Consider the following 122,259-nt stretch of genomic DNA (forward strand, 5'->3'; position numbering starts at 1 on the left):
CCAGTCTTCCAACTTGAACACAAAAGATAACAGAGACATGGGACACGTTAAACTGAATAGGACCTTAAATGAGGAAAAACACAAACAGAGTAGGTTGTAAATTTCACTATGTGCACCCTTCAAGAGCAGGATTTCAAAACGTTTTTTTCCACAAGACAGTTTTCATCAAAACAGACCAGATTTACTTCAGATGGCACTTTCGCTCCGTGCACCCACCCACATGGCTGTTAAGCTATACAGCCCGGCGGAGTACTAAAGCTAGAGTCAAGTCTGTTATCCCCCTTCCCATTCAGAACTTATGAAACTGGCCTTAACTAATGATTTCTGCTAACCCCAAGTAAATGTCACCAGGGAGTGGACTTCTTTTAGCGACAGCTGGATCCATATTGGTGTTAAATGTCAGGAAAGGTACAACCGTACACATGAGGGTAAATGTGAATGTGTGTGCGTGTGTGTTGGCATGTGTGCGTGCTCTGTAAGACAGTGACCTCCTGCAGCCCTGTGCTGAAAGTGCATCCTCAGCAGAAGCCCAAGAATGCCGCAAGAAGCCGAGTCTGCAGAATGCTCATAGTTTACACACACACACATTTGGGCTCAAGATTTAGAGCATTAAATAACACACGGGCGCATACACCAGCGTACACGTGCAGGCGTGCACTCACACACACACACACCAATATAGCGTTGAAAGCCCTGTGTTTTACATTTTCTCAGCAACATTTATCTCTGCTTTATTTCAGGTGATAAAGCCCCTGATATAACTCAAAGGGGCAGACTCCAGGACAGCATGTAAATGCAGCCATGAAAATGAAAACTGGGCTTCTGCACAATTTCAACTGCCCCCAAAAGAATCGAGGTGCTCTGCCGCAAAGAGATATATAACTGCCGCTCTTCTAAGTCAGCCTCTGCCAGCTTGGTTATGCAAAATGCATGCAAATAGCCATGGTTACTGGATGGTCTTTAAAAAAAAGTGCTAATTGAGCATTAACAGCGAACGACTGGTGTTGACTCATCGTTTTGACTTTCAGAGAGAGCACTTTAGTATGTACCAGCATGGCTTGGTGCCACCATGTGGCTTGACAGGTTTGGGATGAAGTTCCTCGGGACTCAGTGTTTGTTTCCAGCAGCATATGTCACTTTGTCAACGGGAAAATGTAAAATCATGCAGCCATTGAGCTCATAAAAGCCTGCCCCCACAGGTGTTCTATAAAGTTGTTGTTGCAGAGGCTGAGCGTTTTATACCAGGAGATAACCTTCCATCAAGACATTAACAGTCCCCCTGAGAATCACAAGGACGAGGAGGTCACAAGATGAGCCAATAAACACTGTCTTATCTTCAGGCGAATGCTCCAATAAAATCTGTTCAGCTGCACAGATTTTTGAGATTTCATGAGGTTGCGACCTGTGTGTTTACACTTAAAAACCAGTTCATGTTCCTGATTGGTTATGGACTCTTATTTTAAAGTACTCAATTATCTGGGCAGATTATGTGCAGTTTTGCAATACATCCGCCTTTCTCTCTGACCTTTGGCTACAGGATTTACTAAATAAACTACTCAGTTGCATAATGACAAGGTCCAATAAAGGTAATCAAGCTCATTTAATGCACACACTACCAGGAAGTGTAACAAGCTGAGCAGAGCCTTTTCCATTTAACTCTTTCTAACCTTTTGGCTGATGTCAGCATAATGATGTAAGGAAGAGGTAAGCTTGCAAGTCGAAGCCATGCTTGTGAGCAGATGGCATCACCAACCGAATTAGGATTAAATTGTGAGGTTTGCAGCTAACTTGCTTACAAAGGGTCACAAATTTCTAGGTTCAAATACCTAGGGGACTGTGGCTTTTTTGCCTAAATCTACACTCTTAAAAATGAGAAAAAACATATATTACAGGTATTGAACAGTGTTGCTTATCAAATATCTCTACAGCTCATTCTAAGTTTAGTCTTTTGTTTCTTCTTTTGTCCCAAGTACCAGTCCCAAGTTTCATTATCTCTCTTTCTGGTTCATGGCTTCTTGTTTGATTATGTTAGTTTCCCCTCCCCCCCCATCTGTGTTCCCTATTAGGTTAGGTGGTGTTTAGTTATCATATTTTTTTTTCCCTTTGCCTCCCCCAGTCAAACGTGTCTTTGTGTGTTTATTCTTCAGTCACTCTGTCAACTACACGTCTTTTGTCTCTGTTCTGTTTGTCTGTATTAGTTCCAGCTGTGTTCCCTCCTGTGTTCCAGCTGTGTTCCCTCCTGTGTATATTTAAGTCCTCCTTGTCTGTTGTCATGATCTCTCTCATGGTATGGCTCTGACGTTCTGTGTGCCTTGTGTCAGATTCGTTCCTGTTTTTTTGCTTCACCTGTTCCAGCAAATAAAGCTGTGGTTTTGAAATTAAACTTCTGTCCGACGAATCCTGCATCCGGGTTGACCCTCTCCCTGCCACATTCATGTTCCTTGACAGAATGTCCACTATCCTTCCTCTTCACATGGCCAAATCATCTCTCTAACTTTCTCCCCAAACCGCTCAGCCTGAGCTCTGCCTCTGATGTACTCATTTCTAATCCTGTCCATTCTGGTCACTCTTAGTGAAAATCTTCAACTCTGCCACCTTGACTGTCCTTTTTATCAGTACCACGGTCACCGAACCATATGTAACAGGCCCTGTTACAGGGGGCATGACGACAGATTACAATCCTGTAAAACAGGAGAGATAATGAACAGAGGTTCGCCTCTGGTTCACCTGGTCAGTCTTACCAGAACTTATTCCCATAAACTCAAACATGTCTGCTTCTTTTTTTGTCACTTATTTCACCACAACTGACTGCTTCTTCATCAGTATATTTTTACTGTCAATCAACAGCATTGACATAGAAGAAAAAAAATTAAGTTCAAATAAATGAACCAAATGAAAAATGCACCTTTTTCCAAGAAAAAAAATTGAAAAAACAATCCACATTGTCATGTTAGTGTGTTATTATGGAAGAAGAACTCTATATTCACTTCTACTGTACTTGCTAACATTTGTGTCTGGCAATACTCATATTAGCCTTCTGCCTTGGTATGTTTTTAGACAAGCTAGCTTCTGACAGCATTGCAATGGAGACACAGTTACCCGAGTATACAGGAACTGAAAACACAATTCAATCAGAGCTTGATGTCATATGGAAGCAGGAATATTTGCTAAAGGACAATAGCATCCACCATTACTCAGGCACGTAGCATACTTACTCAGTGTGGCAGAGCTGGAGAAGCTCGAGTAAAGTGAATTACACTGCATTGTTTCCGCTCCTCCACACCTGAGGGTGGCATTGTTCATTTTCACTCCTGTTTTTTGCTTATGTAAGTTCCAGGTGGAGGCTGACCATGTGGTCAGTGTCATAGGTTGACCATCTCCTTGGTCCTCCTAATGACCAGTGTGTCCGATGTATACCTCGATCATGGCTAACCAGCATATCAGTCGCCATGACGTGGTAAAGAGGGGCCTGAAAAGTGCTTCAGTAAGGTCGCCTAGCAGCCTGCAGTGTTCGCCAAATATGTTGGCTCAAAAAACTCCTGGCAGTGAAATAGGACTATATTTTGAGGGAACTGAGCCAACTTTCAGTGTTTTGGACCCATTTAGAAGGTGTTGGCAGATTCCACAGGCTATGCCTAATCATTACTATGGTATACTGTGGTAAGTAGTATATTTAAAATTTGGTGGTGCAATGACCAGGCAGGCATAACTGATTAATTGGTTTATGTAGGACCCTCTGTAACAAACCACGGGTTTATATTTTTGGGAGGGCGTGTTACAGCCCTAGCAGGTCTTCCTGTGAATTTGACCCTGTATGGGCGTGTCCTGCCTTAGGTGCTACCCTTTTTGTAGCTGACTCTAATCAGCAATTAAGAGTACTTGCGGCCAGAGAACCTTGTTGGTTTGGGCAGCAAATGAGCCGTGAGCATGTGCAGTGGTTGTTTGCACCTGCTCTCTAGAGAGGAATGTATTTCGGTGACTAACCCACTTTTGACGTACTTTTCAGTCCAGTGATTAACTCCTGGGTTTTCTTGCTTTCCTTCTTTAAAAGCTGATAGCGGCTTGCCAATTACTTTTACTTTAATTAGTAACAGAAATATTGATAACAACCTTTAATTTAACAGTTTTGCCTTCCTGTCTCCTTTTTTCAACCAGACACTGTTTGTTACTTTCCACATCCCCTGGACCTTTTAGGGAAACGTAACAGTAGCCAAAGTGATGAGCCAAAGAAATGGCACCCTATCTCTATAATGATAAGCTATAGCGAGCTGTGTCTATACAGCATGGCATGTATATGCAGAAAACTTGTGCCTGTACCGCTGTAGTGAATCCAAGGTTAAATAAAATGTATTTATTTATTTTTTTGTATAAAAACCCATCATGCACTTTAATGGACACACAGGAGAATAATTAAGATCCACCACATATGCTGTGCACAATCTCAGATTCCTGCATCTTCTGAAATACTTGTTAGAATGAACTGATAATGGATTCTCACTTTTAATGGGATTCATTGATAATTGGAAAGATTTTTGTTCTGTGTCAAGGCATTTAAAGTTTGCGTTCACAGTTCCGGTTCACAAACAAAGATGCCCTTGGTTGACTTTGAGAGAGTTGCCAATAAGCCATTCAATTATCAAACACTAAACTTTTAATGTTTCTCCTTACTATGATACTAAGATATCCCCCACACACCCTGCTCGCATAAATTGATATTTGCTTAGGCGGGAGGGATCCATCTCCTGCGGAAAATGGCCTTGTATTCTTTAATTCATCTGCCAGACTAATTGTCTACTAAGACATCCAGGAGCATAATGCATCAAACTGTTTTTTTCTTTTTTTTTCCCCCTGGCATAACATTACTTTGGCAAGTCCAACAGAGAAGGCAAAATAGAAGTCACAATTTACATTAATAGGGATATCAATTATGTCCTTTCCAAATTTTAAAGCTCATTTGCCTGAGATTACTCTTGCTGTTTTATGACTGGATTGTTAAAATGAAAAGCTAGATGAACAAGGAAATTATTAGTTGCTCGACAATCATCTGTTTTACAGTGAAAGTTTGCATCTGAAGACAAATGTGTGGACAAACTAGTTACATAAGCCTACAGGGAGAAAAAATAATAATAAAAGCTTTCCTTTTATGTTGAATGTGGTCATTATATCATGAAAACTTGCATCAATTGTCATCTCCCAAAAACATCTAAGTGCCAAAATGAGATGTTTTGCTTCTCTCGTTTGATGAGTCCTCCATCCAAGTGCTGCTATAGCGTCTGCATTGTTTCACATTACACGGTGCACAGACAAATGCATGCATGCGCACAAACACACACAAATTGCATCTCGAAAATTACATTACTTCCCCGCCGTTGTCTGAAAATTACATCTGTCCCCCACCGTTACACCAATCACTCCCTGGGTCTCCTTTTTTTTTTTCCCCTCCCCTCTTTCGCCTTTCCTCACTATTTTAGGCTTTTTCCTCCACTTTACTCGGCCCTAAATTGCCAGGCCTGAATTGCCCTATGAACAGCGTGGGGTGGACAGGCCAGCAGGAGGTGTGTGTGAATGCATGAGTCTCTGTGTTATCACCATCTCTTTTCATTTTCTTCTCCAAGTGATGCTGTCAGGAGCCAAACAAGATATCACTCTCCAGCCATCCCCCCCAACCCCCCCAACAGGGAGTCACAACACAACGTTGAGGAACTGGAATAAAAGAATAAAGACAAAGGTAAACAAAATGGTTGCCTTCCAGACTTTGGCACCTCTACCGTACAAAACTAATCCCATGATTCTCTTTGTTCCTTAATCCCATCAGCCACCGGGGTCCTGCATGGCTCTCTGGGTGCAGATAATGGTGCCATGCTGTGTGTCTTGATGAAGTTCAGGACCTTATTAAAGAGAATTTGCTCACATGTGTAAATGCAGGCACACTCACAAAAAGAAAAAGCGCCTCATGATCCCGAGATGAGAGCACGGAGCTTTCTAACCTTTCTCCGCACGATTCTGCAATCGCGCATTTCCAATTTTGCCAATATCAGCGACAACAACTTTACCGCTTATCTTGGTTTCCTTCTGTGTCACTGAATATTTTATTCAGATCAAATAACTCGCCTGCTCTTTGTTTTTCGGGTAACATCATATAAATGCGACAACTTCTGATGGTTAACGGTTACGGTCCGTTTTTGTTGCTTAAATAAACCTGGGGGGGTGACCATTACATTTACCCGCACTTTGAATCAATGTCTTTAGTCCTCTGAGTCATGTTATAGCAGCAGTCTTACACAACAAAAAACAGCCTTATACATAAAAGGCACAAGGGATTTGTACTTTAATAACTTCGTCTACTGCAAATCCAAATCCAATGTCCAGTAATAGCACTGTGCTTAGAGATGATTCAGGTGATGCATTCCTCCACTTATAAAGAATGCCATCTTCTTCAGTCTGGTGTGTCAGGGTGGGATGCTTATAAAAGTGTGTGATTTAAGCTGACTGCTACATCTATCAAGGTTGTGACAATCTGAGCTAGTAACAGCTTCTATTCAGCATCAGGGAGTTTAAATGAGGGCACAGCAATGCACAGGCAGATCCACTGAGCAGGTCTCGTCTCACTTGGGAGACCACCCAGAAAGAGAAAAGAAAAAGAAAAAAAAATCCAGCACTTTTGGAGGGAAATAAAAAGATATGTCACAATGAAAATGGCTGCATTCATTATTTTTGATAAAGAATCTGCACAAAATGGCAAGCTGGTGCATTTATATGCAGACTCAGACAGACGCCGTTGTGTACTGTAATCGCAGCTGCCCCTGTTCCATGAAGTCGTAAAAGCCATTGTAAGTAAAAGCGTGATAGGTTTGTCACTGAGGCGGCAGCAGTGTTGACATGTGTATTTTGGGAACAATGGTTTTGGAGACCTCCAAGTGCCGGCAGTAGGTTAGAAAATCAGAAGCTTTCTGGTGCCACAAACAGCTTGAGTGGTGTAATTTTCATGCTCAGAGCAAATAAAAACATTTCTGAAATCAGCACCACCATCTACTAATGCCTCTGACTTGGCAGGCCATTTGCAGATGAGCAAACAGTCTCCATAGTATAGTAAAAGCCACTGAACAAGCTCTTATGCTATGTTCTGTATTTATAGGGGTGCAAATGGTCCGGTGCTTGAGTGGCCACCTAAGTCTGGGACATTTGTGATGACCTTCAGAGCGTTCCGGTCGTGCATTCACACACAAAGCAGATTAGGCCTCCTGGTTCTTTAGCTTTGTAAAGACACATGTTACATGGATGCACATACAGATGTGCAACCTCGAGCGCTCTCGCTGCTTTCTTAAGGCAGCGTCCATCTCTGTAACTCAGTGCGCAGAGGTTACCTTAGGGGCAACCTGCTCATTACTCCCAAGTGTTGTTACACAAAGTATACACACAGCAATTCATCAGCACACACCAATTTGTCAGAGCCACTCACTTCTGCTTGTTAGCAGAGTACTTCATGTCTGAGAGTTTGCTAACTCTAGTGCGTATGCAAATTTACTTCACGAGTGTGCGTGTGTGTCTAAGCATGTGAACGTGTACATGAATGCCTCCCGTGCCTGCCGCAGTGTGTGTTTTCTTTTCTTGTGTGTGTATGAGTGTGTTGTTGTGAAGAGGGTTAGGAAAAAAAATACCAATCTGTGTGACTTTACATCTGCAGCTCAGTGCTTCAGCCTTTGTCCTTCTGTAATTCTGTCTGTCAGGTCTGGCGGTTTTCAGCAGCACAAAATCTGCCCGCAGGAAATAATGTGTGGCCATACGTGGAGACTCCCTAATCTGTTGCAGCAGAGCTACAGCAGAGGGGGCAGCAGAGGATATCCTTTATCAGAATGATTAGAGTGGAGGAGAGGAGCGATGGATGGGAAGGGGGGGAGACAAGAAGGACTGGATGGGGAAGGGAGTGGGGGGGATACAGCTTTCTCAGGTAAACACACCCCAGGCGCCGCTCGATTCCAGCATTTAAACACACACATGCTCAAAGCTGCAATCCAATTATTCACCACAAAATCCCACTTTCAACAAGCTCTAACCCCATTTAAAAGGTCCACTCACCCAAAGGATTCTTTTTAATAAACAGTAGTAAACAAGTGTTCAACAAACCATCGCTCTGTGCTTTCACTTTTACCTACTTTAATTAATCAAGCGCCTTGGCAATAAGGACCTGAAGTCCATTCATCAAACTAACTATTTAGGAGGCAATGTGAAAAAAAAAATAAAACAAAAAAAGGAAAAAGAAGAAATGTGCAGATTATAAAGTATAAACCGAGATTTACTTTTATTTTATATGGGGACTTTTTTTGCCATTATTTGATAGGACATGATCAGACATTTAGGAGACTAGACAAGAAGGGAGGGAGGGCACAAGCAGGAGGTGATCTGGGCTGCTGTGGTACCCATGGGCGCATGGGTTGACTGCTAAAAAAAAGGGTTATTTTTTGCAATAAATACACAATTAGTCCTTTGACATGAGTGCTGTGGCCCGCTTAAAAACATTGGGCCCACTCAATCTTAAATCTTCAAAATACAAGAGAAAGTCATGTATTACCTTTAAAAATGTATTCAAAGAATACAAACCACACAGGCTGTTGGCTATAAATTGCTAATGCTAGCAAGTCATATGTAAAGTGTTTAGGTGTGTGACCCAGCTGCCACTGAGACACCAACTTCAATAGAAGAGTAGTAAATTTAGGTCAGTGTAATGAATAATATCACAAACTAACCACCACATATCATACTTTTATTTATATAGCACTAAAACTGTTGCCTCAAGGCACTTTATATTATAAGTTAAGGCCCTACAATATTACAGAGAAACCCTCACAATCAGACGAACCCTCTATGACCAAACACTGGGCTCATAAACAACTATTAATCAAAATACAAGATAAAAGGATGTATTTCCTTGGAAATTTTATATTAAAAAATAAATCACAGACTGTTAGCTTGTTAGCTGCAAATCGCTAATGCCACCCAGTCAAGGCCAATGAGTGAAATAAATACATTTACATAAATATGTAACTGTACACTTGTGAGGCTAATTTCATTTATTACTGCTGTCCACCTGCAGTACCTTTGAGGCCCACGCTTTGGGAATCACTTTGATTAAGTCTGGGTAAATTCCACTAAGCTAACACCTAGCATGCTAGCACTGTACCTTAAAAAAGAAGGTTCATGTATCAAATCTGATTGAAAAACAATACTTTCTTAATCCTTTTCCTTTTGTCGAGTATATAAATAGTATCTGCTGAGGCCAGACAGAGGCAGAGTTGCGAGTCGGCTCTCATTTACATAAACACTTACTGTTCAATACACAGAGCAGGCAGGCGCAAGTAGATTGACTCTCATGTACCCATCCAATTAAACATTTATTAAACATAGTTAAAAGGGAGATGGGTTCATCGTGGGAAAGCAGAGTTAAAAAATCCATACAGAGAAACTAGAACAGGCGCAAAAAAAGAAAAAGAAAAAAAAATGAATGTGAGTCTATTTTTCGAAAAGTGGAGAGAATTGAATTTCATCAACCTCTACTTGCATCACACTTGCTGATATGTTGACAAGTAGTAAATAGCAGACCTCTCCAATTTCTCTCGTCTTTTTTTTTTCTTCCTGTAATGGAGACCAGGGGTTCCATTACCTGGTTGGTATTGTTAATAATAAATTGTTGGATTGGGAATTTAAAATGGGGTAATAAAGAAAACACATTAGTTCTTATGGAGTCTTTTATTTAGTGATGTGTCCTGTGTGTCGAAGCTTCGAATCGTGCGTCGGGTAATCGCGGGGGCGTTTTTCTGAAGCTTGCTTTGATTACGTATGCAGTGACGTTCGAGGCCTCGCGGGCAGTCCGTACCACGTGACTGATTCAGGGACTGGTTCATCGGTTCGCGCCAGATTCGAAATAACATGGGCAGGAAAACAGCTGATTCCCCATCACACCGTGTTGTGGAATTGGATTACGTACGTGCTACATAGTTACTTGTGCATTTCTTCTTCGATGGAACCAGCAAGGAAGAGATGGTTTTTTTTTAATTTTGTCTCTCCTAATAAAGTATGCACACAGTAATAAATATCACAAATGATAAACACCAAAATATAAATAAACAACACTACACATCCTATAATCTGATTTCTGTCTTTTAGTTTATTAAAAAGTGAAGCACCAAACACTAGTTTGTGTCATTATCCAGATGTACATAAGGTTTACACATCATTATAATCAAAGAGCCCGCTTCACTTGAATTGTCCACTTGATGGCGCAGTAGAGCAAATGAATCATCACAATGCTTCGAACCATGAGTCGACCAATTGGATGGAAAGCTTCAGTTCATCATGAGGCTTCATCTCACCATCACTACTTTTATTAGGTTATTTGACATACGATTAAATTGACAGCTTGTAACAGAAAAGAGACAGTGGGACTGGCCATCCTACCTGTGTCGGAGAAGAGCCAAAGTTAGAGCTGCTTGCAGTTAATCATTTATCAATAACCTAAACATATGCGAAATGAGAACTTGTAAAGGTACTCACCTGTCCTAGTTGCTTCTTGCAGGATGTGGAGCAAAAGAGTGAAAGCGGCTCAATCACCTGTTTAAGAGCTCTTGGGGCAGACCAGTGTGCCAGGTTAGGGAGTATGGATAAAGAGGGTTTTAATTTAGATAGAAATGGGTGAAGCTTATGTTATTGGTTTGTTTATAGTATGTGTTGGAAATATGTATATGTTTGTGATGTGCTTTAATGTTATTGTATGTTTGTTTGTGTGGAGGGTTATGTGTTCATTTTGATTGGTTAACCCCCATACTTGGGCTATTCCGGATGCTCACCTGGAAAAGGTAGAGTATAAAAGGAAGCCATTTTGTTTAGTTGTGGTTAGTGTTTTGCTGTTATCATGCTCCTTCTTTAATAAAGTGCCAAACCATGGATGTCTTTTACTCCAGTCTCGCGTCATATTATTGGACAGAACCTATGACCGCCGGCCAAAACTGACAAGTGGTGTCAGGAGTGCTGCCTCTAATGAATGAGGTAAATATGATGACGAGAAGTGGAAAGAAGAATGACAGTAATGAAGTGGCAGAGGATGGTGAAGGTGCTACAGCTGATCCAGTGGCTAAAGCAGGAGCTAAACCTGGCGATAGACTGGATGAACTGACAGCTCTGGTGAAATCATTGATGCAGTCTCAAGCAACAAGAGACCAGAGAATGGACAGAGAATCAGCCCGACAAGAACAAAGATGGAAAAGTATGCAACACCAGTTTCAGCAAATGCAAGTTCAAGTAAAAGAAATGACAGAACAGCAGCAGGAACAAGAGGACAACCAAATCGAGGAGGGAGGTGAACCTGATGAGGGGCCTAGTCTGACTGGTCAGCAGATGTGGTCTCTGCCAAGACAGGAACCATTTCACCAGAGAGATCCCAAGTTGTTGCCACTCACTCCAGATGATGATATTGAGCATTTTCTCACTACTTTTGAGAGAATGGCTCAAGTTTGCCGTTGGCCGAGAGAAGAATGGGCTGTTCGACTCGTACCTCTGCTCACTGGTAAAGCACGTAGTGCTTATGTGCATATGGACATTGCTGATTCGGAAGTCTATGATAAAGTAAAAGATGCCATTCTTGCTAAATACGAAATAACTGCTGACACATACAGAAGAAGGTTTCGAGCCCTGGATATGCACCCAGGTGAAACTCCAAGAGAACTTTATGTGCGATTAAAAGATATGTTTTACAAATGGGCGAAACCTGAAAAATCTACAGTGAAAGACATTTCGGAACTGATGATCTTGGAGCAGTTTCTGAGGATGGTCCACCCAGATCTGGAGGTGTGGATCAGGGAACGTGCCCCCAAATCTGCAGAGGAGGCTTCACAGCTAGCGGAAATCTTCATCTCTGCCAGAACAGGATCGAGAGGAACCACCTTTGGCCAGGACAGCTTCATGACTGGACAAAGTAAGTCTGATGGGGGTGTAAGGAGTGGTGGTATAGGCCAGAGTAGAAGTTATCCTGGAAGCAGACATTTTGTTTCTGGTAAAAGTAACAACACTAAAAAGTCACATTCAGGTTCAAAATCAGATGTTAGATGTTATCACTGTAACCAGATAGGCCACACTCAGTATACATGCCCAGCAACAACACAAAGTAGGCCATCCCTTTTGTGCTCAGCCCCCAGACCCACATTGCCAGGTCCTGATCATGAAGCAGTAAGAACAACACCTGGGCTTAGATATACCTACACTGCTAGATTTGGTGTCTAATGAAGTTCCGGGACATTTGCATACAGTTCATGTAGATCAGGACCACAACGTACAAAAGCAAGACATTATTCTGCAGGCACAGCCAGAAAGTGCAATCCCCAGTTTGATCACCACAAGAGCTCAGAGTGCAAATGACCCGTTAAAAGAGCTACCTTTCTATGATGAAGAAATAGAAGTAGGCCCAGCAAAACCAGCTAAATCTCGAGCGCAAAGACGAAGAGAAAAATTTAGGGGTTCATCCAGGTTAGAGGGTGTAGACCAGAGCCCCAACCTCCCTCTGGAACTTGATATCCCACCAGATATCTCTTCACTTCAACGGGCAGATCCATCATTAAAATCCTGGTTTGATAAGGTGTCGGAGGTTGATGGACAGGTGCGAGGGACAGTAGATGTGTTGGCAGATGCAACCTATGTGTTGAGAAATGGTGTCCTTTATGAGTGTAAAGGCAAGACTGAAGCCATAGCATTACCACAGGCACTAAGAAACAAAGTCATGGAACTTGGTCATTCAGTACCTTGGGCAGGCCATCTTGGTTTTCAGAAATCTCTACATAGGATTGCAAGCCGTTTTGTCTGGCCTGGCATGTACACTCAACTACAGCAGTTTTGTAAGTCGTGTCAGATATGTCAGCTCACCCTAAATAAAGGAGTGGCCCGTGCCCATCTTCAGCCATTGCCTGTCATAGATACACCTTTCGAAAGAATAGGAATGGATGTAGTGGGGCCCCTTGAAAGAAGCTCATCAGGTAATCGTTACATCTTGGTCATTTGTGATTATGCCACTCGTTATCCTGAGGCTTTCCCCCTAAGATCAGTGAAAGCGAGACAGGTTGCCAATTGTCTCCTGCAGTTGTTTTCTAGAGTAGGTATAGCTAAAGAGGTCCTGACAGACTGTGGCACAAATTTCCAGTCTAAATTCCTACAGCAGGTATATAGATTACTTGGTATAAAAGGTATTAAAACCACCCCTTACCACCCCCAGTCAGATGGACTAGTAGAGCGTTTTAACCAGACACTAAAGAACATGCTGCGCAAATTTGTAACAGAGACTGGCTCAGACTGGGATCAGTGGCTGCCTTACTTGTTGTTTGCCTATCGTGAAGTGCCACAGGCCTCTACAGGATTTTCACCATTTGAACTGCTTTATGGCCGTCAAGTGAGAGGTCCACTCGACCTGCTGAAAGAACAATGGGAGAATCCAGAGCCTGATGGAGATAATGTAATAGCTTATGTGCTGAAAATGAGAGAGAGACTAGAACAAATGACAATACTGGCACAGCAAAACATGAAAGTGGCTCAAAACAAGCAGAAAACCTGGTATGACAAGAAGGCCAGGGAAAGAACATTCCAACCAGGACAGCATGTGTTGCTGTTGCTTCCTACGACAGACAGCAAACTGCTAGCCAGGTGGCAAGGCCCCTACAAAATTACAAAACGTCTTGGCAATGTTAACTATGAGCTGTACATGCCTGACAGGAGGAAGAAACATCAGGTCTTCCATATTAACCTGTTAAAAGAATTCACGCAGCAGCAGCAGCCCACCACGCAGCAGCAGCAACCGCCAATGCAGTCCATGCAGCAGGTAAAACAGCATTGTCTTGTTCGGGTAGTCAAGGACGAAGAGGAGGGAGAACAGTTTTTTCCCACAGGCAAATCAGGGCCATGTTTAGTGTCACTGGCCCATCTTAAGCCCTCCCAGCAGGGAGATTTAAGGGCTCTTCTGGATCCAAATTTGTTCCAGGAAAAACCTGGTTTTACAAAACTGGTACAACACAAAGTCCACTTGAGGGATAATGCTCCACTCCGTAGAAAATTCTATAGGATTCCTGAACGCCTGGTTTCACAGCTGAAGAAAGAAATCGACCTAATGTTGTCACTTGGGATAATTGAAACATCAGCGAGTGAATGGTGCAGCCCAATTGTTCTGGTCCCAAAAAAGGATGGAACATTGAGGTTTTGCATTGACTTGAGATATCTCAACTCTGTCTCAAAGTTTGACCCCTATCCAATGCCTCGTATTGATGAGCTCTTGGAAAGGGTGGGGTGAAGTAAGTTCATTACCACTCTTGACCTAAGCAAGGGCTACTGGCAGGTGGCCCTAGCTCCAGAGGCAAAGGAACTGACGGCCTTCAAAACCCCGTTTGGGCTGTTTCAGTTCAGGGTGATGCCGTTTGGTCTCCAAGGGGCACCAGCAACGTTTCAGCGGCTGATGGACCAGGTCTTGAGGGATGTGTCAGACTTTGCTGCAGCATACTTAGATGATGTTGTGATATTTAGTCAGACCTGGGAGCAGCATGTGGCTCACCTGCGACGCGTTTTAAAGCTAATCAAATCTGCTGGTCTTACTATCAATCCTCACAAGTGTAAGATCGCACAGACGCAGGTGGAGTACCTTGGATATGTGGTTGGACATGGACAGGGGAAGCCTCAGGTGGGGAAAATGGAGGCAATCCATGCATATCCAGTTCCTACAACCAAGAAGGAGGTGCGGGCATTTATAGGCTTAGTGGGCTGGTACAGTAAATTCATCCCCCACTTTGCAGAGAGGGCAGCACCTCTCACGGATTTGACAAAAGCGTCGGCGCCGAATAAGGTGAAGTGGACAAAAGACTGTGACAGAGCTTTCATTGACCTTAAGTCAGCCATCACAAGTGATTCTGTTCTACATAGCCCGGATTTTGCTCAGCCTTTCACACTGCAGACAGATGCTTCTGGAGTAAGCTTGGGAGCCGTGCTGCTGCAGGAGGTGGAGGGAGTGAGGCGCCCGGTTGTTTTCCTCAGCAGAAAGCTTCAGGACAGAGAGTCTAGATACTCCACCGTGGAAAAGGAGTGTCTTGCTATGAAGTGGGCGGTGGAGTCACTGAGGTACTATCTTCTAGGCAGACATTTCACCCTGGAGACAGACCACCGTGCCCTTCAGTGGCTGCACAAGATGAAGGAGACCAACATGCGTGTTGCGAGATGGTATTTGTCATTGCAACCCTATGATTTCACAGTGCGGTATCGTCCAGGCAAATCTAACTGTGTTGCAGACTGTCTTTCACGTATGTATGAAGATTGAAGTACAGTAGTCTAAGGAGAAGGGGGGAGGAAATGTAATGGAGACCAGGGGTTCCATTACCTGGTTGGTATTGTTAATAATAAATTGTTGGATTGGGAATTTAAAATGGGGTAATAAAGAAAACACATTAGTTCTTATGGAGTCTTTTATTAGGTTATTTGACATACGATTAAATTGACAGCTTGTAACAGAAAAGAGACAGTGGGACTGGCCATCCTACCTGTGTCGGAGAAGAGCCAAAGTTAGAGCTGCTTGCAGTTAATCATTTATCAATAACCTAAACATATGCGAAATGAGAACTTGTAAAGGTACTCACCTGTCCTAGTTGCTTCTTGCAGGATGTGGAGCAAAAGAGTGAAAGCGGCTCAATCACCTGTTTAAGAGCTCTTGGGGCAGACCAGTGTGCCAGGTTAGGGAGTATGGATAAAGAGGGTTTTAATTTAGATAGAAATGGGTGAAGCTTATGTTATTGGTTTGTTTATAGTATGTGTTGGAAATATGTATATGTTTGTGATGTGCTTTAATGTTATTGTATGTTTGTTTGTGTGGAGGGTTATGTGTTCATTTTGATTAGTTAACCCCCATACTTGGGCTATTCCGGATGCTCACCTGGAAAAGGTAGAGTATAAAAGGAAGCCATTTTGTTTAGTTGTGGTTAGTGTTTTGCTGTTATCATGCGCCTTCTTTAATAAAGTGCCAAACCATGGATGTCTTTTACTCCAGTCTCGCGTCATATTATTGGACAGAACCTATGACCGCCGGCCAAAACTGACACTTCCTTTTTATGCCCTTTGCTTGCCAACAGCTCTCCTGTAAACTATGGCATTGTCAAGCCAGGGCCAGAGGCCAGTCATCATCTTGTCATTATCTGATGGGAGCAACGATAACTTCCTTACTGCTTCCTTGTTGGGGTGAGGAGGGTCAAGAAGTCGGCCTGTGTCAGAAATGGAAGAGGAAACTGTAGAGCTCCAGCTGTGAGATACTGAAGGCACCGACATATGTAGCAGACTGTGATTTGAATTCACAAATCCTCATTATAGCCCGAGCCTGTCTGAGGACAGCATTATTAACATAGAGAGAGACACACGTGCCCCCATGAATACTAAAGTCCTGTTTGCCTTCAGTGGAGGATTTTCTCCCAAATCGATTAGGAAAATATGTACTCTGCATCAGTATGAGTTTGAGAACTTGACAGCAGTGTTTTTCACCTACTCGGCACATTAGCAAAAACGCTAAACTCAAGGTTAACATATTCATATAGGCGATCCTTTTACTTAGTCAATGATTTATCACCTTAATTTTTTATTTTTTATTTTTTTGATCAGTCTATTCTGACTTGAGGTCCATCAAAGATCATGATATTTTACACCAAATGATAATCCAAGAGTGACTTTGAGTCAGCAAAGTTTCACTCATCACTGTCTAATTTAGATTGATGTCATTATGCATGCGCACGCACCCGTTCACAGACACACTCAACCCTGTGATCTCCTGCTTTGGATTGCCCTTGCTTCTCTCAGTGTTTGCAAACAGAGCTGCCCTAGAAGCCTCTGGCTGGCCTCTCCACTGCTAATCAGAGCTCCCACATACTGGCCTCTCTAATTCTGCAGCTGCTGCAAACACGAGTGCAGTATCCGGTATTAAAACAGACAACAACCTTTCCAAAAAGCTTTTGTTTGTTGTTGTTTTTGGTCAGTTGTGCCATGTCCCGTCATTTCATATTGCATAGATGGCTGTTTTAATCAGTGCTGGAATATGTGTGCCTCATAGAGTAAAGGAATAGTGGGGGTTTTTCTTCTTATTTTGTCTAGAAGACATAAACCACCATGTGTACATATATATTAGGGGTGCAACGATACTCGTATCGGTATTGAACCGTTCAATACAGTGCTTTCGGTTTGGTACACATATGTATCGAACAATACAAATTTTTTTATTTATTTTATCAGCTTTTCTTCTGACGATGCTGTCTGTGTTGAGCACTCAGTGGATCTGCGTTCGACTACTCCGACTAGGCTGCACTGTCGAGCGCAGATCCACTGAGCACAGCGCAAGCTAGCAAGACAGAAGCTAAGCTCGTTGCAACATGGCAACCCTCATTCAGATCTGGTGTTTGGAACTATCTTGGTTTTCATGTGAAACATGACCCTGATGATAAGTGCGTCATGGACAAAAGTAAAACAGTATGTCGGATGTGCCACGCAATGCTCAATTGTTGGGAACTAGTGCGTTAGCGCAGTTTGCTCGTTAACGTGTTGACGCTGTCCAGCCCCACGCACAGGGCGATTTGCGGTAACTCGTTAACGGAGATTTGCCGCGTTATGGTGTTAATGTCATTTTAACGAGATATATATACACTGAACAAAAATATAAACGCAACACTTTTGTTTTTGCTCCCATTCCCCATGGGATGGACGTAGAGACCTAAAATTCATTCCAGATACACAATATAACCATCCCTCCCAAACAGTGGTCACAAATCAGTCCAAATGTGTGGTAGTGGGCACATCTGCTATATTGAGATAATCCATCCCACCTCACAGGTGTGCCACATCAGGATGCTGATCTGACATCATGAGTAGTGCACAGGTGTACCTCAGACTGCCCACAACAAAAGGCCACCCTGGAATGTGCAGTTTTTTGCGCTTTTGGGGATCTGGGGACCCAGAACCGGTCAGTATCTGGTGTGACCACCATTTGCCTCATGCAGTGCAACACATCGTCGCATGGAGTCTATCAGATTGTCAATTGTGGCCTTTGGAATGTTGGTCCACTCCACTTCAATGGCTGTGCGAGGTTGTTGGATATTCGTGGGAACTGGTACACACTGTCGTATACGCCGGTCAAGCACATCCCGAACATGCTCAATGGGTGACATGTCCGGTGAGTATGCTGGCCATGCAAGAACTGGGACATTCTGAGGTGCCATCTGCCCTGAACAATGTGAACCATGATTCATCCGTGAAGCGCACACCTCTCCAACGTGCCAGACGCCATCAAATGTGAGCATTTTCCCACACAAGTCTGTTACGGCGAAGAGCTGGAGTCAGGTCAAGACCCCGATGAGGACGACGGGCATGCAGTTGAGCATCCCTGAGACGGTTTCTGACAGTTTGTGCAGAAATTGTTTGGTTGTGCAAACCAATTGTTCCAGCAGCTGTCTGGGTGGCTGGTCTCAGACGATCTTGGAGGTGAACCTGCTGGATGTGGAGGTCCTGGGCTGGTGTGGTTACACGAGGTCTGCGGTTGTGAGGCCAGTTGGATGTGCTGCCATATTCTCTGAAACGCCTGTGGAGACGGCTTATGGTTGAGAAATGAACATTCAATGCATGGGCGACAGATCTGGTTGACATTCCTGCTGTCAGCATGCCAATTGCACGCTCCCTCATTGCTTGTGGCATCTGTGGCATTTTGCTGTGAGACAAAACTGCACATTCCAGGGTGGCCTTTTGTTGTGGGCAGTCTGAGGTACACCTGTGCACTACTCATGATGTCAGATCAGCATCCTGATGTGGCACACCTGTGAGGTGGGATGGATTATCTCAATATAGCAGATGTGCCCACTACCACACATTTGGACTGATTTGTGACCACTGTTTGGGAGGGATGGTTATATTGTGTATCTGGAATGAATTTTAGGTCTCTACGTCCATCCCATGGGGAATGGGAGCAAAAACAAAAGTGTTGCGTTTATATTTTTGTTCAGTGTATATATCTCGTTATATGATATATAAAATCAAAAATGAAGAAACTGTCCTGGCTCTGTCCAAAGGTCATGCACATCACCTGCAGAAAACCCAACCAAATCACACAGAAAGGCCACAGCAGACCCGTCGTGCTGGCCCACTGCCATCTTGGTGTGAGGCAACAGTGCTAGCCGCTGCACCATTTTGACACCCCCAAAGGTAATCCAAGGATACAATTTCCCTTTGTGCGCGTGTGTTTTGCGAGTGTGTACACTTGCAGGTCTCTGTATGATCTGTTGCCCTCTGGGCTGTAATTAATTAGAGCTGCAACATAGTCTGATCAGGATTCCTCTGTGATTCACAACCTCAGCGACCTTTCCATTCAGCTTGCAGAAGTGATACTGACCTGATGCAATTGCTTCTATTTTATGTATTGAATATGTGTGAAACTCAGTTAGCTGCTTGTCAAACATGCACCGTACAACCTATGGCTATACAGTTGGCACAGAGACATTACTGGGAAAGCAGACTAGATGCTATTTAAAAGAGCACGACTTTCTAAAAATAAGTATAAAAGGAAAAACATGAGCATGACTCATTCAGGAGTGTTGCTGTGGTTTAATAGGTACTAGGTTTACTAATGTGATTTAGCAAAAAGCAGTAAATCACATTTTGGCGTAAAGCTGCCACTGGGAATATCTTGAACACCACAGCCTCTTGTCTTTGGTCACTAAGGATTACCACTACTAGCCTCCCATTAAAATAGTTTCTTTTGATGTCACTTTTCCAAATTAGGATCGTAATTCAGACAATGAAAAATTAATTACTAGTTTCCAGGGTTTCAAAGAGAACTGGGCGTGACTAGATTCACACACGAGTGGTGTTAAACACGTCACGGCTTTCTTTTCATTCTTGGGAAGGTTTTGTTGGTTGGTCAGGGTGCTGACTGTTGCATTTGCAGCTACCCTGTCTGTGTAAAAGTCTATCAAATGCCAACCCTATACTGTTACTGTTAGCTGTGTTTCACTCGTCCAGCTAAATCTGAACAATCTGCAGACTGGCCGGTCCTGCTGTTACATTGGAGCGTGGGATTTTTTTATGTGTAAAAATGTGTGTTGTTGGCAAAGAGGGAGAACACGGTCACAGTGTCTGTCATAATATTTTTTTTTTTCCTCCTTAGCATTGGAAGGATACACTCAGCAGTCCATGTTACTCACGGAATCTTAACATCTTCATATCAGCCTGCTCTGACGGGGAGGAAAGAGACACTCTTTTCATACAGAAACAGACTCGGATACGGCGCGACTCCTAACATCCGGTAAAGTGATGAAGAAATTATATGACAGGCTGATTAGCATTTACAACCACATGAGCACAGTGCACCTATCTGTGAGGCCATGTCTTTCAGACAGCTGCACAAGAACATATGAATGGGCCTAATTGTACAATTTTTATCCATTATTGATGGCGCTGTTAATTTAAGTGCTCTCGTTTGATCTGAAAGACCAAAGTTTTGCTCAGCTCAAAAGCTTTGATCACAAGCATATGCCTTTACCCTTCACTGTATCCTTCAGACAACTGCTCCTATTGTTCTTGCTAATTAATGATGTTTCATTCAGCATTTCATTTATATGACAAATGAAGTGTCTTTCTGTCTGGACTGATTGCCAAGTCTTTAACTTCTTTGTCTATTTCAATAAGCGATATTTAGCTATGTAATTAATTTCTTTTGCTGGAAACACAATTGATTCATTAAAAAGAGAGGATTCTCCTTATCATTTTCCCAGAAGGTTTGCACACGCAATTTCCTGTTTCATTTCAAGCATGTAAACTGTTCAGTCGAGGCCAATCCCAATCAGGACACATTTAATGATAATGGTGGACTCTGGCTAAGCTATTCAAAGTTAGCTGACCTTACGAAATTGAAATGAAAGGAAATTAATTTTCATTGAAATTAACAATATGCTTAACCAATGGCAATTTAGCAAAGCTTGAAAGATTTTCCATCACCTTATGTATGAATATTTTGACACAATGGACTTATTCACACTGAGGTGTATATTCCTTGATTAATGCAGCCAGCGAAGAAGCCTGCATTTGATTGTGGGGTGTTTCAGTACACAGAACCTTATTATTTTAGATATGCAAGTGAATAAACATGCTTTGTCCTAGAAATGATCCATTGCTTGTTGTGTCAGAGTATGATAGCTTGAGGTTTTGAGGTTGGAGGGTTTGAAATAAAGGGAAAGAGAGAGATTCTTGTCTCTTTTCTGCAGCCATTACTGGACAATAGATATTGATCCCCGCTGCATCATTGGAGTACTCTATGGTGATCCATTTATCTGTTAATCTGTCTGCGACCAGAGGTGGAGAGCCAAAACGGACGAGAGCCAATACACCAAAGTCTACACAACATTTTATAAACTAATTAATCAACGTTGGGCCTCGGCAGAGGCCAGGAAACCCACAGGAGAACTGCAGAAGAGCAACACTGCCACCTACTGTGGCTCTGCTCCAGTTTATCAAAAAAAAAAGAAGTATGAGATCTCTGGCACCCACAGTGGCATTAAGATGAGGACGCGGGCTTTGCCAAATACTGTCATATTGTGTTTTCTGGTTAAAAGAGACGACCACTGATTCAGCTGCTGTGAAGCCTAGGGAGATGAGCATATGGCCGTATTAACGAATACAGGACTTGTCGGCAATGTTAATTATAATTTACAGATTTAATAGAGATGAAATGTTTGGCTCGAGCAACATTCAAGGTTAGAGCATGATTTATGCAGGAATGCATGGATTAAGTCCTGTAAGGCTGGAATCAATTGCCAGCAGCCTTTGCAGCAATCTGTTAGTAGAATTACTACAAGAGTTAGACATATTCTTTTTCCCAGGGAAAAAAAAGACATTAAGCCAATTTAAACATATGGATATGCAACATATTGGACGGAGCTCATTAGTCAGTTTTCAGGTACAATTTTTAAAAGATCTCATTGTGTTGTTTTCTCTATGTAATTTCTATTAAGCTGCCATTATTTTGAGGTGCTTTTCTAATCTGCTGAAGCAGTTTCTGAATATTTTCCATTTGCCCTGGTTGGGCTCCCGGTGCACCGCACCTAGAATAAAAAGGGCTGAACTTTAAAGAAAAGTTTTCTTTTTACTGAAGCATTCCATTAAAGTTTTATTCAGTCCTCGTCTTGATCAAATTAAAACCGAGTTCCACCATTATCAAACAAAAGCTCGCTTTTAACAATGTGGTAACTACTCAGTATTCCCCGACATATTTCAGAGACTATACGCCAGGAAATCCCAATGAAGGAATCATTCAAAGAGGTCCATCTCCAAAGGTAAATATGTCAGACATTAAAAGCTTCTTTTGAAGTGAAATGAAAGTGAATTATAATGCAGCGCCATCCTCCACCTATTTCTGCGCCTTATTGCAGGATAAATTGATTAAAGATCAGTGGGAACTTTATGCGTACTTCATGTGCCTCTCGAGGCTCGAGGGAACTTCAGTAAAATGTCACACATCTTTATCAACAATAATGATATGATTACCCCCAAATCCTCAAAGCATTTGTTGATGTTTACAGCGGTGTGTCATCATAATACTAACAAACCAATAAAATATGTTCAGCTTATCCTCAGTCCTGGCAAAGGTTCACGTATCTCTATCATACCACCCAGGCCATTGGAAGGAGTTTATGTCCTAGAGCATCCAGCAGTGATTAAACGGTAAATCGCTCTAAATTAAAGGTCACTTAAGTTTACATATTTATGTGTAGATTAAAGATGTCTTATAAACTATAAGTTCAGGTTGTAAAGTTACTTTGCATTTCCATATGCCACACTTGCCCACACAGCCACTGTCGCTCATGCTAAATGGTGATAAAGCTGTTTATTCCAGGTTCTGGCTTTGCTTTATTCCAAACCTGTTATTATGCATGCACTGAAAGTGAATTACTTCTTTAGCACACCTTATAATGCCCACCTTTAAAAGGTACATTGGTATTCATTATTTGTAGACTGCACTAGTTCGGGGATCTGGCCACATGCTGATCCTGGAGCCTGTTGCATCTGCTGTTTTTCACATTATGGTCTCTTAAATACAAATGTATCTCCGTGTGCATTAAGTGTATATACGGAAGATGTGTTTCACATCTAGATTTAGAAAAGAATGACATTTAACAAGGTCGCTGCTTACTGCGAGAAAGCATACTTAGTGTGACTTCCCCTTATTACTTAAGACTTTCTGTGAGTTTTAATAGTTCATATACTTAAAGACTTCGCACACATAATCCACTGTGGATTTATAAGAAGCCGGTGCAACCCAATTCACGACTGGCTGGGCTACAATAACTGCCACACTTCCTGGCATAAGAGCAACTCTGGAACTTCTTCTGGCACATTTTTCTTATAGTACAGTAATGGCTTTGTTTTATAGATATCATTGTTACAATCCCCCGTAGGTGAGAAAGAAACCACACAGAATGATTCCAGACAGATCCCTGTGGCCCAGTCTACCCCGTTCATTTCCTCTGGCTTGAGGCACTAGTCTATAAGTGGTGTATAAATGTCCTGTCTAATAACTTTGCCCGGCAGAAAACTGAAGATACTGAAATGCTCACTGTGTCTTAAATGCTCTGCTTTTTGTTTTCCAATGGCTGTGGAGACGTGTGCACGGGAAGTGGCTTAGTATTTATTATGTGTCAACAAGGGTTAATTGGTTAATAGACACCTCACTTTGCTAGCTTTGCATAAGAGTGATTAATGAGTTTTTAATCATTATTTTCAAAACCAGTGGAGAGTGTTATCATAAAAAGGAAAGTAAGATATTAACGAGTTCTTGGTGGAGCTTTGTTGTGCCAGCTTAAATGAACGAAAGAACACAAATTAAACAGCTGAATATTTAAAGAGACTAAGCACTTGCTAAACTACAGAAATGGTCTCATTCTTGGGGATCAGGGAAAGGAATCAGGGGAGAAAAGGCTGATATGATATGTCAAATTAAACGAGAACAAGACTGAAATTTGATGGCAACTGGTCTTATTAAGTGCAAATCCAAAACTGAAATTTTCTTGAGAAAAATCATCTGCATGGTTTGGAGTTCCATTTCAGACAGCAATGTTGGGGATTCTGACAAAAGTGGTGGAACTATGAATGCAAAAATAGTACCAGAAGACTCTGATCCACCATGAAGTAGTATCTGGGAAGCATCTGACTGGCAACAGTTTATTTTTTCAGTCAATGCAGTAAAAGCACACCCCAATAGAAAAAACAAACACAATATAACACTATAAGTCATGGATTGGCCTCCGCAGAGCTCTGACATCAATATTATTGAAGCAGTGTGAGAGCAGGTGATCTAATAATGAGAAGGCTGATGGTTCAGTCCCTGAAGCCATTCTGCATGCTAAATATCCTTGGGAAAAGATACCCTCTGATGTATCCATTGGAGAGCAAATATGTGTGAATGTTCAACAGAAAGCACTTTAGTAGAAGAAGAATTGAAAAAAGTGCTTGTGTGAATGAGGCAAGTTGTATAAAGTGCTGTATAAGAACCAGTCCATTTTCCATTCATTAGAGGTGTACAAACTCAGCTTTCCATGCATGTTTGCAAGTTTTTTAAAAATCTCTTCGCCTATTTCACATTTTCCTAGCAAGACATAAACAAATAAGGTGTGGCTCAAGACTTTTTTTTTTTTTACTTCACCTAAGCTTAAGGAAATAAATTATTGCAGTTTGCACCAGTCTTACACATCTGTTAACTGTGAAGCAGCTCCTCAAAGGAGGATGTAAAGTTGCTTTAAATCCCATGCCTACTTTTCAGACATTTCAGATCATCAAACAAGTTTAAATATTAGACAAAGATAACACAAAATTCAAGCCTACATGGGTCTGAGTGACAAAGTGATTGCCCCCTAAACCTAATAAATGGTTGGGCCACCCTTAGCAGCATCAACTGCAATCAAGCTTTAAATGGCAATGAGTCTTTTACAGCAATGTGGAGGAATTCTGGCCCATTCATCTTTTCAGAATTGTTTAAATTCAGCCACATTGGAGGATTTTTGAGCATGAACAGCCTTTCTAAGGTCATATCACAGCATCTCAATCAGATTCAGGTCAGGACTTTGACTAGGCCACTCTAAAGTCTTAATTTTGTTTTTCTTAAGCTATATTGAGGTGGACTTGCTGGCGTGTTTTGGATCATTGTCCTGCTGTCCCAGCTTGGGATCACTAATAGATGGCTGGACCTTCTCCTTCAGCACATTTTGGCAGACAGCAGAATTCATGGTTCTATTGACCACAGCAAGTCTTCCAGGTCCTGAAAAACAGCCCCAAATGATCACACTACTACCACCATATTTTACTGTTAGTATGATGTTTCTGTGTTCCTTTTATGCCAGATATAATGGGACACACATGTTCCAAAAAGTTCAACTTTTGTCTCGTCAGTCCACAGAGTATTTTCCCAAAAGTCTTGGGGAATCATCAAGATGTGTTCTGGCAAAACTGAGATGAGATTTTATGTTCCTTTTGCTCAGCAGTGGTTTTCATCTTGGAACTCTGCCATGCAACCCATTTTTGCCCAGTTTCTCTTATGGTGGAGTCATGAACACTGACCTTAACTGAGGCAAGGGAGGCCTGCAGTTCTTTGGATGTTGTTCTGGGGTCTTTTGGATAAGTCGTCGCTGTGCTCTTGGGGTCATTTTTGTCAGTTGACCACTCCTGGGAAGGTTCATCACTGCATTTTTACACAGATGAGAAGTTATACACTTCTGCCCCATCCATTTTCTATTATTCTATTATTTGATCTTAGGCATTGCTTAGGCAATACTACACTGCACACGTGGTACACACTTTGACACTTTTATTTTACTTTCTATGGAGTGTTTAAAGTAAGGCTTCCCACAACTTCAAGCACATTTCATAGGAATTCTTTATTTGCACAACTGCAACAGGAGGAACCAAATAACAAATAATCTCAGGTTATACAGACCTACTAAAGGTAAAGGCACGTTGATTTCCAGCCAGTTTACTTATCCATTTATCTGATGTCACAGGTTGGGCTTTTCTCATTTCTCAGTTGTGTGCCTTCTCTCTTTTCTGAGTCTTGAGACCCAGAAAATATGTCCGTTGGCATCTTACAGAATGTCTCTTTTCCTAAAATAAAACTGGTGGACAGAAGAGAAAGTGGTGTATGTTTCTGTTAGTAGTTTTACTTGTGCTGTATAGAAGAAAACAAAAAGTTGGAATACACAAATCATGAGGACTCAGCATTTGTAAATGTGGCAGAAATACAATGGTTACATGTATGTTGTTCAAACTGAAAAGCCCCGAGCGGCTGTAGCCGAAGAACATAAAGCCGACCTCCAGTTTCGCCCTGTTTTGGCTGAAATAGACTTCAGTTAGATGAGCTGACTTGTCTGGACTCTTAGTTATAGCAGCATCTGAAAGAATCCATGAAGTTTCAATGAATTGCCTTTGTTCCTGATTGCTCTTCCCTGTATAGGGTAAACTCCATGTACTATAGCTCAATATCATTGAATAGTAATACTATCAAGTTAATAAACTTAAATAGGATTGTGAGCAGAAGAAATATGTGCACTTTAATATTTTAAAGTGTTTTCTGTAAGCATCCACCAAATAGAATATGCTGCAGCCTGGGTACGTAGCAGCAAAAATGAAACATTAAAAGTCAGGCTGGTTGGAAAGGAAATTAAGCTTCAGATTTGGTAATGTACCAGAAACTGCTGTATGTGTGTGGGTTTGTATTCTCTCGTCTTTGTGTGGGGTGGGGTGTAATAAATCGGATGCCATTTTGAGAGATGCTGTTTATGAGTGTTGGCGGCGACAAGGGAATGCGGGGAATTAAGGAAGCAGTATGAGCTACACTTAACACAATGTGACAGGCACAAAATGACAGGTTTTGGCCCAGGAATCGGGATGCCATGTTGCTTGCGCACTCGCTCACTTACACGCATAATCCTCAAAACACACACATACACCATCCGGCATGGGAAAGTAGGTGAAGGCATGAGGGGACAATTTGATCTGTTCCACCAAACACAAATCAATGTCTGTGTGGCTCAATTTTCATCGCACACACAAATCGCTCTACTTCTATCTTTGTGAGGACCCTTGTAGCACTTTTTTCTTATATATTACAACGAAATGTAGAACACCATTTCAAGTCTAAGCCAAACCTGATGCATAAAAGATCTGTGACCAAAGGCAGGGCGGGGTGAAGGACAAAACATCGCATACTTTAAAAGTCAAACTGGTCTTCACTCAGACAGTCAAGTCATCTGAACCAGGAAAGTGACTATTTTACCCGGTTGTGACAGTGAGAATGGCTGCTATTAGACAGATTAACCTAAGATGAGCTCTGACCAGCCTCTACTACCAGGCAAGGACAAAGCTTTTTCAAGCTTTTTAATGGCACAGTGGCAGTTTAGTGTCATCACCTTTGGTCACAATAGCTATTTTTACCACGAACAAAAGAAAAAAGATGAAAAGTTTTTTCACAATAGTTTAATTTTTTTCTTATATTTGAAGTCACACATTACATTAAACATTAGATGACTGTAGAAGTCAGTAACCTCATGAACAAACACATTTAAATTGTCTTTGTTTTTGGACACCTGCTGATACCATTTCACGTGCACTATTATTAATTTTAGATACTTTTTTATATTGTTTATTTCTTCTGCTGCTGGAGCTATTTGGCTACAGTCCAAAATACTGGGAATGCCAATAAGGTCATAAGTGTCTCCCACATCTGGGGATTGGGAATACTCCCTCAGTCTGTTGGCAAGCATTGCATTAATTCAACACAACATAACTAACTGCTAGCAAGTCGTTTGTTTTGCAGTTAATACGTGTGGTAGAATCTGTGTTTTACGAAATATGTTAAGTTTTGTGTTGAGTTTGCTGCGATAGTTAGATTGTTGGTTAGTTATCAATATGAATTCACAGTGCCCTAATAATGTTGAGGTCCAGGCTCCGGGGAGGCTGATCCATGACTGAAAGTGCTCCATTGTGTGTTTTTCTATCCAGGTAAGCTTTAACTGCATTGGTAATGTGTTTGGGATCGTTTTCATGCTGAAAAATGAAAGACGTTGCCAATCAGACGCTTTTCAGATGACATTGCATGGTGGCTCAAAATCTGATGGCGCTTGTCTTGCAATCATAATTTAATAAATTTTGACAAGATCCCTGTTTTACAGATTCTTTCTTGTACCTTTTCCTGCTTTTGTCCTTCACTTTTGAAGGACACACTACACATTAAGCATGTGTGCGTGTATCTGTTTGTGTTTTACTTATAGGTCTTTGGGAATCACCTTGTTGGTGCAAAAATACTATTTTGTGCCTGTCAAACTGTGTTATCTTTGGCACTTTTTGTAGATTAAGCTCAAGAGATGGGAACAAATAAAGCTGTTTGGACAGCACATGGGTTCATTCCTTGAGTTAGGTGCCTATGAAGTGTTACCTACCAGTGTTAGAAAAAACGAAGAACTGTATAATAGCAAGGCTGTGCTGCATTAAGGGATCTGACTCACAGTTAAAAAGCACTGTATATGTAGGACAACCTAGGCCAGCCACTAATCTAATGCCAGAAGTAGAGTCATGGGTAAGATTTAAAGAACATCTCATACACAGCACCTATTTCTGGATATCTTAACAACAACCACCCGTAATCACAAAGCTAAAAATCCAGTAAAACTCGTTTCTTATATGAACACAGAAGAAAGTATTGGTTGGCACATAGCAACCACTCTGGTTCTTAAAAGAAAAAAGAGGAGATATTCATTCAGAGATAAGCCTCTGCTTCTTTCTACTGCCTGTCTGAGTCAGTCAAAATAATGGCTAGAGCTGAGTCATTTCCCACAAGCTGAACATGCCTGCTGTGACACATTGAATGTAAGGCAATGCATCTGAAGAACAGAACCAAAGGTAAGTAAATATCTCTTCACTGGGATTTTAAAAAGGGGTAAAAAGACTTGAAGAGACGAATGATGCTTCCCAACATAAATATGTAGTCGTGAATAAGTAATAAGGGTTCACAAAAAGGAGACAAGCAGAGAAAGACAAATAAGAAGAGAGGGAAAAGGTGAAGTGCAGCAGGATGACAGTGACATATGAGAGGCAGAGCTGACAGAGTGCTCAGTAATGGCAGTTGATCAGCATCTGGTCAGCGGGGTCACTTCAGCTCCTGGGCTCCAATTCTCATCTGTCTCCATCGCTCTCCTCCTGCATCTTCTCACTCTGCTTCCCCCTCCTTCCACGCTTCCTCCCTCACTTCCTCTGTCTTAAACTGACAGTTCTGACAGAAAACCAAAATGTGCAAGCAGTTTTTTCCCTTTCATACACCCACATATACAACCCAGACTGTAAGTTTTTGCACAGTTTCACATTCTGTTGTTCAGAGTCTGTCTCAGTACATTCAGTCCTAAATAAAACACAAAACTGCATTAAAGTGCCAAGTATGGTATGCAGTCAATGGAACTGGATCCCTAAACTATATCAGTTTCCTTTTCTCCATTTATGAAAGTTAATGTATCTTTCCTTCTCTGTATCTAAAGTTATGGGGCTTAATTGTGTTTTGGAACCTGACATTTAACTGACAAATTGCAAAACAAAAACAGTTACATCTTAAGAAATACCAGCCAGATTGCAAAACCCCTGAGCAGGAACGTGCCAGTGCTTTAACCTGCAGGATAAAATTGACATATACTCTGTCTACTTACTTTTGAACAATTGCAGTCAGGTCTACATGAGTAAAAAGGTCTTTATTTCACACACAGTATTTCAATATTGATGCAAGCTTACTAAATTAAAGCTGTGACTTGGCACTTTAATGCAATATCCATTATTTCATTTCAAAATGAATGTACAATTGAAGGCGTTAGTGGACTGGTTGGGACTTAACACACAGCAAGCACAGTGTCCACAAAGGCATATCCACACACCAATTAAGACAAAGAAATACCACTAACAATCTAATAATAGTTGTCAATAACCTCAGCAATAGATTAAGCAAGGACTTTATTGCTTTGGCATTAACATATTTAAAATGCCAGCCGCCTTGTGTGAGTCCAGTGGATTTATGCTGACATCCCCAGTCGGATTAAATGTGTTTCAGGGCAAAATACAGCCTTGGTGAAAGGAAGAGGAGAAAGTCAGGGGAGGCCAGGCTCACACTGCATGTGTACGACATCTTAATTGCATCAATGATTATCCCTCCACATTTACGCTTTCCCTACTCATATTTATAGTTGTGTCCAATTTTCATTATGCTCTTCATTATGGAGCATAAATAACCTGCGTAAATGTGCCGGCACACTACGACACACCCTATAACATTGCCAAGTGATATCCATCTTGTCCCCCAGTGATCCAACATTACCTGGCTGAATTATGTCTATTAGCTGCATGTAGCCCCTCCCACTCCATCAAGACAGCAGTCTGCAGATGACAGCATTAACTTTTAAGGCTTTATAGCATCTTCTTTACCCAACACATACCATTAATCCGCTTAATGGCCACCATGACCCCTTTCATCGTGTTTCATAAAATAAAAATATGAATAAAGCCCATTACAGTCTCTATTGTGGAGAGTTTCAGCAATAAATCATAGTGGTTCTATTAGAAGGATTGCTTCTGTGGCAAGTCAGGTTGCCATATTAAATCATCAGTGCTGTTTGCGTTATTATTTTTGCATGTTATAATGCCTAAATCGGAAAAGTGTAACTTTCTATTTAAATCTCTTTCCGGCCTTCAGTTGTTAGTCTGAGGACTAATACTGTATTTAGTGTTTTTTACCTCTCTCAACTTTCAGATTTTTTGCTTGCATAAGAAACCTTTTTCTTTACATCCAATGAAGCAAAAGATGTTAAATCTGAATTACACTGAAATTTTAATCATGTAAAAAAAACAAAAAAAACAAAAACATGTTATGTGATTTTTTTTTATTACAAACTTTTGGCAAATTTCTGAATCTTCCATTAAATTTTGGATCAAATTAGGAAATTTTAAAAGCTGCTTTAATTAATTTTTTTTTTACATAACAATACATTTAATGACTATGTCCTTATCAAAGAATACTTCCCAGTTCATCATTTTAAATCCATATATAACTACAGTGCATAACGCATTCATTAGACCACCACCCACTGTAAGCTGCACTAAATTAGCACGAGTAATTACCAGAATCTATTTCTGAATCAGTTTCTCTAATGGTTAATCCATCAGTATGTTTACGCTCTTTAACTGAAATTATTTTTAATGCTAAAGTACATTATTTCTGATATTTAGAAACAAATCATAAAGGACTTTAAAATTACACTTATTACACTTCTGACTTCTCAGGGAAGTCCAGTGTGCTGGCTCAAACTCTAGGTATAAATATGTGGACTGCGTCACTCCATGTGAAATGTAGAGAACTCAGTGAAAAGGAAAGAGTCTGCAATAAAGCACTTTGTGATGATGGATGATCTTTGAGACAATCTGGGCAAGACTAAAAGTGTTCTCACAGTGTGGTCATGCTTTGGAGTCAATTGCTGAGACTGGTACTTATAAAAAGTGCCAAGGAAGAGGCAGAATATGAAAGCTGATCACAAACACTGAGCTGTAGATAACTGGAAGACGGTACTCTGGGCAGACAAGTACAGATTTCAACTCTTCAGTCAGCAATATTGTGTTATGTCCACAGAAAAGCTGGAGAATGTTAGATGGATTGCAAAGACAGTGAAAAAGGGGCAAGATTCCATTATGGTATAGTTATTATAGAAGCAGCATGGACACATTAGTGAAGAAGAAGGTCTACTACAACATCTTGGATCCACCAAAACTTGGAATCCCTCTTGAACCACCCATCCGACCCCTCCATCCATCCATCTTCTTCCACTTATCCGGGGCCGGGTCAGCCTTAGTAGAGAAGCCCAAGTGGCTAGGGACCTCTCTAGCCACCTTTTCTGGGGGAACACCGAAGCATTCCCAGGGCAACAAAGATATGTAATTTCTCCAGCTTGTCCTGGGTCTGCCCGGGGTCTCCGTCCAGTGGGATATGCCCAGAACACCTCACCCAGGAGGTGCATGGACAAGTAGCGGCCCTACTCGGAGCCCTTCATGAACTCCTCACCCTATCTCAAAGGAAGCGGCCAGCTATCCTCTTGCACTGAAACCGCTCTGACCAAAGTGTTCAATGACATATGTCTGAATACAGACAGTGGAAAAATGTCAGTCTTAGTTTTACTGGATCTCAGTGCAGCATTTGATACAGTTGACCACAACATATTACTCAAACGACTGGAGAACTGGACAGGTCTTTCAGGAACTGTACTAAACTGGTTCAAAACATACGTAGAAAACAGGAAATACTTTGTATCAATAGGTAACTTCACATCTGAGCAGACAAGTATCACATGTGGAGTTCCCCAAGGTTCCATCTTGGGACCCATTCTGTTTAACATCTACATGCTCCCACTGGCACAGATTATAAACAACAACAAAATAAACTATCACAGCTATGCAGATGACACACAAATATATATCACAATGTCACCAGGAGACCGAGGCCCTGTACAGGCTCTTGGTAAATGCATTGAGGAAATCAATGACTGGTTGTGCCACAATTTTCTCCAGCTAAACAAAAACAAAACTGAGGTAATAGTCTTTGGCGCCAAAGAAAAACGATTACAGGTCACCAGAGAACTTCAATCTATACATCTAAAAACCACAAACCAGGCGAGAAATTTGGGTGTAGTGATGGATGCAGACCTAAACTTAGAAAAACACATTAAGACAATAACAAAGTCAGCTTACTATCACCTCAAGAATATATCAAGGATAGAAGATCTGATGTCTCAACTAGAGATGGACCGATCCGATATTACGTATCGGTATCGGTCCGATACTGACCTAAATTACTGGATCGGATATCGGAGAAAAATATAAAATGTAATCCGATCCATTAAATATCACGAAAGCACCTCACAAAACTTGCAACACGCCGTAACTCACCTCAGAACGTTAGCATGTCGGAGCAGTATGCATCACGTGATAGAGCAGCTGTGGCATGCAGGACCTGTCGGTGGTCTGGATAGCATGTGGAGCTTCGCTAGCAACCTGGCATTTCATCTCCGACAAAGTTATCCCCGAGAGAAGTAAAGCAAGTGTGTAAGTCCATCTCTGAATGTTTGTAAAGCATTTCCACGTTAAGCTTAACGAGCGACTGCCTCTCGCTCTCCGGCTGCTACTTCAATCGTGAAACTGCTAATGATCAGCTGATCGGCTTTTCTGTGGCGAGTCTCTCTTGTTTGTTTTTGGTCCACTTTGCACCAGAAAGAGCAAACCAGCGGCTGAACAACAGCAGCACGTTTAAGCTTGATAAGCTGTTGTTAGAATGTATTTAATATTACTTTCTACTCCAGGATCTTTTTCTACGTAGCTGACGCTGGTAACTGTGCAGGGGCGGATCTAGCAAAGTTTAGCCAGGGGGCCGATAGGGCATTAACTGGGAAAAGGGGGCACAAAGACATACTTTTCTTTCTTATTCTCATTTAAAATGTCGAGCTTTTAATAAATAATTATCTGACACCCAAAGTTTTAATTTGATGTAAAATGAATAGAAGTCAATTACTGTATATAGTAACTATTAAGTCTAATATATACACCCTAGTAAGCTATAGTACTTTTTACTTTGGGAAGGTACCATCTGTGCAGTCTGCAATTTTGTTGAAGAAAGATGTTGAATCTATTTAATATTTCTTGAAAAATAATTGTTTTTTTTACACTGCATCAAATTAAGGTTGATTACGTCGATTAAGCATCATGAGGTGGAGCGTGAGGGGTGGTTCCCTATTTTTTATTTATTTATTTTTGTTGTTGCTGGGAGTTGGAACCCTATTAGTTAGGTTGCTTAATATTTACGCTAAGTACTCTTTAAAATACCAGAATAGGGAGGATGGTGTAGGTCTAAGTTTATTAGATTGATCAGTATTGCTGAACTATGAAATATTTTTTTTGTATACAGGTATAACAGAATAGCTTTAGTGTAGTTGTTGTTTTAAACTTGAGTATGAACTTGCAGACTTGCAAAATGCAGCAAGATATTTTAAAAAACAGTTTTGTTGATTAAAAAACACTATATCGGATTCATATCGGTATCGGCAGATATCCAAATTTATGATATCGGTATCGGTATCGGACATAAAAAAGTGGTATCGTGCCATCTCTAGTCTCAACAGGACCTGGAAAAACTAGTCCATGCATTCATCTTTAGTAGGCTTGATTACTGTAACAGCATCTTTACAGGTCTACCTAAAAAATCAGTCAGACAACTACAGCTCATTCAGAACTCTGCTGCTCGAGTCCTCACTAAGACCAAAAAAGTGGACCGCATCAGTCCAGCTCTGAGGTCCTTACACTGGCTGCCTGTCCGTCAGAGGATAGACTTTAAAGTTCTGATGCTGGCCTATAAAGCTCTGAATGGTTTAGGACCAAAATACATCAATGACCTCCTGACCCAGTATGAACCATCCAGATCCCTCAGGTCATCTGGATCCGGTCTTTTATCAGTTCCCAGAGTCAGAACCAGACACGGAGAAGCTGCATTCAGCTTTTATGCTCCTTATATCTGGAACAAACTCCCAGAAAGCCTCAGATCAGCTGAAACACTCAGCTTATTTAAATCCAGGTTGAAGACTCACCTGTTCTCAGCTGCATTTGAATAAAGCACCAAATCCACACTTTAAGCTTAAATTTCAAAACTTACATTTAACTACTGATTTTATCTACTGTTCTGATTTTATCTGTTTTGATTTTATATACTGTTGTTTGTTTGTTTGTTTGTTTGTTTGTTTGTTTGTTTGTTTGTTAATTAGTTAGTTAGTTTATTTGCTTGATTTAATCAATTTTAAATCATGCTTTTTATTTGTTCTTGTTTCTAATGTCTCTGTAAAGCACTTTGAATCACCTTGTTGTTGAATTGTGCTATACAAATAAACTTGCCTTGCCTTGCCTTGCCTTGAGGAAGCTCCTTTCCGTCACTTGTATCTGCAATCTTGTTCTTTCTTCACTTCACCCTTTTCAGCTGCGAACCATGGCCTCAGACTTGGAGGTGCTGATTCTCATTCCTGTCACTTCCCACTCACCTGCAAACCGCTCCAGTAGAAACTGGAGGCCATCGTTTAATGAAGCCAACTGAACCACATCATTTGCGAAAAGCAGACATGAGATTCTGAGACTACCGAAGTGCAAGCCTCTACCACTTGGCTACACCTAGAAACTCTGTCCATAAAAACTATGAACATTCTGAAGTAAAACTGATTAATTGTGGGTTTAACAAGACAATGACCCCAAGCAAATTTCAACGCGGTGCAGAGACTGTTTGACCGAGAAAAGGGAATGTGGAGTACTAGAACTGATGGACTGGCCATGTCTGGGCTTAAATCAAAGTGATTTGGGATTTAGTGAAATCAAAGGCACAAGAATTTAATTCCAATCAGCTCTCTGGGAACAGCTAGAAGAGCATTAGTTATGCAGCCTAACTTTATATTTCAGTGGTGGTTTACGTGCTACAGAGAATACTGTGAAAAACTGTTGCTTTCCCCGTGGTGCACCTGAATGAAAGTTCCCTCTATAAATGCATTACCTCAAGTAACTGCCCCCTACAATCCAAATGTCTAAAAGTACAAACAAAAGGAGTAGATGTCTCTCCACCCACTTACTGTTAAAATAACAACTCTGACAAAAATAACAAGTAGTGAACATGTAGGTGGGTTGTTGTTTTTTTTGGGTTTTTTTGCTGTTCACTCACAAAGACTTTCAGAAGTGTTTCTGGAACTCTCTTTACTTTTACTAGACAATCTTGGCTGCTTTAAAGAAGTGCAGAGTGGGGGCCCTAAGGTTCAGTAATTGGTTTTTGATCTTGTCAATCACACAGAGGGAATTCTCTGATAGTGTATGTAACATTGCATTGTTGAATTATTTCTACAAAGTAGCACATTTCTTTGAAGTTAACCAATCAGTTTACAGACCTGTCGCTAGCTAATTACGCAGCCATCAATCATCCATTATCTTCTGCTTATCCAAAATTGTCTTCCAGTGGCAGTAGGCTAAGCAGGGCACTCCAGATGTCCTCCTCCCCAGCAGCAATTTCCAGCTGCTCCTGGAAGAAGCCCAAGGCATGCCCAAACCAGATAAGATATATAATCTCTCCAGTAGCTTCTGGAGATACCCGGAGGTCTCTTCCAAGTTGGACTTGCCTGGTAAACCTCCATAGGGAAGCGCCCAGGAGGCATCTTATCCAGATGCCCGAAACGCCTCAACTGGCTCCTTTCAACACAAAGGAGCAGCAGGTCTACTCCCAGCTCTCTCCAGATGTCACCCTATCTCTGTGGAAGAAAGTCATCTCAGCCACTTTGCAATCGAGGCTACAACACCCACATCACTGCTGACACCTCACCAACGAAGCAAGTTACTTAATTAGCTCATATATTACACCATGTATTTATGTTCACCCAATAAAAAGCTGCAATTAAAGAACCATACATTTTAGGCGATAGAGGACCTTAAAAAACAAAACAGAAAAATGGGCCTGCTATATCATTGGTTTTTTGTTATTTTACACCGGTGATGTGTTTTTATCTTTTAATCACATAGCCACAAAATGTGTTTAAAATTACATCAATAAAAAATAAAGTGTCAGCATTTAAGGTGTTCTGTGAAGTTTTTCTGTAGATAAAAGCTGTTTTGATTGTGTGTAGCACTCAGTGCGTTTCTTTCCTCGTGAAACATTTCCAAAGCTAATTTCTCTTAAAGTTGAATCCCACTTTTTTTTCTTTATCACTTTGCTCTTTGGCTTGGTTTTCACATTACTGTGCAGCTGCTGTGCAATAGTGTGAAACCACTTGGTGTACTTTTCATCAGAATTCCACTGTATATTTATGTGCATGCATAAGACAAAAAAAGAAACACAAAGTAAATATTTGAGACTAAAACTGCTCTACAGCTCAACTGGAGATCAAACACTCTTTGAAGATCTTTCTGTTTGCATGTTTTTGGTTTTGGTTCTTGTTTTTGTAAATGTAACAATAGGTAAAATGATCATTTCATTTTCGCACTGGCTGAAAAGTTCTGCTTCTTGAAATTCGTACAATTAACTCTTGGTTTAATCACCAGAGACCCTTCAAATGTAGCGCTGAGTTAAAAAGGAAGCCCTTTAACCTCATCCAAAGGCATAACTGCCAGACTCTATTAGCAATGTCTATATTTTATTATATTTGCGGTCCAGCATGCAGAATCTGCATTCAGAACGGCTCACATCTCGAGGCAACCATCTTCTGAGCCAGGGCAAAGGCCAAGAAAGGTGATCATGCTTGTGCGTGTGTGTATAGTGGAAATATTGAGTGGATGAGAAACTAAGGTCCAGATAGTGTTGAATTTATGAGCAACCCCTGCCTGGATAAAATTAAGTATGCTTATGTGCTTTCAACAAAACTAAAAACAGAGTCTTCTGCTTCACCTTTCTCCATTCCCACCCTGCCTTCTGTTTCTTGAAATTCTTCTTTGTGGAGACCTCTGCTTCCACTTCAAAGAATTATCTGTTTTCTTTCTTCTTCTTTAACCCTGGCTTTAAGAAGGGGAAAAAAAACAACTTCCATTAATGAGTAACAACCCTTGTGATTGAGCGTCACATATAATTTGTTGTTTGGGTAATACAAACCAGTTTGTGGTAGGACACAGTAATGATAAATGGAATTATCCTTAACAAAAACGCTATCACTGGCGGTGGTACAAAGGCCTTTCAGTAAATTCTCAATTTGAGGATCTAACACTGCCCTTGAATTGTTTAGGCACAACTGGGACTGGTGGAGGAATTAATTTCAGATATTACCAAACAGCAGGGTACACAGCTCCCAGGGCACCGCAGACAAAATCTTTCATCCCTGTTAAAAAAAAAAAATTGAATGGGGATTTAAGGAGAACACAGATAATTCAATCTTTATCAGCGGCAAGCCACAATGAAATGTTAAGTTTCCATGGGATCCTCTTACCTCAAAGGAGGACTCCGGAATGAAAGTACAACACATCTGAAGCATCTCCCTCCTGCTCTTGAGCAAAAGAGTAAAACACATGCACAGACACACACACACACACATTCTCTCTGAGACACAAACACAGAACATAAAAGGTTCTCATCAACATATCAAAGCTCGTACTTCCTGTTCAACATGCTATATGCAAACCCAGTGGATGCCAACGAGTCAACGTAGCTACACATCATTTTATATATATATAATATATATGTGTGTGTTGCACTGACAGCTCCTGCAAAAGCAGACAGTAACAGATCGAGATAACTCTCAAGTGTCAGATATACATGCACATACACACAAACGTGGACATGTTTGGCATTCTGCTATGTAAGCAACCACCTCTCTATCTCTTTCTCCCTCTCTTTCTTCCTATCTCTCTCAGCCACATATGTGAGAGAAGGTTTTAAAGGAAGAGATAGAGAAAGGAGTGAAACGAACAACTCTGGCTTAGTAATGTCAACTCAAACTCCACGAGATACCCAATAACGGCACATAGATACTCTTGCAGAAAAGCTCCACTCCAGCATTAAAGTTGTCAACACATACTAATCCACCAGTTTGGAGACTGTTACAATGGGTCAATATGCAATTTGAGGCAGGTTGACAGAGAACATTGGATTGATTGATTTTGACCTTTTCCTTGACAGTACCTGCTGTACACATTCTCTACAAAATAATGAAAAGTGTTGAAATCCTTATATCTTTAGCTTTTGCCTCTTTTCTTCTCCCAAATAAGCACCTGTTGTTAATCCCACTCATACGTCTGGCTGGAGGTCTGCTCTCTCTGCTTTATCTTTAAGAGCAGGGGGAGACAGACTCAGGGGGGTGATACCAACCGTATCGATTTGTGCAAACGTGCAGACACACATACACACTCTTAAACATTTTTTTAGAATCTGTGCACAACATGGCTATAATCAAAAAGCTATTCCTCCATCTAGTCTACTCCGCATAGTGATATTACTCTCAGCTACATACTAGTTCTAAACTTGGTCATTGTAAAGATTCAACAGACTCCAATGAATTTTAGTTAAAATGTGGTTAAAAGTGGAGTCCCACATGATGGACTCTACTGACTTTTGTTGATCTTTTTACTTCAAACTTGTGGCTTTGCTTCAAAACAACTCTCAAAACAGCTGTTTAATGGAACACCATGAAATCTGATGCAGACTTTTATGTTTGATCCTGACAGACGTTCTGTGAAGGCTTTATGGGATCGCTAAGCTAAAGGGTAGCACAAACAAGAGGAGCCACCTTACAGGATGTTCCCTGTCTTTTTGATATTGGTTGTAATGACACTAGATAATGGGCATTATATGGGGCTAATCAGCAAGCTAAACTGCAAAAGACAGACATATGCTAATGTCACTAGCCTCACACTAACATGGCCGTAAACATAAGACAGATGCGACCTCAAAACTGGTTCCGAATGCTGTAAGCACCAAAAACATAGAAACTGCACCCCGCCAATCCCTAGCTGAAGTGACCCCCCTGTTTTGTTGAGAAATGTGAGAGATCAAACACATTTCAAGCTGATGCTACCTCTTATTGGGGCATTGAAGGGTATAATACCCGTTTGGGAGGGTCACAATTCAAAAAGTCACAACATCCTTTTCCCTTCAGATTGGATGAGGGGAGAAAAAATCCCTTCAGAGAAGAAGCAGAAGCTCCCATATCAATCCATCAAACCAAAAAGTAGTAAAATGGCACTCCTAAATGAAATTCTCTTGTCTTGCGCTGAGCTCAACTTGAAAAGGCCAGTCACATGAGGGTTTAAATAGATATCTATTTTCTGGGCTGAAAATCAAACTGGCCATCATTCTGTCCTGCATCACCTATCTCTTGGGGGCTTGTCACATTTATAACATGTAGCCATTTTCTCAGCTGTCAAACCATGCTCTTACCAAGCTCGGTCCCCCAACCCATGCTGTCAGCTCCTAAATCTAATCGACTCAAACGTCTGTGTGCGCACAAGTATAGTTTTTGAGAAATGTCTTTGGAATTGGAAGGGGATTCATTTCTTTTTTAAATTTTTTAATATTCCGTGTGAGTGTGTGCACTTAAATGTGTGTAATATAAGGATCTGGACAAAGGTGGCATAGCAAAGTAGGTCATGACAGAGGTTAGTACTGCATTAGCAACTGTCACCGGCACGACATGAGAGTTCAGACACCAGGGCAGCCCTCACCCTCTCACTCACAGTATAGACACACACACACACTCTAACCAAGGATTTTTGAAACTCTGTGGCGTTCTGTCATGGATCTGAGCCAGCAGGCCGTGACACACATGGAGGGCAGTGTCTGGAACAGGAGGACGTGTCCAGTCTGTCTTTTGTGTGTCTGCACACACATGCATGACACAGTGTTTGGATATGATGGGGGCTTTTGACCTGCCAGAATCCAAACTCTTTGCCCTTGCCAAAATTTTTTTTTTTGGACACTTATTTGATGTTTTCCTTATTTGGCCTGGAGTCGTTTTAAATAGAAGTTGCTCAATATTCAAAGATTTGCTCCATTAAAGCACAGATGAATCCTCGCGAAAGGCTTTGCATCAGTATCTGCTTCTCAGGGTTGACTTATGGAAATCTCTCTCATTACTTCTGCCTTATATGGTTCAAAATCTCACATAAAAATATAATGATCCGAGCTGTTTCTGTTGTCTGCTGTGTCAGTCAACGATTTTTTAATGTTCTAAGTCTCTTCAGTTTCCATCCTCAGAAAGTCTGGGATAATTATGGGAGTAAAAAGGCTCCCTATCAGAGCAGATTAACAACATCTCACTAGCCTGAACTCCTCACTCCCTTTTATCTCCTCAAACACAGTAGAAGAGAAGAGGAGTTACGTAATTCCCACCTTAGGGACCCAGCCGACTTTCCACCCAACTTTTGTCTGTTTCTGCATGTCTAGGGCATCTGCTAGTTCTAAGCTGTTTGATGTGCATGTTTGAAGCAGCCATGCGATCGGGGAGGAAAGGATGTGTCTGTTGTTCGCAGCTCTTGCCGCTTTGCTCTGATCCCTCAAGGAACGAGTTTCAAAGCATGGCAAAGTTGGACCTTTCCTGGTTCTGCATTTAACACCTTCTCGATTCGCAGAGCTAAGGTGCTTACCCACTGTTTAAGGATTCCTCAAAAGACCCTCCCTTGTCATTTAGTTATAACGTCTCTTTTGTCAAAATCTGTTTCAAATTATTTCTGAGGTCCCTAAAAGCCATGTTAGCACACAGAGCCCTTAATGTGAGGTTATTTTACTGATTAAAAGAATATTAGATCATGTCAGCCATGACAAAAAATTAATTACATATTCAAAATGGTAAAAACCGACAAGATTTTTTCTGTCTACTCATTAGAAACAGCTTTCATTCCCCTTGTGGAAAATAAATGAACAACAAGTTGAACTTTGGGTTAATTAGTCTCTGGCAGTTGGTGAAAAACATGTAGAAGAATTTCAAGGCTGTAGCTGTCTTGCTTGTTTCTATTAAAACAAGTATAGGCCATATGAATCAGCGGTCAAATGTGAGCATAACCTGTGTTTGTGCAGTGTAAATTAAATTATAACATTTCTACCGCGCAAACAGTTCTTAATCTTGCTTTTCCCTTGTTTGACAGTACAATAGCTAATAAGAGATCATTCCTGTTTTTATAATTTCCTTAAGGAGCTCCCGCTCCTTCTGCTATTCATAAGGGAAAAGCAGCACAGAACTCCTTTAAATAAAAATAACCAAAGCAAAAACGAAATCTTTGATTGAACACGTGTGCTTTCAGGATAAAAACTAATTACCAGCATCAGATTTACCTAACATGAATCAATTAGATATACACAGAGAAGAAATACTAAGACTTATGGATGCTCTCTTGAGTGGAATGAGAAATCACTGCACATTAAATAACATGATTAAGCATCTTTTGCAGGATTGATCTATGGAGAAACATTAATAGAGGACAAATTCTGCTTCGGTTGTCACTGTTGTATTTGTTGTGTTTGTGTATGCTTTTGGACTATAGCATTAATAACATAAGCATAAATGCCCATGGCCCATTAGAGCTGGAAACATAGTCTATAAATCTGTCTTTGGAACTGAAAAAGAATAGTTACAAAAGGCTTAAATAAGTAACAATGTTACAAAGAAAAATTGTACAGATATTGCTGTTAAGAATATTTATTTATTTTAACAAGACAAGACGTGAATGAAACAGTGTCGGAAGTGCTACCAGGTATCTTTTATTCATAAATCCCATTTTACATTGTACATTTAGGCACTTTGTTGCTAGCAGCCTATCACAAAAATACATAAATTGTTCCCATTTCTTTAAAATAAATAAGATGACTGCTTTTAGCAGTCATCTTATTAACATCTGCATCTCTTTGCAAGTTTTTCTAGTGTCCTTTTAAAAATACATTTTCTGAGTCCACATCATCTACAGCATTTGCTGAGTGTAAGTTGTTTAAGAAAATGTCAGCAAGCTATTAATCCACATGTCTACAACATCTAGAAATGTGACTACATTTCTAATTCATAATTAGTTTCAAAAAATAAATTTGTACAAAATTTGATAGGAGTATTTTATCATTTAGAGTATATATATATATATTATTATAAATGTCATACATTTATATTTGTAGTCAGTGTATATACACATGTATATGCATATATATACACATAGAATTCAGTCATTTTTAGTTTTTAAGAGATTTCTATATTATTTGTGCGTGTGTGTGTCTTTTGCATTGTGATATGGGGATAAAGGCACGAATATAATACAATATAACTTTTTTCTCGACTAAATAAAAACGCCCATGTGAACTTGCATATGTACATCTGTAACTTGGACTTGAATGACGCAAACATTATTCACATGAGTCCTATGTGACAGTACCTAAAAACACCAGCAGTGGTCACTGGCAAACTTGGAAGTCCATGGCGCTTGTGATCAGAACATGGCATATGGTGTTTGTCAGTCATCCTGTTACCAGAGCAAGTCAGGACAACACACAGCAGGGGTTGAGTTGGGCATCGCTGGATGTCTGCCTTCTCAACTACATCCCGTTATTGCAGGTCCACACTCCGTTAAATGACGTAGTGCGACTGAAGAGCAGATCAGCATGCTTACGGGTCAGGGTTTTAATGAGAGGACCTTAGGGTTTTCCGCTGAGGCTGACAAAAGCCAGGTGGAGAGTTATTAAGGGGCAAAGGTAGCCAAGTAGAGATGTTCTCTACCAGTATAGCCCTATATGCCTAGGCCCTTTTCATCTTTAACCACCAGCTGCTCTGCTGCACTCAGGCCTCAAACACAGGTAAGGAAGTTTCTCTGTATTCCCTCAAGATTTTCACTGTTAAAATTTATGTGTATAATAACCAGGATGAAAATAAAGTGTGGGCAGAATCTATAATTCAACCCATCTACTGTGCCAAGGAGCCTGGCACAAGGCCGAGAGGGATAGAGGAGTGGCGGACCCGATAGAGTGTTCTGCCAATGCTGTAATGTCTGGCACAGGTGCATTGTTAAAGACACTGTTAAAATGATTTATTTTCAATCCAATAATCTGCAGTACATTATATGATGTCCACAAAAGGTCTATATAGTTTCTAAATGACTGCTAAATATGTTTTTCACCTTGAAACAGAAGCTGAACTTCAAACGTGCAAGAATATCCATCACAAATAGGATTTAACTAATATCACTTCTGTAATACTGGACAAATCATCTCCACTCTTGAGCACTGTAACTGCTAAGCTGGACAGCAAGGTGTGGGCTGACCTTGAGGATACACTGACAGTATCCACATTGGTGATTCTGGGGCATATTCTTTCTAGCTTTGATGGGGCCATCATAAAATCTGGCTCAACTGGGGATAAAAGTAAAGCAAACGGACTGAGAACAAAATCAATTTTCAATCTACTTCAACAGAGGCTGTGCAGAAATAACATTAGGCTCAACTTTGGGTGACTGAAATCTAAAAAAAACTAAAAAGGAAAAAAAAATATACCTATGAAACTTAGAACATTACAAAAATATTACATTTTTGGGGATGATTTTCTATTTAGAAAAAGATTATCACTATATGTTGCATTAGCCTTGTGAAAAACAGAGTGAAGACCAAGTGCGTCATCAAGATGTAACATTTCAAATGATCCTCTTTTCTCAAACACTGAAAATTTGGAGAATACGACAACTCTTCCACAGATCTTGTTTTTCAAATGGCATTTCCATCAAAGAATGCAGTATTAGCTTTTCCCCACCTCTCCCTCCTTTCTAAATTTTGAGTTGGGGTATTGCCACGTGCCTCATCTTTGCAGCTATTAGGTAGAATCTCACAAGAAGTTATTAACAGAAAATGCCAGGAAAAGTCATCATTCGGCATCACTTCATGCTCTTTCACTCCTCCAAACCTTCAGGCATTATGTATTAATAACTGAATTCACTTTTACACTTTTCTTTGAAACCCAACACAATAAAAATCTGAATAGCTTTCAAATGTTTGTGTATGAAGTCCTCTTTTTTGTCCTTTGTTCAAGCGGTCTCCCTCGTATGGCCAGGGTATCATGGGCAGTGTCCATGCTGTTACTGCTGATGCTCTGCTCTCCAGGGGGGTCTTCGGTCCCCCTCAAGCATCTGTGTGGTTCCCACCTGGTGGACGCCCTCTACTTTGTGTGTGGAGAAAGGGGCTTTTTCTACAATCCGAGCCGGACCCACAAGCGTGATGTGGAACATCTGCTCGGTAAGACCACCGTTCTGCTTCTCTTTTTTTTTGACTTGTGTAAAATAAGCTCTAATTGTCCCCTTGATGGTGGGAGTTCAGAAAGGAACAGCATGACATCACCCCAAGACCCCAGTGGTGCTTTGTGTGTCTAGTCTCTGAACACAGTGTTCAAAGTTCAGACTCAGTCTAATGAAAATGCCAAATTGGATGCTAGCTGGAAGAAAAATGTTTAGGGACAACATGCTGAAAACTTTACAGAACTATATCAATGTATTGAGTCATCATTAGTGTGCAAAGCCTAACTCCAGGCTCCTCTGAGTTCAGTGGTGTAGCCAGGCTTGTGGTTTGTAGCTTTCAACATCTATGCTGTGACAAAACCAGTTGATCAAAATTGTGAAATCGCTAAATTATTCATTATGTTATTTCTAGAAACTTTTTTGGATCTTCCGCATCAAACGCTCTATTGATGTTTCGACGTTAACATTAGGGGTGTAAGCTATAATATGCCTCCGTTAGCGCTCCATCATATCTCCTACAGACTAACAAGACTAAATGGATTGGGGAGATCAGATTAACTAGCCATTAAGTCTCCATTAAAGTGTGAACAGTAAATGGTATTTTGCGGAACTGGAGATTTGCACAGCAGCATCAGGACTTAACACAGGGCTGTGGAAACTTTCTCCACTTCAAAGGGTTCCTGTCTAAAAGGGCCAGACAGGACCAGCGACTGTGGAGGGCTTTGTCGGGCCGCGACGAGCCCAAAGTGAAGAGAGGGATCGTGGAACAGTGCTGCCACAAGCCGTGCAGCATTTACCACCTGGAGGGCTACTGCGACTGACTCGCCACTTCAGGAGCACCACTCATAGCCTGTAAAAAGGTCCCGAAGTCAATTTCTGGCCTGATACTTGCTGGCTATGTCTTATCAACTGAAGGAAATAAAGCTTCCTGACCCATAACCCAAGGCTCTTCTCTGCAAAGATGTGAATTTGTGTTTTTTTTTGTCGCTCATATATAGTGCAGCTGAAACATGGGCTGTGGTAGCCTTTTGCTGTACTCCAACCTGTGGCTGCAGTCCTAGAGTGCTCTCTTCTGGCTAAGGATAGACATGGCCAAAATGATCCAAATGAGAGAAAAGAAAAAAGCTCCTTATAAAGCATTTCTACACCTAGCATGTGAATAGGTCTCAAGAACGATTGGGCACAAGAAGAGTATTAAAATTTGTCTTTATTTACAGAATAAGACAGAGCTTTTCCCCATGAGATAATTACTACAACCCTAAGATTAATGAAAAAGATTAAAATTCAGTTAGCAAAATGCACCTTGGATTTTTAGCCAGTTATACTTTTGATCTCCAATTGTTAGCATCTAAGACTTTATTCCATCTTTTACCTCATTAAGTTTAAACAGTTTTTGTTAAAAAAAAAAAAAAAAAAAAAAAAAAATCCAAACAAAATGTACACACTAAAACAAAAGGCTGTAAAACCTCAGTTTACACTCTCATAACCCACAGATACTAGATCTCAGAAAAGTCTCTTGGCAGCACTGCTAGCAGAGTCCTAAAGCCCATAATGGTTTCCTAACAAAACAAACAGAGAATCAGAGTTTTAAAAACACTTTAGGAGTTACATAAAAATGAGACTCATCCACAAAAAAAATGTCATAGTTCATCTCATCATTCCTTCAAGGTTCTGGCCAGATGAAAGTGCTTACCGTCTTTAAGCGGCTCAGACGTTTCAGTTTGCCTGTTCTCCTTATCATGTTGGAAAGCTTTGCTGGGGTCAAACCTGCGGCGAGGCGCACCGGGGAGCTTTGACTTCACTTGCTCCAGATCAGTCTTTAGCCAGCTCACCTGAGAGCGAAGCTTAGACACCTCCTACACACACACGAAAAAAAAGGGAAAATAAATAAATAAAAAGAAGGTGGGGAGGGTGTAGTGTAGAGGCATGTTAGCTTGAAATGATGTCTGCGTTTTGGAAGGCAGGCAATTCTGCATCACGTTTTACCTGTTTCAGAGAGATGTTCTCATCCTTCAGCTTCACCACGTGTTTGATCTTCTGCTTCTGGTTCTGGTGTCCCAAGAGGCGAGCGTAAGCGTCAGCCAGTTTGTTTAATTCCTCCTGGTTTGCCCCGTTCTCATTAAGTAGTGCATTTCGCTCTGCTGCAAAGGCATTGAGCTGTTCCTGCAGACACACATTAATTAGTTTTCACTATTATTCTGATAACTGTGTGTTCACAGAAATGTTATGACATCAACATTCATTTTGATTTGACCACTTGATGAATACACATCTCCACTCTTCAAATCTTCACCAACTTCTGGGGAAAAAAAAAAAAAAAAGTCTTGCCTTTTAGTTGCTTAAAAGCACTTCAATCGGTAAGACTAGAAAAGTACTGTGCAAGTACTGCTCCATTCACTGCTAAAAACCTCCACTTTTTTCCTCTCAATCACCTTCTTCCCCAACTGTGTCTGTGAGCCATTTGATGCTGGGTGAATAGAGTAAATTGGCATTATTAGAACTCTGGAGCTCCAAAGAGAGTGTGTAGAAGTACTGAAGCTGTTAATTGAGCTGAAGACAACTAAAAGACAGGCTGAACAGCAGAGGTGGGTGAGAAATATCTGCGGGTTCATATGTGGCAGTTTTATTTTGCTGGTAAGATAAACATAAAGTGCATGCACCCTGTCAACTAAACCAATTAAACAAGGAGGGGTTTTGCTGTTATTAATCTAAAAATACTAATTAGTCCAACTTTAATGAAAACGTGTGTGGGTTTCTATGAGTTGTCATAAAAATAAATCACAGACCTGGAAGGGCTTGACTTTGGCAAACAGCTCCTCATATTGTTTCTTCCAGTGCTCGGTCTCTGAACTTGAAGAACTTAAAAGAAAGTATACGATGAGTTAAAAAATGCACAAATTGTAACAGCAAAAACCTCCGGAGGACACACAAAGATCAACCTCTCTCACCTCTTCTCTTGTGCTTCAGTTATTTGTCTTTGCAGTTCCTGCCGCTGCTCCTCCAACTCCCACTGCAGCGTAACCTTCTCCTGAGTCAGTACTTTTACCTGCTCTCTTATAGCTCGTCCGTCTTGTCGCACCTCATCCAACACGAGCTGCAGAGCTTGTGTTTTCTCTTCTGCGAGGCCTAATTGGGCCCGGAAGCTCTCGGTTTCTTGTTCAACCTCATCCAGGTGAGACTGAAGCAGATTTCTGGCCTGCTCGGCCGTGCTAAGTTGATTTTCAAGATCCACCTTAGATTGGTCTCTGAGCTCTACCTGAGACAGTAGACCTTTCCTTTCCTCCTTTAATCTCTCGAGCTCAGTCTGTAGTATGATCACCTCTGACCTTAGCTGCTGGTGGTCTTTCCTTTCAACCTCACATGCTTCCTTCTCCTCCTGAAGGGCGATCTGAATTTTAACCTTCTCCTCTCTTTCTTGTTTGAGCTGTGTCGTCATTTCCTCCTTTTCCCCACTGATTTCCTCCAGCAGTTTCTGGGCTTTTTCCCTCTCTTTTTGGAACTGAGCTACACTCTGACCTCTCTCTTCCCCCAGTTGTCCCAGTGCGTCTTCTTTCTCCTTTTTCTGCAGCTGTACCTCCTGCTGTAGCTGACTGATCTGAACAGCGTGGCTCGCCTCCGCGGCCTTCATCTCATCATCTTTTTGTGCAAGGCAAGCCTGCACCTCCAGCAACATTCTACAAAGTCAAAGAGAAAGGTAGAAAAGTGACAACTTTAGCAAAGGTAGAAATTTTGTTTTAAAAAAAAAAATTAAAAAAATTTTTTTTAGGATACCTCAAAATCTGCTCGCTGGCTTTCACTCCAGCTAACTGTATCGCCTGCTGCTCTTTTAACCATTCCCTGACTCTCTTGATCTCCTCCTCCTTCTGTTGAAACCCTGTGAGGATCACCTCCTTAATTTCAAGTTCTAGCTCTCTCTGCCTTTCCTTTGCTTCCTTTAAAGCCTCTCTGGTACTGAAAATTAAAACGAGCATCCCGTGAAGCCCACGCTCTGGCAGAAATCCACATTTAAAGCAAGCACAAATCAAACTGGCTTTTCAAGAGACACATCCAAGAACTACAGACGCTTGAGCGCTCACCTTTCCAGCTCCGTGACAGTTTCTGCCATCTTGCTCAGGGACTTTGTGTGCGCCTCTTCAAGCACTCTCACAGCAGCTAAATGCTCCTCTTTCACAGCTGCCATGTCATTGCTTTTACTTAAAAAAAAAATAAATAAATAATAATAATAATAATAATAAGACACATTGTCAGTTTACGTTCCTAAAACACCCAATTCACTATAACAATTGACAGAAGTATCAAAAAATATACAAAATCAAATAGCAGTGGTCACATAATGCATCAAGTAACACTGCATTTAGAAAAACAGATGAGACAGTTTTTCAAACTTTTTCTTCCTCAACTTCCTAAAAACATTAATAAATTACTGTATCTTTGGGTTTGGATTTTTTTTAAAAACACATAAATAAATAAATAATAATATTGGAAGATATAGTGGAATAACTGTGCTCGCAACAACAGCAGGGGTTGTTGCGAGCACACATCTACGGTCTACGTAACGAGGTGATCTGGGGTGAATACTTCAACTTTCATAAACTATTCGCTTCATGTTGCCTTGTGAAAACCCGTCCACTGGGATTTCCTCCTGATGCCACTGACTATCACAACTGGAGGAAGAGCTTACTGATGCTATTTGAAGAAAACTGGAGCTCTATGGTTTAACTTCACTTTTATGTAGTGTTAACGGAGTGAACTTGTACAAATGTAAGTGGAATAATAGGACTTTCTGTTTTCTCATGAAACTGCTCCCTTAATTTCATTCCAATTACCTTGTCGGCTGCAGCGAATATTCTCGTGTTGCCAAACTTTTATTTGTGTTTGGTGCGAACAAACCATAAGAGAATTAGTCTATGGTATGGAATAACCTTGAGTCGTAATAAAATCTTCGCTTGCAGCCCTAGCTACAAGGTGCACATCATCAATATTAAAGTGACGTGGCCCTCCAAACCTCTTACATTTACCAGACTCTCAAAAAGAGAAAAGAAAGAAAACATGGTCACCAAGTGCCCTCCTTTCTTTATACACCAAGGATGAAGTCAGTACATTTGGAAACTTTAAATTGGTCTAAAACAGAGACAGTGACCCACTGACTCCGTCATGCTTGTGATGGACTGATGCACAGCAATTATTTTCTCCCCGCTTTATTTACAGTGCATGCCAGGACATGCTGCCAGTCTAGTGGGTCAAAAATAGTAACACATGGGCAGTGACACCCATCAGTTTGCTTGCCCTTTGGTTGCTCACCTCTCCAAAAGTGCTTCTGTATCACTCAGCTGTCTCTCCAGCTGCCTTTGGAGGGTCTCCCGACTCTCTGTCATTTCCTGATTATTCTGCTCCTGTTCTTCCATAAGGGCAAGCTCTCCCAGGACCTCCTCCATCTCTTCCTTTAGCTGTCTGAACCGATTCTCAGAATCCTCTCGCACCTGCTCCACTAGCACAGATAGGGAGTCCACTAATGACTGCAGGGAGAGGTGAAAAGACAAAAAAAAAGAAACAATAAGTTACAGCTTAAAAGTTATTGCACTGAGTTTTGGTTAACAAAAAACAACAGCAAACCCAACAGACAAGAAAAAGTTTGTCTCACCCTTTCCTTTGCCAGTTCCTCAGTAAGCTTGGCATGTTCTTCCTGGAGCTCAGTGCATCTCTTTGTCTCCTCTTTTTTAGCCTCCTTTAGCAAGCCCAGCTCCTTCTTCAACTCTTCCACCCTCCTTAGTCCCTCCTCCTGAGTCTTGCCTAAGATATATAAAAACAAGAACTTCACAAACCTGGAATTATTTTCTGTACCTTGAATAGCCAAAGCCACTGGCTCAGGATGAACATACTTCTCTCTTCCTCGGAAAACAGACACCTCTGTTCAAGATGCGCCACTCGCTCATCCAGCTCCTTCTCCGTTCTCCGGAGCACCTCCCTCAGTCTAGAAAGCTCTGCTTCCTGCTGGCCTACTGTCACTTGAGATTCTTGAACATCTTGGTTGGCTAACTTTATTTGTTCCTCCATGGCACTCATAGAAGACTTCAGCTCCTGCTCTTGTTCCTCCAACTTCTTTTCCATTTCCCATAAAGCATCCTTTGTTGACTGCAGCTCTTGCTGGAGTTTGCGTACCACCTCCTCTTTTTGCCGCAGCGCATCTTGAGTGGTTTCAAGCTCAGAAACACACCGCTCTAGTTCGGACTCCAGCTGCCTGTGGAAAAATGACAAATGAACATATAAGACACGCAGGAAGGATAAATTTAATTAGATATACATTAAGCGTTTGCTCACTTTAGTTTCTCCACTTGGGAACCAGCAACAGTGTTCTGTGTCTTCTCTTGAATCTTCAAGCGGAGCTCCTATGGCCACAAAGATGGATTAAACATGACTTTCACAATTTATGAATAAAAGATGGGGGAAGACAAATTAATAAATACATATTTGCAGCATGTGGTAATGTAAATCTAGTTTATACCTGGTTTTCATCATTGGTTGCATCCAGGTATCCCTGCACTACACGGATCTCCTCCCTGAGCTCCCGTATCACAGCTGGCAGAGAATGCAACCATTAAAAAGAAACACAGTAAAGGTGATGCTACTTGCTTACTAATGTTATTCCCAAGTCAAAGATGGTGAAAATGTTCATTTGCCTTCCAGTTCAACTCAACAGACTTTGTGAAAAATCCAAAAGAAAACTCACCATGTAATCGAGCATTTTCGTTTTCCAGATCTTCATTCTGACTTTTTGTCACCTGATGGAGGTCCTCTAGAGAAAGATAGCATCCCTAATTAGTTCACCTACACATTCTGCATATGTAATAGATAGATATATAGTCTTAAATCTTACCCAAGTCTTTATTCCTGTCCTTTAAAGCTGCGAGTGTAGCCCTTGCAGCTTGTAGGTCAGTTTCTAAAACTTTTATTTGGCCTTCAGTGTTAATCTGAAGTACACTAAATTCCTGAATAAAAAAAAAAAGACAATTTATTACTGCACATGGGTTAATATTAAGGTAGGATTTAACAAACTGAATGAATCATACCTGGTTTTTCACATCCAAAGTGTTCCTAGCTTCCATCAACTCCATGGTAAGGGAATTGATTCTCTTTTTTGTTGTATCAGCAGACACCTTGAAAAAAAATAAAAAATAAAAAACACCCACCATTCAAGTCCAAACACACTCATGACGGTATTTCTAAATACAAGTAGAGCCTAGATATCATCATACCTTGTTTTTTAGGAACTCGTTGACTTTCTTGAGTTCAGCTCGCTGTCTCTCAAGTGTGGTAACACTGGCAGTGAGCCCGGTCCTTTCCCTGATTGCAGCCAACAGCTTGGCCTCTACCTTCTTTAGCTCTTCTTCCAGGGCGAGTACCCGACGATCCTGCTCCCCACGCTGTTGCACCAGGGACCGGATCTGGGAAGAATCAAAGCTCAAACTATCTTTCTGGTACAGGCACCAACAGGATGAACAGCAGCTTGAACACTTACTGGTGCACCAGTTCCACAGTAATAACTAAGGACACAAGCTACTGATTACAGAGGACTATCAATCTTTGAGGTGTACCTCCTTCTCCAGTAGTTTCTGCTGCTTCCTCTCCGCAGTCATGCCATTCCTGTCTTTCTTTGCACTTGACCCTTCAGGCTAGTTTTTGACAAGGGAAAGACAAAGGAAACAAATATTGTATATCTCAAGCAACTCTATGATCAGCAGGCTCTGCAGAGTGGCGTTAACAATAACATTAAACTCACAAGGACATCAAGCGACAGAGTCCTGCGGACAGGAGAAACTAAGGCATTTCTGGAAGGCGATGGTGGTGGCGGCAGCATAGCAGCTCCATCAGCTGAAGACACAAAAGAAAAACAGTGGTACTAACGTTGTGTTACCAGTTACACCATTTCCTGTAGCATTACATGTAGCAGAGCCACTCACCCGCTTTAGGAGGTTTGAATCGATCAGATTTGTCAAAGGATGCCACTCCTCTCAGGTCCCCAGGTTTAACCTCATAGGACCCCGGAGGAGGGGCGCAACCTTCGAACAACAAGAAGACGTTAGCTGTAATGTCGATCACCGCAATCAACAGTGGTATCATAAACACCATCAGGCCTTTGTTATGTAAACAAATAACCACCCGTGGCTATGTTTTATTAATTTATATACGTTAAACAAGAAACCCCGCTAACCAAATGTGCCTTAACGCTTGCTTAGCTTTAGCCAGCGAACATAAGCCATTTAACGTTAAGTGGTTGAATTTGGCAGCATGCTACAGCCGTTAGCTTTTACTTACCTACGTGTTCGTTGAATCTCCTCAAAGGAGCTCGTGAAAAAGACATTTTATCCCACTGTATGTGACTAACTTTGAATTTCTAGAAGTGTCGCAAAGGCTGTAGTGCAACTCTCACTGACAAGCAACGCTTCGCCGCTGAAATTTCAAAATAACGTCATGCGTAGATTTATCTGCCCGTAGCCAATAGGAATCCAGTCCCCATAACGCAGTTCCGGATATCGCGAGCGTCTTCTTTTCACAACAAATTCAAATAGCCCTCAAGTTTACTTAGAAAGTGTAGTTTCGGATTTTGTTTAAATCCGTAACTGTAGAAATTATATATTTTACTTATTTTATACACCCATTGATGTACACCTGTACAGACTTAACATACTCGTTTTCGATTTGATTTGTTTTTTGGGGGAGGGGCTTCCCCAGGTCTTTTTAAATGGCTTACCATGGACGCTTTCTCCCATTGAAAAATAAAATACCATCCATAGCTCGATTTTTTTAAATAACTAAAAATCCAAAAATAATTAAAAACAGTTTAATTGGCATAAATTGCTAAGTAAAATAATTCTGTTTAATAGAATAGCAAAAGTCTACAAAGTCCAGTTTGGTCTTTGGTCGCTAACCCAGTTAATTTTTAAATACAATGCATTCAGAAAGCATTCCAACCTTTGTTATATTGCAGTTTATCTCAAAATGATTTTTTCCCTTTAATATGTACAGATGTGCTCCACAGTGAGACAAAAAATTTTTTAAATGCTTGGTATCTATTTTTACTATAGTTCTGCAATATGATAATAGTATTAGGCAAGGCAAGGCAAGTTTATTTGTATAGCACAATTCAACAACAAGGTGATTCAAAGTGCTTTACAGAGACATTAGAAACAAGAACAAATAAAAAGCATGATTTAAAATTGATTAAAACAAGCAAATAAACTAACTAACTAATTAACAAACAAACAACAAACAACAGTATATAAAATCAAAACAGATAAAATCAGAACAGTAGATAAAATCAGTAGTTAAATGTAAGTTTTGAAATTTAAGCTTAAAGTGTGGATTTGGTGCTTTATTCAAATGCAGCTGAGAACAGGTGAGTCTTCAACCTGGATTTAAATAAACTGAGTGTTTCAGCTGATCTGAGGCTTTCTGGGAGTTTGTTCCAGATATAAGGAGCATAAAAGCTGAATGCAGCTTCTCCGTGTCTGGTTCTGACTCTGGGAACTGATAAAAGACCGGATCCAGATGACCTGAGGGATCTGGATGGTTCATACTGGGTCAGGAGGTCATTGATGTATTTTGGTCCTAAACCATTCAGAGCTTTATAGGCCAGCATCAGAACTTTAAAGTCTATCCTCTGACGGACAGGCAGCCAGTGTAAGGACCTCAGAGCTGGACTGATGTGGTCCACTTTTTTGGTCTTAGTGAGGACTCGAGCAGCAGAGTTCTGAATGAGCTGTAGTTGTCTGACTGATTTTTTAGGTAGACCTGTAAAGATGCTGTTACAGTAATCAAGCCTACTAAAGATGAATGCATGGACTAGTTTTTCCAGGTCCTGTTGAGACATCAGATCTTTTATCCTTGATATATTCTTGAGGTGATAGTAAGCTGACTTTGTTATTGTCTTAATGTGTTTTTCTAAGTTTAGGTCTGCATCCATCACTACACCCAAATTTCTCGCCTGGTTTGTGGTTTTTAGACGTATAGATTGAAGTTCTCTGGTGACCTGTAATCGTTTTTCTTTGGCGCCAAAGACTATTACCTCAGTTTTGTTTTTGTTTAGCTGGAGAAAATTGTGGCACAACCAGTCATTGATTTCCTCAATGCATTTACCAAGAGCCTGTACAGGGCCTCGGTCTCCTGGTGACATTGTGATATATATTTGTGTGTCATCTGCATAGCTGTGATAGTTTATTTTGTTGTTGTTTATAATCTGTGCCAGTGGGAGCATGTAGATGTTAAACAGAAGGGGTCCCAAGATGGAACCTTGGGGAACTCCACATGTGATACTTGTCTGCTCAGATGTGAAGTTACCTATTGATACAAAGTATTTCCTGTTTTCTACGTATGTTTTGAACCAGTTTAGTACAGTTCCTGAAAGACCTGTCCAGTTCTCCAGTCGTTTGAGTAATATGTTGTGGTCAACTGTATCAAATGCTGCACTGAGATCCAGTAAAACTAAGACTGACATTTTTCCACTGTCTGTATTCAGACATATGTCATTAAACACTTTGGTCAGAGCGGTTTCAGTGCTGTGGTTCTATCTAAAACCTGACTGGAAGGCATCGTAGCAATTATTCTGTTTTAAGAAGTAACTGAGCTGTTGAGAAACTGCTTTTTCAATGATCTTACTTAAAAACGGGAGATTTGAGATCGGCCTGTAGTTGTTCATTTGTGTCTTGTCAAGATTGTCCTTTTTCAGTATAGGTTTGATTACAGCAGTTTTTAGTGATTCTGGAAACACACCTGATAATAAAGAAAAGTTGACGATCTGTAACAGGTCTGACTCTAAAGTCTTTGAGACCTTTTTGAAAAAACTTGTTGGCAGGACATCTAAACAGCAGGAGGAGGAGTTCAGTTGACCTAAGATGTCCTCCAGGTCTTTGCTGTTAATAGGTTGAAACTGTTTCATGGTGTTTAAACAGTTTTTTGGTGGACACAGTACATATCCTGGATCTGCTGTTGATGTACCAATTGCTTGTCTAATCTTTTGGATTTTTTCAGTGAAGAATTTGGCAAAGTCATTGCAGGCCATGGTCGAATGAAGTTCAGCTGCCACTGACACAGGAGGGTTTGTTAGCCTGTCAACTGTAGAAAATAAGACCCGAGCATTATGGCTGTTTTTAGTGATGATGTCAGAGAAGTAGGAACTCCTTGCATTCCTCAGTTGTAAATTATAATTGTGAAGTTTCTCTTTATAAATGTCATAATGAACCTGGAGGTTTGTTTTTCTCCATCTGCGCTCAGCTTTCCTACACTCTCTTTTTTCATTTTTCACCAGTGTGGAGTTTCTCCATGGAGACTTTTTCCTTCCAGAGATAACCTTCACCTTAATGGGAGCAATAGTGTCCATTACATTTAACATGTTAGCATTGAAGCTATTGACGAGCTCATTGACTGACCCTCTGGGCAGGTCAGGTGTTAATGGGAAGACCTGGTTAAAAATTGCACTACTGTCTTCAGTTATACACCGTTTTGTGATCACTGTTGTTGATATATTTGTGTGGGCTGAGATTTTACTTTCAAAGAAAACACAGTAATGATCAGACAGGCCCACATCAGACACAGTAACCTTTGAAATGCTCAGGCCTTTGGAGATCAGTAGGTCAAGAGTGTGTCCTCTATTATGTGTGGCCTCTGTTACATGCTGAGTCAGCCCAAAGTTGCCCAGAGTGTTACTCAGGTCTTTAGTCCCTTTGTCCTGAGGGTTGTCCACATGAATGTTAAAATCCCCAGCAATAATTACACAGTCAAAATCAACACAGATCACAGACAGCAGTTCACTAAGGTCATTATTACATAAGTATTCAGAACCATTTACTTAATATTTTGTTCAATCGTCTTGTCTTATGCAGGGGTCTCGAACGCCAGGCATCCAGGGCCGGTGTCCTGCAGGTTTTAGATCTCACCCTGGGTCAACACACCTGAATCAAATGATTAGTTCATTAGCAGGCCTCTGGAGAACTTCAAGTCATGTTGAGGAGGTAACTTAGCCATTTAAATCAGCTGTGTTGGATCAAGGACACATCTAAAACCTGCAGGACAGCGGCCCTCGAGGCCTGGAGTTCAAGACCCCTTATAGGTTATGGTCCTACAATATTGACAACATATTATTTTTTTAATTTTCTACCATTCTTGACAGAATCCAACCCAGATAGGGTTGGATGAGAAGAATGGGTGCAAAGACAATTTTTGTTTCATTTTTTTCCAAGATACATTAGGATAAATTCTGGCTAAGGCAGTGCAGCACATTTAATTTTTCAAGTCGCAAAGGTATGATATAACAACATGATTGAGATGCTACATTGATCCAGGTACAACACCAACACGAGGATATGAGAGACCCTTCCTATAGGCCACCTGGCATATGTAACAGATGTAGTATGTACACAAGCTTCATTCTACAAGATTCTCAAAACAAACAAATTTGGAAAACTAAAACCTGAAAACATCCTCAGGTGTAGGTTCAGGTGTAATACGGCATGCTGCAAGTAAATGGTAGAACCCATTGAAAAGCAAACATGCTAAATACAACTTCTTTTTTTTCAGTTAAACATTTTTTATTTCATGGAAATACAACATAATTTCAAATCCTTTGCAGGAACATTGTTGTACATTTTATATTCTTTTTCTCCACTTTTTTTTTTTGTACTTCAAAACATGGTCACTTGTACAACAATATCATAAACAAAGCCTCATGTCACAAATGGAGCCATTGATGACAATAAATTACATTTGCCATGCTAAGGTTTCGAGATGACACGCCGGTACCCTTCATTTTGACGAGATCAACCTTTAAATGAACCGCAAGTCAGACTTGAATAAATACGCTAAAAAGACACCGGAGTTACAAAAGAAACTTTCTTCATTCAAAACGGAGCAGAAAAAAGAAGGCTGCTTTGAAGAGGGTTACTTCATTTGTCTTTCTTCATAAGAAAAAAATAGGGACAAAGTTTTTGCATATTTTGATAACACTGCTAAATCTAAAGCAAAGAGTCCCACAATAGTAAATACTGACTATATTTAGGAAACTGCCCTTTAATCATAACTGACATTTTAGTTTATTACTTCTTCTTTTTTTAATTATTTGTTCCTTCGCTGTATGAGGAGAATATTTCATCTTCACCCATTCATACTCAAAACAGGTTAATCTAGTACAGCACTGTCTTTATACAACCTAGAGGTATTTTCTAATCTTTTTGTTCCTTTTTAACTCTTGAAAAAGCAAACACATTTACTCAGATGACTGTGTGTCTTTTTGCAAACTGTAAATAATATCACTGTATTCATATACAGAATATAAAAATCTTTCCAACAGACAAAAGAGGAGGAGGGGACAAAACAAAATAAAAAATAAATAAATAAAAAAAAAACTACAGATGAGGTTTTCCAGTCAATAGAAGAGAGGCAAGTATGCAAAGGATGGTTAAATTAAAATATTAATAATTAAAAACAAAGAACAATTACGACACTCAACACTTCACTTTGTTCAACGGTGAAATTTACAGTGGAACTGGGTACCGAGTAAAAGCGTGTCAGGAGGCCGACGAAAAACCAGGTAAACTGAAGGCAAATCAAAGATGCAGTGTACCTCTGCTCCTCTGAAAAGCAGGCCGTGTGTGAGAGTAATGAAAAGTATATAAACGCGTCATGACAGACGCCTTGTATCATGGACAGTGGGTAGATTATTATACAGATGCATCACGATAAACAAGTTTGGGTCTTAATAGAGGACACGCGTAGAGATCGCACAGGTGTACTGGTGCCTGTGCGAGTACTGTTGGGAGACGTCGGATCACGTAAGAGCACCATGTTGGACTTAAATATATTTATATATATCTATATCTATATAATTTGGAAAATTTGTTATTTGTTGCGCCGTTTCATATCACATTTTTTAAAATCAGATAGTCTAATTTTTGTTTCTTTTGGCATTTGTATCAGTGGTCCAGCGAACAGGTAAGCAACTGAAGGAGTAAGAGAAGGCATGCACGAGTCTTGAGTGGAAGCCACACAAACGAGGAAATAAAAAGAAGAGACGTGACTATACACTTCTACCTCTGGGGTGCTCCGCTTCTCGTAAGAACCCAAAGACACTCATTTGTATTAAATAGAGGAACAGTTTGAGGAGACGTGTCTTTGGATTCTTACAGCCAATGGGGAGCTATTGTGGTACCTTACACCTCACAAAGAGCAGTAAGAGGCAGAAATTAGCATCACAGCTAAGGGGAATGTGTCTTCACTTGTGTGTGTGTGTACAATTTTCAAAGGTCTTTTCAGCAAGTGGTAGCCAGGGATTGGTGTATAGGAGGCTGGAAACAGCGAACATGCTCCACAGTGGAACTGTCCGTCTCCACTGCCTTCATGTACTTGTTCAGGATGGCAAATATCTCATTGTTGAGGATCTGGTACTTCCTGATGCGATCTGCCATCTTCTTCAGCGGCTACGGAAGAAAAGAAGGGATGTATTTTTTGGACTTATAATTGCAAGTCTTCAGCAACAAGGCAAAATTGAGGATACGCAGCAGATAACGTGTACCCACCACATTTTTGATGATCTCGTCCTTGCCATCCTGCCTTTGGACTTTGAGCAGGTGGTAGCAGAAGTCGAAGAGGTCAAAGCGACGCTGCTGTCCCAGCAGCACGATGATGGCACAGCCGGCCCAGTTCAGCCCATCCCCAAAGCACTGCCTGTAAGGACGAGCACAAACAACACGGGGAGGGGGCGGAGGGGTGCGCTTTCATTATGTGATGCACAACTCGAGATGTGACAAGTCTGCAAAACAATGATGCAACTCTGATGCAACAACGCTCTAATGTTTCCAGCTGCTCTGGCAACACAAGGGAGCAACGCGCCATGGAAAAATCCTCCCTCTGTCTGGGTCCAAACTGCTGTCACATATACACAGCCCGCCCCTTTCAACTTATTTTCAGCAATCTTATTCAAGGAGGGTGATGTAAAGGGTGTGTAGCACAGTGATAGAAAAAAAATTAATTAAGGGGAAGAAACTAAAGAAGTCACATAGTGTGTATTGAAAAAGTTTCTCCCAAAACTTTTCCACCCCTTTAACTTCTCTTCTGATTTGCCAACTTTAACCTTTTTATCAGAAGAGAAAAATACTGCTGGACCTGTCATATCAACATCTGCACCAAAATGGACCCAAAGAATAAAACAAAGCAGGTCAAATTTAGCTTAAAAAAGGAAAATACATCAACAGCCATCAGAAGCCATCAACACATGGCTGTGGGGAATTTAATTTTCACCATAAAGCAGCCGAGGTCAACAGACACTCTTGGAATCTACCATTAGTTTGCTGATAACTGCAGACTTCCCTTGAATGACTTTTCTACTGTCGCTTGCTGCTGTGCTTTGCAAGTAATGACTTTCTTTGCCAGGTGTCACTTACTCTGCCGTGAACTCGTGCGTGCCCACGGGGATGCAGTAGACGAACTGCATGGCGCTCCACAGGCGGTGGAACTCCATACATTCGTCGACATGCATCACACCGTTGGTGGGCGGAGGACCGCGCCACACCGGATCCTGCAGGAAGCTGCGGATTCGCGTTAGGATGACCTCGAACATGGAAAGGCCACAGCACAGGCGCTCTTTGGTCAGCAGGTCTCCCTCCCGCGCAATGGCAATTTGCTGGTAAAAAAGAAAACAGACAGAATGCTCAAGGATGAAAATCTAAAAGAGAAATCAGACCATTCACTTCCTAGAGAATTTGCCAGGGGATTTTTGCCACTGCTATCCTCCTCTGTCGCTTGCTGCTAGAAACTTAAAGCTGATTACTCAGCTTTTTCTTTCCTCCTCTGAAAATCCGCAGGCTTCTAGTCTAAGTCAGTCAGCTTAAAGGATAATGCTAGGAGAGAGAAGAGAAACTTTCCCTCCAAAAGTCTAAAAAGTCTTTAGAGAATTTAGAAAATTGTGGGAAAGATTGGCAGCTTAAAGAGAAAATTTTTTGAAGACCAGCTATGAAAATTGTGCAAATTCCCTTGAATTATTTATTTATAATCAATAAATAGTTAACAATGAAACACGCCTGAGAAAAGCAGGAGGAAGGGGTCGCATGATTAAGCTGCAAGACTATAAATATGTCCTTTCAGGTCTGCTTTCATGCCCATCAGAGCGGATGTTGAACTCACTTGCGGGGTTCCCAGCCTCTCAATTAGAGGCACGAGGTGGAGAGGGGCGTACTTCGCCTCCAGCCGCTTCATCCTCACCTCCAGACGCTCTCCCTCTGTGCGGCACACAAATACCAACAGTTGCGGACGTATTTCAAAAGAAAAATGCTTCTCAGATCATCCCAAACTTCAAACTGTGAGTAATGTAATTTGCACCCGTCTGCTTTTTAATTCACCGCTTCCAAACTTGTTGTATACCTTTGATGTAGACTCTGGGAAGAATGTTCTGGAAGGGAGCGGCGTGAAGCAGGTCACACACTTCCTCCTGGGACTGAGATTTAAGCACAACACAGACAAACAGCTCATTTTAATCCAGGAAGTCGCCCGCTGTTATTCTCTACGGATGCCCTGACAAAGCATGCAGACAGCCATGAGGCGGCTTTTTGCTGAACTTCTTAATTTAAGTGTTTTAAAGACATATTTTTGAATGCCTAACACGAGCTCCGAACCACAGGTGTGTGCTGACAGATTAGTCAACACAATGTCAGGCTTAGGGAGAGTGGGGAGATAAGATAACTGAATTAGAGTTTGGCTGTGTGGATAATGATGCTACGATTATCAAGCAATGATGACAGGCCAATTTTAAAAGGATTATAATTTGTAACACTTTAAGCACAAAATCCCATCTAGTCGGGTTTAGCGGCTCGAGGTCAAGTTTACAAACATCTTAATGAATCGAAAATGTCACGTGGCTCAGTGCGTGGTTTTTTGTTTGTTTTTTTGCCATTAGAGACTAAGGAGCAATTTCAAGCGGTCAGAGCGATCGTGGTGGTGACTGTTTGTCAAGACGACAAGGTACAAATCAAAGAAAGAGCAGAGGAGCAGCACCTCGAGACCTCGGCTAAAAAAAACAAAAGAAAGAAAAGGGACCGGCTAGAAGAAAAAGCCATGCAACACGCACTCGAATGAACGCACACTTAAGAGACAAACAACACACAACTAGGCTTTTAGTAGACGCACAAGCAAGTGCAGCCAGACAGAAATGGTTAAAAAAAAAAAGAAAAAAAAAAAAAAAAAAAAAAGAGTGAGATCTGGGCAGCGTACAGGCATTACAAGTGCCCAGAAGTAAAAGACAGTCATGGAGGCAAAAGTGCAGCGTTTAGCACAAGAATGTGCGATCACCTTCTAAAATAGTTATGATTCAATGTAAAAAACATTTCCTGTGACAAATGCAGCTTGATTGTCTGTCTCACTGATTTCCTGCAAGATTACTGAAAGCTTGCAATGTGAATATCGTGAAACGTGTCGGAGAGGTGAAGCAGAAGCAACAAATTGTTGCATACGTCTTAGGTGCACTCTTCAAACACTCTTTTAGTTTCACCTCATTCTTTTTAAAAAAATGAAAGATGTCTCAGTGCTTTTGCTTCCATGGCTAATTGAAGGTAAACTGCGTGTGTGTCAAACTAACACGGAAAAAAAGAGAAACAACAGAAAACAGCAGCCCAAACCAACAAGAGATAAAAGAGCAAACATATTTGGTCATGCTGTCATTTTCTGGCCAATAGGAAGACCTGAATCCTTACCACCTGTGGTAGTTGCCAGCGTGTAATGAAAAACAGAATTGTATTTCAGAAACGTAAAAAACCCTCACACACAATCAGAGATTAAACACTTTGGGGCGTGTGGACTGGGAGCCTGATGGCTTCTGACCGTGGTGTTTGATTTAGCGAGTGAATCAACACCACAAATTGGGTGGAAACCTTCAGGCACCCAGGTTTGTTGGTCACCCACATTAAAACAAGGCAGTCAAGAGAACTTCATTTCAGTGGTCCTGTTTACTGAGCGTGCTCGGAGACCACAGACAGAGCTATCAGAGGAATCTTTGAGAAAGCAGTAGTAACAAAACAAAAAACAAAAAAAAAGAGAGAGAGAGGGGGGGTGGGGGGGGCGGGGGTGTGCAATAATCACATTAAAGCATTATGGGATTTTGACACTTGTAAAGAGAAAAGTCCTACCAGAGCTTGCTCGATGAGCAGGCAGAAGAGGATGGCGTTTCCCACCTCCCTTAAGCTCTGGAAGACATCCGTCTTTAGCTCAGCATACTCAATGATATCCTTAAGCTGGTGGTGGAAGAACTCCAGGATGCCTGGAATGGCAGATGGAGAAAAAGACAGGTGTGATACGGCGCTCCATCTGCATTTTTAAAGATACGCTGATAACATCTATACTCTCCTACAGTCTAGGAAGCAAGCGCCTGCTAATATCTCGTTATGTCATTGATAATCTCTTGCTAGCGGGATGAAATGCGGTGATGTCAGCGGGTCCACGCGGCCTCTCTGACCCACATTTGGTCTGAGCATCGGAGCCTCGCAGCAGAGGACAAGAGGATCATTAACTGCTGTCAGTGAGATCACAGGCAGTAAGCCAGGTACAGACCTCAGGGTACAGAACATCAGTAATCTACAGATTACTAAGCCCTCCTCTTAGGGATATTCCATCTGACTGCCTCTAATCTGCAACCACACCTGCATTAAGGCAGGTCACGGAGTGCACAAAGATGTAAAAGAATTAGGCAGGTAGAGGATTTTTTGTGGTTTAATTGGACATTGTGCACAACCCAAATGGCTGAGAACAGTCGTGTTCCTAACTGTATTTTGTAGTGGTTCATATGTTGTTATCTAGAATTGTACTGCTTTCTCCAAGTTATGGCTGAATCTTATTCCAGTACTGTTGAATGTTTCCAAGATCTGACTGAAGCCAGAGAGGCAGTCTGTGCAGGACTTTCTCCAATAGTGAGCGGCGATATCTGAACCTGGAGGAAAATGTGACTTAAACTGCTGTGCTATGCATCAAATAAATAAAATATCTGTACCTATAACCAGCTATAAATAGTTAGTGCACATTTGTTACAGCACTTTTGTTTCATATTTCTTCATTATGTAAAGAATACTGTGCAAAAGCCTTGAGCCATGCATTGTTTATTTATATTTTGCTCGAAAAATAGGAAAATAAGTGCAGTGATTAACTGAAACATGTAAAAACATAAATGAAAATTTACTATGTGAGGCAAAAACACAGTGTATAGAACTCTAACAAGCTTGAAAGCCAATTTTTGGTTTGACCACCTTCTTCAACAGTAGATGACTCAACTGAAAGGCCAGACGCATGCTCTCAGCTGCAGTGTCAGGTCTGGTTGCTGGATTTTTCTCCACTTTTCTAGTTTCCTCATTTTTTTAACCACACACCATGTTAAGATATAACAAGTTTTTGGATAAGAGCTCTTTGGAAATCAGTTAATTTGTGCAAAAAACACTATTTTATGCCTGTCAAACTGTGTTCTCTTTGGCAACTTTCACAGACTCAGCTATGAAAGTGTCTTTTTGCCTTTTTGTGACAGGCAGGTAACAAAGCACCTAAAGATACAGTTTAAAATTGGTTCTCTGCTAAGTTCTCTGTTTTGCGCCTTTTATATTGTTGAAAGTGGCTCAAAAAACAAACAAAACATGTCCAACGTTCAAAGCAAAACTCTGATGCATACTCAAAAAGCGTGCAGAACAATTGCTCAAGAAAGTAAAGCAAAGCATTTTTTTTTTAAATGAGGGGCTTTTGCACAGTACTGTAAGTGCATTAAAGTAGTGTGAAGTTATTCTGACGCTGTGGTTTTCAGGCTAAATGATCTGCGATGATAAAAATCTCATATTGAATGTGCTAATCCGCAGCCCGTTTATCATACTTGACATATAAACTCGTGCTTGGTACACAGCTTGATGAGAATGGCATTAATTTTGCAGATATATTTCAACTAAAATTGTGGTATGCTGGTGGTACAAAATTTCACAGCAATCAATCAGGTATTGCTCAAATTTCAAGTTTATGTCGGTCAAAGCACCAACCAATATGCAGACCATTTAGTTTCTTTTTCTCTGATTGCCCCCTTATTCAAAAACGGCTTAATTTGACTTACCTGAAGTCAAATAAAGAATCATATTTAAGCAAAGCGAACAAAGACAGCTCATGTGGAAATGTTAACGCAACAAAATGTGCTCCATTCATTGTAATTTTGGGGATTATAAACTCACCTGGGGAGCCGTACTCGTGGCGCGGTAGGCGGCAGATCTTGGGCATGACTTCTATCAGGGTTTTTACATACTGCAGTATGGTGCCCTGTAACTGTAAAGTGACAGAGAAGATGGATAGTTCACAGCAGGCGAGGGGAAGAGAGGGCACAAAAAGGAAGGAGAATAATAACTGTGAGGATCCAGCACACTGAGGGGGAGGACAGCATGCTTTTCAGGATGGAAAATGAAGATAAATACCAGGCTCTTGACAATCTTAAGCAGCTCCTCCATCACCACAGCGATGCCTTGGTAACCAAGGAGGTGGCAGATGGTCTTGAAGTGAGGCGGGCCAACAAAGTTTCTGTAGGAGCTGTATATGTGGGAGTATGCAATGTTGAGAGGCTGAGAGGGAAAGAAGAAACAGACACAATGTTATTCTGAAGCAAGAGGAAGTTTGCTTTACACAAAAAATTACAAGTCTTTACTATAATATCACAGATGGTACCGCACCTTAGACCCATACAGGTAGTAAGGCTGTACGTTGGCTGGCTTGTCTCTTTGAGGCTCCTGGGTGAAGGGAATAGCCGTCCGTACAAAGCTGAACAGAGGGAGGCGAAAAAAAGGTAAAGAAAAAACACAAAAGGTAAAAGCAAATAAAATATATTCCTGCAAAACAACAGCGTGAAACTGACCGGTTCGTGGACCCGTTGTAGCAGTAGTTGGGGAGGAAATCAAAGTTGAGTTCCCAGAAGACGTGGAGAGTGATTCGTCCATAGGGGGCGGAGACATTGTGGTTAGCCTCGCGGAACATGGCGTCAAAGCTGTCCAGCGTCATGTGCTTGGACAGGAGGCGGTGGGTTAGCCTGTTAACCTCCAGCAGCCATTCCAACTCCTGTCCAGACATGCAGTGTGAGAAGGATGATGCGCACAGGACACAAAAATAGATTGACGATTTTCACTAGTTTCCCTGATGTTTGAGCTCACCACTATAGAGGTAAGATCCTCGCTCTCAAAGCGGCTGATGGCGTGGTCCAGGGACTTGTACATTGCTGCAGAGATCCTCTGGGTAATCAGACGGTTCAGGTCAATCGAGCGACCCAACAGCTGCGTGAGACAACAGGGATTGATGAAAAATACAGTGTGAAAGTCAGACTGGTGGTTAAATAAATACAGATACAGCAGATGTGTTTTCATGTTTCTGCTACCTGCACGTGTCTCTGTTTGAGCAGCGTCTCGTAGCGGTTTGATGGAGGATACGGGATGATTACGCCGTAATTTTTACACTCAGCTCTGAAGCGCTTGTCTAGGAGGACACTGAAGAACACATGGCATATGAGTTTGTAAAGTCTGCAAAGAGCGCTTCAATATCTGCCAATAACTCTAAAATACTTTTTTTTTTTAAAGTCACATTTTCTTTTTTTACCTTCCAGCCATTGCTTTGTAGTAGGCAAATATCTGATCTGCTAGCTTGTAGACAAACTGATCAAAGCAGAGGTTTACCTGAGAACAAAGCAAAGAAAATGGTTATTAGATTCAATTCAAAGTATTTATTGTCATGTGTCACGAGAGAAAAAGGCATTTCTCTGTGCAATGAACACCCACAGATGCTGATAAATATATACGATAGAAATAGAACATATAAATACAAATAATACAAATAAATGAAGACAGAAAAGGAGACAGAATATGGAGATTTGAAACAGAGATGTGTGCAAAAGAGCTATAGCTTAATATGCTGGCTTAATATGCAAGATGGCCTGATGTGCAAAAAAATATATATATTATTACTGTTCAAAAATGGGTCAGCAGTTCAAGAGTCTGATGGCAGTGGGGAAGGAGTTGTTGAGTCTGGATGTTCTGGATTTCACATTTCTGAACCTCCGCCCAGAGGGCAGAAGTGTGAACAGTCCGTGTTGGGGGTGTGTGGGGTCTTTGAGGATTATTAGATTCGATTTATCCCTTTAAATTTCCATGGGAATACTCCTAATGGTGGCTATTAGAACTTACCTCAGCCTCGATTTCATCATAAAGGAACTGTTTCTTGAACTTGGTGAGAGCGTAGTAGCCACTGTCATTATACAAATCTAGAGGGTACAGCACATACCTGAGAAGAGATAGTGGGAGTTAAAATACTGCTCTTTTTTAAAGTCATAATCAATGAGTGTTTAACTGATCTACTTCTTACTCCATCATGGAAGGCTCCTTGGTCTCCAGGATGTGGTCAGTGAGGATCCACGGCATGGACATCTCAATGGGGAACTGGATTCTGCGGCCCATGGTGAGCTCCAGGAAGAATTCTCTGAACCAGAGCTGGGACAAGTCACAGCACTGCTGCAGGGCCTCTGTGTGACAGGACAGTGGCAGGAAGAAGGAAAGAAATGGCAGAAAAGATTGGCAAGCATTAGCAATGTTTGCTCTCATTGCTCTTCCTCTGCCTCACAAAGGAAGCAAGAGTAAAAGCTGTTAATAATGTTAGCTGATGCTGTGGAGTATTCATTCACTTCTCTTCTGGTTTTTCCTTTGACAACTTGGTCTGTTTGAACTTTCAGAATTCCAGCTTACCACTAAAGTTGAGCAAATGTGTGAAGAAGAAGGACTGCTTGTGGAAGTCTTCTATGGCTGTGACTATGGGTCCATCAAGGCTGCTCCGCAGAGTCTTCTTGGATCCACTCTTGTCTGCTATTAGGGATTCCAGCATGGTGCGTACCATGTACAGCTGTGGAGGAGAGAGACAAAGGTTAAAATATAAAAAAGTGGAAACCTCCTTTTTACCAAGCAGCAACCTGGGTGAAAAATGAAGCCAGTATAGAAGTGTAAAAAGGAGCCACTTCCACAGGCACTAATGTACAAACAGATGAAACAGAGATGCAGGCTTTAGAGCCGAGCGCTGATAACAAGCCAGATGGTGTCTCTCCTCTTTAGTCTGGAGGACGCGGTGTGCGTGTTTTCCAAAAAGAATTAAAAACTTCGATTAATCTGACCACAAAACCTTTATTCGGTGATTATGAATGACTTTTGGCCTAGAGAACATGCTTCTGGATCGTGCTCTTTTTTGCATGATTGCACTCTAACCTGCAGATAGCAGGTTGCAGATAGTAACTGTGCTCACAGACAGTCATTTCTGGAAGTGTTCCTGGGCCCATACGGTGATTTCCATGACAGAATCATTCCTGTTTTTAATGCAGTGCCACTCAGGGGCCCAAAGATCATGGGCACCCAAGAGCAGATGGTCTGCCATTTTTGAGACTGGTGATGGCATCACATTCAAAATATGCTAAATTTTTTTATGAAATAATAAAATGTTTCCATTTAAACAACTGATATGCTTAAACAGTAGTGTATATAACTTTTACACTCATTGCATCAGACGAATATGAGTGGACAAAAGCTCATGTGACAGACCATTATTACTCATTTGAAACCTTTATGAAACACGACTGTCAGCTGCAAGAGAATTCAATATTAATGAATCAATGGTACGGAAGTAGAGGAAGCAAGAAGAATGAGTTGAGTAAAGTTTGACTTATGTGACTGCCTTGTTTCACTTAATGCGCCTTATAATCCAAAAAATACAGTTACTTCTACCTTCCTTTAGCATGTCCAGAAGTATAACGTTTTGTGCGATGGTTAGCATCTTCCACTGCCTTTGACGTTGCAAAATGGTTTGTCAACATTTTTGCGTTTGTTGGGGATAAACTTACAAACATACAGTGCAGCACTTCAGAGTCACACTGCTAGCGATCAAAGATTTATGTAAATTTGACAAGCTGAACGCATTCTGTACTGTACAGGAGAGACGGCACGGAGGAGACTGATTGACAGTAGTCTAGAGCCAATCGGGAAACAGAACACAATGCACTGTTAAAAAAAAAAAAAAGCATGCAAAATTGCACAAAGAAATTCCCGAAACAGCAAGGCCGCGAAAGGTGAACCTCGTTATAGCGAGGGACCACTGTAACTTGAGAGAAAGCTTCATTTCTAATTTAAAGATAACACCTTTACTCAAACCCACACCCCAAATCTATGTATTTTAAAAAGTCATAACCTTCATGAAAATGTATCAGACTCCAAACAGTGTCAGTTTCTTTTAAATGGGAACACCGTGCAGCATAACTCACGCAACTCTCACACCACATGTACATTTTCAGGTTTTGCAACTGCTAATAGGAAGTTAAGCTACTTTAAAAATCTCAGTAGTTTCAAAGATAATACATGCAGATCTAAATGCTTTCACTACAGACTGAACACCATTCTTTAAGCATCCTGGTCCGTTTCACGTCTCACCTGTGTGCTGGAGGGTCCGACGGCTCTACGAGGCACCTTGATATCAAAACCGCCTTTCGGGTCCTTCTCACCCCTCAGACAGGGGTCATTTGGAGGTTCCCTGGCTCCTTCCCAGTCACAGACAGTTTTTCGAATGGCCTGGAGAACGCTGCAGAAAAATGTAAAAATACTTCGTCTGTTGTTTAGTCTGAAACAAAAGAAACGGATGCATTTGTGATTGCATCATTTTTGTACCTGATGAGAACGTTCTTCTTTTTGCGTACAGCCTGGCGCAGAGGTTCTCTAAGGGTCATTTGGGCAAAATCCTGCAGAGCTGCGTAGATGGTATTCCTAATGGCCTGGTTAAACACAGACTCCATTCGGCCCATCAGAACCTTTGGGACACATAACATCGTTTATTGCATCACCTAATTTTAATGCCGCTTTAATGTCAATTGTGCAAGTTGCATTTTTGGAAATAAACTAGTGAAAACTATGCTTGTGTCAAACCATGCACTCAGCTGAAGTGCAAAAAAATATCCAGATAGTGAACATCAGTGAGAGTGCTACTCATATTTCAATAATCTTTTACCTGCAGCCCTTTGATCATGGCAATGACCTCCACCAGGGCAAACTTCTCTTCACTGGTGTAGTTGTAACGTGTGGCTCGCTCATACTCCTCCGCCGTGCCTGGACAGTCCTTATTACAGAATTTATCCGTGGGATGTACCAGTTTCCATGAGTACTGAAACAAAGGAGAGCTATAATTAGATCAAAGCCAGAACAATAAATAGCAAAAAAACAACCCACATCATACGTCCAAAACCCACTCATATTCACACTGACGGCCCCACAAAGCATTTTCCCTACCCACACAGGGATGCAATCAATCCCACGCTTTACTCACAACTTCCATGACATGCGTGCTCCACTTAGACAGCAGCTGCAGACCCCTCAGAGCCAGGTCGAACAGCTCCCTGTACTCCTCGTCTGACTTCTGGCTGTCCAGGCCCGAGCCGGTCACCACTTCGCTGTTGCTGTAGCGCGCTAGCTCGGAGATGAAACGGATGTGGTCATCCCTGATCTGCACCATCTGCTCGCACAGGTTGTACTGCGGAGAGATGCTGCTCTGAGTGCACGTCCACCTGGGCACAGATGGGAAAAGAGGGTTGGGAGGGAGTGTGTGGGAGTTTGGTCATCAAGGAATTTTACTTCGGCCTGTAGTTGTAGTGGTGGAAAAAAAAAAAGAAGAGTAACATCCAGATTTCTGTAAATTACACCGGTGGATGGGTTTGCTCACTTGGACTTGTTTTCTTCATAGTGTGCGCTCGTCTCAATGTAGCGTGACAACTCGATCTGCATGTCTCCAAACAGCGGCACCACTTGCAGCTGAGAAACAAGAGTGAATGCCTCACTTCGTGGGATAAACACAACAAAGCGTGTAATGGGAAAAAGAAAACGCTTAAAAGCCCTTACTTTGAAGAACTTGTCGATCTTGCTCAGGTTGATCCTCTTTTTGGCATCTAGTTTATAGATATTACTCACATTCCCATCCATCAGGTACAGACCAAAGCCCATAACCTGTCAAAAAGAAACAGAAGGGGAAAAGACAAATTGGCAAAAAGACGCCAGAAAGAGATAGTTTCGAAATGTTGCGAGCTGGCGGCAGATAACGATGTCAAACGCGCGCTTACCTTAAGCAGCATGTGTTTCTCGCTAGGCGTCAAATACATTTTGTTCTCATAATAGTCTACACAGATGTTGACAATGTCTGCCAAAAGCTCCTCGTAGCCGGGAATCACCTCCAACTGTTGATGCAGGCACTGCACGGAAAAAGCGCGACACGACCTTTAGATAAACAGTAATGCACTGACAACACAAGAAAGGAGGACTCACTGTACCCTGTGCGTACGTGGGATTAAGCATCAACAACAACACAAATAAAATAAGATCGAACACAATTCAAGAGGACCAAAAACCAGCAATACACTGAGCCGTAAGCCCGGCAGCTGTTAAATCTTAATAAGCAGACTTTCAATGAGAAACTTCCTGTCGGGTCAGCGTTCAGCAAGTTAAAGGCTGATTTAGGTGAGAACAGCCACACTAATTACATAACAGCTCCTCTGCTCTGACTAACATTCAGGCAGCAGCTCTGTGACACCTTGAGTACAGCTGTGAGTCATTCATTCGCTCAAGTCATTATCCTGGAGCAATCCAAGTCACCTGCTGTACTATCACCAGGATATTTAATTGTATTTGCAATAAACCCCCAATTAAAATGTCTATTTTCACAAAGATGCACTAAAAAAAACAAAAGAAAGATGGAACCTAAGTCATAGTCTTTTATTAGCCACGCATAATCCCCGCACTGACCTGAGTGATCCTGTTGTGGTTCGCTAAAAACATGGAGAGATTCTGAGACTCCTGGATGGACTGGGGATCAGCCATCTTCCTCAAGAACTGAGCTGCCCTAGAGGTAGGAGAGGAGAGGAAAGTTAGTTTGGCTCTGCAGCGTGAGAAAAAAACAAAACAAAAAACGTACATTTGAATCTCTTTACTTAGGGTTCACTACCGTTTGTAGGCAGAGTGATCGTTTTTGACGCTACACTTCATATTCTTCAGTTCGTCCAGCACTGCGAACATGTTGATGAATTTGCCCAGAGTGAGCAGATAGGCCTCAGACACGAAGTCTTTCCTCCTCTCGGCGTGGCACAGACGCTTCACTTCGCTGCAGAAGCGTTCTATGGCTTTCCTCTGATAAAAAACAAACACAAAACCAACTGATTATCAACAGCTCTATTAATAATGAATACATATGCATAAAAAATGTTTAAAAACCCTCCTTTGTCTCTATAGACATAAACATACGTTGGTCTGTTTAGTGCTTTATCATAGAGTTTCATTGATCTAGTTTATGTAATCTTAAAGTAGGATCTTACCTGGAAGTACATGAACTTCATGAGCTTGGTCACTTCGGGCTCTAGCACTTCCACCGTTTTCTCGTAGATCTCCACTCGGTTGGGCTGCTCGTTGCATTTCACCTAGCAGACACAAGATGGTGCCATCACACAGCCTGATCTCACAGCAACAATGCACCACATATACTTTCCCCCAGGTAACATATTAGCTGCTCCGATCCCCCACGACCCCACCCCACTCCCATCTTTTTGCTCCGTTTTCCCAAAAATCGCGATTACTAAACATTTTCGTTTAAAACTGTAAACGTCAGTTTTGGGGAACTTTGTTACATGTAACAATAAAATCATTAAGGTCACACTGCAGACCTGCGGGGTGTACTAGGATTACAAGATTAGTGAGGTATGCTCAGTTTAAAGTTAGAGTTCTTTCTCTCTCTCTTTTTAACCCGTCTACATCGCCATGGCAACTAACACTGAACGCTGAGCAGGTCCAGCTTGCGTGGTCCTAATTTGCTGCTCAGTCCAGCAGCTGACAGGACAAAGATGAGTGAATCGATCGGCCAATTTGTAGACTTTTAATGCTTAAGAATATCCAATGTGTGAAATTGATTTCACTCTCATCTGGCCACAATTTCCACATCTTCAGAATACAGGACAGAGTAAGTCCCGACTGTAGCGAGAGCGACTTAGCCATAAACAGCATCAATGAGGGCACACTGAGTAGGACAATATGAACATACAAGTTCGCTACATTTGAATGATTTTTTACAGCATCCTCCCACCTTGATTTATTTGCAGTGTTTGAAGTTTGACTTTCTTTTAATAGTCTTTATATTTCCTTTTCTCACATGTTCCTCTGGGAGTTAAGTGGGCAGCACTTGAGGGTCAGTTTATGTGAGCGTGCACAGAGAAAGTCTGAACAAACAGAAAAAGCCGACAACCACCCGCTGCAATGCCTCTGACTGGGGTTTAAGGTTTCGTTGAGCCAGCTAATGTAAAAAAGCCTGACTGTGTTGAACTTGTGACTGCACCCCTTTGTTAAGGCAAATGCTTTGCAGTCCAATTCGGTTTGAATTTTTTACGTAACAGGGTGGTTTCTGATTTCCCCCCCCCCCTTTTTATTTATAGCTAAAAATACAGCTGTCAGTGAACCAGAAGCTCAGCTGCAGGCGGTGTTGTTTCTGCTCTGTAGAATCACCACCGCCTGCAGCTGAGCTTCTGGTTCAGTGGCTAAAAGGTGCAAAGTTAGGCAACCCAACTACCAACCCACAACTCAAGCCTGGCAACAACATTTCATACGGCCTTTTTTGGGTAATTGTTCCTTACAGTGAAAAGACAGTGTGACAGCTTGAATAAAACTCTGTTATGATGGTTTAGCATTAGATCTAAAGGTTAAGATGTGAGGACATGAAGGAAGTGATCATTAACCTGGGGAATGGCTCTGGAACAGCTTCTCCATGTGTAAAGCATCACAGCATATTCATGTCCTTCCTCCAGCATCTCATTCTGTAGAAATAAACAGAACAAAGACATTTAATTCCTCATGCACAGCTGAAGTCACGCCAGAACTAGATACCTCAACAAGCTCAAGATTATATCTACATTGCTGTGAAAAAGTATTTCCCATCTTCTTTTTTGCACATGCCACATTTTTTTTGTTTCAGATGATCAAACTAATTATTTTATTAGACAAAAACCTGAGTAAATGCAAAATACATTTTTTTAAATGATGATTTTATTCATTAAAACAGTAAAAATAAAAATGACCCAACCGTACCCGGCCCTCTGTGAAAACCTCCCCTCCCCCATTAACTGTTAACTCATTAATTAACTGTGAATTCAATTTCACATGCCACACCCAGGCCTGATTACTGCCAGCTCTTTCGAATCAACAAAACACTTAACTATAACCTCTCTAACAAACTGAAGCAGGCTACAAAAATCTCATCTAGCAACTCATCAAGCTTTGATCTCTAATAAAATGAAGAACAGATGTAAAACACTGAAGTCTGGACGGGTTACCACGTCATCTGTAAAGGTTTGGGACTCCAGTGAATCACAGTGAGAGCCATTATCCACAAATGGAGACAAAACTTTAAACCAGGCAACCAAAATTACTCCAAAAGCGCATCGATCACTCATCTAGGAGGTCACCAAAGAACCCAGAACAACACCTGAAGAACTGCAGGCCTCACTTGTCTTGGTTAAGGTCGGTGATCATGATTTAAAATTCAACAAGAGGAGACTGGGCAAGAATGTCACCTGTGAGAGAGTTCCAAGGTGAAAAGCACTGCTGACCACAAAGAACACAAAGGCTCGTCTTACATTTGCCAAAAAAAAGCCTGGAGCACTGTACCCAAAATCATTTCCCCTAGGGATCAATAATGTATTCTGATTCTGATTGATGATCTCCGAGACTTTCGAGGCGAAAATCTTTTGTGGGCTGGCAAGAAGAGAGCTGAACTTTGTGGAATCTTTGAGTGCCGTTACATCTGGTGTAAAATCAAAGAGAGAATTTCATATAAAGAACATCACACCACCAGTCAAACGCAGTGGTGGAGGTAGTGTGATGGACTGAGGCTGCTTTCTTCTTCAGGATCTGGATGACTTCAACCCATGAATTCTTCTCTCTACCAGAAAATCCTGAAGGAGAATGTCCAGCCATCAATCTGTGCACATTTGGGATACACAGCAGGACAATGATCCAAAACACGCCGTAAGAGCACCTCTGGGTGGCTCAAAAAAACCAAAAACCAAATAAAGGTGTTGGAGTGGCCTAATCACTTAAACCCAATTGAAATGCTCTGGCATGGCCTTAAACAGGCCGTTCATGCTTGAAAACCCTCTGATGTGCCTGATTTAAAACAGCTCTCTAAAATTCCTCCACATTGAGGTGAAAGATTCACTGCCAGTTATTGCATACACTTGATTGCAGTTCTTGCTGTGGCACAGTTAGGGGAAGTTTAGGAGAACTGCTTCTAACAAAGGGTCAGGTAGGTTTAGATAGCTTCTTCTTCCCTAAAAAACTGCAGTTGGTATTGACTCAGGTTATCTTTGTCTAACATTAACATCTGTTTGAAGTGTGACAAATAAGCAAAAAAATAAAATAAAAGATATCTAAAAAGATATCTGGAAGGGGGTGAATACCTTTACACGGTACTATATCTTAGTAACAGACATTCTGCAAAGCTACTAAATACATCACACATCTCAGATTAAACCCACATTGCAGGACTTGATAAATATTTTAGCAGGGAAACATTTCATCCTCTCAGAAATAGGAAAGACAGATTCCTCCATCCCTGCGGCTAAAGGACGAGTGCCCCCAAATAGCCTGGCCTCAACCTGAATGTGACTTCCTCGTTGAACCGGTTAAATAAAGCTCTCACTTCCCCTCTTCGACAGTCACATCACATTCTCTGTTCATTCACAATCAGGGGAGGGATGTTTAGTGCTCGGCTGCCTCTCTGATTCACCAGCGTGTGAGTGGAATTTGTGTCTGCAAGAGTGTGCGTGCGTTATTTTTATGTGTGTCCCGCCACAGGCCGAGCCAAATGATAATCAATTCACATGAAACGAGGCTCTCTTTAAGGGCACGAGGCTGCTTCCCACAGTCTGCTTTGATTTTACTGAAAGAGGAACAAAAACTACTGAGTTGAGACCACAAAAGACTGAATTTCACTAGTTAGTTATTAAAGGGAAAAAAAACAGTGGAATGGAGAGCAATCCCGTGATGTTTATTTTAGTAACCAGCGCCGCAGGTCTCACCATGCTGGAGTGGACTGTGGCTTGCTCGATGTAACGGGCGATGCCAGTCACAAAAGCATTCCTGTCTTCAAAGTTGGTGTCAAAATTTGCCTGCCGAAGGAGAGACAAAAAGGGGTCAAAAGACTGTACACTGAAAAGGACCAATCAGCTGGGGACGATGGTAGGTGGCAGCGGTGGCGGCACTGTGAACCAGTGCGTACCTGGTACATAATAGAGGAGGGAGGGGGTTCAATGCACGGCTGCTGGTCCGGGAGCGGCAGCTCCTCCAGCAGGTCCACGTTGGACAGAGCATCCTCCAGGGTCACGTGGGTCGTCATGGTAACGAGGTGTCACTCAAACAACGCCCCAGGCTGACATAGAAAGAGAAAACAGAAGGAAAGATAGGAGTTAAAGAGGCACCGCAAAAAGGAGGAAAAGTGCTTTTGTGATTCCCAAAACAGAAGGTCTCACACGAGTACTTCCTACTGCAGTTTTACACATATATGTCGGCAAACGGGTCAAAAAGTTACAGGTGAAAATGACTTGGTCAGTCACGACACAATACTTTTTGCAATCCGGTCGTTAAGTCTGACGTCACTAGCCGTGTCTGGGCCTAAACTCCGCTGCAGGTCCATATATCAAACGATCACTATGGCATTACTGAGAGTTGAAAAATTGTCTAAAGTCTTTCATCTTTAATAAAATGATCAGCGTTCTGCTCTACCAGGTGTAACAACTGAGTTTAACATCCAGGCATCCATGAAAACGGAATTTATGACATTTAACGGAGTTAGAAGTTAGCAGGGAGTTAGCTCGCTAGCTTCCATCTAAATACAATATAGCATGTCCTGACTGCGGGGTTTTGGAAACAAATTAAAACGTACAGCTCTGCTATCACTTCCAGCATAAATGAAGACAGAAAACTAAACAGCAGTGACGTTTGTAGGGTTACTGAAGTTTGGCTAGCTGGTATATAATGATGTGCTACGTGACCGCTAGTGACACAGCTATGTTAGCATAATATAAACAAGCTAACTTTTTTTCCACTCGATAAAAGTTAACGTGAGTGTTCTCGGTGGTCAGGAACAAATGTAATCGCATGGCAGGATGCTGTAAAAGGACCAAACTTCAGCCAGGAGAACAACTGAGATAATCCATCCACAATACGAGGTTAGTCATTCATATACTGCTGCATGGGCTGGGCTGTAGTTACATCCTAAGGTTTTAAAAACTGAGCTTAAATAAATGATTAGTGGTAATAAAAGCCGAGGGAGGTCAACAGTGATTACTGACTGTTTTAGGAGCTTTTTGAGATTAAATAGAAGAAAATACATAACATTAAACATGTTAACAACACAAAAGCCATATTAAACGCAGACTACTTTAGGTCCGGAAGTAGGATTCGTCACGTCATCACTTAACAATCGGATAGGCTCTGTATTGCACTGACATGTACTGCAATTTGGGGTGGCTGTAGCTCTCATCTACTGATGGGAAGGTTGGTGGTTCGATCTCCGATCTTTGCTCCGCCAGTCTGCATGCCAAATATCCTTGGGCACGATACTAACCCCAAGTTGCTCTCTGGCGCATCAAAGCACTTACATAGAAAGAGCTTAGAAAAAAGTGCTTGTATAAATGGGTGAATGAGGCATGTTGTATAAAACACTTTAAGCTCTCAGTCCATTTATTACCTTTTTCAATTGTAAATTACATCCTTAAAGTTATATTTTGTGAGTAACCGTTTTTTAAACTGTGAGTAAAACCTGCCATAACACAGAATCAAGTCTGCTATCAGTCTACGGTTGCATGGGGTCAATTATACACTCTGTCAAGCTAAATGTGTCTTTTCTGTTTGGCCTGATTTATTGTAATTTTGCTAAGGTAATATTATATCAGGAGGTGAGCCCTCTTGTTAGTAGAGTAGTATCTCCAGAGTATTTTCATGTATGTGTTTCTTTTCAAATAATAATAATAAAATATCAATATTTGGTGTCCTCGATACAAAAAACCCAAACTGACACGTGATACTGTGCAGCAAAATGAACCTGGGGTGCTTGTCTCAATCGGACAGAAAAGTCAGGGGACAACTGATCAAGAAATTACTGAATAAACAGATAAAAATGAATAAGCAGGTTACACTCTAGCAATTCAAATGCATTCTATAGTCAGATACTGCAGGGTTAAAGGACACATACACCAGACACTGTCTTAGTATGTCTAGACAACTTCATTTCCTCCCATGAAACCCTGTTTTGGTGCAGAAAGTGTGTGCATTCACCCTGCACCTGTATCACTTGGGGGGAAGAAAGGGGAAGAGGCCCCTTGCAGTTTCCTTTTTGGCTTTTTGCTTGACTAGAAGAATATCTGAAGAGCATAATTCATGAAATGCCAAGACCTGGAAAATGCCATTGATCTGGCAAAAAGCAGAAAACGCTTCGAAAAACAGTGAAAGTTCGACAGCAAACACAAAAACGTGTTATCTTGTAAATGCGGCATTGGCAAAATCTGCTTTCCTGTTAAACTCTCAAATTGCTGGCAGCTTTGTACTTTTTTATCAATTCAAATAAATATCAGGTGGTATATATGAATGCATGATTACGATTTCACACTGCAGGATAACGTTAAAAACTACACAGTCACAGCCAGCACAAGCAGAGAGGAAAGTGTGAACACCAAAATACAAGAGAGGGGAAATTGAAAAATAAAATCCTCCAACAGTGGGAAATGGGAAGACGGGACAACTTTAAAGTAAATGCAGAATCTGCAAAACCGTCATTTTGTGACGAGAAGCCTACATAATGAGTTCGCCGGCTCTTGGTCATCGGTAATGGTCGCATATGCAGGCTTAACCAATGATCACAAATGATCTGAATAGAAAGTGGGTGGGGTTTCCTGTCATATCAGACTGTGACATTTTTTTCACATGGTAGGCCACCAGTCAAACAGCACCGAGTTCTCAGACCTCACCCAGCTTCCAAAATATATGCACACACAGTAAAGATACTTTATATGGGTGCTGCAGCTCTGTATACAGTTTACACTGCAACACAAAATAAAGAAGAAGAAGAAGAAAAAAAAAAAAAAGAATGTGGCACAAGTGGGTAAACGGCCACTTGGCCTCTTTAGTTAGCGCTTGTGGATCAGACCACACGGGCTTTCAAAACTCAACCTTTATTTTGATCTGAACTAAAGACCCATAAAGTTTCGTGAGTGTATGTTGTGGTGTTACAACACCACAAAAGGAAAAAAAAAACAAAACAACAACTACCAACCTTCTGTCACTATTGCAGTACTTCCAGCTACAGCGGGTCTCATCAATATCAGATTTTACCATGATCAACACACGTAAACACGTACACAGATAAGTATAATGATTACTGGATGCTAAATGTAGGTTGTTCCACTTCCCGTTTCTGCTATTGTGTGAATAACCGCTTCTTTAGTTGATTATCGGTGACATCATTTTCCATTATGGTATAGAGTACCACTCATTTGCTGAGCGCTATCGCCCTTTAACTGCTCTTTTTGTTTCTGTTCCATAATTTTAAGTATGACGTTTAATGTGGACACGGTGGTTGTGAAACAGATAAAAGCCGGCAGTGTATCAAGGATGTTGTGTACCAACTTATACTCTACACGTGTGTGTGTGTGTGTGTGTGTGTGTGTGTGTGTGTGTGTGTGTGTGTGTGTGAGAAACCCCTTTTTTTAAACGTCTGAGGATTTTGTCATCTTGAACAGAGTGTTTCCTGTATTCTTTACACTGCTGTGCTGCTTTACAACCTGGATGCGCACACTGCCTGATTCTTTTAAGACCTGGCTGGTTATTTATAACCATTCGGCATACAGAAAATGAAACACGCAGCTCGCTACAGGGGCTTTGTCGGGCAGACAAACGCGCTCAGTGCTGCTAAACTCCCATCTGTGCATGCAAATACAGACGCGCTCTAAAGCCTGGGTTGGCTGAACAAACTTTCCCACCCTATACAGGGCTCTGTTAAACAGTAGGTTTATCTGTCAGTCTCTGTGTGTATGTGCATCTTCGCCCAGCAAAAAGGGCCCCTTCATTCCCTTCTGGGCACTTGGAAACCTAGTAGAACAACCAAAGAGGGACAAATGAGGCAACGAGACAACAACTCGCTTCACAAAACTCACACAGTAATATTCCCTCCCCCCCACCGAGTTCACGTTATAACTGCAGCCTCTATACATGAAGAGCTCTGGTCTGATGTCTTCGTGACAGCACTAAACAATGAGGTGGTGAGAAGATCCCAGAATATCATGAATAAAGCAGAGGAAAGGAATGAGATGCAGTCAGAACATGGAGCATGATGTAACAGGCAGAAAAAAATAATAAAAAAAAATATGACCACTCTGCGCTGCTAGGCCTTTGTGTAATACATCTTGCCCGAGAGGAAGACAAAGTGAGAGAAAGTGTGTCAACTCCAGCCTCGCACCACTCCATGGGATCTCCCACCCAAGGCTAGCTTTGTAATACACGCAATAAGACCATATGTGATCAGCATTGAAGGCAGGCACAATACGGATCTCGAGCATTTAGTCACGCATGCGATCATTTAGAAAACGTTCAGCGACACCAACTAACTCTGCGGCTAAATGTGCGTCCCAGCAGCGTCTGTGCAGAGCATCCTGTGCAGGGGACGGTGTGTGGCTGAGGTATTTCACAGGCTGGTTGTCATTTCTGAAAGCAGCACAAGAAGAAGAAGAAGAAAAAAAAAAACTGCTTTCATCTTATGATTTCTGTGATGTCATGCTTGCAGAGATGAATATAGACTAGGGAAAGAACAAGAGCATGCCTCGCATAACCATCAGCAAGCTTGGAAAGTACAGACAGCAAACGAAAAGTAAACCAGGTGTATCTAGTTGTATTTATGTTGGCAACTTTATGAAAATACATTTGTAAGTGGTGATAATAATAACTTCATCTGACTGCTACAGTTCCACAACAGCTTGCGCTGCTTCCTTTTTCTTTGTCTAGTTCGTTATTTATATCTAGACTCATTGTCTCGCTGTGTTTCTCAAATCAGTCAACTGCAAAATAATTGTACTTGTACCCTGAATCACTGAGCTGTTTCGGGCAAGTAACAGTTGTGAGGTGGGACCTGCACATATTGTTTTTTCCTCTTTGGATACATCCCACAGGATTTAGATCTCGGAAATCTGAAGGCCTAATCAACAAATCGGACTCTTGCAGAGCAAATTGTTCTGCTAAAGGAGAAAATGTGCTGAATGCTGTTGTCTGCCACAATGTTTAGGTAGGTGATAAGTGGAAAAATGAAACTCACATGAGTGATAATGACCCCGAGGTTTCCTAGCAGAATGCTTTCCTGATGATCACACTGACTTATTCCAATATTCTAGCTTATGGACCTATATAGCTTTCCCAGGTAAACACTGCACACATATAGCCGACCACATGATGATTAATCAGAGCAGCCCACCATTGGCCACTTTAATGCTCACATGCTTCCTGTGAGCACAAACAGGGGTCAGCATCATGGCCAGAATTAAGTTTCCAGCAATTTGTGTTTCAGCTCTTCACACAAGTAAGCCTTTCCTTCCAAAAAAAAGCATTAACGAGCCTTGTTACCTGACAAAGAAACTGCCGTTTCACCAAGTTTTTGGTTGGCACTAACTACTGCACACCAGGAATACCCCACAAAGCCCTCTGTTTAGGAGGTGCCCTTAATTAGTCTTCTAGCTATCACAATTTGGCATTTGCAAGTTCTTACTGTTGACCAGTTTCCTGCTTCCAACACATCTTTCACAACGGACTACTCAGTTGCTCCTTAATATACTGTTTTCTGAAGAACTCTGGAGATATAAGGATGTTTAAATATTAATTTTAACCAATTTAATAGAATGGAACTGGTATGAAAGCAGCACATTGGTATTGTGGTTTCCACTATTGCCTCACTGACAGAATGTCTGGTTTGAACTCCAATCTGGGGCTTTTCTGATTGGTTCTCTCCAGTTACTCCAGCTACCTAACCCTAACCCAAAGGCATGCTTGGGTTTAGGTTAATTGGTGATTCTAAAATGACTGTAGGTGTCTCATGTCAAGAATCAGCCTTAACCTGTTTCTTGCCCTATGACAGCTGGGATAGGCTCCAGCCCCCCTCACTACCCAAAAGCAAAATAGATAATAAGCTAAAGGATATAATTCAATCTTCCCTTTTACGTTAAAGGGAACTGCCTGGTTGCACTCACAGCATAGCTCTTAAAAGGAGAAACGGGGATGAGATGAGTTTGAGTCAATTTTAACCACTCATGATTTATTCTCAGCAGATGGTTCAAACAGGGATGTTTTAGACAGCTCCATTTCTAGCTATATACTGGTTTAGACCACATTAGCCTGGCATACAGCTGGTAACTAGCCTTAGCAGTTCAGACATCTCTCTGTGACAATAATAGCGGGATGCTGTGGTGGTGTTTAGATGTGTTTTTTCTTCTAATTTTAAAGCATGACAAACATGACCATGACCGACTTCACAGTAAATGATTTGATGGTTTTTCACTTCAGGTGGCAGTAAGCCAACTTTCGTAGAAACCAACCTTGAATTCACTTCAGTAATGTTAGCACTTGAGTTGCAACTAATTATTATCTTATATAATGATCGTAGCATATGTACGTATTAACCCTCTTAGACACAATTGAATCTGTAACTTACTATGTAAACTGTCTATGTTACCAGGATTATTAACATCTATGTAGCTTTTGGGAACTTTTTTTAATACCAGTCAAATCTTTACAAATTATAAATGTAGGTGAAGTACCTGACCTGAAAAATGAACAACATTATATGTATGTTGTTGACATTTCGTGTATGTTACGTGTATGTGGCTGACATTACGTGTACTTGTTAGTTGTTGACATTAGATGTACACTACATGTACGTTGTTGACATATGTGTATGTTACATGCATGTTGTAGTTTTTGTAAACACATTTTGCTTAACAGATTTTAGTGCCGTGGTACTCTGGGTTCATTGGAATGTATATCTGTAAATAAATGTCAATCAAGCAGTGATGCTACTAATGCCAGTAATTGATTACTTTATCTTATGCAATGAATATGGATTTTGCAAAGAAGACAAACAATAAACCTATGTATTTATCTATTTATATTTTAGTGTATATGAACAATACTTTTTGCCATTTGACTGAATACAGTGCAATCATGAAAATTAAAAAAAAAACATCATAAATTAACATATGTGTGTGTGTGTTTTAACACATGAGCGAGGTTAGCAAGCTAATATTAACAATAATACCTGAATTGCAACAAATTATTCTTATTAATACTACTACTTCTACTACTACTGACAACAATAATTATTATTATTATCAATCTTAGCAAATTACACTTTCAGAGAAACAAGAAACACTCGTTTTAGTCAGTCAAAAATGTGAAGTTTTCCCGTAAAACTATCACAAACCTAAAGAAGACTCTTTTTAAAAAAAAAAAAAAAAAACAATCCTAATTTTACCTGACTATTAATGGCACCGGGTTTCATTTTCATTGTGGTTTTAATTTTGCAATCCTTAGTGTTAGCAGAAGCAAAGCATCAAGATTCAAGCATTACATCACTGCTTGTGGGTGAGGGTCTGGCATACAGATTTACAGCTCAGAGAGTCTGCAGCAATGGCAGGCTTACATTTCTACCCAAACTGGCAGGTTCGTCTGTAGGAGAGAAATGGAAAGGAAAAACATCTGGGTTTAGACTAAGCCTGTCTGAGACGGAAGTGGGTGAACCTGTCATTTGAGCACAAGTAACGGCCCTGCCTGCCTGCTGGTGTGATAGCTGTGAAACAATCCTGTGCATCTGGCCGTGCTGTGGCCTGTTAGTCGATTGGAAAGAGGGGAGAGGACCTTTAAGGGGGAAAAAAATTTAAAAGCCAGAGCATCGTCGTGAAATCGAGCAATCTGAAACACCAAAACGTTATTTTTCGACATCTTTCTGTGTCTGTGCAGCGAAACGGTTGTTATCAGCTCAGAAAACCGTGGAGCCTTACGTGCTCCATCATTCATCAGTGCACTTGCCACACAGGCACCCTCTCCTCACCCCACCCATCTCAGCGTGAGCTACGATGCCGATGTAAGCTAACGGGGATCCCATTCATGTGCCACAATTATCCACGATAAAGCGGGGCGCTCGATCCCAATCAAGTCCTTCCTATTTACAAGGATCCCCCTATTGTTACATTTGCGCACGGACAGATAAGTAAAGGGAAAGGATGTGAAATGCGAAAAGGAGGCAAAATAAAAAGAAGGGGGGGAAAAACAGCACTCCAGTCTCCAGCCATCATCACTACCCAAAGCACATCACCAGCCCCGTTCATCTTCTTCGCTGCGTCTGCATCCATCGCTACTTTTTGCCACATACCTGAAAATTGCATGTCCGTCCGGCGACAAACTAAATCGGGCGGACCGTGTCGCGGTCTGCGACGGCGAGCCAATGTTTCCTAGGTTTTTCTTTTCTTTTTTTCCACGTCTTCTATGTCGACTGATGCTCTAGTTTCGCCCAGTACCAACCCGGTGCTAATCCACCCCACACAAAGAGCAGAAAATGGCTGCAAGTGCATTTTCTTAAAGAGACAGTCACAGTGGAGCACAGGCGATGATGAGAGGAGCCCCGACATGTTGATTCGCTTCATTTGAGCTAGTTTTCTGCTTAAAAATACTTTGGGTACGGATAAATACACAATGCGTTTCAGGCTTTTAAATTGACAACATCAAAAGCTGTGGGTATATGTTGTATGTATAGGGAAACTGAGGGTAACCTCATTTAAAGGAGGCGGTGGTAAATTCTTAGTTCTCTGTATGAATTCTAATTACATGATAAATAGGATATAGAAAAAAGTAAAGGGCCCTACTTCACCCACCTTGTACCACTATTTATAATTATGAATTCAAGTTGCATGTAGTAGCATGTAGTTAAATATTATTGTTTATTATTTCAAACGTATGTGTTGAATACAGTACTTTATAATGACAACATGCTATAACCTTGATTCCAGAAAACTTGGAATGTTGTGTGAACTGCTTAAAGACCACAGAAATCCCATTTTCACTTGCAGATCTTATAAACCTATTTTTTATTCACACAACAACATAGAAAACATATAACATGCTTAATTTGAGAAAATTGCTCATTTTAAGCAAAGAAATCACAAAAAATGAACGATACAGGATTGTAGTTGCTCGACATTCCTGGGTTTGATTTGTAGTATTTTCCATTTCATTTGACGCCAGATGTTTTCATATGGAGAAACGTCTGTACTGGCCAGTTCTGCACCCGGACTCCTCTACCATATGTAGCCATATGTTGTAATTGAGTTGCCTTGTGTTGTGTTCAGTATTGGCTTGATGAAATATGCGAGGCCTTCTTTGAAAAAAAATGCTGTGCAGAGTCTTTAGTCATTCTTGATTTCTTGACTTTCTTGTAACCTCTTAATGTGATCTTGAGTGATAGTTCTTCAGGCTTTCTGAAGGTCTTTCAAAGTTTTTCTTTATACATTGGCTGCTTTAACACTTCAAGCATTTAAAAGCCACCAAGGCACTCAAACAATGAACCAACATTCATTCTATCTGCAAATAACACACAATTTAGCAACAAATCAGTTTTAAATTGTATCTTTAGAACCTGAGAGATGTGCCTGACCCTTCAGCTGATCCATCTACTTTGGTGTCAAGAAGACATCCTTAGGGAAGGGAAATGGAAAGAAAAGGCTGAGGTATGCCAAATTACACTGGATTTCCATTCTCTGCACCTTTTTTCCATTTTCCTATAATGGATATTAAAAAATGAGCGGTGGCGCAAGACTTTTGCACATTGCTCTATGTCCCAGCAGGAAACTGCAATTCCACGTCTTGCCACTATCGTCAGAAGAGAATGCGTTGGCTGACATGGCACCAAGAGAAGATCGCATATCACTCCAGTCTTGGCCTCCCTTCACTGGTTGCCTGTAAATTTTAGGTTTCATTTTAAAATTTTAGTTCTAACCTTTAGGGCCCTACATGGTCAGGCTCCTCAATATTTATCTGACCTGCTGAAACCACATACATCTTCTCGGGCTTTAAGGTCATTAGATCAGAGACTGCTGGTGGCACCGCGCACTCGTTTTAAAACTCGTGGTGATCGGGCCTTTCAGACTGTGGCACCACGGTTGTGGAATTCTCTCCCACTGTCTCTTCGCTGCACGGACTCCATTGATTCTTTTAAGAAACAGCTGAAGACATTTTTATTTAGAAAAGCATTTGATTAATTTCTTCTTATGCTGTTTTTATAGTTTTATTGTTTTACATTGTTTTATTTACTGTTATATTGTTTTTATATTCCCATTTTCTGTGTTGTAAAGCACTTTGTGATTTTTATCTGTGAAAAGCACTATATAAATAAATTTTACTTACTTACTTACTTACTTACATGATACAAGAGAATTATTGATCATTTGATATGGGAAAAAAGTTACTGTGCCTGTACCAGAAACTGCAGTTCTTTGACTGGCCACTGGAGTCTGGCTCCAAAAGTGAGTCATTCCAATAACGTATGGCTTATTTGACTGAAAAATTGATGTGGGTATAGACCAGCGGTCCTCAACCTTTTTTACGCCACAACCCGGTTTAATGTCAGACAATATTTTAACTGACCAGCCTTTAAGGTGTTGCGGATAAATACAACAAGAACAACAACAAAAAAAGATACGACCAAGACAAAAACTGTGGTATTTTGTAAATATAATAATAAACGTGAATTCACTGTGTAATTGTGTAAGTTAATTAGCAGCGTCCTCCTGAAATGCACCAACAACATTGAGAGTAACATCCTCCTCTCTGCCTCTTAATGCTCTCTGGTCGCTATGGTAATGTGTAAATATTTCTTTCAAAAAAAGACACGCAACTACAACACGGGAAAAGACCCAGGGAAACCGAGTTAACGATACAAACCCTGAAAACCATAAATTTCACACCCGAGGCTCAACTCTCGTGGCCCGGTACCAAATGACCGGTCCGTGGCCCGGGGGTGGGGGGCTGCTGGTATAGACAGCTGTAGAAGTTAGAGTCACACAGTTGAAATCGACCAACCTTGTTCATGGTGTGGGTGCGATATGGAGCATTTTTTTGTTAAATATAATTTCACAAAAACATGACTTCATCTCTGGATAATTGTAGTAATAGTCTAATCAAGAAGACTGTGCTCCACCTTTAGCACAGTTTCAATGACTCATATTACTTACCACATATTACGATGTATCCGAGCAATGAGTAATAAATCTATCTTGACCAAATGTGGTCACCTGTGACTCCAAAATTAATTCATAAAAAAAAAAAAACATGACTCATGACTTTGTTGTAGCTATGTCCATCTTTTATATACAGTATATGGATGATCATCAAAAATATGACTGTTGTGGCTAATGTCAGTGAGCTCCATAAAACAGGAAAGCCTTTCTAATTTCTAAATATATATAACATCTGGCAACTTCAATAATTTCTTCATATAGAAACAAAAATATTTCTTATGCCAAGATTTCATTATTGTAGTGGAGGAAACTAAGACAGTGAGAAGTGACAAGATGTAAAACATTCAGTTTAATGACAGTCAGCTGACTGAAAAGCAAACATCTCACTTTTATATGGCTTATAGAATTACTCAGACCTTTACATGATTCTGCAGGAAGCACCAGTAGCTGTGTGAATGGACTGTGTGAGCCCTCTCAGGGGATACTTACAAAGCTACGAAAGAGATAAAGTGCAAAATCCAGGATATAAAATTGCTTTGGAATAATCTAACTTTACAAATGACAAGCAACTGATTACAGTAAATAAATAAAATAAATATTATATATAAAAAAAATCACAAATCACATGTTGGTTCAGGCGTCTGAAAGGGAGGCCAGCTCGTGAAAGAGGAGCCCAAATGTTGGGCGATCGTCTGGTTTCTGGGAACAGAACAGAAAACAAACGACAGTTAATCGTTTGCTCATTTTATGATCAGCAGAAGTTCTGCTTGAAAAAAGGGTAATGTCCTCACCTCCTTCCAACACCACTCCATGAGTAGGTGGACAGAGTCCGGGGCCAAGCGTGGCTTCAGGAGCCTCAGGCCTGCGTTCAGGGAGTCCACCACTTCTGCATTAGTGCGGTTCTCATAGGGGAGTCGGCCTTCGTTGTACACCTCCCACATGAGCACACCTGAAGAGGGACACGGAGACAGCACTTGTTAAACAATATGGAAGCATTTTAGTCCATATTGTATCGTTCGTTTAACAGTGAGCTACTCTAGTCCAGTGCAGTGTGTTTTTATTTATTTATTTTTTTTATATAACTGAAACATATTTATTTTTAGCCTCATTTGAGAGTAATTTACTACAGATCAGAATTGGCCAAAATTGTTGCTACCCAATAAAAAAAATACACACACCTACACATGAGACACACACACACCTAAAATTTGCTCTGCTGTAAGTTCTTACTTTAAAAGTAATTCATCTCGCTTTCATTCAATACAACAAATATAGTCGTCTGCCTAAAGTATTTGATCCTTAATTGTAATATTGTGCAGCTGAGCAGTTTTTGTGATTCTTCACAAGAGGACGCCCACCTCCCTTTCACCCACTTACCTACCCCCACACACACCTACACACACACTCACACATCTCTGTAGGTTGTTTGACTCTTCATGTTCAAACCGCTGCGGTTCATTCAGGTTTGATGAACACGTTTTCCCCCCACTGTGAGTTTCAGCTTTTTCCACACTCGGCTCAAATGATTTTGTTTCAGTCCATCTTGTTGGAAGTATGTTTCAGATCTTTATACTGTTGGAAGAAGCAGCGTTGGCCTGTGACTGGCACAGAGCTCTGGCACAGGTACATAAATGTATTTCACTCCAGATTATCTTGATGAAATCCGTCGTCCCCAGCGTTCTTTTCTTCAAAAGCTTCTTTTTTTCGGCAAACTTGGAAACTAGTTTTAAATCCCAAACTTCATCCAACAAGAACCACTTTGACTTGTCTATTTGTATTTTATCAAACACAAGTTTAAGGGTTTTTTTTTATAATCCTCTTTCAAAAGCGGGGTCTCTTTTTTCAACCTTCATTCAGAAACCAACGTATGGTGTCGACAGACGCTTTTGCACTTTGATCCTTTAAATCAGCTCTGTTTAGTCTGGAGTTAATGTTCCTCTGGTAGCCTCATCCACTGAAGCCGGCATGAAAGAATCCAATGAAAGAGTTTCCTAATATTCTTAGCAGCTGCAGTCTCAAGAACTTCACACAGCCTGTAGATGGTCCGACTGTCTCTTTTAGTTTTAAACCGTTATTTAACCAGGAAGTAAAAATCTTGACATAAAGAATCTTTTGAAAGACGCCTCAGACAAACTTTTCCCCTCTTTCTCCTGCCCATCATCAGTGTAACAATGATACTATACAGCTGAATTATTACTCTTTTACCATTTCAATGCATAGAATCATGATTGAAAACACTTGTGTTACCAATGAAACGCAATAGCCTGCTTAAACTGTCACTGCAGTTCATTTGTTTTTCACGATTTCTAAGGGACGTCAGTAATTGGATCCAGACCTTTTTAGAATAGGTCATAATTCAAATCTGTTTAGAAATAGAAATAATAACCCCTATTGTAGAAGTTATAATATGTTTTATTTTTACTTAGTTTTAGCACATCCGTTTTACACAAGAAAATCATAGATTCATAATACAGAATCTTTTTTTTCCCCCAAAGATGACGTCAAGCTAAAAGCTTTCTGTCTGTTTAATCTCCTTTCAAACCTCGGCAATTGTCTGAGCTTATTGTGCATCCACTAATTGTCACTGAATCATGAAAATGGCTAGCTTTTAGACTATTTTATATAAAAATGTACCAAAAAAAAATGGCTTTGTCACGGATAACTGCAGTAATAGTCTGCCCAAGAAAACTGTGCTCCAGTTTGAGCACAGTTTTTTTTTTCACAGGATAAAAAGAATTGTTTAATATATAACGTCTAAACCACTGCAGTGTTATTTAACTACAGTTGAGCACATGTGCCATCAGGAAAACAAATATGATTTAATCTGCTCTCACCCAACCTGCAAAACTTGCCAGACGAGTGAATCAGAAATGCAAACCAAACAGCTGAATGGCAGACAAGCGCCCAAACTCACCGAATGACCAGACGTCAGACTTGGTGCTGAATTTGCAGTATCTGATGACCTCTGGGGCTGACCACTTGACAGGGAACTTGGAGCACTGTGAGCTCGTGTACTGATCATCAAGAACAAATCTAGGGTATGGAGAGTGGACACAGACCATAAGCTGTGACTCACTGTGACATTAATGTTATGTAATAATTTAAAAAACTGATCTTCACGAACATACCTGGTCATTCCAAAGTCCGATACCTTCACCTCGTTGTTCTTTGAGACGAGACAGTTCCTGGCAGCCTTTGGAAGGAAGAAAGGAAGGATAAAGTCCTCTAACAAAGCAGGGATATGAAAGTGTATCGTGAAAGAGCACTTTATTTATTTACCAGATCTCTGTGGATGAAGTTGGACATCTCTAGATAAGCCATCCCTTCGCTGACATCCAGACACATCCCCAACAATATATCCTGAGACAACGAGCCTTTCCTTTCTCGCAGGTAGTCCGTCAGGCAGCCGTTTTCCATGTACTCAAACACGAGGCAGATAGGAGAATGTTGTGTGCACACGCCATACAGCTGTACCAGCTTAGAGTGAGAGAGTCTCCTGTTAAAACACACATGCACAGATAAACTGAGTGGTTTCAAACTCGTTTTACAGATCTCCACCGTGAACTGTACTTACATCATAATCCGTGCCTCTTCTTTAAATTCGTCGTCTGACATGCACTCTTCTCTTACCATCTTCACCGCTACCTTGAGATCCCTCCAGCTGCCTTCCAGCACCAGTCCAAACTGGCCGCTGCCTATCTCCTGACCCAGTATCAGCTCCTCAGGGTCCACTTCCCACTGATCTGTTAACCAGCAAACCAGCAGTGAACCAAAGCATCCACACTATAGCTCAGTTATATAACCATAGAGTTAAACTTCTTCATGCAAGTTTCACAAATAAAAAAGGACTTTTTTTTTCTCATTTTCACTTGCTTTTTTTCAGCAAAGATTAATTTGTATTACATTGGTTTATATTAAAAGACAAAAGGGTGGAGTTACTTAACAGCCCTGAAGTGTAATTCTGTGCAACCCACCAGAGGTCAGCAAAAACAAGATTCACAGCAATAAATTAGGACTGCTTGGAGCTTTAGTTCAACAAACTTCGGGCATCACAAAAAGACTTAAACCTTTTGTGATATCAGTAGAATCCTGGGAACAGCATCGACCTTGAGAGACGGGGTGTCTCAGCCGTGTTATTAGCCCTGCACAAAGAGAAAGAGACAACGGGAAATTTAAAAAGCAGGACCAAGAATTTAGCCGTTTCATAAGATGAACTTCATTTATCCTTTGAACTTTTTGAAATAATGCTGTTGCATGAGAAAAGCTGGCACACTTACCTGCAGCATTGTGCTGGTGGTAATATATGAGCTCAGGAATGGTGCTAAACAGGTACTTCTCTGCCAGGTAAAAAGAAGCTGGGCTCATTTCGGTTTGTCTGATTTGGTAATGCTTCACTCTCGGATTCTTCTCCCCATTAGACCTGATGAGAATATATGCTTAACTTAACAAACATTTTTAAAGCAAATGTTTGCCTGAGCAGATGATTACACATAAACATTGGAAGATCAGAAAAATATCACAAGATTACACTAATCTTATACTTAATTCTCATTGGTTACATCTTTAACGGTCACTTAAAATGATTGAAATCCTATGAGCCATCAATTTTTTTTCACGATATAAGTAACCATATATGACTGTTTTAATTATAGAGTTGTTTGATAGATATTTTTTAAGTAAATTCATAAGAACACTATAAATAACATTTACCCTGGTGCTTTGGTGAAAACAGACACTGTGTACACTCCCGCCTGTCTTGAGTCCCGCACAATGAATGCACCTTCCTTACCCTAAAGACAGAATAACGAGATCACATAAGATTTCCCACGTTCGGCGGTGCATTCTGTAACACGTCTGGCGGCCGTTTTAATTCAAAGACGACGATGGATAACCATTTTCCCTTCCTGCTTGCAAAACTTAGCAAAGCAGGAAATTCAACATTGGAGGAAACTTTGTGGTTGTGAGAAATTTTTTTTTCATGTTCTATGTCAAGTCGAATTGTCGTTGTGCAGGTGCATATGCAGCGATTTTGCAAATGCAACATTGCTGTTGGCGGCACAGTCGCATCAAAATGCACTGTGTCATACAGGGGCTAAATCTTGCCTGTCATCATCATATCAAAATCATTATTTGAAATTTTATTGCCAAACAGAACTGAGTTTTTGTTTTTACCTCTTTCATTAGCAATTCTTCTGCTTGCGCTCTGCTAATGTTTTTGTTGTACCATCTGTTGAGAACACATTAAACATTTAACACAACAATTAAATCAGTTTTGGAGGGAAAACATGGTAATTCATTAGCAGCAATAAAGACTGCAAATTAAAAGCTCGAGTAAAAGAAATGAATTCAAACTCACTCAAATCTTTCAAAGTTGTTGATGGATTTTTCAGCTACGTATGTACTGGGCACAAAACCCGAGTTCCTAATGGGTGACAGGAAAAGGGATTTAGCTAATGGTTCTTCTTTTGAAATGTACTGCTATTTTTTAATGTAAACAGTTCAAATGAATTTGGCATTGGCTGTAATGCGCTTTACCCTCTCTCATCCTGTACAAGCCACCAGGTGGAATGGGAATTCTTAACCAGGAGATACTCCTGATCTTTCTGAAGAGGTAAGTCATTGTCTCCCTGTGGCGTGTAGTTTTGCAAAGCGATGACCTTCTGTTGCCCCGAATCTTCCAGCTCCATCTGGAAAGGGAGGAAAAAATCTGATTTAAAAACCATTTGTACAGGTATGTACAAAATTTTGGGTTATTACCTCTAAATTTCGACATACTATCATAAACTTCCGAGATGAGATAAGAAAATAACTCGAGATTTAGAATCATGAAGCTGAAGTTTTGCAATAAGAACCCCAAATTTTGAATTTAGCTCTGCCAATCAGGAAAATGTTTTTTAAGTGGTGGAAATAACCTGGTACAAATTATTGAGAGGTCTGAGTGAACTCTTCCCAAAAAGTTCATACACAAATACGAAATCCAGAGGTTTCAAATAAAATTACATTTTCATAGTGCCAAAGGAAAAAGTATCAACAAGGATTTTCATTTGACAAACTTTAATGTACTTCTATTTCTTCTACTATCTATCTATTTAAGTAAACACTCAAACACATGTGCGCTGAAACAACTACAGAGCTGCTGCCTGAACACACAAAATCAAACCACAGAAACAGTGGTTAAAAACCAATGCATGACCTAATTATTAAATATGTAGAGAGAAACTGTGTTTAAAAGTATTGCAGACAAACATGACAGGCATTAAAACTGAAAAAGTGATTTGGTCTCCCTCGCTTCATTGGAATATCAGTAATAACCACAATAACATTTCAAAAGCTTGTGTCGTTTGTGTTTTAGATGGTGGTACCTCTGGCTCCGGGAGGCTGGGAAGCGGCTTTTTAGAGGCTGTAGGGGAAACAGAAATGTTAAATTGGAGAGCTATTTGGCCCATCTAAACTCACAAAGCAACAACGGTATGAACTGGATTAGGCAAAACGAAAGCATTTAGTTCAAGTTTACTCTAACCATATGTGCGAAAGCCATACAAATATCTTAATTCAAATGGAATCGCTACCACAAATCATTGGATTCACGAAGTAGAAGAGAAGGAAAAAGAAATGCTACAAACCATAGCCCACTGGGTCGTACACGTTGCACCCAGTCGCCAGTTTCTCTGTTTGCTGGCAGCATCTCCATTTTCCATCCATCCAGAAGTTTGGGTGGTATTTTGGAACTAAGTTGTTATTCTTTGTCTCTACATCAGACAGAACAAGGGAAATATTGTTTGAAATATCCATCCGTATGTGTTTGCAGTTCATACAATCAGCGGTTTATCATCGACTTGTCATAGTACTATTATTATTATTTGACTGGTGATATATGGTAATGGCTTACCCTCTTTAAGAGCTCTGACCCATTTCTGACGGCAGTCATTGTCTGGTGCAAATATGTAGAGGTAATAACTTTCATGAAAAACCTGCAGAAGAATTGAGATTTTAAAGAAAGGTTATATGCGTTGTCATTTTCAGTCATACTTCACCATACACTGTATATAGGGTGTATGTCGCAGTGTTTAGTAGATTTTAATGCGGTGACAATTGAGTTGGTCTCTAGGAAATGATGAATCTTACCTGAAAAGGGTACTTAAAGCTGCATGGTATGGGCACATCAGTACACACAATCTCCACGCACTTAATTCTGGACAGCTCGATGCAACCTTTCAGCAAAGGCTTTTTCTGCAACAAAACAGCTTAGATTACAGCAAACAGCCAAGAGTCTGCATTCCTGAAACAGCTCTACAGATTAACCGCACATACTGTACTTACCCCGGGACGACGTTCAGAATACTTCAGGTCTTGGGTATCCAACACAAAAAATCGCTCTTTATAGTTACAGGGTGACACTCGCTTCTTCTGTTGAGATTTTTTGATCAGAGTTCCCTTCAAAATCACCCTGGGGAACATTTTACCAGCTATGAGAAGCGCAATGAGAAATACTGCCTTGTTTTGTCATACCAAGAGAGGCGGCATTGCCTACAGCATGCAGAGACAGAGTAGCAGTGAGTGTACAAGAAAAAAAAATTGAGGATGATAAGTTGATAGATGTCGTAGAGTTTCCGGCATAGGGTTGTTGCACAGTAAACCACATCCTACGGCAACAAATGCGTTGTGCAAGCGAAATACACGCGTGCGCGCACATACACACCGTTCAGGGTGCTCGCAGGCACTTTCACTCACTTAGTGCACGTTGCAGTCAGCCACTATGAGTAGTGCGATCCCCAGAAAAAGGATGACTCGTTAACCTTTACATTTTTCAACGCTTTCCATCAACATTCACTTCAAAGGTCACGGATGTGTCCCACTACTACAGTGAGGTTGGGTTATAATGTCAGCATTGGGCAAAAAATGGCATAAATGATTTTAACTTGAAACAAGAAAGTAATAGGGGAAAAAACTAAAGTTTTTACTGAGATTGTGAGATTGCAAGAAACACACACACAAAAGAATCTGTTTTTTTCCCCTGCCATAATTAATACATTTAGAGTTTGGTGTTACGTGTTCATGATGTCTTTTAGGATTTGCCCTGTTTTTTCTCCATCACTGCTTTTTTCTCCCTTATATTTTACTTGGTTTTGGGGGGGGGTTTGTGCAGGAAAAGAAGGTTAATAATAATAATACAGGTTATAATATAGTAACAATAATATTGTAACAGTAATGATATGGTAATAAGAATATGGTTGGGCTCCATTAATGATTTTAAAGTGACCGAAAAATTTCAAACTGCTGAGGTAGTGCTGTCAACTTACAATGGAAGAAAATGTAGTTAAAGTTAAAATCTGAAAATATTTTTACAGTCACACCGAATGAAAGATTTAAAGGATACTACAGCACCACCACCAGGAAAGAGTTCCAACAGATTGGTGTGGATTGAATGAGTTGGGATTGCCATTTAATTTAATTTAATTTAATTTAATTTAATTTAATTTAATTTAATTTAATTTAATTTAATTTAATTTAATTTAATTATTGTCAAAAAACAACAACAACAAAACAGATCCAAAAAGCCAAAATTACAAAATCGGCTTTGACTGTATATTTTTATACAGTTTGAACTGTGTAAATGTCAAAATTCAAGGCTCTTTCTTCTTTTGTCAATTAAAAACATTTCCAGAAAATACCTGAATTTAACATTTTTAGGAGTTAACGTGCTGTTGAATGGGAAATGTTCAGCAATTTTGTTCCATATGAGTATTTAATAAAAGAGAACATTTGTCATGCTGTATGTAAATAAGTGCAAATAAGTATAAAATAAGTGTAAAAGTAGATGTGAAGGACCGTGTGACACTAAATAATTTCTTTTCTAAATCTAAAGCTCCAAACTAAAAATGTGGAAAGTTTTCATTTGTTTTAAAGATGTGACAGAATCAGAAGGGTGAACTTAAGATGCTCAATACACTATAGTGTTTAAAAGCATTCAACTGTATTTTATTCTTCTTGTTGTTTTAAGCCATATATAAGTGATAAATTGGGGGAAAAGAAAAAAAACAAAGGAAAGTTTAGAAAATTGTCTTATACTGACACAACGTTAAGGATAGATCCTTGAATTTTTAAGCTTTTGTCTCTTGTATTCGTAATAGTTTATATCTATTGTAATTTTCTTCCACATTTTATTTACCTCTTACCTGCTGCTGACCTTCTACCGCTCGTCCATTGAGAGCCTGCTAACCTACTGCATCACGGTATGGTATGGCAGCTGCACCAAGGTGGATAGAGTGAGGCTCCAGAGTGTGGTCAAGACAGCACAAAAGATCATTGGCTGCCCTCTCCCCTCCCTGATGGACATTTATTCCTCCCGCTGCCTCAGCAGAGCAGCAAACATTATCAAGGACAGCTCCCATCCTGGTTTCAACATGTTCAGCCTGCTTCCCTCAGGGAAGCGCTACAGGTGCATCAGCACAAAAACCCACAGACTCAAATACAGTTTCTTCCCCAAAGCCATAACCACCCTGAACTCACACATGCACCGATAACACAGCCCCCCCCCCCTCCCCCCAATTTTTTACATATTACTTTTTTTTTTAAAAACGTACATGTTTGTACAAAATGTATATATATATATATATATATATATATATATATATATCTTTTTCCCTATGTTAATACTGTCTATATGTATATAGCGCTGCAGAACTGTACCCCCCCGAGCATGTTTACACTGAGTACGAGGTGCTCTGTATCTCATTGTACAACTGTATAGTGACAATAAAGGCATTCTATTCTATTCTTTTCTATTCTATTCTAAAAGTATTGGTGGCGTTGTAAACTGCTGGTTTGCTTTGACTAGAAAAATATTTGACATTACCAAATGATAACAGGTGCTGGAGATGGTCACTATTGTAAAAAGACATCAGTCCTGTACAAAATAAGCTTCAAATTAAGCACTTTCGTATCAAAAACTACAAGATCAAGCGTGGTATCCTCACACCCAATCGGTGTTTAGTTTGTTCCATTGCTATCGTCCAATCCGCGGGACAAAAACCAATGACGTCGAGCCTTAGGGACTGAAACGAAAATCTTGTTAGTGTGGAATGGAAGGAGCTAAACTAGCTACAAGCTAATGGTCGGAACTAACGGACGTCTATATCTAGCGTCTTATATCTTCAGCGACTAAAGAGTTATTTGAAAGGTGTGTATAAATATCACAAGTCTTCCCCCTTTTAACGGTATTGTGGGTTAGCATTATATTTGGTGTAGCGATTTAACTCGTTAGCGGAGGTTAGCAGTTAGTCAGTCAGCAGGTAAGCTAACGACTGCAGTTAGTTGGAGAGTAAAGGGCTAACATGTTGATAAAACAAACAAAGGTTTGCGACAGTAAATGGTAGTCTTCACTCAACTCTATTCCCATGCAGACAGCGTTTAACATAAGTTATATGCAGATATTTACCGTACAGACAACTGGCTGGGCAGTTTGTGTTAGCATAGGCCTCTTAGCACATCTTTCGAAGCGATGGTCTCAAACAAACACTGAATTTGTTTGGAGTTAGTGCAAGCAAACTATTTAGACACGGCTAACGTCTCTGCAATTAAAAAGCTATGCCGTCTTTTTGCGGCAAACATCCTGCTTCTTGTCTACCTGTGCCCCCAATAGTGAAGTGAGAGAGACACCTTTTCACTTCTGTTATATTTAGGCACATAGCCTAAATTAATGTGTTTATGTTCAACTACTGTGAACTATAAACACTTTTTTTTTTTAATTAAGATACTAAATTGCAAAACCTAATGTATGTTGCTTTCCTTTTTATATATATTGACACGGATTCTTGTGCTTTCAGGTCGGTATCATGGGTGAACCACAGCAGGTCAGCGCCCTGCCTCCTCCACCGATGCAGTACATCAAAGAGTACACAGATGAAAACATCCGCAAGGGTCTGGCCCCTAAGCCACCTCCACCCATCAGAGATAATTACATGATGTTTGGCAACCATTTCCAGTGTGATGACCTCATCATCCGGCCTCTCGAAGGCCAAGGCATTGAGAGGCTTCACCCTATGCAGTTTGACCACAAACGGGAGCTCAAGAAACTGAACATGTCCATTCTTGTGAACTTTTTGGACCTTCTGGACATCCTTATCAAGAGCCCTGGTAGTATAAAGCGTGAAGAAAAGCTGGAAGACATAAAGCTTCTGTTTGTCCATATGCACCATCTGATAAATGAGTACAGACCGCATCAAGCCAGGGAGACGCTAAGGGTGATGATGGAGGTCCAGAAAAGACAGAGGCTAGAGACAGCAGAGAGGTTCCAGAAACATCTGGAGAGGGTGGTGGAGATGATCCAGGGGTGCCTTGCCTCCCTGCCTGATGACTTGCCTCAAGTGGAAGGTCAGGATGGTGCTTGTGATGGGACAAAGAGTGCGCCTCCTGCAGCTAGTGTTGGCTGTTCATCTGGGCAGGCCACCAGGCTGAAAACAGAACCTATGGATATAGAGGAAGCAGCTGCCAGCTGCATGGCAACGAGTCAGCAGGAGAAGAGCATCCCTACTTCAAGAAGTGACAAATGGGACAAGGATGCTGCCATGTGCAGCATTATTGATGAACTAGCATAGTTTAATATTATGTTCTTTCTTTTTTGTCGTTTCTTTGCTGAACTCTGTGTAAATATGGCACTTTCGTACATGGTATACACAGAATATTTTTGTTCTTTTTATTTTATAACTGGTTATGTCACTGGTCTTTGCTCCACAAGTCTTTAACATGACTGCATTCTGCTATTGAGTTATACGTATATGGTTGTAATACATCTCTGTTCTCATGGTTTCATGCACGAGAGTGATTTAGAGAGTGAACATGTTATACCTGTGGTTTTTGCCATACACATAAAAAATGTGTGCCTGGGGCCTCAAGAATTATCAGCATTAAATCAAGTGTAACCACACTGTACAACAGTGATGCTCGGTAACCTCTCTTCTGACTTGGGAACTTTCAAAACACATCATCGACGAATGTTTCTTACTGCTAGCTTGAAACAGCTGGTGAGATAAAATGTTGGGCGCAACATTTTATCTCATTTCATCTTTGCTGTTTATGGCTTTCTCAACTGCATCGGTTCTCAAAGTTTTTCTAGTACGTTTAATTTAAATCCCCAAACTCCACAGTTTTTATCCAACCACTAAGAAAAAAAGTTTTACTTAAAGGTCACATTAAGAAAAAATCCACTCAAGTTTCACTTCACCTTGTTGATTATACTGCACCAGTGTTTCCCGCCATGCAGGTAGTGTGAGAACTGCTGCTCTAATAAGATGAGCACTCCAGCAAGAGAAATGCACAGTCATGCTTTTGTCCATGTGTGTCAGTTAATGTGACTTTATCATTCACGTTTGTGTTGTTTTACTAGGTACCACACAGTAAGGCTGATGCCTAAACCTTTATTTAGAAGTGACCAGTGTACTCGTTCACCCACGAAACTTGAAACTATGACAATAAATGCTGTCACATTAACGGGAAGCTGTGAATGTCAGAAATGGACATTTGAGGGTGCTAGCTGTGTTTTCAAGGGCCCCATTGAATGTTGTTTTTATTTAAAATGTAGAAATTCTGACTAATTCCGGAAAACATATTCCCAGAATAGAAATTTTTAACATAGATCAGGTGGGGGTGCTAAGTTTGCATAATTGTAATAAACCCAATAAACAAATTTGCAGTCAGAGTGCAGTCATCTCACAGAAACATAGAGGGCTTTATTAGACCCGTCAGAGCAGAGTCGCATGAAAACTCATGTAAATGCTGGACTGCCTTTATGTTTGCAATGCATGATTCTTGTCACTGATTTGCAGATTGTGTAATCCATGGAGAGTCGTCACAAAAAAGTCGTCATGTATATTATGTAAAATGTCAAATAATTCTGACCCCCTTCCCTCTTTTATAGGTTTTCATAAGCATACCTAACAGTATAACCAATTTTGTGTTGCCTTGCAGCAGATTGCTCTTACACAACTGTTCAGGGAAAGAAATGTGAGCCTTTCAACTGGTTGCTTGTAAAGCAATTCAAGTGCACATGTTTGGTTGTTGAAACTGAAAATACACCTCAGGCTGGTGATTGCAGCGCAGATTTCACTACTTGCGTTTCTGTGATGTTAGCTGAGGTGTCTATGTAACTTGCATAAGTTCAATAAATCAGTGCGTGATACACAAGATGTGTTTTGGCCCAATTTTTCTTTTATTTGAAAAGACAACCCAAGGTTGTTTCTCTGAGAATTCATCAAGGATTTCTGTTCTAATGTCTGTGCAAAAAGTGTGCTGTTTTTGAAGCAGGCAGGAGTCATGATGTGTGTCGCTCTGAGACATAAAGAGTATGTGTATTTGGCCAGTTGCAAATTCCAGCTTTATTTCATTGACCTAGAGTAAATGCTCTGCAGCACACTGCATTTTATGTAATGATGTAATGGCACAAACTGTATGCACATTTTTAGCTGTGCATAGACGTTAAGCTGTGTTTGTGTTGACCTTTTGTTTTAAACGACAAACAGGATGGACAGAACCAGGTAATATGCACTGATCCTTTCACCGCACCCCCTCGGAAGTTATTACCCTTAGCTGGAATTCCCTGCTTTGAGGCAAGGTAGTTTCCATAATTTTCTCCACCCTTGGATTTATCATATCCACCATTTTTCCCCTACTCACGCTATACCATCAACTCGTGCCCTGGGGTAGTTTAAATGTACAGATGAAAATAATAGGAAGCGTAGTCGAAGGAATTATGTTATGAAACTCGGCATCGTTGGGTTTCACAACAGGGTGGAAAGCCATTCACTTCACCCAATCGGGTTGCTCGCTGCTGCGTCACGTGATCTTTATTTATGTAACGCAATGGTGTTACACAGTCACCTAGCTTCGTGGCCGCGGAGAAGTAGGCTACAGGGGTTAATAGCGGACTCGGATTACTAAAGAGAAATAACATTAATGTGCGGATTTACCGACCTCGATCGTGCGGCGTGTTTGGATTTTTGGAGCGTCGAGGAAACCGGCGCATTGGACTGGGAGCCGAGAGTCTTTTTTGAAAAGGGAACATGGCATTTGTCCCAATACAAAGACTAAGTTAGGGCTGAAAACGAACAATGTCACTGAATGTTTTGAACACGAAAAGAAAATTTGCCAGGTGAGCGTATGAGGACTCAGTTTTGCAGCCGGACGGAAAGCGGTGTGCTTTAGGCAGATGTGTGACACTATTATTAGTGCATCGCCAGCTGCCAGCATGTAATTTAAAGGGTCCTTGCAGTAACAATACCGCCAAACCGTCTATCTGCAGTGCTTTGACGAACAAAGCGACAGTTCTTCCCGTGGGACACTGTACTAGTGACATAACCAGTAAAAAAAAAAAAAATACAATGGAAATGCTGGAGTGCCCCCTTTGCCTCTGTCTGATGTGCGAGCCGGTGACCGTGTCGTGCGGCCACACGTTCTGCCGGAGGTGCGTCGGGGGCTACCTGCCTTCCAAATGTCCGCTGTGCAAAGAGAGGCTAAAACAAAAGGAGGTGAAAAACACGAGGAACAACGTCTTGCTCATCGGCGTCGTGGAAAAGTGCTGGCCCGAAGAGAAGGGGATGAAGTGCCAAATTCAGGAGAAACTCAAAGCCACCGAGTTCGCGGAAGCGTTACGCTTAGCGAACGAGGGGCTGAACTTAGGTAAGTGACACACGTGAGAGGTCTTGACAAGTGCAGGCACACATAAGTGTGCGTGTGTGTTTTCTTTCTTTCTTTTTAAGTGTTTGTTTGATTTATAAATACTATTATTATTTTCCGTGGAATCAAATTACTTTTTTCCTCCTTTTCTTCCACTTTTACGCACTGCACATACTCTTTGCTGGTGTCCAGTGATGGTGCAGCCCCCCTAAAAGCCAAGTACCCGGGTTATTAAGAAGGTTAATAGAGAATGCAAAATGATCAAACATATTAAACCATTTGATTGAAACAACAAAGTAATTTGTGATTTGTGCTGAATAAGCAAGATGCAGTGGAAGAAACATCTGTCTCATTTAGCTGTATTACGCAGTTAAGCATTATGACATAAGGTGAGATGTCGATTGGATAAACGTATCTGGCACAGACTCGGTCGGTGTGTGTGCTTCTTTTATGCACCTCTGCAGGAGGAGGGGAATTTAAAGATGTTTTGTAATATTTTAAAAACTAAACAACTGCAGCCTTGCAAGCTGTTATCTGTGCAACTGCTTACCTTCGGCGTCTTTTGCATGTGCGGTTGATTTTTTTTCTTTTTATTTTCTTTTTTGGTTCATGCAGCCACAAGGAAGTAAAAGGGTCTGCTCCTGCCTTAGATGTGTCGATCAAGTCAGCAGGCGCCCAGGGGATCATGAGAGTGTTTGTGCTATGGGGAATCAGTTGAATTAACCTTCATGTTCGCCTCCTCTGCCAATCCAGTTAAATACTTCTACCTACCTTGCTCCAGCATTGCGGGCTCTTGTGTAACGAGCTCCCTGCAGATTTGTGAACTAGTTTTTTCCCCTTCTTCTTCTTTGTCTTTTCTTTTGATGATTTCTCATGGCACCTGTTCACTTTCACTTGTTGTTTCAGAGGATCATTACCAAGAACTGACTTTGTGTTTGCAAATGCTTATGTGCATAACCTTGCAGGTTCTTTTGTAATGACTAGTCAAGCAGCTTTAGGTAACAATGTCACCAGGAACCTAGAATGCACACTAGTGTGTCAGCTGAAGCTAGAAAGTCTTGAATGGACTGGAATAGGAGATGACTGTGCACATATGTGAAGCAGAAGGTGCAGATGCTGTCGGCGCCAGGGGGGTGGAGGGGCTCGATCAAATATTAATTATCTTTATATAGCGTGCCCATGTGTGTGTTATGTCAGTGATTGAGGAGTGGCATTTAATTGCATTTTTTGTTTTATATGGTCAGTAGTGGTGCCAAAAGCAATTATTTCCTTAAGGCGGCGCATCATAAGTTCTTGGATCGATTTCCTCCATGCTCCAGAAAGCAGAATTACTTGTTATGTGGGCCTGTTACTACCTGATGCGTGTTTCCTCATTTGAATGTTTGGATTGTTTTAATTTTGGCCACTTCTCCTCAAAAGCTCCACACACCATCATCCCTCACCTATCTCACCTTTTCTCACTTCCTCTAGTCCCAGACGACCAGAGTTTGAAGGTGTTCAGGGCCGAAGCGAACTTGGGCCTGAGGCGTTTCTCCGACGCTCTGACGGACATCGACTACCTCTGCTGCCTTCGCCCCAGCTGGACGGAGGTGAGAACGGAGCGGAGCCAGCCAGACGCAGTGTGCCTTTGCTGTCTGTGTGGTTCTTTTGTCCGGACAACAAAAGCTGATCTGTTGTAGGGAACATTAACAGTGCCACATTTATAGCATTTCACTGCACTCTGGTGTGGGAAAGCCGAATCTGAACCTGCACACCCTCCCACTGTCGGCTTGGTTTTGTAACATGCATGCTACGGCACAACCGTAACTGCAGGAAGAAGGTGTTACCTCATTTCATAATTTGCCTTACCATGTCGACCTGATACATTTGAAGCAATTCCCCTGCTTTTATTGATGTTATGTCATTCACAATGTTATGCAAACAGCTACTTATGTCATAATGTCATTTAATCACTCCATGCCAGTGGGTGACTCACTGCTAATGCAGAAAAACATACTGTACAGAGTCCATTATTGCATTGTTTCTGTTTTTATATCTAAATTTAGACAAAGCGGAGGTTATTGTACTCGGCCCTAGAAATCCTAGGAACATGGTTTCTAACAAGATGCTTACTCTGGGTGGCATCACCTTTGGCCTTTAGTAGCACCATGAGGAACCTTGGAATTGTTTATGACCAGGATATGTCCTTCAGCACACATACTAAACAAGGACTGTCTTCATTCATTTGCACGATATCTCTAAAATTAGAAACATCCTATCTCACCTCTGCTGAAAAACTAGTTCATGCATTTATTACTTCTAGGCTGCACTATTCATTATTAGTATCAGGTTGTTCTAAAAATTCCCTGAAAAGTTTTCAGTTGATTCAAAATTCTGAGTACTGACGGGGACTAGAAAGAGAGCATATTTCTCCCATATTAGGTTCTTTTCATTGCATCAATGTTAATTCATAATTAAATATAATTAATTAAATCCTTCTCCTCACTTACAAAACGTTGAATAATTAGGTCCCATCTTATCTTAACGACCTCCTAGTACCATATCAACCCATTAGAGCTCTTTGCTCTCAGACTGCTGGCTTTCTTGTACTTCCTAGGATTACTGGGAGGCAGAGCCTTCAGCTTTTAGACCCATCTTCTGTAGAACCAGCTCCCAGTTTGGATTTGAGAGACATACATGGTCTCTGCTTTTCACATTAGGCATAGAACTTTCCTTTTTGATAAAGCATATAGTTAGGGCTGGATCAGCTGACCCTGAACGCTCCCTTAGTTAAACTGTAATAGGCCTAAGCTGGTGCTTGTCTTATTGCTGGCGTTTCTTTCTAATATTAGGGTCGTTACCTTACAATAGAAAGCACCTTGTCATTGTGATAGTTATATTTATATAGTTAAAACTGAATTGAACTGAATATCCAGAGATGTTATTTTACAGGAAATGTTCCGTAACACCATCATTTTACAGTTTGACTGACTCTGCCTCTAGTGCAGAAAAAAAAATCTGTAATTCTGCAACATGCTTCATGTAGAGTTTTTGTTTAAATGCTCTGGAGGTCTTTGCTTAAACAGACACCAATGTGCTGATTGCATCATTCTGTTTGTGCAGGGCTCCTTTCATAAAGGGAATGTACTGTTGGAAATGGGTCAGCAGAAAGAAGCCCTCATCCATTTCCACCGTTGCCTAAAACTTCAAGCTGATTTTGTTCCCGCAAAGAGCCAGATTAAGAAGGTCTGTTAAACCTCCCAAGAACTCATCAGTGAGAAATGTAATGTAATTCAAGTTGAAGAGCACATGCGATTCCTTATGTATAACAGGATGTAGCACAGACATAGACACTGCTAAATGAAAGGCTGGAGTCATAGAAGGTTAAAGCAGCACCTGCAATAGCATTCTGCGCAGAGTTGCGCAAATCATTTAAAGAACAGGTGATCTTAAGAGATGTTTTAGGATCTGACCTGAATTTTTGATATGTGTGAATGTATGATTTTTTTTTTAATTATAGGTCACACCATGGGTCATATGTTCAGAAGGCAAACATACCTCTAATAACAGATGCAATCAGTTATTAGAGAGCTAATTTTAAAGTTTGAACTTCCAAATCAGTTTAGATTTAGTTTGTTTCTCTCTGTGTGTGTGTGTGTTTAAATCAAACAACTGAATGAATGAATGAATAGATAAATAAATAAATATAAATATACATGATATCACTGTATAATATAACCCATGATTACAGGCATAATTCCCTTGTAATTAAATGAAACTTTAATATTTTTTATTTGAAATTACAATATGGTTGTATTTACCTACAAATACTTAAAGTTATGCACGATAGAATAAATTTGTAGTCATTTTTTTACAAGAAAAAAAGAAATAATTATATTGTAAATACATGTTAAGCTGGGCATCATTTCATAGAAACTTTGTGAAATGTAAGGAATATGGCACTTGTACGGGCTGTATTATGGTGCAGGTGAAGTACTTAAATTTACTTAAAGAGTTATTATTTCTTTGAAAAAAAGCCTTTTTACCCCTTTATTCTAGTGTACCTACCATAAAATATTAAAATTAATACTTAAAATTAATGTTCACACCCCCATTTTAGCTTTATTTGCATTACTTCACTTAGGTTTTAGTGCAAGAAGACTGAACTAACTTCACTGTGATGACAGTGAGGTATCATGGCACATTTTCTTTTTATATTGATTTTATTCTTACAATGGCAGATCCTGGAGGCAGAGGGAGTGGAAGTGCCAGAGGAGATGCCCTGCATTTTGCAGGCAGTGTCCGAGTACCTAAAAGAGCCCTGTCCCATCACAACCCTCGGCAGCTCGCAGGGGCCGGTTCATGCTGAAGGCTTCAAACATCCTCATGGAGATAAGGGAGAAGGAAAAGGGAGGAGAGAAACACATCAGGTAAACATTTCATATGTAGTTAGAAAATGAGTTTTAAAGATTAAGAAAAACAGGAAAAAAAAAAAACATGAGGCGTGTCAGAATTTGCAAATAGATGGCCGTAGTCCTGGAATTTCCTCTGTTTTAAGGTCCTCCCATGAGGTGAGTGTGGGGAAGCTTATGCACTTAAAAATAAATCTTAACAGATAAAACCTAATATCTGCTTTCTCCAAGGTGAAGCATGACACGGGTACTGAATGCTGCCTCAGCCTCTGCCAAGCGGTTTCCTTCCTCCCCGCTGCTGATGAGGATGAAGAGATGATGACGAGGAAAGAAGACTTGCACGGCAAGTGTAAGTCAATATATCGGTGCTCGCATTCATTATGATTTGACTCTCATCTTTAACATCGGCGTACCCAGTAGGAGTCATTTTTGTCTTTTGCAACTGCAAACAGCTTTCTCCACCCCCGCCACCCAGCAGATGGTTTGAAACTACACGATGATCGGGACTTGTTTTCCGAAAGGTCAAACTCACTGCAAACGTTTCAAGGGAATCTGTTTTTGTGTCTTTTCTCTTTCAGTCTTAGGTGAAAGTTATCACGAGAGAGAGAACGGCATGGTTATTCTCACCGTGTCAGACTTTGAGTGCCCTCTCTGCATTAGGTGAGTGTGTTGGACTGCTCGCTGCAATCAATAATGCACCGCTGTTTGTAACGGGGTCATATATCTGGCTGGTCTCGCTTTCCTTGCTTTGTCTGGTTAGTGTTTAGCACACATGCCAGCACTCACCAGATTTAACAGCTAAATCATACATAGCATAAACAGCCTAATGTGTTATGTCTGTCCTCTAAAGGTTATTTTTTGAGCCAGTCACAACTCCTTGTGGGCACACATTCTGCAAAAACTGCATCGAGAGGAGCCTAGACCACAACCTCCGCTGTCCACTCTGCAAACAGCCGCTGCAAGAGGTAACTAGACTGAGTGCATTTAAACCCAATGGGAAGAAGGCCAAACAGCTCCACTTTAAATAAAAAAGTACTTTTTTTTATTATATAAGCTTTGTTAATGCTACCACATTGCGGTCTTCAGGCGCCAGATTTAGCTCAGGCACTCTGACATGAATCTTTTCAATGCTCTACTTTTGTGACAATGTGTGCAAAGATACTGGGCCTCATTTTCTAATAGAAATGTTACTAAGCACACTCAAAATCAATGTTGGATTTATGTTGGCCAATTTAATTCTTAATACTGTCTGTGTGTCAGTCAATCTGAATCATTTTAAACCAGTGGGCTCTGGCTTGCTACCTGCAATCTGCAACATACAACATGCTATCACACTCTTTTATCCCCATTTCACTGTTTATAAGGAAACACATTTAAATCTGTACCATTCAAACAAAGGAAAGAGAAGGTCTGGCTGAAGACACTGAAACAATAGTATCTGAAGAGGAAGGAAGAAAAGGCACACTTTCCAAAGTTTTTCCACAGGGGTGATCATGCTTTAAAAGTGGGCTGAAATAAATAGCAGCTTTGCTGAATATATTTTAACCTAATAAAGCTAACTGTGGCTGAAGAAAAAAAGGAACGTTTTAGCATAAAAAATACTAACAGACCATAAGAATAAGACACTTAGAGGATATGGCGCAGCTGGTCTGTTATCCCAAGATGAAAAACTTCAGGGAATTTTTGAACAACACTCATATCAGTCGCTATATGCGGGACTACAGAGGAATAACACTGAAACTGAAGACATCCAGCACGGATTCAAGTTGATTTTAGTAAATGGGATGATGGGATGATACCTATAGGACATGTAAAATAGCCAAAATGAAGTAATCACACAGTTATATCAGCACAGTTATATTTTTCGACAGTAGCTGTATATACAGCTGAGACAAGACTTTAAAAATGTACTATATTTAAAAAAAAAATCAATATTTTAAGGGTGGCTTCAGTAGAAATTACTTGTGCTGCTAATTTGCGTATTTGCATATTATATGCATACTTGCACCACTGCATTTCATGCTTCCATTGCTGGACTACTGCCACTGGAGTATCCGTAATCAAACACAGACAAATCAGTCACAGACAAATGTATATCTATGAGCACCCTGACACTCACATTAATGATGGAGCACAACAGTGCAAAGTATAATTTTGTTTAATGGTTGCAGGGTTTTTTTTTTGTTTTTTTTTTGCAGTACTGTAGTATCTTTTCTTTCTTCTCATTTCCAGTACTTCAGAAACAGGAAGTACAACCCCACAGTTCTGCTCCAGGACATCATGACCCGACTTTTTGCCCCCCAGTTGGCTGAGAGGAAACAGGTCCACGATGCTGAGATGGCTGAACTGTCAAAGTAGGCGCTTCACCGACACAGTCTACACCTAATTATTGTCGCGACTTTAATAGATTGTTTTGTCACAAAATAGCCCGTTGTCCTTACAGTTGTGGTCTTTTCTCTTTCTTCTAGTCTCACTAAGGACATCCCTATATTTATCTGCACCGTGGCCTACCCTGGAGTGCCCTGTCCACTGCATGTGTTTGAGCCTCGCTATCGGCTGATGATGCGCCGCTGCATGGAAACCGGCACCAAGAAGTTTGGCATGTGCAGCTACGAGCATGGCAGAGGGTATGCAACAGAATCTTCTACCTATTTCCACACGTAGCATACTGTACATCAAATTATGATGATGATGTTGGGATGAGAACAGTGGCCTATATGATTGCATGTGTATAGAAATTTAAAATAACTTTCTCTAGGCTGTCTGTGTGTGTAGAGAGATTTTGGGTTTGACATTTTCCCGACTGTGAAGCTCACAACAGGCTAGGTGGAACCTGATGGGAATGTCAGCAGGGCACCGCAAGTAGACAGCGCAGGGGCAAAGTTTAAATCACTGATCTGTGACCCTGAGGGGATGGGAAAATAACAACATGGTCACAGGTTTGCCATGAGATCTGCTGTGCATTTTCATCTGCTTCTGAATAGCGTGCCTTTAAAGATCACACTACAACCTCCAGGGCTGAAAAATAAAGCCAGCACAGACTGGAAAAAAAAAAAACTGTAGTTCCTTGAGTGGCCACTGGACTCTTGGCCCCAAAAAGCAAGTCAGTATCCAGAGACCATAGACACTAATGTTGAGGCTCTAAAATGTGGTCCAGAAACTAATCTAATCTAACTAATCTCATCCATCTGATATGTGTATATATACAGTCTGTGCTGGGTATACCATGTTCTTGTAGGGAGACAGCAGTCATGGTGGGACTTTGATGACCTTAATCATTTTTAAGTTATCCTCATCTTTGTGTCACAGGTTGACATGGTTTCCAGTTACGTTCTTGTGTTCCTTCAAGCTAATAATGCCTTGAAAACGCACAGAACAAAACTAGTTTATATTCATTACTATCGCAAAATAAGCTTTACTCCAACCCCCTCATATTCTTCCTGCATAATTTTCTAATTATTGCATTAAGATGTATTTTAATATGTTGAACCTAAAGACTGCTTTTTATCTCTTGTGCGTCAGATTCGCAGACTATGGCTGTATGCTGGAGATTCTCGATCTGGAGCTCTTGCCTGATGGACGTTCTTATGTGGAAACAATTGGTGGGAGCAGATTCAAGGTACTGAAAAGAGGCCAAAGGGATGGTTACCACACCGCTGATATAGAGTACCTAGAGGACATCAAGGTGAGGGTTTCTGAGATTACAAACAGCAGCATTTCTCTCTCTGTCTCTCTCTTTGTGATTGTTAATATCGTTGCGTCCTCTTAGGTTGATGGCAGTGAGTTGGAGCTTCTGCAGCGTCTGCACGACAGCGTGTACCAGCAGGCCCAGGACTGGTACCAGCGACTCGGCAGCCGCATCCGCGAACAGATCAACAGACAGTATGGTGCTATGCCGGATAAGGAGGACAACATTCAGGTTTGTGCTTTAAGTGTGACGTTTGCTCTGATAACCTTTGTAAAACTCATTTCCCTCACTCTGCTCAGTAGCCACTGCTTTTACCCTTTTAAATGTCAAATAGTGACCAGTGTTATCATGAGTGCAAAAAAAATCTAAAAGATTAATTTTTTTTCTTAAGTATTCTGATCGATGTTTTCATGCGTCGTATTAGTATGTAATAGTAATGTTTAAGTTATAATAGCAATAGCAAAAACACTGAGGTTTTGCCTCAGCACGTCATTGACCAGTGAGATTATGTAATTGCAGCTACGTCCAAATTTTATATTCAGATGTTGGTTTTGAGTAGTGTTTCTTTAAAGAATGGCTTTTCTTTTATCTTTCAGTCTCTTTAAATGATTTTGTGGTAGTGGAACAGAGAATTATCCAGAGTATTATTCAGTTACACTTAGGTTTGGGCGATTGGACGAATATATCGATCGTTTTTACAAGGGCGATTTATTCATTTATTTGCCAGTGGGTACGTTTGCTAATAATGATGCAGCTAATAGAAAAGTCAACAGAAAAAAAAAGTAATAGCGTTGTTTTAACAGCACCTTGTTTCATCTGCGAGCAAATGCACCCTCCTCAGAGTGCGCCCAAATGCTTGTTGATGGAGCTGCAGAAGCTGGTGATAGCCTAGCCTAGCATACTCAGCCGGATGGCGGACACGTACAAGTCGTGTTTGAGTACTTTGCTCGTACTATACGTCTGCACAAGTCACACACCGCTTTGGTTACATCCTTAGGTTTACCCTTTTTCGTCCCAAATGGGCTGTCAGCGTTAACGCGCCGTCATCACGACTAACATGATTAACAATTAACCCATCTGGAGCACAGACTGACTCAAAATCCCTGAAATGTCTGGATTTCGGGCAGTTTGTCCAAAGTTTGTTCATTCTGCGCTCCAAATGAGTTAATTGTGATGACCGCATTAACGCCGACAGCCCTAATTTTTTGGGGAAATTAGTTCGTTCATGTTTGGACTTCTGAGTTGTAGACGCGCAAATCCGTCTGTGCCTGATTACATTGCTGCGCCTGTCAAAAAGTCTGCACAGGCGCGAATGTATCGCCCATCCTCAATTATTGGATTGACGATTGTCGGTTGGTTGAGAGAATTTAAGTTTTCATTACCATCACAGGGTTATTGGACTGGTTTGGCACTTAATGTATTTTCATGATTACAGAGGCTAAACTTTCTCTTTTAGGCTTCGCCTAATGGTCCAGGATGGTGCTGGTGGCTGCTGTCTGTCCTCCAGCTGGACCCCGCCTATCAGACCACCGTCCTGTCCCTGAACTCTCTCAAAGATCGCCTGGGACACCTCCGCCTTGTCCTTGAGTACTTCTCTCAGAGCTAAACCCTCCAGCACAGTGGTACTGACACCACGGCTAACTGACACCAATATTATGCACAGCACATTTAAAAAAGAAGTGAAATCAAACAAATGCGCACACAACACATTTTGAGTTTCAGGGTTGGGTTTGTAACTATCCTGTATCGTTTCTATGGACTGTGCTCGAGTCACAACTGAAAGCCAGATCACCTGGCTGCTAGCTAAAAGCTTGTGATTTTTATCACACAATCCAGTTGGTCAGAGTCAGGTTTTTGCTCTTTTGAGTGCTTTATGTATTTCTTACACCAGAATATTCTTCTGCGCACACACACTGTACATGCTGTACCAGTGAGAACTACAGGGTTGACCAAAGATTGATCATGAATTGTGGGGAAATCGATAACATTGCAGAAAACTAACACTGGGTGTCACTGTTTTACTCCAGTTGTTACATTTAGAAAATCATGCAATAGCATCAGCCCAACTGTTAAACGTGCATATATGATCTACTTCAGCTGCACTTGTTGCATTCAGAAGGAAGAGAGCTGAAATAAGCATAAACAGCAATCGGCACTTAATTTGTAGAGATATTTTTGCAAGACTATGAACCTCCAGAGGGTGAAAGTTCATGTGCCAAAATATTTTTTGGGGAAAATTCACAGTGATTGTCTTGTGCTGCACAACACTATTTGTAATGCCTGCATGTTAACTGCATCTACGCTATTGACTATGACTAAGTTTGTACTATTAAAGAATATTCTAAGATCCCTATTTAGCACTGGCAAATAATCCAGTAATTTATACTATCACATGGCAGCAACTTGAGTATCACTTTTTAAAGAGTAAAAGCTGCTGTTTTTTTTTTTCTTTTTTAGTGAAATGATGGCATTGAGATAGCAGCAGGTTTGCATTATGCTACAAACCTGCGATTATGCATGCTGATGGTCAAGTAGCAGCACAGCACTGCATGTACGTGTGTCAGGTGTAAAATAACAAGTCACTCTTGACACAAGCCATTTTTTTCCACTTCTTTCTTTTTTCTTTTCTTTTCTTTTTTTTTTTTCAAAAGTAGATATGGTGTGTTGTCTGCACTGATAACAGTTACTGTAAAGTTTGAGTCTGTGTAGGTGGTGACACCTAACTCTGGCCCATCTACCACCAAAGTCGTGGTGCCTTTGAGTGCCTGGGCTGACCCACCAGGAGACCTGCAAGTCTTAGTTTTTACATGGTGTTGATGATGAACTGGGTGATCTTTTGTGGATATAGTGCTACATTCCGTGGAATGTTGAAGCTGTAAAGTAACATAGAACTAATTTACTAAACACTATAGGCTTAACTGGGTGATTTTAAAAAAGAAAAATTGATACATGTGCCATTGATATTTCTATATTAATTGCTTTATATAAATAGCTGGCCAACTTGTCACTGTGTTTATGTCTGTCTATATCATGGATGCTGAAGCTAGCCTTGATTCCTTTTATGCCTTTTGTATGGTGGGCAGCAAACTTTTTTTTTTTTTTTTTAACATTTCTTGGCCAACATATCACTTTAAATAATAAGAATTAGACCAGCAACACACTTAACAGATACAGTTTGTATGACAGCGAGTCAACACCCCGCTACAGAGACCGCTTAGATATAGCTTACGCTCAAAAGAAAAATTTCACATGCACGGTTGAGAGATTTGAGGTAATCTGAAGATGAGGGTAGAATCAGAGATGACAATGAATGTGCTACAAAAATAAAACACGAAAGTCAGTTTCCTGCTTCCAGACAATAAAGCTAACTCAAATCAGAAAAGGGATTTAATTCCATGTCCACAGAGGCGATTTTTTTCACCTCTCTGACTCAATTTCTAAGACAAATACTTTTGCACAGTAAAATCATTTTGGTGGGGCTTTGTTTTCTGATGCTCACCTACAGTCCCTCACACCTCTTGCATGTTTCCGTTTGTCAGTGTTATTGTTTGAAGAGATTTCCATGAATAGAATAATGATCTGTGTCGATCATAGTCAGCTATGTCACGTTAGTTTACCCTGCGCCGCTGTGAGATTACAATTCACAATGCTTTTGTTTTTTTTACAGAACAACTCATCCCAGTCTAACTCTTTGTCATCTTAGTGTTTAGCTGGTGTCCATTCATTGTGTAGGTTCAAACGTCTGCTAATGCATGCCCCCCCCCTTTACACCCTGGCAGCTGTTCATTGACATCGGTGCTACCGGACTGTCAAAAAAATGCCCACGAGCACAGTTAAACCAGTTTTCACTGAATCCACACCGTCTCCGATGCTGAACACGAGGCATAATCAGCGACCTGTTCTTGGCAGCGATTGCCCATGAGAATGAGCCGCACAGTTGTCTGCTCAGGAAAAAATAAAAAGGCTGTGAAAAGCACCATGGCGACTTGTTCCTGCTATGTGCTGCAGATCTTACAGGAAACGTTGGCCGCTGTGGTTGGACGGTCAGTGGTCTGTGGGCTGCGTGTGAACTGAAGACATGCCTGTTTTAGTACCACTCTGTCAGCAATGGGTGCATGCAAATCTGCCGAAAGCGAGAACAATGTGCGCCAGATGACGGATTTGCTTTTAAATCCCCCCACCCTTCAAGCCAAGAGCAGCGAATGATCTTGATCTGAATATTTCTTACCTGCTTGCCCACCCCACCCCCTCCCTCCCAGATTGAACTTTTTAAATGTTGTTATAAATAAAAAAAATTCTCACATTCTGCGTGATCTTCCTTTAATTTTGTGTCTGAGTGATTTGAATGTCACGCTGCCAGTTTTTCTGGCTACATTTCACGCCAAATGGGAGAGCCAGGGTCTATTACAATTCACAGCATGACAGAAACCGACACATAGGAAGAATTGATGGGAGCGAAACATGCCTCACATACTGATAATAACACACTTTGGCAGGGAAACTGTTATAATTACTGAGAGAACTGTGAAGTGCTGCAGCTGCGGCAGTGAGAAAGGAGTCCATGATTTCCTCTTGTGGATAGAAATTTAAATTAGAAGAGGTTGAATGGGTATTCCCTGTGAATATCCAATTGGAAGCTATTTCTAGATTAACTACACCAGCTCTAAAGAAATTGCAGGGGTTATGATGACTCACAACCTTCAGGCATTTCTTTTATTAATGGTGCATAATTCAAAGTTGGTTATTTTTAATCCAACCCAGACCTTATGTGTTAAATTGGAGGAAGTGACTGCAGCAGCACAATCAAAAATATGTTAATACATGTTTTTGTTGTTGTTGTTTTACATAAACTCTAAACCTGCAATAGCCTACATATACGTAATGAATCAAGGTTCCACCAGGGGGCAGTCTATACCCGCTAAAGACTAAGGCATGGCACTTCATAAACGAGGAAGGCTTCACAAGACTGTTATTATATTTTATTTTTCTCATTATAATCTCAGTCCCAAACTGATCACGTCCACGAAAATAGGGTCAGCGTGAGATTCTCCAATACAGAGGCGTTAATACAAGAAGATGAATGTAGATGTCTTTGAACAATAATAAGGGGGAAAAAAGCATCTGTGCAGCAGAAGTGAGGTATATTTCCTGCCGACGTCCTCTGCATAGGAAACAGACAGATAAAAAGAGGTTTCACTGGCTTCAGTGAGGTTCTGTAATGCAGCTCAGCGTCGACATCAAAGCCCATTACATTTGAAGAATGCCACAGCTTTTCTCTACTAAATTGATCCATCGGCTTGCGCTGACTCCCCGCTTGTGTATGACTGAGTAAGGATGACAGGCGTTTTGTAGGAGTTATCGCAAAGGGGAGAACTCGCTGTGACTCTGTGCGTGCTAGTATTTCTGCTGTTAAGAGAACCAACATTTCTTGACGGGGAAAAGAGAATCCCCTGGATATTTTGGTTAAATTATAATATATAAAAGTTGGAATTTTCTGTTAGGTAAGGGTCTCGGTGCAAGGCGACAGATAGAGGTAAAGTTAAGGCCCCGAGAAACAATATTGATACAAACAAGTTTGTATGCGCACGATTACTTAATAATTATCCCCCATGATTGTGGAACAACCCGCAGGGGCTTCTACTAAAATAGACATAGCCAGACAATATGGAACAAGAGCAGAAAAAGAGCATCAGAGAACGCATGCATGCTTTTGTTGTCCTGGGAACAAAACCCAGCCTGGAAAACCAACATGTCAAGAGCAGGATTATCAATTAGGAAGTAAAGAAACTTTCTCTTTGAAGAGAAAAGCATTTTTGTGTACCTTACACAGCATGAAAGACAACACGCAGGGAGCTAATTCCTTCAGATATAAGTGCAGTGAATTGAAGCAGCTTGAAGGGGAGTGGGAGATAGAGGAAAAAGAGCTCAAATTTGTGTGTGTTTGTGTTTTCTTGCTGTAAGGTTAGTTTTTTAGTGTGTGTGTGTGTGTACTCATGCTCTCTTGTCGGGCTGAAGCTGATAAACCTAGCTTGTTTCTGTCTTTGTATAATCCTCTTGAGTGTCTACACGATGACAAACCCATGAGTACGCTGTTGTGTGTCAGTGGCTGCGAGAGCCAAGGTAAACATATTGGCTACCACCCTCCCCCAAGGCACATATTAAATACTTTGGTGGAGAGAAACACAAGATTTAAAAAATAAAAGAACAAGCGAGAGACAGCCTGGAAAGGAGCATCACGTCATAAGGTTAACCAGCCACACTCTGCTTTCTACGACACCTTATGAGTCAAGGCCTAAACTTGTGATTTGTGATAAGAACGAGAGAATTTGACTTTGGATGTTGTATGTGTGGATGCTAACATGTCAAAAAAATAAAGATGGATTAGGTACCCCTCGGTGCCACTACATCTCTAAGGAAACACTGGCTCAGATTGAGTTGGTTTTATTGTTACGTGTTCTTTACATACTGCACAGGGAAAAAAAATACAATCCAAATGAAGCAGATTGGGATCACCTGCTGGCAGATGAAGGACAGGAGAAACAGGAAATGGTTGGGGCACCACAGGAGATGTGATGTCATGGAACTGGCTCACTGATTTGTAGAGCTAATGCCCACAGAGTCACACACCTGGCTGTGGGGCTGCTTTTGTATGGTCTGCATGCACGGCGCGTTGCTGGTGTACGAGAACAAAGAAAAGGGAGAGCTGAATATAATAACAAGAGGTTGTTCTAGGAATTAGTAGGAATATGAATGTGTCCGTGGTTGAGTTTCCACCGGCATTATGTGAATAGATGTTCAGAATTGTATTTGAGGGTCAAAGGCCAGCTGCTTGCTCCAAGATAAGGTTAATGACTGTTTTTGTGGAAGCTACTGGGAAGCTGGGCTACACTGTGTTTTTACTATACCAGCATGAGCATGTCAGAGGAAGTTCAGCCCAGCTTGACTACTCTGCTGTGTGGACTCTTTAAAGAATGCATTTGATGAACTGGCCACTAACATTTAAATATTAATTTTGACACCCAAGTATATATCAATAAACCTCTTTTTTGATGACCATTAGAATAGTTTAAAGAGGCACAGACCACCCTCGCTAACTGATGCACATCCAGTCATTTTATTTAATAAGCAGGCCTGAAATATGACAAAAACCGCAGAGAAAAGAGCTGCAGTGGTGACTCTTGGTCAGCTTTCAAGGGGTAAAGAGTTGAACCTTGCCTGTACAAACTTTCGATGTATAGCCAGACACTGTTCAAACCCTCATTACTTTATATTATAGATTAGATTAAAGAATAATATAGGAACAGATTCGAGATTCATGTGTCACAAGAGAAAAAGGCATTTCTCTGTGCAATGAAATTCTTTCTTTGCTGTCCACCCACAGATGGCGATTAATATATACAATAGAATGACGATTGGATTTAAAAATGATTCATAAGAAACATAATATTCCTATTTGATTGAAGGTTGTTGCTATAAACTCCATGCTTAAATTTTCTTCCATTATCTGGTTAACCTAAAATACACAAAACAGCCATGTGCACTATATCAAAATTGTTTATTGTGAGGACTTTGAAGGAATGTAATAGATGGACATCCAAGTGTCACTAAATAAGTGTGTGCTGAACATGCAAAGTTTCAGCCACTTCAATGATCTCAGTCTGGCATGCACTCAAGGCTGTGTTCAGTTCAAACAGATTGAAGTTGGATATATCCCTACCTTGATTATAGTACAGTAAAGACATTTGTGTTTGGTCGATTATTTCTTTGTTGCAACAATGCTTCTTGGCAATAAATCTTACACAGTTGGAAATCCCTTTTATGTCCCCTTAAATGGTGTCAGATCTATAAGGAAAATACATTTGTGGGTTGAACAGCAGAGTTTAGTGTGTGAGTTGTACCCATGAAAAACTTGCCAGATCTTCTCTGCCAGTGCCAAACAGCTTAGTCTGTTCTTGAATCTTATTGTGAGCTTCTGGTACACCAGGTGCTGATAATCAGGTGCCCAATTGGATTTTGATTAGCTGCACCTGTGAGCATGGACCCTGCTGCAGCGGTCAGTCGGTGTCTGCTCCAAGCATGACACGTTTGATTGATCTGGATAGTGCCCATGCCATAGAGCAACTTCACTACTTATTTGGGGTGAGGCCTAGTACAGTCTCCAAGTTGGAGTGCCAAGTTCCATATAACGGTGCAAATCAGAAACAGGCTATGAAGTGGGGATCTCAAGAAGATGACACCAGCAAAAGACTGTTTCCTTACCCTACCAGCACATGTAAAGCGTAGGTAGTCTTCTACAGATTTCTAAGTCAAGGTTTGCGGCATGATATGGCCGACGGCTCTCTACACAGACAATCCAGATTGACTGCACACAGCGAATCTCTGGTTTCATATGACTGCCAAGAGGCCTGCCATGACTTCCTTTATCATCAGAACTGATTGTGCTTCATGCACACTGGAATCTGAATGTGTGGGGTAACTTTATGTTCATAAAGTAGTCCTGATTTTGCCTACAGCAATATGAGTGTAGGGTCAAAGTGTGGAGAAGACGCGGAGAACACTATGCTGATTGCTGTACTGATAGGGTAATAGCCTTTGTTGGAGGCAGTATGATGGTGTGGGATGGCATAGCTCTCACTGGAAAAACAAGACTTGTCATCACTGGAGGCAATCTCAGTGCTGGCAGATATTGAGCTGAGATTCTGCAACCAATCCCATATCTCCACAGTGAGGGGAAAAAACTCAGACACTACTTCCAGAATTTGGGACTTGAGAGGATAGAATGGCCTACCTGTAGTCCTGAACTAAACCCCACTGAACACTTGTGAGATCAGCTTGGTCGTGCTGTTCATTCCAGAGTGACCAACATAACCACACTGGCTGTCTTGCGACAAACGCTGGTTCAAGAATGGGATGCCATCGCCCGGCAGTGTGTGACCAAGGTGGTGACCAGCATGAGGAGGAGATGCCTGGCTGTTGTGAATGTGTATGATTCTTCCACATGTTACTGAGACCCCAGTTTGTTACATTAATAAACTGTTAAATTACCAGTATATCTGTATATTGTTTCTTCAGACTTCAATGATTCAATCCAATACATGACAACAAACAAGAGTCAATAGCAAAACAAGCTGTTTGGCATTGGGAGAGAAGATTTGGCAAGTTTTTCATGGGTACAACTCGCATACTAAACTCTGCTGCCCAACTGATAAATGTATTTCCCTTTAAATGTGACATCATTTAAAGAAAGAATCAACCAAACACAAATTTCTTTAATTTCTGTTCCAAATTTATTTGTGAAATTTATTTCATTCTGTTTATATTTTATTCTATTTAACATTTGTGTGAGGTTTTTAATCATAATTCTGATATGTGCTCAGGTGACAGCTAAATATTAGTACTGGGTTTTAAGCTATTGGAAACTTAAGCTAAATTATCCAGTTTTCCAGCTTAGTTAAAGCAGTCCAGTCTGCTACACCGCTGCCTTTTATTCATATATCGGCTCTCATATTACATTACATTATAATTAACATTCAGCTTTCAGCTGTCCTTCTTTGCTGCTAACCTAGTGCTAACAACTGAGCTAAAAGCTTTACGTAGCATCTCACATTCTGGTAAATGAGGGAGTTATTATTCATCTTTGATGGATTCAGCTTTATGTGGAGCGTTCACCGTTTGAATCCATATCCTCCATCTCATCTGTTTGGATTTTGACTTCAGAGAAGTGAAATATGACACCTACTATGAGGATATCTGCTGACAGACTTGCATGTTCCAGACAGCAATATTTTCTCCTGTCCTGAAAGCTCGACAGTGTTCTGGTTGTTCTGGTTGCTAATGTAGGATTAGGAGAAGCTTAGGTTCATTGCTCTCCAGTCTCTGTTCCCGGAACCACGACCCATTGCCTGTTTATCTGTTCTTAGTTGCAAGCACCGGATTCCAATCACGGCTTTCTCGTTATATTTAGTATCACTGAGTATTGAGTTCTGTGTAATAAAGTTTTCATGTCCAAGCCACGTTAACTCTGCATTTTGGGTCTACCCTCTCCCTCCGGCGTCTCCGCCATAACAGCCCATGCATTAACAGCACTTAAACCGTATTTAAAAAACAATCCTCTGAGAAACAAGTTCCAAAGGCACTATGAAGCAGAACAAAAGTCAGACTGGGATCACAAGGCTTAGCTTTCAGTGAAGGCAAAAGACAGATATTTCTGCTTAAAGAAGTGTCAGGATGGTAGGAGACTTATGGGAGCGATAACGTTTGACTAACGACCATCTGAATAATGAAAAACAGTGTGACAGATCATATCTACAACAAGGTCCAAGACAATGGAGGGGATAATGATCACCATAAAGATGAGGAAAGGAAGAAAGAAGTTGCTATACTTCTGACTTAGAAAAGACAGCCGTGGGGGGAAAAAGTGATTTGGCAACCACTTTGATATAACAGATACAGACATTGGTTTATATTATCAAAAAATACACGCATGATCGATTTGATTATTCTATTTGATCCCATCACCTCGTGGTCATAATTTAACCAGCTACAAGACGCCATGACGTGATCACAGGAAAGCATTCCCAACCCCCGCAGAATTTGGAAGTTAAGCTTGTTGCAAAGGAGAGATGTCTCTGGGAGATAAAGGAACGTCTAAACAGGAATGGCAAAAGGCAAAGCCCTCAGTCGATGTGAACGTATTTACTGTTGAGCCTTCAGGTCTTATCTTATCAGTAAGTCCCGTAACAAGTCTTGTGACAATATGCAACAGCACAACGAGGTGAAACGTCAGATGTGATGAAATGGAAATGAAGGGGAAAAACAGTAGTGTTTTAGTAAAGAGTTGGCACCTACAGGTTACCATGAAACAATGGCTAACTGCTCAGACAGTTAGGCAGGGAGTTTCTGAGAATTTTATGTTTAGTTGCCATGGAGGTAAAGCTGTTAACCATGGTTTGTGTTACACTGATAATATTCTCAGTGAGTATTTCTTAATTAGAAATCACTGCTGGAAGCAAACATCCTGTGTATTCAGGCACAATATTTAAAGTGTGTTCATACAAATATATTAGTGTCTCTAACTCTGCATCCTTCTATTAGTCTGTTTATTCAGCTGCTTATATCATCTCTGAGGCTTCTGGCAAAACATAGTGTAAGAACACAGAAGCAGTTTCTTTAATAGAATATGAAAGAAAAAGGTCCAATGTGACACCAAGACTGCTTTAAAAACCAAAGTGTCATCAGTCTAAGTAGTAATGCCTTAAAGATGAGACATGATCCATCTTAATGCTGAGGGACAGTAGCCTGGACCACTACGATCTACGGCTGCGTCTGTCTTGGTTTTAACAGTGTGGGCCACACTGTTGAAACCAAGACAGATTAAAAAAAACTGGCAACACGTTAAAGCTCTATTTCATTTGCTCACAAGATCATACAATTTAAAGAGAAAACTGCAGTGCAGTGTGAAAGATCATTCAAGGCTCATCATTGGTGCATCCTGCACCCTTTGTTTTTGATATTAAGACTTTTACCATGTTGGGGATGCTTGTGTTTCCACAATATACTCTTTGCAAGATCTGAGGGATGTTTGTCTTTTTTTTCTTAGTCTCCCACAAAGGGATGTAAAGTGCTGCAGAGCTACTTCTCACCAAGATGGGAAAGAACAAAGGAGCTCCTTCTTCATATGTGTTTGTGACGCTTGCATGTGCACATTTGTGCCTGGATTCATATTCCACAGTGCGTTTTGCATCTAATATGCATAATGCATCATTACAGAGACACAAGGCAACATTCACAAAGAGCACAAAGATGAAAAATGATTCTAAAGTTACTGAAATTCTCAAGAGGAGACACCCAAGCACACGTGTAGCCATATTTATCAGTACCAAGTGGGAGCCCACTAATATCTACATGTGCACATGCACCCTCATCAAAACACGCAGACGCGCATACACACGAAAGCATGTGCTGAAGTTTTGCGAGTGTGGATGTCTACGGTGAGGGATTTGCAGAAGATAGCAGTGAACATAGCGCAGGATTTCTGTCATCATTGAACACATGAGGAGAGGAGTCTGCCTAGACAGCAGCATTGACAGATTGCATGAATAATTTAGGAGCAAAGTGAGAGGCCTCATAGACCTCTGAATCACTACCAATGACAGGTGCCTGCTCTGACTTTAGCTCCTCTCTCATCTTTTTTAATGCATATTATTTCCATAAATTCTTCCCCTTACATCTCTAAGCTGTGTCCAGATGCAAAGGACATAATGCCGAATCTGACATGC

General features: G+C 40.9%; 6 protein-coding genes across 10 annotated transcripts; 3 read left to right on the forward strand and 3 right to left on the reverse strand.

The window, feature by feature from the left end:
* Positions 1–44,643: 44,643 nt before the first annotated feature.
* LOC146717343 (insulin-like) lies at positions 44,644–45,656 on the forward strand. The gene is made up of 2 exons (XM_085465762.1): positions 44,644–44,836; positions 45,511–45,656. The coding sequence occupies exons 1-2, from the start codon at positions 44,647–44,649 to the stop codon at positions 45,654–45,656; spliced, it is 336 nt and encodes a 111-aa protein (XP_085321888.1). The 5' UTR covers positions 44,644–44,646.
* A 366-nt stretch (positions 45,657–46,022) lies between these two features.
* hmmr (hyaluronan-mediated motility receptor (RHAMM)) lies at positions 46,023–53,526 on the reverse strand. 4 transcript variants are annotated; one of them, XM_085474693.1, is made up of 20 exons: positions 53,149–53,526; positions 52,794–52,892; positions 52,613–52,704; positions 52,428–52,505; positions 52,089–52,277; positions 51,903–51,989; positions 51,710–51,821; positions 51,563–51,628; positions 51,338–51,411; positions 51,154–51,221; positions 50,715–51,073; positions 50,477–50,625; positions 50,137–50,351; positions 48,912–49,028; positions 48,607–48,786; positions 47,784–48,509; positions 47,622–47,694; positions 46,822–46,998; positions 46,529–46,691; positions 46,023–46,394 (listed from the first exon to the last, which is right to left on the reverse strand). In XM_085474693.1, exons 1-20 carry the CDS (start codon positions 53,192–53,194, stop codon positions 46,375–46,377), a joined length of 3,090 nt encoding a protein of 1,029 aa, XP_085330819.1. In that variant the 5' UTR covers positions 53,195–53,526; the 3' UTR covers positions 46,023–46,374. The 4 variants fall into 4 exon arrangements, with proteins under 4 accessions (XP_085330819.1, XP_085330828.1, XP_085330810.1 ...); XM_085474702.1 differs by lacking the exon at positions 48,607–48,786; XM_085474684.1 differs by lacking the exon at positions 46,023–46,394 and having other exon boundaries at positions 46,414–46,691.
* A 3,935-nt stretch (positions 53,527–57,461) lies between these two features.
* Positions 57,462–84,568, reverse strand: cyfip2 (cytoplasmic FMR1 interacting protein 2). Of its 2 annotated transcripts, XM_085474723.1 has the most exons (30): positions 84,373–84,568; positions 76,189–76,338; positions 75,989–76,078; positions 73,649–73,726; positions 72,242–72,343; positions 71,875–72,056; positions 71,676–71,772; positions 70,997–71,125; positions 70,779–70,883; positions 70,603–70,691; positions 70,210–70,447; positions 69,895–70,047; positions 69,558–69,697; positions 69,324–69,471; positions 67,602–67,755; positions 67,225–67,381; positions 67,047–67,143; positions 66,463–66,539; positions 66,245–66,353; positions 66,024–66,143; positions 65,732–65,931; positions 65,550–65,637; positions 65,298–65,441; positions 65,061–65,151; positions 62,997–63,127; positions 61,240–61,312; positions 61,003–61,097; positions 60,264–60,502; positions 59,400–59,547; positions 57,462–59,300 (listed from the first exon to the last, which is right to left on the reverse strand). In XM_085474723.1, exons 2-30 carry the CDS (start codon positions 76,303–76,305, stop codon positions 59,133–59,135), a joined length of 3,759 nt encoding a protein of 1,252 aa, XP_085330849.1. In that variant the 5' UTR covers positions 76,306–76,338; positions 84,373–84,568; the 3' UTR covers positions 57,462–59,132. The 2 variants fall into 2 exon arrangements, with proteins under 2 accessions (XP_085330849.1, XP_085330854.1); XM_085474728.1 differs by lacking the exons at positions 57,462–59,300; positions 59,400–59,547; positions 60,264–60,502; positions 61,003–61,097; positions 61,240–61,312 and adding an exon at positions 61,320–62,567.
* A 2,993-nt stretch (positions 84,569–87,561) lies between these two features.
* itk (IL2 inducible T cell kinase) lies at positions 87,562–95,106 on the reverse strand. Its single transcript, XM_085474734.1, has 17 exons — positions 94,553–95,106; positions 94,358–94,462; positions 94,122–94,203; positions 93,856–93,981; positions 93,595–93,632; positions 92,768–92,919; positions 92,589–92,654; positions 92,405–92,459; positions 91,943–92,022; positions 91,510–91,652; positions 91,300–91,374; positions 90,807–90,975; positions 90,512–90,728; positions 90,361–90,425; positions 90,147–90,265; positions 88,024–88,181; positions 87,562–87,931 (listed from the first exon to the last, which is right to left on the reverse strand). The coding sequence occupies exons 1-17, from the start codon at positions 94,688–94,690 to the stop codon at positions 87,866–87,868; spliced, it is 1,854 nt and encodes a 617-aa protein (XP_085330860.1). The 5' UTR covers positions 94,691–95,106; the 3' UTR covers positions 87,562–87,865.
* Positions 95,107–97,087: 1,981 nt separating this feature from the next.
* On the forward strand, positions 97,088–100,416 carry med7 (mediator complex subunit 7). Its single transcript, XM_085474739.1, has 2 exons — positions 97,088–97,412; positions 98,059–100,416. The coding sequence occupies exon 2, from the start codon at positions 98,068–98,070 to the stop codon at positions 98,827–98,829; it is 762 nt and encodes a 253-aa protein (XP_085330865.1). The 5' UTR covers positions 97,088–97,412; positions 98,059–98,067; the 3' UTR covers positions 98,830–100,416.
* Positions 100,417–101,065: 649 nt separating this feature from the next.
* lonrf4 (LON peptidase N-terminal domain and ring finger 4) lies at positions 101,066–114,284 on the forward strand. Its single transcript, XM_085474743.1, has 12 exons — positions 101,066–101,905; positions 103,373–103,491; positions 105,005–105,127; positions 106,123–106,311; positions 106,525–106,642; positions 106,872–106,953; positions 107,144–107,258; positions 108,526–108,647; positions 108,762–108,920; positions 109,816–109,978; positions 110,063–110,212; positions 111,438–114,284. Exons 1-12 carry the CDS (start codon positions 101,608–101,610, stop codon positions 111,585–111,587), a joined length of 1,788 nt encoding a protein of 595 aa, XP_085330869.1. The 5' UTR covers positions 101,066–101,607; the 3' UTR covers positions 111,588–114,284.
* The last annotated feature ends 7,975 nt before the right edge of the window (positions 114,285–122,259 follow it).

The sequence above is a fragment of the Copadichromis virginalis genome, linkage group LG2, assembly GCF_057382275.1.
Source record: "Copadichromis virginalis isolate Kocher_CV1m ecotype Utaka linkage group LG2, C_Virginalis_male_GT1.1, whole genome shotgun sequence".
NCBI lineage: Eukaryota > Metazoa > Chordata > Actinopteri > Cichliformes > Cichlidae > Copadichromis > Copadichromis virginalis.

Coding starts and splice junctions, on each gene's coding strand:
- LOC146717343 (XM_085465762.1), top strand. CDS start 44,647: ATGGCCAGGGTATCATGGGCAGTGTCCATGCTGTTACTGCTGATGCTC. Junction 44,837..45,510: donor TGATGTGGAACATCTGCTCG/GTAAGACCACCG, acceptor TCCACTTCAAAG/GGTTCCTGTCTAAAAGGGCC.
- hmmr (XM_085474684.1), bottom strand. CDS start 53,194: ATGTCTTTTTCACGAGCTCCTTTGAGGAGATTCAACGAACACGTAG. Junction 52,278..52,427: donor AGAAACTACTGGAGAAGGAG/GTACACCTCAAA, acceptor GATTCTTCCCAG/ATCCGGTCCCTGGTGCAACA. Junction 46,999..47,621: donor CCAAAGTCAAGCCCTTCCAG/GTCTGTGATTTA, acceptor GTGTGTCTGCAG/GAACAGCTCAATGCCTTTGC.
- cyfip2 (XM_085474723.1), bottom strand. CDS start 76,305: ATGACGACCCACGTGACCCTGGAGGATGCTCTGTCCAACGTGGACCTG. Junction 72,057..72,241: donor TGAAGTTCATGTACTTCCAG/GTAAGATCCTAC, acceptor GTTTTTTATCAG/AGGAAAGCCATAGAACGCTT. Junction 69,472..69,557: donor AAGAAGAACGTTCTCATCAG/GTACAAAAATGA, acceptor ATTTTTCTGCAG/CGTTCTCCAGGCCATTCGAA.
- itk (XM_085474734.1), bottom strand. CDS start 94,690: ATGTTCCCCAGGGTGATTTTGAAGGGAACTCTGATCAAAAAATCTCAA. Junction 92,460..92,588: donor AACAACTTTGAAAGATTTGA/GTGAGTTTGAAT, acceptor TGTTCTCAACAG/ATGGTACAACAAAAACATTA. Junction 90,976..91,299: donor TTCTACTGATATCACAAAAG/GTTTAAGTCTTT, acceptor GCTGGTTAACAG/ATCAGTGGGAAGTGGACCCT.
- med7 (XM_085474739.1), top strand. CDS start 98,068: ATGGGTGAACCACAGCAGGTCAGCGCCCTGCCTCCTCCACCGATGCAG.
- lonrf4 (XM_085474743.1), top strand. CDS start 101,608: ATGGAAATGCTGGAGTGCCCCCTTTGCCTCTGTCTGATGTGCGAGCCG. Junction 101,906..103,372: donor GAACGAGGGGCTGAACTTAG/GTAAGTGACACA, acceptor CACTTCCTCTAG/TCCCAGACGACCAGAGTTTG. Junction 109,979..110,062: donor AGTACCTAGAGGACATCAAG/GTGAGGGTTTCT, acceptor GCGTCCTCTTAG/GTTGATGGCAGTGAGTTGGA.